This window comes from Phyllobates terribilis, unplaced genomic scaffold (assembly GCF_046119375.1).
Source record: "Phyllobates terribilis strain yellow unplaced genomic scaffold, ASM4611937v1 Scaffold_2__4_contigs__length_985480577, whole genome shotgun sequence".
Classification (NCBI taxonomy): Eukaryota; Metazoa; Chordata; class Amphibia; order Anura; family Dendrobatidae; genus Phyllobates; species Phyllobates terribilis.
Genome location: NW_027362762.1, coordinates 202,857,438 through 202,971,584, shown reverse-complemented (window position 1 = coordinate 202,971,584; position 114,147 = coordinate 202,857,438). Strand labels below are relative to the sequence as shown.

The window sequence follows — 114,147 nt, the reverse complement described above, 5'->3', positions numbered from 1 at the left end:
CCTAAGCTCCCCAGTATCCCTAGAGTTCCTATCCCTGTCTTACCCTGAGAACAACTCTGACTAGTGCGTAAGGCAGTAGGAACGCTAGTCCTGTTCTAACATAAATACACAAAGGGAAACAGACAATGTAAAAAGAAACCACAAACACCCAACAGGCTCCCAGACTATAGAAAGGCAAAGGATAAGGTGAGGCAAACCAAAACTTCCAAAATCAAAACTTCCAAACATATCTCCAGAGATTACTCCTAGACGACTTATCTTCACACAGCTCACACTTCCCGCTCCAAACCAGGTTATAGCACGCTATCATTGGCAACTACTCAAGCTAAGAGGTGAGTATTTATTTATACCAGAGGGGAGTGGAGAAATCAGAACAGCTGAGATAACTCAGGTCAGAGAGCTCTAGAAGACAAACAGACCTGTTTAACCCTTGCAACAACAGAGCAAGGGAAATCTGCACAGCTAGCTTGAAGGCAAAGAAGATCCAACCAGTGCAGGTGTAAGTGTAGCCAGATGCCGCTATCTTCTAACCCCGCTCTGTCGTGGTATACCCATGTGAATATGTCTAAGTATTCCTTCATTCCTAATGAAATGCCATCTTCTCTTTGAACTAAATGTTGTGCTTTTTCCGTTATTCCTAATAGAAATTTGTGAATAAATTGGCAACTGGGTGTTTCCATTAAAATTGTCAAAATGGTTGTGCATGCTTGGCCAGCAGTAAAGTGTCAAACTTTGGAGGGACACTCTCCAAATGTTAATTCCAAGTTGTCAATTTCTTTGTAAATTTGTAGGAGGAACATCACAGAGTTGTAAGAAAAGATGATTCAGAATTGTTTTATGAAGCCTAACGCATCATTTAGATGTCGTGTTGCACTGTTTTTCACTGATAGAACACGTACCAATTATAGTCTCTGGGGCTGTTCACATGTCAGTATTTTTCACTGACCATGTGTCCATGCAAAACTCATGGAGACATGTCCGTTTTTGTTTTTTTTTCACCATCATGAATGAAAAGTGCCCATAACTAGTCTGTGGGTCTGTGAAAAACCAAGTACAGCATATGGAAGGCATCCGTGTGTCATCCATATGTTGACCGAATTTAATATTGCAAAGGATACGAAAAGTTTTGTAATTTTCTCAAACCATGAAAAACACTGATGGTAAAAACGAATACACAGACCAAGCACTGACACTGTATCAATTTTTTTTAATACAGTGGTGAGAAAAAGTGTTTGCCCGCTTCCTGATTTTTTATTCTTTTGCATGTTTGTCACACTTAAATGTTTCAGATCACAAAACAAATTTAAATATTAGACAAAGATAACACAATCACAAAATTCAGTTTTTAAATGAAGGTCTTTATTATTAAGGTAAAAAGAAATCCAAACCTACAGGGCCCTGTGTGAAAAAGTGATTGCCCCCTAAACCTAATAACTGGTTGGGCCACCCTTAGTTGCAACAACTGCAATCAAGCGTTTGTGATAACTGGCAATGAGTCTTTTACAACGCACTGGAGGAATTTTGGCCCCCTAATTTTTGCTAAATTGTTGTAATTCAGCCACATTAGAGGGTTTCCGAGCATGAACCGCCTTTTTAAGGTCATGCCACAGCATCTCAGTCACAACTTTGACTAAGCCACTCCAAAGTCTTAATTTTGTTTTTCTTAAGTCCTTCAGAGGTGGACTTGCTGGTGTGTTTTGGATCATTGTCCTGCTGCATAACTTAAGTGTGCTTCAGCTTGAGGTCACGAACAGATGGTCGGACATTCTCCTTCAGGATTTTTTTGGTAGAGAGCAGAATTAATGGTTATATTTACCACAGCAAGTCTTCCAGGTCCTGAAGCTGCAAAACAGCCCCAGACCATCACACTACCAGCACCATATTTTAAAGTTGGTATGATGTTCCTTTTCTGAAATGCTGTGTTAATTCTACGCCAGATATAATGTATATATATATATATATACATCTTCCAAAAAGTTCAACTTTTGTCTTGTCAGTCGACTCAGCATTCTCCCACAAGTCTTGGCGATCATCAAAATGTTTTCTGGCAAAACGGAGTTGAGCCTTTATGTTCTTTTTGCTCGCAGTGGTTTTCGTCTTGGAACTCTGCCATGCATGACATTTTTTTTCCCAGTCTCTTTCTTATGGTGGAGTCATGAGCACTGACCTTAACTGAGGCAAGTGAGGCCTGCAGCTGTTTGGATGTTGTTGTGGGGTCTTTTGTGACTTCTTGTATGAGTCGTCGCTGTGCTCTTGGGGTAATTTTGGTTGGCTGGCCACTCCTGGGAAGATTCACCACTGTTTCATGTTTTCGCCATTTGTGGATAATGGTTCTCACTGTGGTTCGCTGGAGTCCCAAAGCTTTAGAAATGGCTTTATAACCTTTTCCAGACTGATAGATCTCAATTGCTTTGTTTCTCATTTGTTCCTGAATTTCTTTGGATGTGTGGCAGTAATCAGGCCTGTGTGTGACAGTAATCAGGCCTGTGTGTGGCTAGGGAAATTGAACTTGGCTTCCCAAAGATGTGATAATCCACAGTTAATTTGTTTTAGGTGATGGGCAATCACTTTTTCACACAGGGCTCTGTAGGTTTGGATTTCGTTTTCCCTTAAAGAGAATCTGTCACCCCCTAGCACTTATCAGAAATACATCTTGTGCGCAGGCGTCAGGAATGCAGAGTGACTCGCCGGTGCCTGCGTACAAGTTCCCTGCTCTACAAGGATACACAGACTGCAGGAATTACTGCGCCTTTTGTACAAGACAAATTGCGCAGGCACAGTATCTGGCTACGGGAACTTCACGTCACAGGGCACTGTGACGTGCAGGGAAGGGTGGAAATATTTTAATTCAAACAGTAGGCGGGGATTTCTTTGCGTCCCCCACACGGGAAACGTCAAAAACTGGAAAGAATAAAAAGGTATTTCTCTGCAACAAGACCTATAGTATGGGGCGTACAGGGAAGTATAGGTTCACATTTCTATCACCTGTATGCCCATATTAGAAGTCTGATAAGTGCCAGGGGGTGACAGATTCCCTTTAATAATAAAGACCTTCATTTAAAAAGTGCATTTTGTGTTTACTTGTGTTATCTTTGTCTAATATTTAAATTTGTTTTGTGATCTGAAGCATTTAAGTGTGACAAACATGCAAAAGAATAAGAAATCAGGAAGGGGCACACACTTTTTCACACAACTGTTATGTGAAAAACACTGTGAATGAGGCCTAAATGTGCATTTATACATGTTGCCCACAGATGTTAAACAGCTATTGATAAGCCATATACAAGCAGATCAGTGGTCGTTTAACCCCTTTACCCCCGAAAGCAGTTTGCACGTTAATGACCAGGCCAAATTTCACAATTCTGACCAGTGTCACTTTATGAGATAATTACTCTTGTTTTTTCGTGACATATTGTACTTCATGATAGTAGTAAAATTTATTTGATATGACTGGCATTTATTTGTGAAAATAATCGGAAATTTGGGGAACATTTTGCAATTTTCAAACTTTGAGTTTTCTTGCCCTTAAATCAGAGATATGTCACACAAAATAGTTAATAAATAACATTTCTCACATGTCTACTTTACTTCAGCGCAATTTTGGAACCAATTTTTTTTTTTGTTCGTAAGTTATAAGGGTTAAAAGTTGACCAGCGATTTCTCATTTTTACAACATAATTTACAAAACCATTTTTTTTTTAGGGACCACATAACATTTGAAGTCACTTTGAGGGGTCTATATGACAGAAAATACCCAAAAGTGACACCATTCTAAAAACTGCACCCCTCAAGGTGCTCAAAACCACATCGAATAAGTTTATTAACCCTTCAGGTGCTTCACAGCAATTAATGGAATGTGAAAGGAAAAAATGAACATTTAACTTTTTTTCACAATAATTTTACTTTTGACCCAAATTTTTTTTTATTTTCGCAAGGGTAACAGGATAAAATGGACCACAAAATTTGTTGTGCAATTTCTCATGAGTACGCCAATACCCCATGTGTGGGGGGAAACCACTGTGCACCTTGAACCCCCAGGTGCTTCACAGAAGTTTATAAAATTGAGCCGTATAAATAAATTTTTCACATTTTTCCAACAAAAATGTTTTTCAGCCCCAAATTTTGCATTTTCATAAGGGTAACAGGAGAAAATGCACTAAACCATTTGTTGAGCAATTTCTCCTGAGTAAGCCGATATTCCATATGTGAGGGAAAACCACTTTGAATGTAAAATTTGCTTGACTAATTAGGGGACGCCATGTCGAGTTTGGAGAGCCCCTGATGTGCCTAAACAGTGGAAACCCCCCACTGTCTCCTTAGTACGTTGATGCCCCATATATGGGAGAAAACTACGGTTTGGGCGCATGTCAGGGCTCGGAAGGGAAGGAGTGACATTTTGGAATGCAGGCTTTGATTAAATGTTCTACGGGCGTCGTGTCACGTTTCCAGAGCCCCTGATGTGCCTAAACAGTGGAAATGCCCAACAAGTGCCCTCTTTTTGGAAACTAAATCCCCCAGTGAATTTATCTGGATTTGTGGTGAGCATCTTGAACCCCCAGGTGCTTCTCAGAAAATTATAACGTTGACTTGTGAAAATAAAAAAAATCTATTTTTTTCCACAGAAAATTAATCTTAGCCCAAAAAAAATATTTTCACAAGGGTAACAGGAGAAAGTGGACCCCAAAATTAGTTGATTGGTTGTGCAATTTCTCCTGAACACTCAGATTCCCCATATGAGGGGAAAAACTACTTTTGAGGCATAGTGCAAAGCCAGAAGGGAAGACGCACCATATTGGAGTTCATATTTTGCTGGACTGGTTTGAAGGTGCCATGTCACATTGGCAGAGTCCCTAAGGTGCCAGGACAGCAGAACCCCCCATAAGAGACCCCATTTTACAAACTACACCTTTCAATGAAATCATCTAGGGGTGCAGTGGGCATGTTGACATGACATGTGCCTCACAAAATTTTAAACCATTGGGCGGTGAAGAAAGAATAATTACATTTTAACCACCAAAGTTTTCCCAGATTTTACATTTTCATACTGGGAAATGGGTAAAAATGCCACCAAAAGTTGTCACACAATTTTTGCTGAATGTAGAAATACCCCATATGTGGCTGTACCATACTGCTTATCCACATGGCGAGACTCGGGAGGGACGGAGCGCTATTTGCCTCCTGGAGCACAGATTTTCCTAGCATAGTATGCAGACTCCATATACAGAGACCCTAAGTGCTAGAAGAGCGGAATCCCCCTCAAATGACCCCATTTTGGAAATTATACCCCTTTGGGAATTTACCTACAGATGCGGTGAGGATTTTGACTACATGGGTGTTTCCCAGAAACAAGCAGCAGTGGATGTTGCTGAGTAAAAATTCCAAACTGCTGCTGTAGTGACCAGCACGTTATACCCAGCTCGTGCTTCTGGAGACATGCACCCGTAAATTACGCGGGCTCTCAACGCTACAGAAATGCCAAGCTTGTGGACACTAACTGCAGTTTGGGCACACTGTGGGGCTTGGGAGGGAGGTGGGCATTTATATTTCGGAGCACAGAATTTGCTGAATTTCTTTTGGGGGGAAAGTGCCATTTCGCTTTTCCAGAGCCTTTGTGATACTAGTAACGTGGAAGCCCCCTATATTTCCGTTAACAGATGGCAGACCTGAGTGGGGACTTACTTTTTTTGTGGATTGAGTCGAAGCTTTTATTGTGATCCAAAATGTTATGTAAAATGTTCCCATTTATCCTGTGCGCTGAGCACTGATATCGGGGTGTCCATTTAAATCTCCAAGTGACGTATTTCAGATGAAACCCCCGAGGGATCCATTCACTATAATGAGGCAGCAGAGTTACTCTGGACTCCGTCTGGCCTCTGTTTAGCTGTGTCCTTTTTTTCAGAGGCTCACAAAACTGTGGCCGACGGCACTTTTATGCACTCCTAATAAAAAGACGGACACCTCCGGATCACAGACCAGACGGTGTCCATGGTGCCTCCATCGGCCTCATTACAGAGAATCTTCCACTGGGGGTCTGTCTGAATCACGTATTTCAAAGATTTACAGGGAAACCCTGTTGTAAGAGCTCCCTTTGGAAGGCAGAATGAACAAATCAACAGCAGGTGAAGAATTGGTTTTATTTATTTTTTACGCTGTTCCTCGTGCTGTATAAGTGATTAGACAACTTTATTCTTTGGGTCGGTGCGATTACAGCGATACCAGATTTATATCGGGTTTTTATGTTTGACAGCTGTCACACGCTAAAAATTTTTTTTTTTGCAGACTAGTTTTTGCATCGCCATTTTTTGAGAGCTTGTTTTTTGCGGGACAAGTTGACTTTTTTATTAGTACCATTTTCGGGCAAGTCACATTTTTTGATCACTTTCTATTCTTATTTTTGGAAGGAAAATAAACAAAAAAACAATTCAGGAATTTTTTTGGGGGTGGGGGGGGTTTATGCTGAGCCACGTGTGGTAAAATTGATAAGGCAGCTTTATTCTTCGGGTCATTACGTTTAAAGCGATACTGCATTTATATTTTTTTTAATGTTTTGGCGCTTTTACACTATAAAAACTATTTTCTAGAAAAAAAGATTTTTTTTTTGCATTGCTTTATTCTGAGAACTATAACTTTTTTTATTTTTCGACTGGTAGAGCTGTATGGTGGCTTGTTTTTTGCGGGACAAGATGATTTTTTTTTTTCAGCGGTACCATATTTATTTACATTCGTCTTTTTTATTGCGTTTTATTCCACTTTTTGTCTGGCGGTATGATGATAAAGCACCGTTCTTTGCTTTTTTTTTTTTTTTTTACCATGTTCACTAAAGGGGTTAACTAGTGGGACAGTTTTATAGGTCAGGTCGTTCTGGTCGCGGCGATACCAAATATGTGTACTTTTATTGTTTTTTTTCATAATAATATTTATTTATGGGTACAATATATATATATTTTTTGGATTATTTTTATTTTTTTATATTTTTCCAATTTTTTTTTTTTTTCACTTTTTTACTTTGACCCACTATGGGATTTTCATTTTTTGCAAGCTGATCACTTGTATAGCATAGGGATGCAGCAGCATCCTTATGCTATGTAGACTGTCAGCGCTGCACTGACACAAGTTAGATGCACTGAGCATGATCTAACTAGCTTGCTGTTGTCTGGTGACATGACGACATTGGGTCACCATGGCAACGATCGGGACCCCACGATGATGTCCGATCCATGGTAAGAGGGGCTGTCTTACCTTTGCCTGCTCCTGAAATGCTGTGATCGACTTTGATGGCAGCATTTCAGGAGTTAATATGCCGGGAGCGGTGCGGAACCATTCCTGGCACCGAGTGCTGGGTGTCAGCTGTCAGAATCAGCTTCTGTCCGGGCGCGATCCATGAGTCGTAATAATACGTACCTGGTCATTAGGGCACAAGGACATATTATTACGCCTCACGTCAGAAAGGGGTTAATGGCCTGTTTAGACAAACTGACCTAAATTATCTGCATACTCAGTAATCGTTATTGCACGCATAGAATTTTATTGTTATGATTACACAGGACAATGTACTGCCGATAACAATGATTTTAATGCCCGCATGCCAATTACCCGATGAATGAGCATTTTGCATGTTTACACATGTCAATAATCAGCTAGCAGGTGTCCTAATCAACTCTTGTTCTCAGTTATTGGCTCATCAAAATGGGGCTTTAAAAGTATTCACTAAATTTTTGTTTGTGTGTTTATAGATTAATAAGCATGGCAAATGGTGCTTGCTGCCTATGATAATCAGATTGTGGAGTCCTGTGTATATACTGACAAATGTTATTGGGGAAAAAAACTGCAGGCAATGCGCCTAACCCTACAATCTTCTGCAGATCTGCATATCTTGCATACATTTGGCACTTGTACTCGCCCAAGTCATCCCAACACATTGCTCGGGCACCCGTTCATTCTCTGGAGAAGAGGGTGAGCATCTGCTCCTCAGTGCTGTTACAAATGAAACACTTTTTTTCTGTCATTTAAAAAAATAATAATCTTTTATTAGGATGATGGCGAAATTGCCTGTGTAATATATTAGTGTGTGGCAGAAATTAAATGGTCATTGTAACAAAGTTTGCATAAATCAATAGAATATAACAAACTTTCTTACATATATTAAAGGAATCTGCGTCTTTATTTACTTCTATGTCCTGAACTCATTTATTCTATAAAAAAGAGAAAAAAAAACTCAGATTAGTCTACATCAATACTGAGAGACCTATAAGAATTACATTATTTTAACCATGATGGAATGTTTCCAAAAAATCCAGGAGCCCATGATCTGGCATACATGTTTTAGCTTGTTATAGTGAGCTCAGGGAGATCACACAATCCACGTTCCCACCCCCCTGCTTGCATATGACAATGGCATGATCAATTAGGTCATCGAAGGAGAGAAATTGTTAAATAGCGCGATTGCCGGTGTGTGCACCAGCTCTGATCCGCCCTCTGTTATGAAACTGCGGTGACCTGATGATTTGTCATAGCATTTGGGGGCTGATGAAGGCCTTTGTGGTTGCCCTTATATTTCAGTATAATAAGCGAGGAAACGAACAGCGGTTCAAGTCCTAAAACTAAGGTAAGAAATAAAAAATATATGTGAAAAAAAAATATACACTGCTCAAAAAAATTAAGGGAACACTTAAACAACAGAATATAACTTCAAGTAAATCAAACTTCTGTGAAATCAAACTGTCCACTTAGGAAGCAACACTGATTGACAATCAATTTCACATGCTGTTGTGCAAATGGAATAGACAATAGATGGAAATGATTGGCAATTATCAAGACACCCTCAATAAAGGAGTGGTTCTGCAGGTGGGGACCACAGACCACATCTCAGTACCAATGCTTTCTGGCTGATGTCTTGGTCACTTTTGAATGTTGGTTGTGCTTTCACACTCGTGGTAGCATGAGACGGACTCTACAACCCACAGAAGTTGCTCAGGTAGTGCAGCTCATCCAGGATGGCACATCAATGCGAGCTGTGGCAAGAAGGTTTGCTGTGTCTGTCAGCATAGTGTCCAGAGGCTGGAGGCACTACCAGGAGACAGGCCAGTACACCAAGAGACGTGGAGGGGGCTGTAGGAGGGCAACAACCCAGCAGCAGGACCTCTACCTCCGCCTTTGTGCAAGGAGGAACAGAAGGAGCACTGCCAGAGCCCTGCAAAATGACCTCCAGCAGGCCACAAATGTGCATGTGTCTGCACAAAAGGTTAGAAACCGACTCCATGAGGGTGGTATGAGGGCCCGACGTCCACAGATGGGGGTTGTGCTCACAGCCCAACACCATGCAGGACGCTTGGCATTTGCCACAGAACACCAAGATTGGCAAAGTCGCTACTGGCGCCCTGTGCTCTTCACAGATGAAAGCAGGTTCACACTGAGCACATGTGACAAACGATCTGCTGCTTTCAACATCCTTCAACATGACCGGTTTGGCTGTGGGTCAGTAATGGTGTGGTGTGGCATTTCTTTGGAGGGCCGCACAGCCCTCCATGTGCTCACCAGAGGTAGCCTGACTGCCATTAGGTACCGAGATGAGATCCTCAGACCCCTTGTGAGACCATATGCTGGTGCGGTGGGCCCTGGGTTCCTCCTAATGCAGGACAATGCCAGACCTCATGTGGCTGGAGTGTGTCAGCAGTTCCTGCAAGATGAAGGCATTGAAGCTATGGACTGGCCCGCCCGTTCCCTACACCTGAATCCGATTGAGCACATCTTTGACATCCCGTCTCGCTCCATCCACCAACGTCACGTTGCACCACAGACTATCCAGGAGTTGGCGGATGCTTTAGTCCAGGTCTGGGAGGAGATCCCACAGGAGACCATCCGCAACCTCATCAGGAGCATGCCCAGGTGTTGTAGGGAGGTCATACAGGCACGTGGAGGCCACACACAATGCTGAGCCTCATTTTGACTTGTTTTAAGGACATTACATCAAGGTTGGATCAGACTGTAGTGTGTTTTTCCACTTTAATTTTGGGGGTGACTCCAAATCCAGGCCTCCATTGGTTAATAAATTTGATTTCCATTGATGATTTTTGTGTGATTTTGTTGTCAGCACATTCAACTTTGTACAGAACAAAGTATTCAATGAGAATACTTCATTCATTCAGATCTAGGATGTGTTATTTGAGTGTTCCCTTTATTTTTTTGAGTAGTGTATATATGACTCTTGGAAGAGAGGGAACGTTCAAAAACCGAAAATCCCCTGGTCAGGAAGGACTTAATCTATTATACTATTTAGTTGACAATTTAGTGTTATTTTTTGCATAACACTTAATGGGAATCTGTAAGAAAGTTTTTGCTATTTAATCTGCGAGCAGCATAGTATAGGACAAGAGAGCCTGATTTCAAAGCTGTGTTACTTACTAGGCTGTGTTGTAGTTTTAATACAATCAGTATTTTATCAGCAGGAGATCACTGCCTGACTAGGTCGCAGGTGCAGACCAGTCTAGCTAATCTGTCTGACCACACCCCCTCCACTGATTGGCAGCTTGTTGACAAAGTACAGTGTACACAGGAAGCTACCAATCTGGTGTGTGGGCGGGGTTATACCCAATTTAGTAATCTGACGACTGCCCCATCTACAAAAGAGAAAACAGGGATTCTAGCTTCTTCAGATTTTTGCCAGATTGGATAATTTCAATGAAAAATGGCTCCCACTCCAGAGGACTCATGTACCACTTGGTCATCTACTCGTGCAGCAGCGTGCTTTCTGTGTATATGTATAAAATATTCAAGACCTACAGTGACTGCGGCTTTAAAGAACTGAAGCGCCATCTGTTGGCTGTTCTGGAAAACTATTGTGCTATTCTGAAATACACCAGAAGTTGTAAGCTTTTTGCATGGTAAATCAAATGTTCGATGTACCCAGGCTGGGACTAGCCCACAGGGGAATAGGTGAATCCCCCCGGTGCCCACCCTACTCCCCCCCATGTATGCATTATTTGGCACAATACACTTCATTTACTCTTTCCAGGTAAATTTGTGAATGAGGGTAATATAATATCTGCATGTAGTTGTAGGGTGGGTACCTAGAGTCAATGATGCTGGTGGGCCCTTGGCATCCCAGTCCGACCTTGGATGTACCTATGTCTCTGTCTCATATTTTTATATGATCACTTATCCTACATCTTTTATTGTCATGTTCACACCCTGGTTTCTAAAAAATTTGAATTAAAAACATTGAATCTGAAAATAAACAATACATATAAAGTTTTTTCTCCAGTGTGCAGATGTGGTGGGCTGTACATGACTAAGTTAATATGTTGTCTCTATGGCATAAAAAAATTTTATGTAAAAAAAATAGGTATTCTGTAAATTATTCATTATGGTAACGAGTGAAAGTTAGTGGTAGACATCAATTATTTAAGGTAACATGGGTTTGAAATAACAAAGTCCTCATGGATATGACTGCATTACAGATCCATAAAGGGAACCTCTCACCAGGTTTTCCCAATATAAACTATGGCTAGTGGAGGACACAGTGTGGATGACGTAAGACGTGTCATCCACATGAAGCAGCCAGGATGACGGCGATTGCGACCATAGAGGTGGTGCCAAAGAAAGACCAGCGACGCTCATCGTATCAAACCGTACTGTATGGGGGATTATAAAAGGTATTTTTTGTGCTGTGCAGAGGGGATTGGGGACTTACAGCTTACTAGAATACTGTAAGAGAGGCATTAAAGGGAACCTGTCACCAGATTTGACCGATATGAGATACGGTCAGCACCTTTCAGTCCTGATATACAGCATTCTATAATGCTATAAATAAGCCCTCGATCTGGCCTGCAAGACAAGAAAAAGAGCTTTTATTATACTCACTTGGGAGGCGGCCCGGTCCGAATAGTGTCGCTGGTCTTGGTCCGGCGCCTCCCTCCCTTCTTCTTACGATGCCGTCCTCCTTCTGTGCTTCGTGTGGATGACGCGTCCCTACATCATCCACACAGTCTCCCTGGCATTGCGCAGCATACTTCTCTGCCCTGATAAGGGCAGAGTAAAGTACTGCAGTGCGCAAGCGCCGGGAAAGGTCAAAAAGCCCCAGCACAGAAGCACAGAAGGAGGACAGCATCGCAAGAAGCTCTTTTTCTTGTCTTGCAGGTTAGATCGGGGGCATATACAGGTGCATCTCACTAAATTAGAATATCATCAAAAAGTTAATTTATTTCAGTTCTTCAATACAAAAAGTGAAACTCATATATTATATAGAGTCATTACAAACAGAGTGATCTATTTTAAGTGTTTATTTCTATTAATGTTGATGATTATGGGTTACAGTTAATGAAAACACAAAAGTCATTATCTCAGTAAATTAGAATACTTTATAACACCAGCTTGAAAAATGATTTTAAAATCCGAAATGTTGGTCTACTGAAATGTATGTTCAGTATATGCACTCAATACTTGGTCGGGGCTCCTTTTGCATCAATTACTGCATCAATGCGGCGTGGCATGGAGGCAATCAGCCTGTGGCACTGCTGAGGTGTTATGGAAGCCCAGGTTGCTTTGATAGCAGCCTTCAGCTCGTCTGCATTGTTGGGTCTGGTGTCTCTCAACTTCCTCTTGACAATATCCCATAGATTCTCTATGGGGTTAACATCAGGTGAGTTTGCTGGCCAATCAAGCACATTGATACTGTTGTTTTTAAACCAGGTATTGGTACTTTTGGCAGTGTGGACTGGTGCCAATCCTGCTGTAGAATGAAATTTCCATGTCCAAAAAGCTTGTCGGCAGAGGGAAGCATGAAGTGCTCTAAAATTTCCTGGTAGACGGCTGCGCTGACTTTGTTCTTGATAAAACATAGTGGACCTACACCAGCAGATGACATGGCTCCCCAAACCATCACCGATTGTGGAAACTTCACACTAGACCTCAAGCAGCTTGGATTGTGGCCTCTCCACTCTTCCTCCAGACTCTGGGACCTTGTGGCGTGTCAATGACTGCGTTCTGGACATCTGTCAAGTCAGCAGTCTTCCCCATGATTGTGGAGCCTATTGAAACAGACTAAGGGATCTTTTTAAATACTTAGGAAGCCTTTGCAGGTGTTTTTAATTAATTATTTTAATTTACTGAGATAATGACTTTCGTGTTTTCATTGGCTGTAAGCCATAATCATCAACATTAACAGAAATAAACACTTGAAATAGATCACTCTGTTTGTAATGACTCTATATAATATATAAGTTTCACTTTTTGTATTGAAGAACAGAAATAAATTAACTTTTTGATGATATTCTAATTTAGTGAGATGCACCTGTATATAGCATTATAGAATGCTGTATATGAGGGCTGAAAGGTGCTGGCTGTATCTCATATCGAGCAAACCTGTTGAAAGGTTCACTTTAAAGATTTTTTCTGTATATTGTTAAAAAAATAATCACCATATACTCCATCAGATATTTCAAAATTATATCTTTGTATATGAATCCATGGTACAACCTCCATACAGGTACCACTTCTCTTACCTAAACTTCATGTTGATGCAGCTTAATGTTTTCTCTGTCTGGTTGTATACTGCACCTACACAGAAAAAAACATGACGCCGGTATGGAACATCATATGGAAAACTACATAACGTGGAACGTCAGTGTTGCAGGGTATGGTCCCTTGGGCGTTATGCAAGGGGAATATATAAGGCTCATTCTTGTTTGGTGGGATTCTATATGAATATATGAAACCTACAAACAATTATGTGTATAACTCCTTATGTGATCGTACATATATGAAAAACTGTATGACCCTACAGACTTCTTTGGGCGCCTTTGTACAACTCCCTAGGACAGGGAGCTTATTTGCAGCTGTAATACATCCTTGTGCATAAACCTTGGCTCAACCAGTTGACCGAATTTTGAGGCCAGTTCATCAAGCAGTTTATGTCCATTTTCTAGTGTAAAACTGCTCTAAATGTTGGAATTTTGTGTGCAATTTATAAATGTGCAAAATGGTTGTAACTTGCCATTTTTTTTGCCCAAACCATGCTAATCTGCTATTTTTAAGGGTGCGGCGCTTGATCAGGTGGGGGCGTAGCCAAGAGCACCCAACAAATTTACTCCAGTCCCTGACCGTTGTCCACTTCTCACACTGATGTACAGCAGCTGAAAGATGCACTAAATTCTTTAAGAGGTGCACACCTCCTAATCAATTTGTTGGAGTATCTTACTCCAGTGCACAATTCACCAAGACTGTCATAGAGAACACCGGACGCTTGATGAATTGAGGTCAAGCGTCCGGCGTTCTGTTTAAAGCACAGACATCAGAAGCAAAGGTTATAGAGATAGCTCTGGTTTCTTCGCAATAAGAAAACCAATGTCTTAGTTGGAAGGATGAGCTTTCCTTTATACTATAGCCTTAATTATATCTTCCAGCAAGCAGATTCTTGCTTTAAATCTCCGCAGATCGCGCTCACAACTAAAAGACTGTAATTAAATGAATCCCAGGGTGCCTAAAGCAAAACATGAAATATGGTCTTTTCTTCCTTCTATCAGATTAATGTGGGTAGATTTTGATGCTGCCACTATTTTACAGGGCACTAGACCTAAAAGATCAATAGCTACCCTAAATATCTATGAGTACGATTTTCATAGTATATTATTTGGACATCAAATGAGAATTCAGCATCATTACACGTAAAACAAAGAAAGCATTTACTGTAGTCTGACTGATATCCACAGTATAGATTATAAATATATGATCGCTGGAGGTCCGGCCATTGAGACCACTACTCGTGAGAACATGGCTCCCGTGTCTTCCCATTATAGAGTGGGTCACCTGGGCACCCTACTGCTCTATTAAATTTCTATAGGACTGCCAGAGATTGCAGAATACTGTACTGGACTATTTCCATCAGTCCATAGACATTGAATAGATCAGTAGATTGTACACTACTCCATTCAGACTCTGGAATAAATGCTTCATTCCCATGTTCTAGCAGTTGGTGAGGGTCCCAATGGTGATTGCGATGACGTTCCGTACATTCAGACACAATGGATCTTGACTGTGAAGTCTGGAATTTCACCATGAGTAGAAGAGAACTTCTAAGTTGGCCCAACGCAACCCCATAGTGACAGCCACGAAGCAGTAGAGTTTTGGAAATGTAACTATATTGGACATGAACTTATTAATCTTTAGAAGTTGTTTCTGAGTATTGAAAACCATTTGTTTGTAAAAACACAACTATGCAATTTGTTATTTAAAATTCTCTGTTCTCAAGAATGGAGGGATTTTTAATTTTATAATTTACAGCTTGCTGTCTCTGACACCCGATGCAATTTAGTAGCAGTGACCAAGCATGCACAGCGCTTGCAAGCTCTTTACAATAGAGCTTGTATCTGCTGCTCTGAACCGGGCTGGAGCGCACTGTTAGCTACCGATCCGAGCCAGCTTTAGTGCTCCTCCCAGGCTGCTAAGGCAAAGCTGCCTCTGCTTGCAGCCTCCACTGCTCCATTCAAGCTTCCAACTGGATACTAAGTGGTCAAGGCAATGAAGAGGCCTTCATGAAAAATATTGTTTCAATTTTTTTTAGCATTTGCTCATCATTATCTACTTTTGGACCGACCATACACGATAAACATCCGGGTGGTCCATGTTCTACTCTGCAGTGACATTCTAAAATGTCCCTGCATAGTAGAGCAGCTGCATGAAATTGTGCAGGAGCGGGGAGCTGTCTGTCAGACACAACCGCACTCCCCATAGAGAAGACAGAGATGGTTTGTTGCTGTTTCTGCCTTCCCGATTGCTGTATACACAGCACTAAGCAAGCGCTGTGTCTACAATAATAGGAAGCACTAACAGCGCTTCCTCCTCTGAACCCAGCGGTCATGTGATTGTTGGGTGTAGAAAGGAAACAGGAGCTGCTGGGTCCTAGGAAAGCCAGATAGCTCTGCTCTGCAGCCAGGAGACTCCACTATAACAGGTAACTAATAAACCAGCCCCAGTTTCAGGGGAAATCAAATAAAAAACATATTTAAGAATTGAGATTCCCCCCAAAGATCTTTTATGATGCTATAGGTGTCAAGTTGAGGGTGCCAACAATTTTGTCCAGCCCATTTTTGGGGTTTTCTCTCTGTTTCTGTTTTCTCTCTCTCACAAAGGAAATAAACATGTGTGTAACAAAACATGGGTGATTGCAATAATTTTCTGGGAGAAATATTTCATTTTCTGGAGCAACTTCAAGGGTGCCACCACTTTTGGCCATGACTTTAAGTAAATAAAATAAAAAGCTGTAAAAATTAAATTAAAAAATGCGCTGCGAATTCAAATACTCTGTTACTAGCCCCGTCTCTGTTAAAAAAAAAACCCCTGTGTGTCTGATGTATAAAAATAACTTTACAGAAAGGGAAACAAATGTGAAAATGTATTTCAGAGGTGGTTTGTGGTCACAAAAAAATGTGAAAAACAGACGTGTATTTCCTTCATTTTCCCACTGCTGTCTGAAAAAAACAAAAAAGTGTGTGGAAATAAGATAAGAATGAGGCCCAACATGTCACACAAAAAATGCAAAAATACTTGAGTGTCCAAAAGTGGAAAAAACTTCCGAGCTCTTTATACTGCATGTACGAAAACCCCTGATACCGGGCCAGGACCGGGGTTAGATGGCCTGGGCTGTACCGGGGTTAGATGGCCTGGGCTGGACCGGGGTTAGATGGCCTGGGCTGGACCAGGGTTAGATGGCCTGGGCTGGACCGGGGTTAGATGGCCTGGGCTGTACCGGGGTTAGATGGCCTGGGCTGGACCGGGGTTAGATGGCCTGGGCTGGACCGGGGTTAGATGGCCTGGGCTGGACCGGGGTTAGATGGCCTGGGCTGGACCGGGGTTAGATGGCCTGGGCTGTACCGGGGTTAGATGACCTGGGCTGGACCGGGGTTAGATGGCCTGGGCTGGACCGGGGTTAGATGGCCTGGGCTGTACTGGGGTTAGATGACCTGGGCTGGACCGGGGTTAGATGGCCTGGGCTGGACCGGGGTTAGATGGCCTGGGCTGTACCGGGGTTAGATGACCTGGGCTGGACCGGGGTTAGATGGCCTGGGCTGTACCGGGGTTAGATGGCCTGGGCTGTACCGGAGTTAGATGGCCTGGGCTGGACCGGGGTTAGATGGCCTGGGCTGGACCGGAGTTAGATGGCCTGGGCTGGACCGGGGTTAGATGGCCTGGGCTGGACCGGGGTTAGATGGCCTGGGCTGGACCGGGGTTAGATGGCCTGGGCTGGACCGGGGTTAGATGGCCTAGGCTGGACCGGGGTTAGATGGCCTGGGCTGGACCGGGGTTAGATGGCCTGGGCTGGACCGGGGTTAGATGGCCTGGGCTGGACCGGGGTTAGATGGCCTGGGCTGGACTGGGGTTAGATGGCCTGGGCTGGACTGGGGTTAGATGGCCTGGGCTGGACCGGGGTTAGATGGCCTGGGCTGGACCGGGTTACCACCTCTGTCCCTGCTCTCCACCGTTCAGTACTTTCCTCCCTGGCGCTGCTCTATAATGTTGTGGTGCGGACATATAGTCATTGATTGGTCACGTGATACACAATTGGACACTATCGGGAAATCTCCACGATCTGGGACAATTCCCAGTACACGCGTGACCATAACTTGGCCATTCCGCCTTGGTGAGACTGGCAGTAGGACCATCACACACAGACATGACCGAGATGCCCACTGACAGATGGCCCCGGCACAACACTGGTGACAGCGGTGGACACGCCCCCAATGACAGTCGCTGCCAATGGGCGTGCAGCTTGTTGAGGGGGCGGGGCCTTGTGCAGCTCTCGGCTGGAGCAGGGATGGTAAGCAGCTTTGTTTATCTGGGTCCCGTCTGCGGGGAATGGTGGCGGCTCTGCGGGCGGCTGCTGTGCCCGGGAGGGGTCCGGCTGCTGTGTGCAGCACTGACAGGAAGGCAGTGCCCAGTGCAGAGGGGCGTCGGTGCTGGGCATGGGATCAGACCTGGTGCAGGGGGTGTATCATCCATCCCCAGCTGCAGGGCAATGCGAGCCTCTGCTGGCACATACTGCTGCTGGGCATTTGAGCCACTGTGTCACCAGTGGAATGGCATCTGGCCCCTGGGTTGCATTACTTGGGCATTCTGGGCATCATGTATTAATAGACTGCAGCCGCCAGGAGTCAGGCAGGCGGAAGACGTAATATGTGCTATAAAGTACAAGGCGTCTTGTAAATGTCGCACAACTTCAGGTAAAGTCTATTATGTGAGATTAGCCCGCAGCGTGCCAGCGTGGTGATAGTGCTCCTACCTGGCGCAGCGTGCCAGCGCGGTGATAGTGCTCCTACCTGGCGCAGCGTGCCAGCGCGGTGATAGTGCTCCTACCTGGCGCAGTGTGCCAGCGCGGTGATAGTGCTCCTACCTGGCGCAGTGTACCAGCACGGTGATCGTGCTCCTACCTGGCGCAGCGTGCCACCGCGGTGATAGTGCTCCTACCTGGCGCAGGGTGCCAGCGCGGTGATAGTGCTCCTACCTGGCGCAGGGTGCCAGCACGGTGATCGTGCTCCTACCTGGCGCAGCGTGCCACCGCGGTGATAGTGCTCCTACCTGGCGCAGGGTGCCAGCGCGGTGATAGTGCTCCTACCTGGCGCAGGGTGCCAGCGCGGTGATAGCGCTCCTACCTGGCACAGCGTGCCAGCACGGTGATAGTGCTCCTACCTGGCGCAGTGTGCCAGCGCGGTGATAGTGCTCCTACCTGGCGCAGCGTGCCAGCGCGGTGATAGTGTTCCTACCTGGCGCAGCGTGCCAGCGCGGTGATAGTGCTCCTACCTGGCGCAGGGTGCCAGCGCGGTGATAGTGCTCCTACCTGGCGCAGCGTGCCAGCGCGGTGATAGTGTTCCTACCTGGCGCAGCGTGCCAGCGCGGTGATAGTGCTCCTACCTGGCGCAGCGTGCCAGCGCGGTGTTAGTGCTCCTACCTGGCGCAGTGTGCCAGCGCGGTGATAGTGCTCCTACCTGGCGCAGTGTGCCAGCGCGGTGATAGTGCTCCTACCTGGCGCAGGGTGCCAGCGAGGTGATAGTGCGCCTACTTGGCGCAGTGTGCCAGCGCGGTGATAGTGCTCCTACCTGGCGCAGTGTGCCAGCCAGGTGATAGTGCTCCTACCTGGCGCAGCATGCCACCTCGGTGATAGTGTTCCTACCTGGCGCAGTGTGCCCACACCATGGTGCAAGACTGGCACAATGCAATAAGAAGTGTGGATTCATACATCTCGTATTCATAAGCATTGAGCCAGTATAATGTGTGATACGTACACAGCCCTCCCCGCAGACTGACGGTTCTGCGCTGTATGGACTTACATCAGGGCGCTCACTGACTACAGAATCAGAGATGAGCGATCCCGCAGTGTAAAGTTCTGTGTTCGTAACGGTGCCGAACTCCGGACACGGACTTCTCCTAGAAGTCCATTTTACAGTTCGGTAATCAGGGGAGGAGAGAGAGATTTTCCAGGTCACCATTGATTTCTATGGGGTTCAGGTTCAAGTTCGGGTAGAGTTCTGGTACCCGAACCAAACTTTGGACTAAAGATCGGTCAAAGCTGAATTTCCACGGGACTGCTCATCCCTGGTCAGAGTATATAACACAACAGTCTGCGAAGACATGTCTGCTCCTTACACAAAGTTACTCCAGTTTCTCAATGTGATACAGAGTCTCGCTTTATCCACAACTTCTGAGAGGAGTATGGTGGTACCCACAACAGGGTTACCGACCGTCCAGAAATTCCAGGATAGTTCCTAAAATTAGGGCATGATGACCTTAAAGGGAATGTGTCACCCCCCCTCCCTGGGCGATATTAGACCTCTACTATGGCCATACAAGTGATAGAAAAGTAAATCTATACTTACCTGTATGACCCATAGCAGAGGTCTGATTGCAGCAAAATCTGATTTTATAAAGTCTGTTTTCCAGAGGCTTGGCATCCGGGGGACGCCAAGCAAACCCCTCCTATCTGCTTACTATTCCCCTAAATCACCCCTTGACAAAGGCCCACGTCAAAACGCGTTGTGCGCACAGGTTGGTGATCCTCCGGGTACTGACACTTATTACAGGTAATAAATTCATAGGTCTTTTCATATGTTCTATTAAGTTTCAGCTGTGATTGTGCATGTATACACATAGATTGTTTCTTTTTTTGAACTATACCCGTCCTTGAGGCTCCCAATCAAATATACATTTGTATATTAAGACAGATACTACTTCATGTCATTTAGGTGCTGCATATAGTAGCCATATACATATGTATTTAGTCTTCCTGTGTGCCTTTTCCACATGACAAGTATTGTTGGTGTTCTTATCCCACATTAACCTGTTAATATTTTAATAATAAAGTTTACCTATTTTTATACACTATGGACGTTTTTTGATCCATCATTTAGGCGATTACTCATCATCTCTCCTTCTGTATGGCCCATAGCAGAGGTCTGATTGCAGAGAAATCTGGTTTTATAAAGTCTGTTTTCCAGAGGCTTGGTGTCCGGGGGATGACAGGCAAACCCCTCCTATCTGCTTACTATTCCCCTTAATCGTCGCCTCTGTGCTCAATTGCCATATTGCCCCCCTCCCCTGCACGTCACAGGGCCCTGTGACAGGCCCTGTAATGTGCCTGCTCTGCCTCCCATTCCGCGCATGAGCAAAGCGCCGCTCCCATGGAGTGTGCTTTGTTTCCCTCCTGTTTGGCTGCGTACTGCGCCTCAGCCTTGTATTGCACAAGCGACGCTGAGTCACTGAGACTTCCGCTCCCCTGGCAGTACACAGCCAAACGGGGCCGGAGGGAAACAAAGCGCACTCCGTGGGAGCAGCGCTTTGCGCATGCGCGGGAGGGGAGGCAGAGCAGGGCACGTCACAGGGCCTGTCACAGGGCCCTGTGACATGCAGGGGAGGGGGGGAATATGGTAATTTAGCACAGGGGTGGCAATTTAGGGGAATAGTAAGCAGATAGGAGGGGTTTGCTTGGCGTCTCCTGGACGCCAAGCCTCTGGAAAACAGACTTGATAAAACCAGATTTCTCTGCAATCAGACCTCTGCTATGGGCCATACAGGTAAGTATAGATTTACTTTTCTATACCCTGTATGCCCATAGTAGAGGTCTGATATCGCCCAGGGGGTGACACATTCCCTTTAAAAAATTAAAGTGTTCGTGATTTTTTGGAAGCTGAAGAAACTTCTACAGATTATTTAGACTGTAATTCACATCATTTTACAGTGAATGCAGCTGATGTCGTCATGTCAGAATTATGGGCTGTAGATATGTATCACTATCACTAATGATTATGGTTTTCCAATGTGTGTATAAGAAATATTGTCAGTCCGTAATTTTTTGATAAGTTGTCCAGAAAAATAAAAAGTAAAGTTGGTAACTCTGGTCTACAGTCCCCAGTCTTGCCTGCTTATTGGTGTCCTCAGTGCTGAGAAATACAGGCAGATACTTTATGTATCCATCATCAATACCATCAGGGAGGCATCTGATCAAATTTATTCTGCAGCACAAAACAACCCCAAACATGCAGCTAATGTCATTAAGAGCGATGTTCAGGAAAAAGAAGAGCCAGAAGCCCTTGAAGTGATTAAATGGTCCCCACAGAGCCTTGATCTCAACATCATCAAGTCTACGTGAAGAAACTGAAGGATTTTCACAAAGCTGCATCCACAGAAGATCTGTGGCTAGTTTTTCATGATATTTGTGACAACCGCCCTCCTGAGTTCTCTAAACCCTGTGTTGCAAGTGTAGAAGAACTGACGCTGTTTTGAAGGCAAAAGGTGGTCACCCCAAATATTGATGGAATTCATATTATATTTTACTTGTTTATGTGCTGTATTATTTCGCATTGAGTTGTCTCAGCATCCAAACAAGCTAAATATTTCTGAGAATCTGTGTTTTCTTCTTATTTTCCAGTCAGCACCAGACTCAGGAACAGCTCCACCTGGTCAGACGGCCCCTTTCCCCAATGCTCCTCCTCTGATGCCTCCACCTTTTGTAAGTGGACAACTCTTACCACTGTGTGCTCGGTCCTTAGTACAAATCATCCTTGCATTTGCTCTTGTTTTTTTATTCATTTTGTGTGTTTTGAACCATTTTTTGTGCCCATTGCATTATTCAATCTGTGCCTTTTTAAAGTCTATTTTATATGTGCTCACCTATTTTTTTCCTTCTTTGTGGGTAGAGTTTAGCGATTCTATATGTTTTTGGCAGAATCATCAATTGCAACTTTTCAAAAAGTTGCAAAATTTGGCGCAACTCTACTCCTTCCCCTATGTGGATTTATGCACACATTTTCTAAAACGTTGCTTGTTTTGTGACATTTTGAAAAAGTTGCAAAAATGGTTAAGGACAGGAGAAAAAGTTTTTTGACTGCTCCATATTCATGAATCACATGCGCCATTTTGATGAATTTGGTGCAATAAACATCAGTAAATACTAAAAGACAAAAAAAAGAAAAATGACAAAGAAAAATCTCTATTTAGTAAAGATGAATCAGACAAAACAAAAAAAAATTCAAGAATTTTACAATATAAGAAAAAAATTAATACAGACATGTAAACTGTGAAAAGTATAGAGGTGGGAAGCTAATAGAGCCTGGGGCTCTAATAACATCATGACAATAAAAAAGGAAAAAGTTTCAAAGAGACTGTTTGGATTATAAACATGATAAAGTTTATGATTGGAAGAGGAATATAAGATCTATTTCCCCAAATCCAAAAAAACTGAGGGATAAAACTGACTTAAAATCTATCCTGAAGAATAATATAGATGACAAAACTCCATCCAGAAATGTAACTTTTTCATCTGAGGAAGGTTTTTCAGATATCAATGCAGAGAGCTCAGAAGATGGAACAGGAGGAGATTGTGGTAATCCTGCTTCAAAAAACGACAGGAGAAGCGACTGAGGAGGAGGAGGAGGAAATCAAGATTCCCCAAGTTTCAATACGAGGGGCAAGAAAAAGTAGACAACCCATGGTCCAGTGTTATCGTGCTTACCCCTACAATTCTCTCTGAACATGAGATCAATATCTTAAATAAAGGGACTAATTTTGTTCCTAATCAGGATTTTGATTTATTTTAAACGATTCTAGATGTAAATAAACTAGCCAGATTATTGACAGTAAAAAAGCATTTTCATAATGATCTCAATGTCCCTGGGGAATTGTATACGAAGGAGGATAATTGTGAAACCTTTGCACAATTGATGTTTGATGAACAATGTGTGCGGCTTACTTTGGAGGATTTAAAAGGTGTATCAGGGGAAGTCGATCTAATAAATGTTCATACTAAGGATTTTCATATTTCGAATCCATCTTTCTATCCAAAAGATTCTAAGGTTGAATGTATTTCAACTTTTCAATCTTTAATTGAAAGAGATTTGATAGAACTTTCTCAAAAAATTAAACAGAGTGTATCAAATAAAAAAAATAATCTAACTATAGATGAGAAAAAAGCAATCACCAGCGTATCCAAAAGAGATGACCTGGTGATTAAGAAATCCGACAAAGCAGGCTGCATTGTTCTTGTGGATAAGAAACTCTATGAAAAATGTGTTTATGATATCCTGGATGATAATGAGACGTATAAAAGGATACCATTTAATCCTACAGAATCATGCAGAAAAATCTTGAGTAAATTGGTGGAAGACGGAGAAAAAATGGGGGTGTTTGCAGAAAAAATGAGTTATAATATTATACCTGATAATCTGATACCAATTTTTCATGGGCTCTCTAAAACCCACAAACCAGAATTTTCTACACCTTTGCGCCCCATTATATTCAGTATTTCTTCTTTGAATGAGAATTTAAATCCATGGGTAGATTTTTATCTACAGCCATTAATTCCCAGAACACCGAGTTACTTAAAAGATACGTCATCAGTAATTGATTATATGAAAAATGTAAAATGGTTTGAAAAAATCTAAATTTCTGTCATGTGATGTAGTAAATCTGTTTTCATCTATTCCACATAATCACTGCTGTATTCCACCATTTACAAAAATATAGCGGCTATACGGACGAAATGAAGGAAATGATTATCCATAGTATTGAATATCTCCTTGAGCATAATTTTTTTTATGTTCAATGAAGAATATTATTTCCAAATTAAAGGTTGCCCGATAGGCTCATGTTTCTCTCCATCTTTAGCCGTACTTTTTCTATCATGGTGGGAAGAAAGCGCTATTTTCACAGACAAAAATCCTTTTAAAAATTACATTGAACTATATGTTAGATATTTGGACGATGTTTTACTAATATGGGTAGGAGAAGTGGAAAAAATCCCATATTTTTTATCCTATATCAATGCTAATGATGTAAATTTAAAATTTACTTATAGTGAACCGCAGGACAAAATTAGCTTTTTAGATTTTTATCTTATGGGAGATGTAAAACAACGAAAGGTTAGATATCACAACTATAGAAAACCTATTAGTGGGAACACTACACTTAGAGCAGACAGCTGCCACCCTGCCCATACTGTGAATTCAATCCCCTATGGTGAATTAAACAGAATTTATAGAAATAGCTCTGATATCACACTATTCAATGAACAAGCAAAGGTAGCAACATCTAGATTAATGGAAAGGGGGTATAAGAAAAATCATATTGATTCAGCATTAAAAAAAGTTCTTGTAAGAAATACTCATTTAAACAACAGAGATGATGGTATTAATAACAACAAGAAACCAATAACAATAAAATCGAAAAAAAAACCATCTTCAGTACCCCATATAGTTGCCAATTTCAGGAAATGAAAAATATTATAAACAGATATGTCCCTGTATTATTCCAAGATCGTGACTTAAATAACATCCTGAAAAATGGATTAGTATGTGTGCTGAGAAAAGGGAGATCAATAGGTGCTACTCTTTCCCTAAGTCTATACATGCCACAAAAAAGCGATAAAAAAACCTGGCTAAGTTGTAAAGGTTTTTTTAAATGTGCATGTTCCAAATGTACGATGTGCCAGTATACATTGCAAACTCAAAAAATTGATGCAGCCGATGATATTAAAAGATTTATTAATTGCAATACAAATGATGTTGTGTGTTGCATATTTTGCACAGAATGTAAAATAAAATACATTGGCTGCACAATACGTAAATTAAAGAAAAGGATGGCAGAACATGTTACCAACATCAAAAATAAAAACGCATCCTATTCAGAAGCATGCAAGCATTTTGTAGAGAGACATAAAGGGGAATTAAACAATTTTTCATTCTATGGGCTAGAAAAAGTGGATATTCCTATTAGAGGAGGGGATTGGAAGAAAAAACTCCTCCTAAGAGAATTACTTTGGATCATTAAACTTGACACAAAATACCCCAACCGCATGAACCATAGGAATGATACTCTTTACCTATATTAAATTTTAGGGATTTGAATGCAGGTTTTTTTTTTCTGTGTTTTTTTTTCTCCTTCTGGTTTTCCTTGTGATTTAGCCTTGTGATTATGCTAATTATTATTCTCTAATGTGATTGATTGTTAACATATGTGTCTATTGATCAACGGTTGGTTACCATTTGTTTTTATACCATGTATCATAAGGAATCTGTATCTCAGTGAATAAGGGCTTTTTGCCAGAAACGTGTTGAGATGTATTCCCAACCTGTATGATCTTTTAAATTATTTTGTAATAAATTGAGAATTTAATTATTTTTGGGACTCACCAAAATTATTTTCTTAACAGAGCCTGGGGGTTGAACATCCATTAAAGAATGACAGTTCCTGGTTTGGGGGAAGGAGGGTTAGAGAGGGTCTAGCTACAGACTATACAAAGAAGCTGGTAGTGTTATGTTTCACAGAAATCTATAGAAGGCATAATAATAAGATGTCCACCTTAGGTTGCCATGTCTTAATAAACACATTGTGCCACTTGTCTTCCCAACTAGCATACTTCTCAAGATGGTACCACTGGTTGATTTTGTGAAACCACATAGCTGTGCTGGGAGGGCATTTTGATCCCCGCAACTGTGAAATAAGAAGCTCAGCTGCCATAAAAAAATGTGCTTACTTTACATTTGTCAGTTCTGTGGCATGTGAAAGGTGCCCAAAGTTGAACTAAGATGGTGGGAAGGGGATTTTTGGCAATTCCACCAGATGTGGTAGAGATTTCCTTTGCGAAGGAGGTCAGGGGTTCTATACTGCCCAGTTAAGGTTTTGAATGAATGTAGCAAAACCATGAGAGTGTTTAAAGAAGCTCTGTCTTCAACTTTTTTAAAATCTAAATCTGTGTATATGTGTATGTAGTTTACTTTCAGTGTATTAATATACTCGCCTACCGCCATCTTCTTCGGTATCCACACAGTTCTGGTCCTCTTCTCAGTGATGTCACCGCTCTTCAGACTATCCAGCTCACTCTATGCTATATGTGTCAGTCGGAAGTCTCTCTTATAATATAAGTCTACCGTGTCTCATTCTGACGATCTATAGGCTTACATTGTAAAAGCCACTTCTACTCACGCAGAGTGCAGTGTGATCCTGAGAGTCTGAGGAGCGGTGACGTCACTGAGAAGAGGAGCAGAAGGGCACTGTATATTGGATAAGATGGCTGTAGGGGAGCATATTAACACAATGAGAGTACACTATATACAGATACACACAGATTTAGTGTGAAAACAAGTTCATGGGAGGGTTCCTATAAAGACAAAGTCAACCTCCATCTCTCAGGCAGAGGCCACAGCCCCACTATTAGTATTTGGTCAGTATTCGGTCAGTATTTTTTCTCAGTAGTGGGAGCCAAAGCCAGGTGAGGAACAATCAGGGAAAAGGTAGAATAGAAACAAGTGCACAAATTATGCATTTATCATCCACTCCTGGTTTTGTCACCCACTCCTGAGAAAAAATACTGACCGAATACTGACCAAATACTGATAGTGGGGCCGTGGCCTAATAAGTAGTTCAGCATTATTGAGGATAAATCATTGTAAACTTTTGAGAAGAGCTTGCTAAAAACAAATTAGAATACAAGATTGCCTCTTACCATTGGCCAAGTCTAGAAAAAAAAAGCCAGACCAGAGCAGTTTACTTAAAGAAGCACTTCTCCCACCAAAATTTTTATCCTCTTAATATATTGCAGTCATTATATTATATAGCACTGTGTACTCACAATTGCATTTCTACCCAGCTAATTATTCTCCTTTCTCTGCTCTATGCAGAAACAGGAAGGCTTTGTCCACACATTTATCACCCCCATCTTCAACCCCTGACCCGGCTGCTCCGCTTCTCCCCCCACCAGAGACTTTTGCAGTGACTTATGACTCATACAGAGAAAATTGACCTCCTGTTTCTACATAGAGCTTAGAAGGAATCAGCTAGTCAGTTTTTAATCATGTGATGTCATAGACCTAATGGAAAAGAGAAGAATTAGCTGAGTAGAAGGGTAAATGAGCAATTGTAAGTACACAGTGCTATATTATATGATGATTGTAATACACTGCTCAAAAAAATAAAGGGAACACTCAAATAACACATCCTAGATCTGAATGAATGAAATATTCTCATTGAATACTTTGTTCTGTACAAAGTTGAATGTGCTGACAACAAAATCACACAAAAATCATCAATGGAAATCAAATTTATTAACCAATGGAGGCCTGGATTTGGAGTCACCCCCAAAATTAAAGTGGAAAAACACACTACAGGCTGATCCAACTTTGATGTAATGTCCTTAAAACAAGTCAAGATGAGGCTCAGTATTGTGTGTGGCCTCCACGTGCCTGTATGACCTCCCTACAACGCCTGTGCATGCTCCTGATGAGGTTGCGGATGGTCTCCTGTGGGATCTCCTCCCAGACCTGGACTAAAGCATCCGCCAACTCCTGGACATACTGTGGTGCAACGTGACGTTGGTGGATGGAACGAGATATGATGTCCCAGATGTGCTCAGTCGGATTCAGGTCTGGGGAACGTGCGAGCAAGTCCATAGCTTCAGTGCCTTCATCTTGCAGGAACTGCTGACACACTCCAGCCACATGAGGTCTGGCATTGTCCTGCATTAGGAGGAACCCAGGGCCAACCGCACCAGCATATGGTCTCACAAGAGGTCTGAGGATCTCATCTCAGTACCTAATGGCAGTCAGGCTACCTCTGGCAAGCACATGGAGGGCTGTGCGGCCCTCCAAAGAAATGCCACCCCACACCATTACTGACCCACTGCCAAACCGGTCATGCTGAAGGATGTTTCAGGCAGCAGATCGCTCTCCATGGCATCTCCAGATTTTGTCACGTCTGTCACCTGTGCTCAGTGTGAACCTGCTTTCATCTGTGAAGAGCACTGGACGCCAGTGGCGACTTTGCCAATCCTGGTGTTCTGTGGCAACTGGCAAGCGTCCTGCACGGTGTTGGGCTGTGAGCACAACCCCCATCTGTGGACGTCGGGCCCTCATATCACCCTCATGGAGTCTTTTTCTAACCCTTTGTGCAGACACATGCACATTTGTGGCCTGCTGGAGGTCATTTTGCAGGGCTCTGGCAGTGCTCCTCCTGTTCCTCCTTGCACAAAGGCGGAGGTAGCGGTCCTGCTGCTGGGTTGTTGCCCTCCTACGGCCCCTCCACGTCTCCTGGTGTACTGGTGTAACGGGTCTGGGAGGTGGAACCTCTGAGCTACTATACAAAGGGGCAGTCCTTGTAAGGAAGCGGGTGGCTCCCAGGGAAAGCGGGCAGGTAGTCACGTCAAGTGACAGGGATAGTCTCTGGGTAGAAGGGCAGGAGGTCACGGCGAGTGACGGGGACAGTCTCTTGACAGGCGGGTGGTCACGGCAAGTGACAGCAGGATAAGAGTCTTTAGACAGGCGGGTGGTCACAGTAAGTGACAGCAGGGTAAGAGTCTCTCGACAGGCAGGTGGTCACGGCAAGTGACAGCAGGATAAGAGTCTCCGGACAGGCAGGTGGTCACAGCAAGTGACGGCTAAGCCTCCAGGTAGGCTAGCAGGCGGGTAGCAGGTGAGCGCTCCCAGGTGAGCGGGTAAGAGTCTCTGGACAGGCTGGCAGACAGGCAGGTATCAGGCAGTTATCAGGCAGGTATCTGGCAGGTGCTTCCTGGTCCGCGGGCGGACTGATCCATAGACAGACTGGCAGGTGCTGGTAGCCAGACTGTCGGACCGCAGGATTGCAAGCAGGTAGACAGGTATCAGGCAGGTATCAGGCAGGTATCTGGCAGGTGCTTCCTGGTCCGCAGGCGGACTGATCCATAGACAGACTGGCAGATGCTGGTAGGCAGACTGTCGGACCGCAGGATTGCAAGCAGGTAGACAGCACTGGAAAACAAGCTGGCAACGGGACCTGAGGGAAAACAAGCTGGCAACGGGACTCCTTAGGACGCATGCGCGCCCTAAGCACAGTGACCGGGAAGCAGCGCGCGCTGCCAGTAGAGCGGGAGGAGGACGCCGGGCACGGAGCGGAGAGGTGAGGGGAACGGCGTCCCTGCCTAGCAGGAAGCAGGGACGCCGACGCTACAGTACCCCCCCTTTAGGCCCCCCCTTTTTTAGGCCAGAGAGAAATTTATCAAGGATGAGAGGGGCATGGATGTTCTCCCGGGGCTCCCACGTTCTCTCCTCAGGACCAAACCCCTTCCAATCCACTAGAAAAAAGGTCTTTCCTCTTACCCTTTTTGTGGCCAGAATGTTCTCTACCTCAAACTCGTTTTCAGCGGAAACCGAAGCAGGAGGCGTACCTGTAGACTTGGAAAAAGAGTTAAGTACAACGGGTTCGAGTAGAGATACATGGAAGGAGTTAGGGATCCGCAAGTTGGCCGGGAGTTTCAATTTATAGGCCACCGGGTTGATTTGTTTGATAACTTCCAGTGGGCCGATGAACCGAGGCCCTAACTTGTAGTAAGGAATCTTGAGCCGGACATATTTGGACGAGAGCCAGGCTTTATCTCCAGGACGGAATTGTGGCGGATCCAGACGTCTTTTGTCAGCCTGTTTTTTCATCCGCTCGGATGACTGAAGAAGTGTGGATCTGGTACTCTCGCAAATGGAGGAAAATTCGCTAACAAGAGATTCTGCAGCCGGATTGTCCACCGAGGTGGAGATGGGAAACGGGATCCGAGGATGCTGACCGTAGACTATAAAAAACGGGGATTTGGAGGAAGATTCGCTCTCGTGATTATTGTAGGAAAATTCGGCCCACGGTAAAAGATCCACCCAGTCGGAATGGTGAGCATTAACAAAGTGCCGGAGGTAACTGGTTAAAATTTGGTTGATCCGCTCTACTTGACCATTGGACTGTGGGTGATAAGCAGAAGAGAAGTCCAAGGTGACCCCCAGCAATTTACACATGGCTCGCCAGAAGCGAGAGGTGAACTGAACTCCTCGATTGGATACGATGTGGAGAGGAAGACCATGAAGACGGAAAATATGATGGATAACGTCTTTAGCCAAATCAGATGCAGACGGGAGGCCCGGCAGGGGAATGAAGTGAGCCATCTTAGAAAAGCGGTCAGCGACCACCCAAATGACCGTACAACCGGCAGAGACAGGGAGGTCCGTTATAAAGTCCATGGCTATATGCTGCCACGGGGCAGCAGGTACAGGAAGAGGCAGGAGGCGGCCGGCTGGCAGGTGTCTAGGAACCTTGTTGCGGGCGCAGGACGCACAGGCTGAAACAAAGTCTATTACGTCCTTGTGCAGGGTAGGCCACCAGTAATGCCGGGTAATAAGCTGGAGGGTCTTTTTCTGACCAGCATGGCCAGCTAGCTTAGACGAATGTCCCCAGTGTAGGACCTTCTCATGATCAGGTACTGTTACGAACGTCTTACCGGGTGGAAGACGATTTAGATTCACGGGGGCCACCTGCATTACTTTGGTGGGGTCGATGATGTGCTTAGGCTCCTCCTCTAGATCAGAGACCAAAAAGGATCGGGACAAGGCATCAGCTTTGATGTTTTTGTCTGCCGGGCGAAAATGAAGAATGAAATCAAAGCGGGCGAAGAACAAGGACCACCGGGCTTGGCGCGGGTTAAGTCTCTGGGCACTCTGGAGGTAAGTCAAGTTCTTGTGGTCCGTGTAAATTATTACCGGGTGAAGAGCCCCCTCGAGCAGGTAACGCCACTCCTCCAGTGCCAGCTTAATGGCTAATAATTCTCGGTCTCCTATAGAATAATTGCGCTCAGAAGAGGAGAAGAGTTTGGAGAAGAAGCCGCAGGTTACCATTCTTCCGGAAGACGACTTTTGGGTGAGTACCGCTCTGGCTCCGGAGGAGGAAGCGTCTACTTCTAGGATAAATTGTTTGTTGCCGTCCGGACGATGCAGCACAGGGGCGGAGGAGAAAGCTTGTTTCAAGGAAAGGAAGGCCTCCTTTGCTTCGGGCGGCCATTCTTTGGGATTAGCGCCCTTACGGGTGAGCGCAGAGATAGGGGCAGTCCGGGAAGAGAAGTGCGGAATGAAGAGGCGGTAGTAGTTGGCGAAGCCCAGGAACCGCTGAATAGCCTTCAGCCCCTCCGGTCGGGGCCACTTCTGAATGGCAGACAGTTTCTCAGGATCCATTCGTAGGCCGGTCTGAGAGATTATGTAGCCCAGAAACGGAAGCGAGGTCTGCTCAAAGAGGCACTTCTCATATTTTGCGTAGAGGTGGTTCTGCCTGAGCCTGAGCAGGACCTGACGAGCGTCCCTCCGGTGTGTGGGAAGATCCGGAGAGAAGACCAAGATGTCGTCCAGGGACACCGCCACGCAGGAGTAGAGAAGGTCACGGAAGATGTCATTGACCAACTCTTGAAAGACGGCGGGAGCATTACAGAGACCGAAGGGCATTACGAGGTATTCATAGTGGCCGTCCCGGGTGTTGAATGCCGTCTTCCATTCATCTCCCTGACGGATACGGACCAGGTTATACACCCCACGGAGATCCAGCTTGGTGAAGATTCTAGCACCCCTCAGACGGTCAAATAATTCAGGAATAAGCGGAAGGGGGTATTTATTTTTCACCATGATCTGGTTAAGGCCTCTATAGTCTATACAGGGACGGAGTGAGCCGTCTTTCTTTTTGACGAAGAAGAAGCCTGCTCCCGCCGGGGAGGTAGATTTCCGGATAAATCCCCGGGCCAGATTCTCCTCAATATATTCAGACATGGACTGGGTTTCAGCAGCGGACAAAGAGTAAATACGCCCACGGGGAGGAGTAGCGCCGGGTATCAAGTCGATTGGGCAATCGTATGGTCTATGAGGGGGTAATGTCTCTGCTTCTCTTTTGTTAAAGACGTCCGCATAAGACCAATAGGGAACCGGTAGGCCGGGTAGATTGGCTGGGGTAGGAGAAGGACGGGCAGGATGAACGGGAACTAAACAAGTCTTATGGTAGTCCTGCCCCCAGCGAAGGACTTCTCCGGTCTGCCAATCAAGCACGGGTGCATGTCTCTGGAGCCAAGGTAGGCCTAGCAAGAGGGCGTGAGAGAGTCCAGGCTGAACAAGGAAGAAGATGCTCTCAGAGTGCAGCATTCCCACCTGCAGAGTTATGGATTCGGTGATGAGTTGGATGGGATGCGGTAAGAGACCCCCATCCACGGAGGTGACAGATAGGGGTACAGCCAGAGGTTTGGTGGGAATGCAGTATTTCTCTACCAGGGACTGAGAAATGAGATTTCCCGGCAGCTCCAGAATCAAGTTGAGCAAGTTCAAAGTAACGGTTCTCCCCGCAGATGATAGAGACCGACAGCATCAGAGAAGGAGAGGATTTATTCTTGTCTAGGACGACCTCTCTGAGCGATCCTAGACACAGGCGTTTCCCGACCTCTCCGGGCAGGAACGGATCCGGTGCTCCTTACTACCACAGTAGAAACCGCTCCCCTCGGCACGGCGAGACTCTTGACGGGTTTTGACCATCTTGGTTTGGTCGACCTGCATGGGCTCTGGCGAGTGCGCCCGGGGAGTTACTGAGGAAGAGATGGGATTCAGAAAAGTAGGAGCAAGGCGTGGAAACCTCCTCTCACGGGTGACCTCTTTGGTGCGCTCCTGGAACCGGATGTCAATCCGGGTGGCAAGTGTCACTAAGTCATCGAGAGTGGTAGGAATGTCCCGACCGGCTAGTTCATCTTTAATCCGACCGGACAGGCCCTCCCAGAAGACGGAAACCAGTGCCTCATTATCCCAGGCAAGCTCGGAAGCAAGAGTACGGAACCGTGTGGCATATTGGCCCACGGTGAGACTCCCTTGACGGAGGCGTAGCAGAGATGAGGCGGATGAGGTCTTTCGTCCTGGTTTGTCGAAGACTTTCCGGAAGGCCGTGAGAAAGGCAGGCAGGTTGGATACCAGGGGTCTCCTCTCTCCCATAGAGGATTTAGCCAAGCCAGTGCCTCCCCAGTGAGATGGGACATGATGAAGGCCACCTTGGCTCGGTCAGTGGTGAACTGGTATGCCAAAAGTTCAAAGTGCAGGGTGCACTGGTTAATGAAGCCTCGTGCCAGGCCGGGATCTCCACCAAAACGAGGCGGGGCGGAAAGGCATGGACCGGGAAGGGATGCCATGGTGTTGATGGGCAGCGGCGCTGCCGGAGTAGTAGTTGTGCGGGTGGAAGCAGCTCCCGATGAGGCGGTCAGTGTGTCCAGGCGGGAGTTAACACTACGCAGGTGGCCCAAGATGGAGTCCTGTTGGGACCGCTGACGGGATAGTTCATGACATAGGTCCGGGAGCGAGGGAGCTTGGGTGCCACCGGGTTCCATGGCCCGAGCAAACTGTAACGGGTCTGGGAGGTGGAACCTCTGAGCTACTATACAAAGGGGCAGTCCTTGTAAGGAAGCGGGTGGCTCCCAGGGAAAGCGGGCAGGCAGTCACGTCAAGTGACAGGGATAGTCTCTGGGTAGAAGGGCAGGAGGTCACGGCGAGTGACGGGGACAGTCTCTTGACAGGCGGGTGGTCACGGCAAGTGACAGCAGGATAAGAGTCTCTAGACAGGCGGGTGGTCACGGCAAGTGACAGCAGGGTAAGAGTCTCTCGACAGGCAGGTGGTCACGGCAAGTGACAGCAGGATAAGAGTCTCCGGACAGGCAGGTGGTCACAGCAAGTGACGGCTAAGCCTCCAGGTAGGCTAGCAGGCGGGTAGCAGGTGAGCGCTCCCAGGTGAGCGGGTAAGAGTCTCTGGACAGGCTGGCAGACAGGCAGGTATCAGGCAGGTATCTGGCAGGTGCTTCCTGGTCCGCGGGCGGACTGATCCATAGACAGACTGGCAGGTGCTGGTAGCCAGACTGTCGGACCGCAGGATTGCAAGCAGGTAGACAGGTATCAGGCAGGTATCTGGCAGGTGCTTCCTGGTCCGCAGGCGGACTGATCCATAGACAGACTGGCAGATGCTGGTAGGCAGACTGTCGGACCGCAGGATTGCAAGCAGGTAGGCAGCACTGGAAAACAAGCTGGCAACGGGACCTGAGGGCTGAAGCAGAGTTGAAAGGCTTTGCAACAACATTGCTCGGGCACCTCCATTTTGGAGTAGGTGCCTTATATATGGTGAGATCCTCCGGCCATTGGCCGGGGACTCCTTAGGACGGCGCGCTCGACCCCTTTAAGAGAGAGGGAGCGCGCACGCTCCCTAAGCACAGTGACCGGGAAGCAGCGCTCGCTGCCAGCAGAGCGGGAGGAGGACGCCGGGCAAGGAGCGGAGAGGTGAGGGGAACGGCGTTCCTGCCGACGCCGACGCTACAACTGGCATGTCTCCTGATAGTGCCTCCATCCTCTGGACACTACGCTGACAGACACAGCAAACCTTCTTGTCACAGCTCGCATTGATGTGCCATCCTGGATGAGCTGCACTACCTGAGCAACTTCTGTGGGTTGTAGATTCCGTCTCATGCTACCATGAATGTGAAAGCACAACCAACATTCAAAAGTGACCAAAACATCAGCCAGAAAGCATTGGTACTGAGATGTGGTCTGTGGTCCCCACCTGCAGAACCACTCCTTTATTGAGGGTGTCTTGATAATTGCCAATAATTTCCATCTATTGTCTATTCCATTTGCACAACAGCATGTGAAATTAATTGTCAATCAGTGTTGCTTCCTAAGTGGACAGTTTGATTTCACAGAAGTTTGATTTACTTGGAGTTATGCTCTGTTGTTTAAGTGTTCCCTTTATTTTTTTGAGCAGTGTATATTAAGAGGATAACATTTTTGATGGAAGTGCTTCTTTAAGTCCGTATGAATGTGACTTTAGCACTTGTTCTCTTTTTGTTTCTGATAGTGGAGGCACACTTTAATTTATACTGTTCATTTTCTTTATATAAAATAAAGTTGTTCTCTATGCACATCAGTGTTTATTATATGTCTGTAGACTATTTTCATATGGGATTGGTTTCTTGGTTCCAATACAATGCTTGAAGCAGATTTTTTCTTTGTCTTTAAGCAAAAGAATGCTCTAACATAGTAAACAAAAAAATTTGACCATCAAGTTTTAACAGGGAAAGAAGAGAGGTGATGTTAGCGATAAAATTGTAGTTAATTGTAGTACATTATAGAAGTATGTTGTGCAGATCCTGAGTTACGACCTTTATTACAGACCGGTGCATGTATACACGATGCCAGATTTAGAACACAAACCTTCCATCATTTTTTTCTTTGGTTAAAGAAGTTGTCCACTACTTGGACAACCCCCTGCCATCCCCCCAAATAAGAAAGTCTATACTCACCTCCCGTGCCGGCATTGTTCCCGCGGTGTCGGAACTCGCTCTCCCCGGTACTCCCGTGTGGCTGTTGTGACACGTGACCCTGGCGCCCAATCAGCGCTGACGTCACTCTCCCTGCCTCCTGTTGAATTGATCATGAAGAGGAAGTCAGAGATTGGCTGATCCCAGACTTCCTCTTTATGTTCGATTTGTCTGAAGGCGGGGACAGTGACGCCAGTGCTGATTGGATGCCAGGGTCTCGTGTGACAACAGCCGCACGGGAGCCCCAGCGAGAGCGAGTACGGCGTCAGCACGGGAGGTGAGTATAAGCTTTTTTATTTGATTAGGGCCAAACATTTAATTCAAGAAGGGGTTGTCCAAGTGGTGGGGAAGGATATAGGGAAGTATCATCTTTACACCAGGAACTGTACAGTTTTCTGATGTAGGAAAACTATACTGCGCTTATATAGGAAAAAGTCCTAGTGCATTATAGGAGCTCAGCAAAAGTTGTGCACTCAACACTTTTCATCCAGCAAAAAATGCAGATTGCTGACGGATTTGCACCTAACTGTTGACAATTTGGGACATTTCCATCCCCATTTCACTGAATGGATCCTTTTATTTCTGTTTTTGCAAATCCATACTGGACATGTGAACATAGCCTAAGCTGTTAGGGGTGTCTGTGATGATAAGCTCATCAACTGCTCCCAATGACAAGGACTGTGAACTACACATCTTACAAAAGCCATGGAATGTAGTTACAACTGATTTTACTGGAATCTCCACTTTTCCAGTGTCTATGGTAACAGCCCAACTGTCCCCCCACGTCTTCCTTCAGAGGAAACTGATCTGACAGGTTGGAAACAAAGGTGTCTACCAGCTGCTTTTCTCCTTCCTCTTATTCATGGTCACTGGTGTCAGAGATGATAGATAACCTTTTAGATGACAGCTAGAAATCTGAATGAGAACTATATCAAGTGATTAGTGGGAAAATGACCAGCAGCACTCACATTGTGCCAGCAGTTTACTGCATATCTGTGGAATCCTGAACTTATGAGGTCCTGTTAGGACTTTATTTGTTTGACAGCTTTATAGACAGTGCTGATTCCTCAGCAGGCAGGTGCTTTTCACTGCAGAGACACTTCTCTAGAGTTAAAATGGATCTGTCCTCAGAATGAACAATACAAACTGTATACGTAATTATAATAGATCTCTTAGACTAGATGGGGCTCTAGTAAAATCCAACTAGAGATGGACTCATGAAATGCTGATTTTATCATCAGAAAGGAAAACATTTAAAAATGATTACACAGCCTTTCTAACATGGGCTTTCAAAAAAAGTATGACAGCCTTATCAGGTTTAAGAGAGCTATTCATTAATTTATGCAGGCTGTATTGTGATCTATGGTTAACAATTACTTTCATGGATGATTCCAGTCTCGATATGTGATAATTATCAGATCAGGCCTCTCTAACCCCAGCTCATCCCTTGCTGCAAAATCGCAGACTGGAGCAGTTGGAAAGTTGCCGCTTCACTCAAGCCCATAACACTGTCAGTGTCAGTGTCAAATACAAGAATGGAGCTGCAGGATGCACGTGTAACCTCTATCCAGTGTTACTATTATGTTTCAGTTACTCTTTTTATTCGTGTCTTTTCATAGATGCCACCACCAGGTCTTCCACCTCCTTTTCCACCAATTGGACTGCCACCAATAGGACAAAGGCCTCCAACAATGCCCCCAATACCACATGCAATGTTGCCACCTATGATCCCACCCATGGCGGGACCACCTCCTCTATCTCAGGTATGGGTTTTCAAACATGCCTGCTGAAATCTAGAAATCATAAACCTCTAGTAATGGCGTTAAATGGCTTTGTACGTTTTGTTTTAAAAAATATGCTCTCATTGATTTACAGATTTCCTTCCTTCAGTCCTCAGACCACCACTGGGAACAATATTTTTACCTAAATGCATGTATTTGGGTCTAAAAATCATTTTTTAATTCAGTTTCATTAAAAAATGTTCACTTTTTTGCATTTAGAGGCTCTATGTTTCTCTGCACATTCAACTTTGATGTGGTCACAAAACATCTGAGAAGAGCTCACAGACAAAAGAATTAGAAGTTCTCCCATTTGACCGTCAGAATGAGCTCACTGACAAATTCTCAATTACCCCATTCTGCAGCTAACAATATCCAGTGCAACACAGAGGCAATACAAGGAATTGAAACGAAATTGCAAAAATTATTTTTAGCCACATGCATTTAAAGTGCACCTGTCAGCGGGATTGTGCTTAGTAAACCACATACACTGTCAGGTGGGCGCCATTACACTGAGTAAAATGATACCTTTGTTGATGAAATCCATCCAGTGCTTCTTTTATAATCTTTATTTTCATGTCTGCCATAATGAGATGCTCGTGCTCTGGGGCGGGACTTTAGGGAGGAGTTGTAGCTGGTGCTCTCATTATGTATGCCTATCTCTGGCCTCTGACAGGTCACTGTGCTTTCAGTGACCTGCCTACTGTTTTAAATACTGCCTTAGTAATTTCTGTGATAAAGTCAAATGTGCATCCCCCAAAATGGCCGCTGCCCCCTGCGCATGCGCAGTAGCACCTTTCGGTTGTCGAGAGATGCTACTACGCATGCTCAGGCGCCATATTGCTTAAGGAAAAAGAATTTGCCTGCAGCAATATGGCGCTGCGCATACACAGTAGCATGTCTCGGCAACCAAGAAATGCTATTGCACAAGTGCAGGAGGCGGGGGCCATATTGCTGCAACCAAATTAATTTTCCTTAAGCAATATGACGCCCGCGCGTGCGTAGTAGCATCTCTCAGCAACCGAAAGGTGCTACTGCGCATTCGCGGGCGGCAGCGGCCATTTTGGGGATGTACATTTGACTTTATCACAAAAATTACTAAGGCAGTGTTTAAAACAGTAGGCTGGTCACTGAAATCGCAGTGACCTGTTAGGGGCCATTGATAGAAATACATAATGAGAGCACCAGCTACATCCCCTCCGTAAAGGCCGCCCCAGAGCACAAGCATATCATTATGGCAGAACTGAAAGTAAAGATTATAAAAAAAGCACTGGATTGATTTCATCAACAAAGGTATCATTTTACTCAGTATAATGGCACCCACCTGACAGTGTATGTAGTTTACTAAGCACAATCCTGCTGACAGATTCGCTTTAAGTAAGAAAAAAATTGTCCCAAAAGTGGACAATGGCCACGGATAAAACTTATTCTTGGCTATATACAAAGTGTTAAAATTTTTCATTATGGGTTATCCAGTATAAGGGTACGTTCCCACGATTTGGAGCCGTCTGCGGCTCCGACGCTGCAGAGCAGCCACGCAACCTCCGCCTTCATTTTATTCAAATGAGCGGCGCGATTTTTTATTTTTCACATGCGGACTTTCCTCATAGAAGTTTACTAAGTATATGGGGAAAGTCCACATGGGGACCCACAAGAGAAATTGACATGCTGCGGATCTGAAAGAAGCGCCGCATGTCAGTTTCCGCAGGTGCACAGAGACACGTAGTGGACATGGGATTTCTAGAAATCCCACCACTATGCTGTAACATCTGGAAGGTGCGTGTTTAATGCTACATAAACACACAGCATCAAACCCGCAGCAGCTCCTGACCATGTGCACATATCGTTACAGTTTTAACATCCCAGGGATTGATATATGTAGGAGGTAGGTGCTGCTGTTGTTAGAGTCAGAGTCACACACACAAATATTGTTGCTGCTTTCTAGTACATGTCAATTTCATTTTGTTGCTGCATTCACAGCTACCTTCTCAGTACTAGCCCATATTGTTCTCCATGCTGCTGAAGATTCAGTATGTACTATAGAGAGATAGTAGAGTAGGATCTCAACTTCTGTGTGTGTACTATGTATGGGCGATATCATAGCAGCCCAGTGGAACTTTTTTGTGAACTGGCTTTTTATTTACTATTGGGGACAGGATAAAAAATACTTACGTTTTGGTGAAACACTTTATGAGGTGCATTACACAGTACTTGAGGTACTTTGACAGTTGTAAGCTTCAGATATCACATTTTATTATATTGACATCATGAGATATCCTAATGTTTTCTTAATGGAATTAACATTGACCTTCCTAATTTTGCTTTTCACCAAAGCTCCCAAGTCTTGTGCCGCCATTGATGTCAACTATGATGCTGCCAGCTGTACCATCCAGCACAACTACAGTCAGTATTTTCATATAAAAATGTCAAATGAAAAATATTTTGTGCAAGTTTTATTCCCTTTAAGGGCCGATTATTATTATTTCGTTTTAGAGCACCATTGATTCCATGGTGTGGTACATGAGAAGGGGAAACATACTAAATGCAAATATAAAATACAGTGAACCATCTAACAATGACAGACTAGTACAGAGGGAAGAGGACCCTTCTCTTACAGGCCTAACAGTCTACCGGATAATGTTTAAGGAGACAGTAGGCTGGGGATGTTGCATCAGCTTTTTTCGGTGGTGAGGTGGCAGCTTTTGTGGTGGTGAGGTGGCAGCTCCGGTGGTGGTGAGGTGGTAGTGGGGTTATTACCTTCTGTAAGCTTTCTTGAAGTGATGAGTTTTCAAATTCCGTCTGAAAGTTCAGAGTGTGGCGAATAATTGGACGTGTTGGGGCACAGAATACCAGAGGATGGGGGATATGCAGAAGTCTTGGAGGCGAGTAGGTGAGGAACGTACAGTGGGTACGGAAAGTATTCAGACCCCTTTAAATTTTTCACTCTTTATTTCATTGCAGCCATTTGGTAAATTCTAAAAAGTACATTTTTTTCTCATTAAATTACACTCTGCACCCCATCTTGACTGAAAAAGACAGAAATGTAGAAATTTTTGCAAATTTATTAAAAAAGAAAAACTGAAATATCACATGGTCAAAAGTGACCCTTTGCTCAGACACTCATATTTAAGTCACATGCTGTCCATTTCCTTGTGATCCTCCTTGAGATGGTTCTACTCCTTCATTGGAGTCCAGCTGTGTTTAATTAAACTGATAGGACTTGATTTGGAAAGGCACACACCTGTCTATATAAGACCTCACAGCTCACAGTGCATGTCAGACCAAATGAGAATCATGAGCTCAAAGGAACTGCCCAAGAAGCTCAGAGACAGATTTGTGGCAAGGCACAGATCTGGCCAAGGTTACAAAAGAATTTCTGCATTACTCAAGGTTCCTAAGAGCACAGTGGCCTCCATAATCCTTAAATGGAAGAAGTTTGAGGCCACCAGAAGTCTTCCTAGACCTGGCCGTCCAGCCAAACTGAGCAATCGTGGGAGAAGAGCCTTGGTGAGAGAGGTAAAGAAGAACTCCAAGATCACTGTGGCTGAGCTCCAGAGATGCCGTAGGGAGATGGGAGAAAGTTCCACAAAGTCAGCTATTACTGCAGCCCTCCACCAGTCGGGCCTTTATGGCAGAGTGGCCCGACGGAAACCTCTCCTCAGTGCAAGACATATGAAAGCCCGCATAGAGTTTGCTCAAAACACATGAAGGGCTCCCAGACTATGAGAAATAAGATTCTCTGGTCTGATAAGAAGAAGAGAGAACTTTTTGGTGATAATTCTAAGCGGTATGTGTGGAGAAAACCAGGCACTGCTCATCACCTGCCCAATACAATCCCAACAGTTTGGTTGCAATTGAAGGAAACATGTATGCTTCCAAGTACAGAGATATCCTGGATGAAAACCTCTTCCAGAGTGCTCTGGACCTCAGACTTGGCTGAAGGTTCACCTTCCAACAAGACAATGACCCTAAGCACACAGCTAAAATAACAAAGGAGTGGCTTCAGAATAACTCTGTGACCATTCTTGACTGGTCCAGCCAGATCCCTGACCTAAACCCAATTGAGCATCTCTGGAGAGACCTGAAAATGGCTGTCCACCAACGTTCACCATCAAACCTGATGGAACTGGAGAGGATCTGCAAGGAAGAATGGCAGAGGATCCCCAAATCCAGGTGTGAAAAACTTGTTGCATCATTCCCAAGAAGACTCATGGCTGTACTAGCTCAAAAGGGGGCTTCTACTCAATACTGAGCAAAGGGTCTGAATACTTATGACCATGTGATATTTCAGTTTTTATTTTTTAATAAATTTGCAAAAATTTCTACATTTTTGTTTTTTTTTCAGTCAAGATGGGGTGCAGAGTGTGCATTAATGAGAAAAAATGAACTTTTTAGAATTTACCAAATGGCTGCAATGAAACAGAGTGAAAAATTTAAAGGGGCCTCAATACTTTCCGTACCCACTGTATGAGTCTGGAGGAGAGAAGGAGGTTTTTGGAGGACCTGGGGTTGCATGGTGGAAGATATCGGGAGATTACTTCAGAGATATATGGATATTCTTTACCACGTAGATTTGGTTTATGTTTACTACCAAGTTGATGAATGCATAGGTAGTAATACTTTTTTCTTAGCAGGTGACTGTTCCTGGGACAGAGGCTGTGAGCTGTGAGTACTGCTGTGGGGTTATTAGAGAAACTGGGTTAGGCCACGTGCACACGTTCAGTATTTGGTCAGTATTTTACCTCAGTATTTGTAAGCCAAAATCAAGAGTGGAACAATCAGAGGAAAAGTATCATAGAAACACGTCACCACTTCTGTATTTATCACCCACTCCTGGTTTTGGCTTGCAAATACTGATGTAAAATACTGACCAAATACTGAACGTGTAAGTGGCCTTAGGGTACAAGCACACAACTGTTTTCTTTCCATCCGAGAAAAACACTCCGATTATTCTGATCAGAGTTTGATCAGAGTGGGATCACTTTTTCTCAGAGTTGTAGAGAAAAAAAAAGTTTCTCCATTATGTCAATCTGTGAACATCTGACTGCACTCGGATGTCACCCGATTGCGGTCTGATGTTTTCCATGGACCCATAGATTTGCATTGCTGATTTTGATCTGATACTCGGATCAAAATCGGACATGTCAGCAATTTTTTCCTGGGACCACTCAGTCTGAAGAAAAAATTGAACATGTGCACAGCCACATAGAATAATATGGGTACGAGTGCTATCCATCAAAACGGAGCCCTTACAAGTAGTTTAGATCACATGTATATTTCTACACATTTTACAATATAGAATAATAGAGAGAGTTTTTATTCTCCCTTCACCTAGATAGGATCATTGCAAGACATCAAATGCTAATTTTCCTCTTTTATTTCTGCTTTTATATCTTGGTTGTATTTTCAGCCCCAGTGACTCAGCCATCTGCTGCAGTAAGTAGCTTTAATTCTCTTAACCTTCGCTGACTTTTTGAACACTCTTTAGAATGTATAACTACATTTTAATAGGCAGTATTTATTTGCTCACAAGGAATATTATTTTTAAGTGTATCTTTCAGTTGTCCTATGCTGCCATTCAAAGAGAACATGTCAGCAGATTTCACAATACAAGCAGCATACATTATTAAATAGATCTTAGATCTGATGAGGCTGGTGTATTTACTTTGAAAATCTACTTTATGTTGTATGTTAAAATGGCTCTGTAATCCTTTTTGAAAGAGTCCGAAAAGATTGTAAAAGAGCTCATGAGTCCCAATTGTATTCATCAAATTAAATTTCTGTTCATCCAGACTAACTAAAGGCTGCGGATTGTACTGAGCAGTGCAAGATGTCAGCAGCCGAAGGTGCTAAATACACAAATGTGGCTTGTCAGTCAGGCCTAGGTGGGCCAGAGATAGAGTTTAGTTTATAAATATACTTGAACTCATGAATTTTTCACTCTTACTGGACACCAACTTTCAGATGGATTATATAACCATATCAACCATATATCTGATGTAGATTTTCAAAGCAAGTACACCAGCCTCATTTTATCAAAGAGATCTATTCAATATTGTATGCAGGTTGTATTGGGAAATCTGTTGACTGACCTGCCTTAATAACTTTGTGATTTTGTTTCTGCCCTTCATGTCTAGATTCAAAACCTCATGTTATTGTTATGTTTAATTATTTGTAATACAATTTCAGAATTACATTTTATATAATTAGACACATGAAATGTATTAAGTGCATTGGCTTCACATATGTTCTAAAGAGGAAGACACTATGTGCTGTTTATAACAATGATTTCTGCATTATGTATTTACAGACACAGAAAGCAGCTGTGGACGAGAGCTCAACCTCTCAGGACATTCCAGTAAAGGTTCTCTGCCTCAATATTCATTTTTCTTCACAATTTTCTTCAATAGCCACTACAGATAAGTTCCCATGCATGCTTAAGTCATATCTACCTGGCGAATCAATGCAATCCCTTTCTTCCAGTCTTTTTTTACACTTTTATGCTATAAGGCACTTTTTTTTGCTACCATTAGGGTATGTTCACACTAGGCATTTTTTCAGCATTTTTTTATTGTAGCAAAACCTGATCTCTTGGCAAGAATGCGCAGGTTTTGGTGCCTTTTTTTGGTGCATTTTGCTGCGCTTTTGGTGCCTTTTTCAGGATCCCAAAGTTCATCTTTGCTTCCACGACAGAAGCCACAGGTGTAGAGGAGCTTCGCCCGCTGCTGTTAACCTGTTAAAACCCACTGTCAATCTCTGCCCATCGGCGCACTCATGACGTGATCAAGGAGCGCCGATGGGTATTCATGACAGCCAGGGGTCTGCTGATGACCTCCATTCCTGTCGTGGCTGGCGTTGATAGGAGATCATGATTTTAGCTATACATAACCCCATTAAAATAAAAAATACACATATTCGGTATCGCTGCGTCCGTAAGTCTGATCTGTCAAAATATAAAGTAAATCCGATCGGTAAACGGCGGAATGAGAAAAAAATCAAAACGTCAAAATTACGGGGTTTTTGGCCACCGCAATAAAATGCAATAAGAGCTAATCAAAACATCATAACTACCCCAAAATGGTATCAGTAAAAAGTCAGATCAGGGTGCAAAAAATAAGCTCTCACAAAGCCTCATATCCCAAAAAACAAAAACTTTACGGGTCTCATAAAATGGCGACAAAAGCCTCATTTTTTTACCAACTTCCACTTTTGTTTTTCACTACTTAAATTTAAAAAAAAACTATAAATGTATAGTATCTATGTACTCGTACTTACCTGCAGAATCATATTGCCAGGTCAGCTTTACCATATAGTGAACATAGTACATAAAAAAAAAAAAAACAATTGTGAAATTGTACATTTTTTGCAATTCAATGCACTTGGAATTTTTTTCCTGTTTTTCAGTACACTATGTGGTAGAATGAATGGTGTCACTCAAAAGTACAATTTGTCTCTCATATGGCTATATTGACAGAAAAATAAAAAAGGTATTGCTCTTGAAAGAAGGGGAGGAAAAAATGGAAAATCACTGTGGCATAAAGGGTTTAAAGAACAAGGATCTATCACAGGCTAATCTTCACAACACATTTTTGTGTATGATCAAAAGAGATTTCTGAGGACTTCAGAAGAGTTGTTGATATTACTCAAGCTGGAAAAGGTTACAGACCATCTCTAAAGAGTTTGTACTCTACCAATGCACAGACAGAATGATTTTATACAAATAGAGGAAATTAAGTACCATTATTACCCTCCCAACGAGTGGTCAGCCAGCAAAGACCACTACAAGGCAAGACATAAAATAGTCCGCACAATCATAAAGGAACCCAATGTAAGTTCTAAGTAACTAAAGGCTTTCTCAGACTTGCAAATTTTAAAGGGGTTCTAGTGGGCGAGGCCTTGCTTCATACAAGTGTATAGAGGATGGCCACACTCAGTAGACGGCCGCGCCCTCTATCCATACTTTTGTATGAAGCAAGTCCTCGTCCACTAGACAGCTTCTGCCTGGAAATATGTATATTGCATGCATCACTGCCGTTCCCGGCTCAGAAACCAGCGAATCCTTGTAGCGCACAGTCCATGCACTGGTGGGATTCAGTAGTCTGCAGTAGTATTCTGATAGGTTCATAAATTTTTAAGAACTTAAAAGTTACTTTAGGCCGTAGCGTTTTATACCTAAAAAGAGATGCAAAAATGCTTTAATTAAGCCCTTCACAACATCCACTATACATGTATGGTGCAGGTCGGAAGCGGGTGTATGGAGCAGGCTCACCCCGTGAACCCATCCCATACTCGGAAGGTGAAGGCTGTGTCTTACAACCAGGACCTGATTTCAACAGTCGCGGGTGGAACTGAACTCTGCCCTCAATTGTTAACCTGTTAGATGCTGTCAAACTCTGACAGTGGCATTTAACATGCTTCGGCAAGGGGGGGTGGGTGCACATCATTCTAAGCTCCCATTGGTTTTGTTATGTCAGCAGGGGGTCTGTTGAAGACCTACGAGCTTCTTTGAAACCCTGCCTACGGCAGCTTCAAGTCCCCTAATGGGACTAATAAAAACAGTGAAAAGTTGAAAAAAAATTAAAACATGAAAAAAATCATAAAAGTTCAAATCACCCCTCTCACCCCATTAAAAATAAAGATAATAAAAAATACACATATGTGGTATCGTCGCAAAGAGAAAAGTCAACTCTATCAAAATATAGAAATAAACGAAAAAAATTCAAGAATGCAAAAAGTCCTTTTTTTGGTTGTTGCAATACCACAAAAATGCTGTGATAAGCTATCAAAACGTCATCTTTCACAAAATGGTATCAGTAAAAATATTGTCTCGCCCCCCAAAAAATAAGCCATCATACAGCTCCATCGAACGAAAAATGAAAACGTTACAGGTCTCAGAAAATGGCGACCCCAATTTTTTTTTTTTTACCAAATTTGGAATTTTTTTTCACTACTAAAATAATAAAAAAAACTGGACAAAAAAATAAAAAAATAATTCCCCCCAAAAATATCATAATTGTGTTTTTTTCACAGTTTCTCCACACTTGTTTTTTTCCCCCCATTTTCCAGTATACTATGTGGTAAAATGAATAGTGAAATTCAAAAGTACAGCTCATCCCGCAAAAAAAAAGTCCTTAAATGTCTATGTGGACAGAAAAATAAAATAGTAATGGCTCTGGGACGAAGGGGAGGAAAAAATGGAAATTGGTCATGTTGTGAAGCCGGGTAGATCCACAATTGGATGTGTTAAAAAATGTCGTGCTGAGATAATCTTATAAATGTGCCCCTGCTGTGTACTGTGTAATGGCTGTGTCTGACCGTACAGAAACATGGTCTCATCATACCACAGCTCCTGGGCAGGGGAGGAAGCAAAATAGTATGCAGACAGGACAGCATGGGATCACAGCTGAGTGTTAGGAAGGAGAAACTGGCCAACAATTTATCCATCTTGAGACTGGATAATAGTCACAGGATGGTGCTTTGTAGGTGGAGTGGGCATACTGAGGGTGGCAGTGAGGGAGCTGTGGGACTGATATTTCTCTCACAGAGAAGGCACATAGGGAGGGTTCAGAACAATAACTGAACAGAAAACGGGCTATATGAGGCTAAAGTGGAGCAAAACAGGGAAAATAAGGGTTACATGGATTTAGGAGGGAATTCATTAAAGGGTTAGCCAGATGGTTATTTATAATTTTTTTTAATCCAGAAAAACTCCTTTAATCTTGTTAAGGTATTAAAACTGGACTAAACTTGTAAGTTAACATAGATTGAGACTTACACGGGGCAATATGGTCACTAATGTATTTGTCGGAAATAAAATTGTGCTTTCTCCATTTATGGTATTTTTTTTTCACAGAAAGCTTTATGGACAGAGCATAAAGCTCCAGATGGGCGTACCTACTATTACAACACTGAAAACAAGCTGTCCACCTGGGAGAAGCCAGATGAGCTAAAATCTAAAATGGAGGTAAGAAATTTAGTACATGGTAAATAAGTAATGGACCTATCATTTCATTTTGTTTTTTTCAAATGATAGATACTACCTAATGTCTATCAGATCAATGGGTGCTCCGGTCCTGAGATCCCCATCGATTATTAAAAAAGCTGCTCTACATTGTGGTGCTCCACAAGCAGAAGACCTGAGCACATGCACAGAGCAGTATAGAAAGTCTATGAGATCAGATTCCGTTCCGTATACAGAATGCTACAGAATGGAAATGCTGTAGTTAAATTCTGGTACTTCAGATGTTTTCAAGGACATAAAACATATTTATTGTATGTCATTATGTGTAGAACTGATGACAAGTTCTTGGTGGGAGAAGGAAATAATGTAAAAATAAACTGAGGCATGCAAATTGAAGTAAGAGTCTGGATTCATCATTGGCCTGTATCTCTTGGGAATTGTGTTAGCTCTTCTATAATAACTTCGGTATCCCAAGTCCTTAGTGTGAACTGTCTCACACAAAAGAAATGCTTCATCCCCAAAAACATAAAAGACCCAAAAAAGATGGTTTTAATATGAATTTTATTATGGCATTCAACGTCAGTCACAATATAGTCATATTACTCAAGTACTAGTCTATCCTTGTAAATTATTCCTTCTTAAAAGAAATTACTCCCAAGAAAGAAACCCTGGGTCACCTACCTTAGATTCAAAATGATCAAGAACATTGTCATGCACAGTAGACTTAAACCTAGGAAAGAGGAGCCCGGTCAGAGACTTCCATCCTTTTTACCTTGTATCAAGGGGGGTTTAAATGTGGACTAAATATAGGTTCGGCTGATGCTCTAATGTGCATTAGGGGCACCGGCCAACTGATTGTCTGGGAAGATGTCAGTCGGGCATGTCCTATTTCAGACTGCTGATAGCTTTGTTCACCCAGAGATAAGGTGCCAACAGAGATGTATTTCGGCAGTTCTTAGAGAACACAGGAGCTCTCGTTGAACGAGCACTCCTGTTATGAGAGAAACAGCAAAGATGGCTGTCGGCTGAACAATCAGTTGAAATATCAATCGGCCAGCAGACATCTAATACGTTTGTATGGCTTTAGTTGCTCTGCTTCATGCATCATTTATGTTATAGATACAGTATATCACAAAAGTGAGTACACCCCTCAAATTTTTGTAAATATTTTATTATACCTTTTCGGGGGACAACACTGAAGATATGACACTTTGATACAATGTAAAGTAGTCAGTGTACAGTTTGTATAACACTGTAAATTTGGTGTGCCCTATAAATAACTCAACATACAGCAATTAATGTCTAAACCGCTGGCAACAAAAGTGAGTACACCCCTAAGTGAAAATGGCCAAATTGTGTCCAATTAGCCATTTTCCAGTATTACAAGGTCTCATGTGTGAATGGGGAGCAGGTGTGGTAAATTTGGTGTTATTGCTCTCACACTCTCATACTGGTCACTAGAAGCTCAGCATGGCTCCTCATGGCAAAGTACTCTCTGAGGATCTGAAAAAAAGAATTGCGTGCAGCACAGATAGCCTATTCTCCCACACTCCAGGACGCAGACACCATTTAAAAAATATCTGGGACGGGTCGAAATGTCAAGCATCTAGCACTACCTGACACTTTTTTTGTCCCTTTACCCAGCACTATGTTAAACTATTGTGTTTGATAAACCAGCATTAATCTGAAATAATTGTTTGTGTGAGTGCTGTGGATTTTCAACAGTCTACTACTTTGGTCTCCCAGTTCAACCTGCATCCCCTTATCAATGCTGGGTGCGTACCATATTTCTGTACATTGGTGCAAACTGTGCAGCCACATAGGGATCCCCAGATGTAAGGGGGCTGTAGTGCCGGCGTCCCTGCCCTCTGCTAGGCAGGGACGCTGCTCCCCTCACCGCTCTGCCCCGTGCCCGGCGTCCCTCTCCCACTCTGCTGTCAGCGCGCGCTCCTTCCCGGAGTCCTCCTCCCGCTCTGCTCTCAGCGCGCGCTCCTTCCCGGCCCCTGTGCTTAGGGCGCGCGCGCGCGCGCTCCCCTCCTCTTAAAGGGGCCGCGCGCGTCGTCCTAAGGAGTCCCTGGCCAATGGCCGGAGGACTTCATCATATATAAGGCACCTCCTCCAAAATGGAGGTGCCCGAGCAATGTTGTTTGCACCTGTGTCTCACCTGTGCTTCAGCCCTCAGGTCCCGTTGCCAGTTACCTGCCAGTTACCTGTCAGATTCCTGCCTGATTACTTGCTACCTGTCTGCTAGTCTGAGGTCCGACGGTCTGCCTTACTACTCCTGTCAGTCTGTCTAAGGACCAGCCTGCCCGCTCACCTGGGAGCGCTTCTCCGCTACCTGCCTGCTTGCCTGCCCAGAGGCTCCGCTGTCACGTGCTGTGACCACCAGCTATTCCAGAGACTCTTGCCCGCTCACCTGGGAGCGCACATCAGCTACCTGCCTGCCTGCCTGAGGTCCGACGGTCTGCCTACCAACTCCTGTCAGTCTGTCTATGGACCAGCTTGCCCGCTCACCTGGGAGCGCACATCTGCTATCTGCCTGCTAGCCTACCTGGAGGCTCCGCCGTCACGTGCTGTGACCACCTGCCTGTCCTGTGACTCCTGCCCGCTCACCTGGGAGCGCTCATCTGCTACCTGTCTGTTTGCCTACCCGGAGGCTCTGCCGTCACGTGCTGTGACCACCCGCCTGTCCAGAGACTTCTGCCCGCTCACCTGGGAGCGCTCATCTGTCGCCTGTCCGCTGGTCTTCCTGGAGGCTCCGCCGTCACATGCTGTGACCACCCGTTCATCCAGAGACTCTCGCCTGCTCACCTGGGAGCTCTCGTCTATCTTCAGCCGCCACAGGTCGTACCAACCCTATACCTAGAGACTGCCCCGGTCACTTGCCGTGACCTCCAGCCCGTTCACTCAGAGACTGTCCCGTTCACTCAGAGACTGTCCCGTTCACTCAGAGACTGTCCAGGTCACCTCCTGTGACTGCCTGCCTGGTCGCCACCCGCTCCCTTACAAGGACCGCCCCCTTGTATTGTAGCCCAGAGGTTCCGCCTCCCAGACCCGTTACAGGGGCCCAGTTCCACCTATATATTGTTTTTGCACAGTGGCTTTTTTCTGTTTGTGCCTGTTACTAGTTCCAGCTCTATGGCAATGTAATTTACTCCACAAAGATGTCACTTCTTAATAAAAGTGGTGCCACAGTGTTTTGCCTTAACAGCATGTAGGTCTGCTTATGTATTCTTAGATATTTTTACTGTTTCTGCGTATTATAATCATGCTGTGGTCGGGCCTGGTGGCCATTTTTTGAATATTCATATCCAGTCTGTTGTATTTGTATATTTGTTTTTGCTACTTGAGAAAGGAGCCTGAGAGCCTCAAAACCCGTCGTACCTCAGAGGCCCTCCCAACAAAGGTTCTCTAGTGATCTTCCTTATGTCGTCAGCTGGTCATTTGCACCTACTAGTGTCCATTCTTTGTGGGGTATCTAAACATAGTCCACTATCCCTCTGAATTATAATCCTTTGTGACCAGTCAGTTTCTACTTGAAATAAAGAGAAGACTTTACCTGCAGTCCCATGAAAACCACTGATAAAGATGTTGTAATACTTCTTTACATACACTGAGTTGAGTACATTTACTATCTACTACTATTTCTACTTTAAAAGTTACTTCATTCTGAATTCCTGATTGTATTTATTTCATAGTTCAAAAATACCAGTAGATAAGTAAGTACTGTGTAATAACCAGCACTGCATCAGATATGTAACTGGTATATGAATTAATCAGATGATCTATTTGCATTTTCTTCTGCAGCGTCTTCTCTCACAGTGTTGCTGGAAGGAATATAAATCAGATACAGGAAAACCCTATTACTACAATTCCCAGACTAAGGAGTCACGCTGGACCAAGCCCAAAGACTTAGACGAATTAGAGGGTAAGAAGTATGTGGTAACGTGTAGTGGACTGCAAACATTCATTTTGAAGTACATGAGTCCCAGGATATACTTAGTTCTGAATTTCTGTGACTCCCATCATATATTTGGTTCTGTAAATAACATCCAGCCCTGTACCTGGTCAGTAGTGACTCCATTTGTTACATCCAGAGAGGAATAATGAAATTGTAGTTTGTTGAGTTTTACATACATAGTTACCGTTCTCCATTTGTATAACTTCTAGTTACATTTGGCTAGCTTACATGTGAATGTTCATCGTCGTTGGAACTCTTTTTGTTACATTGGTACTTTGGAAATGGAGGTATTCCCCCAAGGGTGGTAGTTCATGTTGAAGTTAGTGTACTCTGTAGGGCAGTCATCAAGCTTGTAATTAAGCCGTGTGGAATATTGGTCGGAAGTAAGCAGAGTTTAATTGGAGAGGGTAATGTTTCTAAGTTGACCTGGCGCAGCAGCGTTGCCTTTCAATAATTTAACACAGATACTTTGCTGCCTTTGCCTTTTCTTTTTGCTTGATTGGCGCTAGCATGGAGTAGCAGAACAAGGCTGAGCAGATACATTGCCTACAATATTTTGAATACACATCCTGAGAAAGCAGATCCATCTTGACTGATCCCAATATATATTGAACTTCAAAAGCCTTAAGCAGCAGAATTTTATTCTTCGACAAAACTTAGCTTTTATTTAACCCTATTAGTGTATTGCAATGGTTCAGCCTCAGACGCCCTTTATCAAACACAAAAATAACAGAGAAGAGCTATTTTTGTGCTTGATAAAGGCCGTATGCAACCAAAACGCTGCCATGCATTTTTAAGGGTGAATTAAAAGCTAAGATTTCTTGAAGAATAAGAATCTGGAGCCTAATATTTTAGGAATATAAATATTTGACTGACCTGGTGGGAATATTCCAAGTAAGCACAGAGATCCACTAGTGGTGAATGGAATTCCTCTTCAAGTTATGTGATCTCAATATATAGTTAAAATGACAGGAGTTATTATATAGGGCGCTTGTTTTTATTGAGCAAGAGATTGGTCACATAATGATTAGTGATGAGCGAGTATGTTCTGTTAACGGGTGCTCGCCGAGTATCTTCAGCGTGCTCGGGTGTTAGTTTGAGTCACTCCGTGTGCGTTATTTGAGACTGTTTGGCAGCTTTAATACATGTGAGGAATGCCTAACAAACAGGCATTCCCCACATGTATTAAAGCTGTGAAACAGTCACAAATCATGCACACAGAGAGACTCAAACATAATACCCGAGCACACTAAAGATACTCGGGAAACACCAGAGCATGCTCGTACATCTCGAGTAACGAGCATGCTCGCTCATCATGAGTAACGAGCGTGCTCGCTCATCACTAGTAATGATGTAACAAATGATGTGACATACACATAGGAAAGCTATTCTCATACCAGCGCTGTGTTTTATTTGCAGTATTGATAAAGCAAGAGGAAGAAGTTAGGTGAGTTTCAGACATATATGAGATATACTTGCTTGAAAAAATGATATTGCTTTTCATTCTACAGTAGAAGAACGTATACAATTGTAGAATTGAAATTTTCTTTTTGTTTCAATTTCTCACCATTTACATGATGTGTGTCTATGAATGAATATATAATTGTATTCAGTGCAAACAATTTTCTAGGAGCTAAGTACATCAGCAGCAGCTGTGCATAACTATCTGATACTTTGCTACATCATATCATCCACAGGGCAAGCTGCCTTTGGCTCACAGACTATTGCCTAGACCAGGGGTGGTCAACTAATTTTCCAGAGGGGCCACATGAGAGACCGTGACTGTTGTGGAGGGCCCGAAGCAATAGGCTGAAATTAATTCTGCTCAATATTAATAATAACATATTAATTATAATTATTTTATATTAATTGTAATTGTATTACTTAATATTGAGTGGAATTAGGTATGCTGACATCCCCCTCTATGCCATATGAGCCCCCCTATATAACATATAAGCCCACATACAGCCCCCTATGTACCATAGGAGCCCACACAGCCCCCAACAGTATGAGCCCCCACATAGCCCCTCTATATACAGTATGAGCCCCCACATAGCCCCCTATATACAGTATGAACCCCCACATAGCCTCTCTATATATACATTACGAGCCCCCACATAGCCTCTTATATACAGTATGAGCTCCACAGAGCCCCTATATACAGTATGAGCCCCCATATACAATATGAGCCCTCTCATAGCCAGCTGTATACAGTATAAGCCCCCACATAGCCCCCACATATTCAGTGTTATGAACTGCTACAAGCACTAAGGAAAGATAGGAAAACTGACCCTACAATAGGACTAAGCTGATACCCTATGATGCAGCGGGCAAACTGTTCCTTGTGAACAGACCCGCCTAAGTCCTCGGCTAGTCTGAACGCAGACCTATAGATATAAGGGAAGGATCCTTACAAGAACTAAGGACTGGGATATAGATGGACACCTCCTAGCAGAAATTGTAGCAGAGCAAAGACAAACAAACAAAAGTACTAGTGGTCAAAAGACCAAGCAAACTACAGAGTTAGGTACAAGGCACCTGGCTAGCTTAAGAGTAAATGTAACACTGAAGTCCAGCAAGGCCAGGAGGGCGGAGCTGGATATATAGGCAGAAAGTCATGGGACCAACAAAATAGAAAAAGAACTAACAGGAGGGTTCTAACATTCAGTATGCAAACATCCCATACACAAATGAAAAAAAAAAAAACACATACTCACCACGCTCCTATTTCCCCAGCACTCTGATACTGTCTCCTGTGCACTGACTGTCTGCACAGCATGTCTGCTGACTCACATGCGTAATGGTGGGGAAAGGATCCAGTGGCCCTTCCTCCACCAATGTATTCACCTCTGTCTGCATCCCGAGGATGCGGGTAGTGGTGATGACAGCGGGCGGTGGCAGACAGGCAGCGGGCGAGGGCATGGTGCAGCCTGTGGGCCACTGTTTCAGCTCTTCAGAAGGAAAAAGGTAAAAGAATGGGGCGGATATGTTCCTGGGCGCTGTGATGGAGGAGACCAGCCTATTCACAAAATAAAATGTTTAATGGCACTACGCGTTTCAGGGACGGTCCGTCCCCTTCATCAGGTGCACCTTTACCTTTTAACTCCTGAATTGTATCTCCAGCTCCTGCCCAGGAGGGTGCGGAGCCGGCGGTCGGTGCGGCAGCTGATCAGACGAATTCTCCATTTTGTGCCCTATAGCAGTGTTGTGACTGTCCAGCACAACAAGTGAAGGTGAGCAATACTAACTTGGACCTTGTCCTATGTGGTTGCCGATTCACACAGGGAGCACTTTTGTCTCTTTTTTTCTTCCATGTACTGTGTCAGACCTGGAACAGCCAGAGGGCTGGATGTGGCCCGCGGGTCGCACTTTGCTGATTCAGTTGTATCCACCTGGCACCTAATGCTATGTTCTCTGTCCGGAATTCCGCTTCTCTTTTCCGTTGTTGGAAGACAATTGGATATACTGTATATTTTATATGCAGCAAAATTAGAAAGTTAATACATTTGTAGAACTATAGCCACTAGTGGAATGTACTAAAAATAACATCTTTAAAAACATCTTTAACTTCTTTAAAGAGATTAAGTTACTAAAATCGGAATATCCTATTAAACGAATTTTCTGACAAAATACATTTATGACATATCAACAGAATTTCCCGTTAAAGGGGTTGTCCACTACTATTGAAAACAGGCCAATGTATTTTTATGATGAAAATAAGTGTCTTTGTAAATACCTTGCACTGCAGTTAATGCCTGTGAGTGGCGCTATCACTGGCCGCTCACAGGCATCACGTGACCCCCCGCTGACGTCACGTCAAGTGAGGCGTGACATCAGTGACGCAGTCCCCACAGTGGCTGCTGGATTGTGGGCGAGGTTACCCCGCGCGTCACACCCAGCATCCACCTCGCGCTTTCCTAATGAATGAGGAGAGGGAGAGCACGCGGGGGATGCTGGGTGTGACGCGTGGGGTAACCCCACTCACAGCCCACCCAGAGACCCCCGGCTGCATCCGGAACATGACGTGACTTCAGCGGATATCAGTGCCGGCTGCAGACGGGGGGGTCACGTGATGCCTGTGAGTGGCCAGTGATAGCGCTGCTCACAGGCAGTAACACCAGCGCAAGGTATTTACAAAGAAACTTATTTTCATCATAAAAATACATTGGCCTGGTTTCAATAGTAGTGGACAACCCCTTTAAAGAAGCACTCCATGAAGTGTTTTTTAATTAAATCTGAGTATATGTGTATGGTGTGTAGTGTGAGTGTATTAATATACTCACCTACCGCCGCTTTCTCCAGGATCCATCGCTGTTCTGCTCCTCTTCTCAGTGATGTCACCGCACTTCAGACTATCCAACTCATTCTATGCTCTATGCGTGAGCTAGAAGTCTCTTTTACAATGTCTATGGAGCCTTGTTCTGATGCTCCATTGGATTACATTGTGAAAGCCACTTCTAGGTCATGCAGAGCGCAGTGTGACCTGGAGAGTCTGAAGAGCGGTGACGTCACTGAGAAGAGGAGCAGAACGGCGATGGATCCTGGAGAAGGCGATGATTGGTGAGTATATTAATACATTCACACTACATTACATGCATATATACACAGATTTAATGAAGAAAAATCTTCATAGGAGGACTTTTTTAATATCTGATAGGTGGGGATCCCAGAGACTTGCTGTTCCTCACCACATGGTTATAAATAAGAGGCAAGTACATGGTCAGCTTGCTGTGTGTGCACAAAGTTCTCTCCCCTAAAGTTTATGAGCGTTACAGAAACAGCTGAGCACTTCTATCTATCAGTTTCTTCGGGGTCTAAGATGTGCAGGTTGTAGGTAGGAATACGCTGTTCAAACTTGTACCTGTGTCATTTTAAAAACAAAGCGATACATATAGTTCTGTAATTTCATGTCTGAGAGTGAAGGTGGTACGGGATAATAAGCAACTATAGACCTTCTTGAAATATTTACAGAATTGATCATGAAAGTAAGTCTGTAGCCTCCAGTCCTCGCTCTACTGCAGCTTTATCTGACACTGAAATGACACCTAGTGAGGAGGTACCAGTGCTGCCGCCCAGTATACCAGAGCCAGCTGACACCGTTGAAGCTGAACCTTCACTGGACGATGCTACATTTAATCAGAAGGAGCTGTTTAATAGGTGAGATCATTGATTTGTTAGCAGCTTGCTTTCATGTAAGTCCACCCATGTAATTTGTGAATTATTGGTTTTCTGCAGGTATTACAATACCAGAACAAATCAAAAAGCAAATAGAAAAAAAAAACTTGGATTGTCATATAATCCCATCATCTATGGCCAAGCTTAGTATCTGTCACATGTATTAGAAGCACACAAACATGCAGTATTCTATTATTTCAGACATACCAGTTATATTTATGGGTATATATATTTATATATATGCCCCAACAATCTAAAGCTACATTGAGAAATAATCGTGAATGAATGCTCCTGAGACTGCCCCTTTTTTTGCTAATGTGTTAGTGTAAACTGGCTGTCGATCATCTGGTGTAATGATCTTTTACCCAGCGCAAAAGATCATCGTTCTCGGTAGTGCATCATTCTGTAAAAACAGGATTTGCACTGGTGAAGATAATGGCAGCCTGTGTGTGTTGTACTATCTATTACAGATCGCTCAGTGTGCATCTATTATTACGGTCTGCCTTTAAACAGGCTATTGAACAACCGCCGACCAGCAAAGGTTTAGTGCTGCCAGTCGGTCAGTATAAACGGACCCTAACATTGAAAGGAGTTGTCTGGGACTATTTGATTGTTTTTAATATGGGCCTAAGAACTAACAGGCAGGTAGTTTCTAACTACCTGCCTGCTCTGCCCATCACAGATCTCTGCCGGCACAGAGCGGTCACAGACCTCTCCTGCAGGCAATTCAGCTGCTTCCACTGATGTCACGTTCACAGAGAGCTGGCTTCTCTTCCACTCTGCTCTGTTGACAGGGTGAGACTGCCATCGTCATGATGATTCACATCCGGCTCCCTGCTGCCTAACTGCAGGGAGCCGGCTGTCAATCACTTTGACGTCGGCAGTCATGCCCCATTGATAGAGCAGCCTGGAAGAGGAAGAGCTGCTCTGTTGACATGGAGCAGCAGATTCGCCGGCAGGAGCAGTCAGTGACCTCTCTGAGCCGGCGCCGGGTATAGCTGGTAGTTAGCAACTACCTGCCTGTTATTTCTTAGGCCCATAGTAAAAAAATCAAATATTCCTGGATATCCCCTTTAAAATGAACTGTCCTCCTTGTATAATCCCTACTTGTTAAAAAGATGTAATCATTTGTAAACTGTGGGGAATCCTGGCAGTACAATCACAGGGGAAAGCTCAGCATAAGTCAGATGGTCATATAACTTGGACGAGGATGATAACACAATGCTCGGACTGGCTATCGGCTCTCCCAATCCGAGCGGGACAGCGGCATCGAAATACATGCTGTCACACTCGGGTCGGGAGAGCCGATGACCAGTCCGAGCATTGTATTGCAATCCTCGTCTGAGTTTTACGGCCACCTGACTCGTCACTTACAGAGTTTATTAAAATGGGTTTCCTAAACTAGATAACCCCTTTATCTATCAGTATCCTAGCATTCTGATCAAACATTGTATTCTTAAGATATACCATCAGTGTTTGAATCCCGAAAACCCCTTTTGTGTTAATAATAGAAACAAATAATACTGCGGATCATTATTATACCTTGTTAATTTTTGCAACAGACATTGCAGTAGGAATCCACATTATATGAAAACTGCTTTTCCCCAGATCATATAACCCTTTATCGCACTTGAAATTATTATGTGTAGCTGTAATGTATTCACCCATTTATGTGGATGGATGCTTGCATGCTTTTTTTCCTGATGTTTTGCAGTGATAGCCTGCAAATGGAAGATAGCAAAATGGAACCAGAGAAACGATTTTATCACTGGAGCACAAAAGAAGAAGCTAAGCAGTTATTCAAAGACCTTCTGAAGGATAAGGTGTTTCAGAGACCCTTCACATTCCCAACGTTGTGTAATTTAGTTACAAACCCGAAATAGATCCCTTGCTCATAAATTCAACTCAAGAATAATTGAGGAAATTGTGTTAAAATCCATACATTGCTATTCTTTTGAGTTATTTTCAATGTTTTATTGTTCTCTTTGGAATATTCAGCTACCGTAAATGACATTTATTATTATTCTAAGATCATAGGTCCAAACATTTAGGCTTAGTTTTTCAGACCTCCATAAAAAAACAGACAATATTATTGAATTATTACTTGTTTTAGGGTGTTTCGTCTAACGCATCATGGGAACAAGCAATGAAAATGATTATAAATGATCCACGGTACAGGTAATAATCGTATTTCTTGGTTTCTAAATGTTACATAATATTATTTAATGACTCTTCTGATCACTGTTAATTTGGAGAATTTTCAAATGTAGGTTTGTGGAAGTGACCTTTAGTATATTTTGCTATTTATTAAAGGTTTTGTCCACCACTTTGATATTGATGACCTATCCAATGTATCTGTGTTAGATCGGTGGGGGTCCTACACTCAGTACCCATATTAATCAGTTGTTATCAGCTCCAGTGGCATTCGGATGTTAACAGAGTACGGAACAGCTCAGCCATATACTCTGTTCAGTGGCCATTGCTGAAAGCTGCAGGTCAGATCCTATTGAGTTCAATAGGGCCCAAGCCGCAACTTTTTGCAATTCTGAGTTCCTCAACATGCACTGATTTTATACGACCTCTGCCGGGGCTGATACAGCTGATTGACGGGGCAGCCAGGTTTTGGACCCCAACCGATCGGGTACTAATGATCTATTCATCACTATCAAACTGGTGGACAAGCTCTTTAAATGTAAATATAATTTTATCTTTCTTTTTTCTCATTCTAATAAGCTCACCACATCTAATATAGTCATAACCTTATATTATCTTGACTTATGAAATATCAATGGGCAGAATTCTAAGAGGTGATTAGTCTCAACCATGACATGGCCGATGTGGTCCAGAAAAATGTAAAAACAAGTTGACAGATTATTTGTTACTTAAGTTTATGCTTTTTCTATGGTCACTTCACCTTGGGTTTCCAAGGATTGAAAACATTTAAATTGGGCATTACATAAAGGATAACATAAGTAAAAAAAGTATCTACTTACTTTTAAAATCCCCCATAAATCTGGCACTGCCAGTTCAGTGGTCTCTAGTTGGTGATTGTATAAATTGCTATGGTAAGCAGTGCTGCAGCCTGTGACACTTCGTGCTTTAGAAATGTATGAGAGCATAGGACCAGCAGCGTCAGAGTTTGGGAGGATTTTTGGGACAAGTATGTGCTTTTTACCTTACAATACGTCAAACACAGCTGTAAATAAATGGTACTCACTAATGTTCTGAATATGCCGAACATCACTTTAAGACCTATTCAGACGTCCTTTTTTCATTAATGTGTTCCATCCTTGTCTTTCATTGATAGAATACAAACCCACTAGAATCTATGGAGCTTTTCTCATGTCCCTGTTTTTTTTGTTGACCTGGTGTCCGCAAGAAAAATATCACGGAAATATGTCTGTTTTTGATCCGAGCCACAAATCAAAATTTTCCATGTAAGTCTATGCATCTGTGAAAAATCACTCACGGCACACATTGCCGTAGTCTGTGTGCTGTCTGATTTTAACATTGTAATGGGTAGAAGTTTTGCAATTTTTTTTTTTCCATCAGTGAAAATCGCTGACAAAATTCTGATGGCAAAAACATAAATACTGGCCACACACGGATGAAATTTGGATCAAAAACATGAATGAAATCACGTAAAAAATATTAGTGAGAAAACATAAATTTTTTTGTATAAAAAAAAAATCACTAACGTCTGAATATGGCCAAAGGCTAAATTCGCGGACATTGAATTTTTCTGATCTGTGACGTCTCTTTTCTTGTGGAGCTTTGTATGCCTAGCGGATAGGTGCAAATCTATTATTCCCATGCAGTAGTCTGATTGGTAAATCGCCATTCTGCGTATTTTCCTTGTGGACTTGAGGTGCATGTGAAAAATGGGCTATGAGCAGTAATTTATAGGCTGTCATTGGTCTGTGTGCTGTTCATGTGCAGTACATTGTGAGCCCAACATATCCCACTTTGTCTAGTTTGTTATTCCCGGGTAACTTAATGTGTTGTTAATATAAATTTTTTTTACACAGCACACTAACGAAACTGAGTGAAAAGAAGCAGGCATTCAACGCTTACAAATCACAACGTGAAAAAGAAGAGAAAGAGGAAACGAGACTCAGGGCTAAGGAGGCTAAAGAGAAGCTGCAGAGTTTCCTAGAGCAACATGAAAAGATGACTTCAACCACACGATACAGGTACTTCAATTCTATGTCCCCAGCAAAAATTAAAATTGCAAAACACAACTTTTAAAATGAATTTGTTGCAAATTTCTCAGTATAGCAGAAAAAAAGCCCTCCTATTTAAAATATTAAACCTTTATTCATAACTTTTAAAAAATACCCTGCATTGAAAAGATACATACAAAGTAGACCATTTCAGTTCATGCATTCAATTAAATAAACAACTTAGTCTTGGTCTTGGTTTTTTTAAATGTGAGGCCAATAGATGTAAATCATGGCATTATGCCCAAAAAACTACAACCTTTCAATCAATAAATAATCAACAAACTTTTATGATAAAAGACTTTATTAACTGTAATACTACACATGTAGTTTATTTAATTGAATGCACAATGTATCAACTTCAATATTCAGGTTGTACAGCAGGCCCCCTTAAAGCACAGATCAGACAACATTTATCAGATGCGGTTAACCCCCTTGTGATTTCCTCTTCTGCAGTCTGTAGGCAATTTGCCAATGTTTATAATGGTAATCTCGCAGGTTAAAATTTGCTGGAATTGAAAAACTCTACAGATTCCTGAGAGGAGGTGATCATAGGAGAAAATTATTAAAGTTATTAAAAAGAGAATCAAAATGGGTTTTTACTCTGGAAACTCATGTACCGCATGGCTTAAATACCAGACAGGATCTTATTCTCCAATATTAAGTTATTTCTCTTACATATATTTACATGATGTAATTTGACGATTTTTCTGTGTTTATTGCTACTTGGATGCTGTTTAAGATATATTTTTTTAAAACTTGTTAAAAAAAACATTTATTATCACTACTGCTAAAGGATCTTATCTTCATTCACATTTTCACTTTTTTCTCCACTCCATTTTAATTAAAGGAAAAACCTCTTGGGTAAATGGAGGTAGTTGGGATCAGTGTTTGGACCATGAGTAAGGCGCATCACCGAAACATTTAGATCTTTTCGATTGTCTGTGATCCCCTCCGTGTCCAACTTGTTTTTGACCTCTATGGAGTTTTTTAATGACGGAATAAATGCTAAGTTTTAATTACCTTTCTGGGACTGCGCTGGATTTTCTCCTATTTTCTGCATACCATCATGGAGACTGGACAAATACGGAGGAACCTGTCAGTGACCCGGTGACTTAAAAAGCAGGCCCATGAGACCTAATACGCCTGTCAGTGGTAGAGCAGAAAGCTCTAGTGCAAGAGAAAGGCAATGCTTACGAGTAGTTAGATTCAGGTGCTAATTAACTATTGCAGCAGCTATATTAATGAAGTTCTTTTTGTCTTTCTATTTTCATTAGTGAAAACTCATCAGCTTCTATGTCTGTTTTTGTAGGAAAGCCGAACAAATGTTTGTAGATCAAGAAGTGTGGTCAGTAGTTCCAGAAAGAGATCGCAAAGAAATTTATGATGATGTGCTCTTCTTTCTTGCAAAAAAAGAAAAGGTAACTAGTGTAATCCATACATGCCATGTGCATAAAAAATGCAGCCACAATAGTTTTTCATTGCAGTTTTCAAATTTAGTATACAAATTTCCTATGCAAATGAATAGGCAGCTATGTATTATATTCTCCCACCAAGTCTTATTAGTCCCACATGACATTTAATGTCTTTACGCAGACAATTCAGCAGTTTCCTACTTAGGCCTCATTCAGACGTGTGGCTTCCACTTGCGTCTTCTAACCATGTTTTTGGTCAGAATATTCTTGCAGTTTTTCTTCTTTACAGGGGTCTCCCCATCTCAATCCTTTATGGCATATCTATAATATATTACATTTATCAAGATACTCAGCACTCCAAAGTTCATGAAATATATTTTATTAAGGCAATCCAAAAATATTCAGTGATGTTTTGGCCCTAAAATATGGGCCTTCATCAAACTTGGATTGCTGGAAGTATGGCAGGTCCTAGATTAGCAGCGCGATATGAAAGGCAATATCAAATTGCGTGATGCTGAGTAATAAATGTCTGATAACTGGCAGTCCAACCTCTAGGACATATTCCTACCCTACTCTAGGACTACATTCCTCAACATTGGCATTGCAACACCAAAAAGGAAACGGATGAGAACTACAGCATGGATAGACATGTTACCGATATTCAAATAGTGAAAAAATTGGAACAACATTTTCAAAACATCATGTTTAATGAATATCGAGTATGAGCGGCACACTCAGAAATTCCCAAACTTATTAGGTTATTAATGGTTGCCTGAGGTTGGAAGCATGTTGCTGGAGCTCCTGTGAGCAGTCTGTGTGGCCTTAACGTGCTACCATGGCCTGCAGTGCCTGATGAGCGAAAAATTCAGAGACACATCTGGGACATCATAAGTCAGCAATTGCAAAGGGCGCTGCCAGCAGTGGATCTTGATGATTTCTGTGCCCAAGTGCACTCAACGTGGCAGGACATTACTCAGACAACCATTAATAACCTCATTGATAACATACCAAGGAGTGTATGTCTGTTTCTACTTGTGGTACTCATACTTGATACTGAATAAATCGAGATGTTTTGAAAACTTTGTTTTGATTTTTTTCATCCTTTGCATATCATTAACAAGTCTATCGATCTTGTGATTTCTATAATTCCACGACGTTACCTTTTTGATGTTACAATTTCACTGTTGAGTAGGGATTTGTAAATGGTAATCAACTCTCTCAATGAATTTCTGGGAAAGAAAATTGCTGCATGTGGGGCTTAGTTTTCTCCAGAGGTGGGACCCGCATCCTTCAGACATTCATGGCAGATCCTGTGGATATACCATGAATGTCTGAGATGGCATTACCTGCTTTGTGAGATATTCCTCATGGACTATGCAGAATCATGTCAGTTTTCTTGATTTAGCTTGTTCTATTGCATAAAATTGTCTACATCATCTACAGACCAAGTGCTGTACCGCTGAGATCTGTATGCTTAATGAGGGTCTGATGCTCTTAAAACTTGATTTAAACTAGTTATACAGTCCTATAGGGGACTTAACCCCTATAAAACTTATACCTGCAGTATAGACTTCAGAGTCTAATACTTTAAAAGTCGTTCAAATTGAGTTTTTGAGGTGACAGACGCTCCTTAATGTATTTTATATCCATCTAGGAACAAGCAAAGCAGCTGAGGAAACGCAATGTCCAAGCCCTAAAAAATATCTTGGATAATATGAGTAATGTTAGCTTCCAGACAACATGGTCAGAGGCCCAGCAGTATTTAATGGATAACCCAATGTTTGCTGAGGATGAAGAGCTGCAGAGTGAGTATATAGTGAAGGCTTCAACAGTGGTTGGTTCGGTATCTCATGTTAAGCTAGTGATTCTCCTGTAAATGCTAGGTGCTGTAGTCGCCTGATATTGATGTTTTTCTAGATATGGATAAAGAAGATGCACTCATTTGCTTTGAGGAGCACATCCGAACTCTGGAAAAAGATGAAACTGAAGAAAAGGAAAAAACTAGGCTCCGGGAAAGGCGCCAGCAGCGTAAAAATCGTGAATCATTTCAGGTACACCCCAATAAGTCTACATCCTACACATGGTCTTCAGTATATTGCGGTTTAGTGCCAACTTACTTCTATTTATGTTATTGTCTAGTAAAAAAAAGTGTATGATGCCGCCACAATCTTCTTTTATGGTTTAATATTTTATGCATTGTTTTGCTTTATGCTGATCTATCATTGTTTTCTTTTTTTATGCAGCTGTAATACAATTCTAAAACACTATTCTTCTGTATGTTCTTCTTGAAGGTTTTTCTTGATGAGCTGCATGAAACTGGACAGTTACACTCCATGTCTACTTGGATGGAGCTGTACCCGTCAGTAAGCACGGACACTCGCTTTGCTAACATGCTAGGACAGACAGGTGATTCTCCATACTCTTGTATTCTGTTTTTAAGAAGAGAGTGATCTCACTAAGTGAGTATTATTGAGAGGGAACATGTACCAAAAGTCAGCTCACCCTTATTATGTCGAGGACTTGCAGCTTGCACGGACATCTGCCTGTATCCAAGACGTTTCAATTCCAAATCTAGAAAAAGTCCAGCAATGCAGAAAATATCCCATAAGACTTAATGTTTATACCATCTTTGATAAAATAAAATGTAAAAAAATTCAATTACTATTAACTGGCCTACATGTTTCAGCAGGATATGCCTTACTTAGGGTCTACAGCTGTTGGGATTATCTATGCTTTGCTCGACTTTTTCTAATCTTGGGATTATTTAGAGGAAGATGAATAGTGATTTTAGAGTTCCTATTCAACACATGTAATTGTAAGTAAAATTATCAAAAGAATAAGAAACATGAACTGATCCATAGTGAGTCAATTTCAAGTTCTCTTGATATAATGAGGGGACAATTAAGGGCCCCCTGCACATTAGACTAAAGTCGGCCAAAACCCATCGATATCGCTAGAATTGTGCAACAGTCTTAGGCCACATTCACACGTTCAGTATTTGGTGAATCTTGATGATTTTCATTCCCAAGAGCATTCAGCATTGCAGAACATTCCTCAGACAACCATCAACAACCGCACTGATAGCAGCCAAAGTGTGTAAGCACATGGATTTTTCTGCTTGATGCTCACACTCAATACTAAATAAATAGAAATTTTGAAAATTTTGCTTAAAAATTTTTCAGCATTTGTATATCATTAGCATGTGTATCCATCCTATGATTTTTTTTTTATAATTTCGCTTTTCCGTTTTGGTGTGGCAATTTCGATGTTGAGGAGTGTATTTTGGGAAATATTGGATGTTTAATTTAACCTGCAAGTATTTATTTCTTTTTTTTTAATGAAGCATGAGCAGTAAGTGTGACCAATCAAAATCAGCGTGATGAGCAATCATTTGTGCTCTGTCCAAGATGATCATTTTTTTAATACCATAAACATCACAAGTATTAGTCAAATTTACTTATGAGCGAGCATGCTCGTTACTCGAGATTTACGAGCATGCTTGGGTGTTTTCCGAGTATCTTCAGCATGCTCGGGTGTTATGTTTGAGTCACTCCGTGCACATGATTTGCGACTGTTTGACAGCTTTAACAAATGTGAGGAATGCCTAAGAAACAGGCATTCCTCACATGTATTAAAGCAGTCAAACAGTTGCAAATCATGCACATGGAGTGACTCAAACATAACACCCGAGCACACTGAAGTTACTCGGCGAGCAGCCGAGCATTCTCACCGAAAGGGTTAACAGAACATGCTTGCTCATCGCTAGTCAAATTGTTAATGAGAATCATTATGTTTATAAGTAATCTAAAAATGTTCTTCATCCAATGTTTCAGGTTCTACTCCTCTTGATCTGTTTAAGTTTTATGTGGAGGATCTGAAAGCTCGATTCCATGATGAGAAAAAGATAATAAAAGATGTTCTGAAAGTGAGTGTGGCAACTAGCTACGTTGCGACTTGCAGTCATGTGCAAGTAGTGGTAAAATTATGGAGTTACCACAGCATGGCCACAATAAAAGAAATATCTGAAGCAACCTTGAAATGGTTACAAAATATTGACTTCCTACGTTTTTGCCATAGGAAATAATTGTGGTTGTGTTTCTGCAGCATGGTGCAGACTAGACATTAAAGTCCCATTTTAACTTTACTGCAATTTAAAGATATGCACTGGTGACAATAAATCCCTAATTAGAAAAATGGCATTTATTCCCCCATAATAAAAATGAATCTAAATTAAACACTAGAAATTATAACATTTGTCATTCTGTTCTCTTAAATTAATGAGCTATTTTATTTCTGTCAATTCATAATAACCATAATTCGACAACTAGACTATTTTCACCTAAAGTATTGATTGTTCTACCTTTGCAAGAAAATTCATATGATGCCACTTACATAACGCCCTTCTCGAATAGGTTAATAACGGTGTAGTCAGAATCACTACATCTATTTCATTGTTTTTTTCATTGTTTGATTTTTCTCTCAAACAGGATCGTAACTTCAGTGTTGAGGTGAGCACCACCTTTGAAGACTTTGCACACATTATCAGTTTTGACAAGCGAGCGGCAACACTTGATGCAGGAAACATCAAGCTAACATTTAATAGTGTAAGTGTCGGACAGAATAAGCTGAAAGGACAAGATGGAAAGAACCCAAAAATGCTTATTAATCTCTCCTTTATTTTATCTAGCTGCTGGAGAAAGCAGAGGCTCGGGAACGTGAGCGAGGAAAAGAGGAAGCGCGCAAGTTTAGAAGGAAGGAAGCTGCATTTAAAAGCATGTTGAAGCAGGCGGCTCCTCCTCTAGAATTAGACAGCAGCTGGGATGATGTAAGAAATCATTGAAAGGAAGCTGATACAGATCTAACTTATTTTCAGCATTGAGCTATTAATTTATAGATGTTACCTTTTCTTATTAGTGAGTGTTACTATAATTTAGGGGCTGACATTATAGACGTAGAGTGGTTATACAGTAAGGTCCATAAAAATCTGGACAGTGACCGAATCTTTGTGATTTGGGCTCTGCATTCCACTATTTTTTATTTAAATTTGACCCCTATTAAAATGGCAGGCTTTTGCCATGTAAAAAAGTCATACCAAGAAGAATCATTTCAGAACTTTTTCCACTTTTAATGTGTACAAATCCATTGAGAAACAAACTGAAATCATTTTCAATGGTTGAAATAAAAATAACAAAACTAAAATACTGTGGATGCATAACTGTGAACACCCTCTTATAATTAGGGATTTTGTTGGGTTCAGAATTAGCCAATCACATTTAAACTCATGGTAAATAGTAGTCAGTACACAGCTGCCATCATTTACAGTGATTCTGATTAACCCCATATAAAGTTTAGCTGTTCTAGTAGGCTTTTCTTGGTTGCATTTTAGAGCAAAATCATGGTCCATAAACAGCTTACAACACAGAAAAGGAATCTCATTGCTAAAAGCAAGCTATTAGTCAGTAGAAGTGTACAACATTTTTTTTACAAGGCATAAGACATAACAGGACACTGAAAACGGTCATCATTAGTGGCTTAAATATGGCACAACGGTGATACTACCGAGAATTAGACATCCCTCTCATTTCTGAAAAGACCGGAAGAAAATTGGTCCAGGAGGCTGCCAAAAGGCCTAAAGCTATAATAAAGGAACTGCAGAGATTTCTGGCATGTATTGGTTGTATACTGCATGTGACAACAATCAAGAAAGAGAAGCTTTTTTTTTTACAAAGGAAAATATCCAAGCCCGGCTATGTTTTGCTACAACCTAAATCAATTCTGCTAAAAGCATGTGGGTGTTATGGTCTGATGAGGCCAAGTAAACTTTTTGCCGTAAGTCCAAAAGGTATGTTTGGTGCAAAGCCAACACTACTCATCAACAAAAGATTACCATACCCACAGTGAAACATGGTAATGGCAGCATTATGCTTTGTGGCTGTTTTTCTACAGCTGTAAATGGAGCTTTAGTGAAGATGGAGGGAATTATGAACAGTTTTAAGTATCAGTGAATTTTGCAACAAAGTCTTCAGGCTTCTGCTAAAAAGCTGAAGATAAAGAGGAATTTTACTTTTCAGAACGACAACGACCTCCAAATGAACAAAAAAATGCCTTCACAAGAAGAAAATCAAAGTTTTGTAATGGCCCAGACCTGATTTCAATAGAATATCTGTGGGTTGACCTGAAAAGGGCGCTGTACACAGGAGATGCCCTCGCAGTGTGACGGATTTTGAGCGCTACTGCAAGGAAGAGTGAGCAAAGATTGCCATCTCTTAATGTCCCATGCTGATAGATTCCTACCCGAATAGACTGAAAGCTATCAAAAATTCAAAGGGTACTTAAAGTATTAGTTTAAGGGTGTGCATATTTTTGCAACCACATTATTTCAGTTCTTTATTTGTCTTTTTCCACCTGAAAAGATTTCAGTTTATTTTTTCAATTGAATTGTACAGATTATGGGTGACATTAAACGTGGAAAAAGTTCTGAAATTATTCATCTTCGTATGATTTTTGTACATGACAAGAACCTGGCATTTTAACAGGGGGAGGGTGTAGAATTTTTATATCCACTGTATAGTAAAGCCACAATAAGCTCAGAGGCTTAGTAAGATATATAATGTTTTTGTTTTGTATGGTGTTTTCTCAGTATACATATGAGTACAGAATTTGTATAGTGTTGATAGATTCCATTCAGTGTAATATCATCACATACTGTTACTTAAGGGGTTGTCAACAGAGGGAGCACAATCTTGGTTCGTCCTATCCTTTAGGGTCATAGAAAGGGTGTATATGGGAAACAAACATCGGTACCTCTGGTGCCAATACCTGACCTATAATGGTACCCACTTCTTCTTTGGATTTCTGATTTCTTTTGACCCATCTGACTTCTATTCAAAGAGTTAAACAAGTAAAGATGCAGAATTATTTTTCCTGCAGTCAAAATACAGAGTGCAATAAACTTGGATTTATCTGTAAAAATCAATAATTTTTGTAGCTGCCAATGAATGAAGATCTGGAAGTGTAGCTGCAGAGATCAGTGAGGAGAGGAGGGCTTGTTCTTTGCTCCCCTGCATGACACTAGCTGCTTATGATTGGTCAACCTCATGCAGGGAAACAAGAACATGCCCCAAGAGACAAATCTCTGGTAACGCCCAGTTGGACAATAACATAAATTATAACATAAACTTTAGAGGCTAACAACTCTGTGATGGAGAAGAGAAATTAATTAAAAAATAAAAACTATGTTTTACTTAGCTTTGCAGCCACTGTTCTATGATGCTCTAGACTATCATGCTCAGGCTGGTTAGGGATCCTGTTTAAAGAATAACAATCACTAGTATGTGACCGACTATTTTATTAAAAATTGGAAAATGCAGCCACATACTAAAGGCTTTTCTGAATAATCCTGATTAAAAATAATTATGGAAATCTGGCCCTAATCTGCCTCCAAAGCAAAAGTCAGGTCCGAACTTCATGCTTTGTGCTTCCTACGACCGACTACAAGTGCATTTGCAGTCAGAATGTGAAATCTAGCAGGTTCTCACTGTTCTAACAAAGTAAGCACTATTAGTGCTCTAAAACAACATTTAAAGGTTAATAACTGCAACATTAACGTTATTGTAACAAGAAATGAGTGAATTATTTAATGGGCTATGGCTAATCTATGGCGGCCAGACTAGAATGCTGCTAACTGCTGAATTAAAGGAGTATTCCTATCTCCAAGATCCTATCCCAATACGTAGTAGGTGTAATAATAATAATATTAGCAAATAACTTCAATTAGAAATGTAGTATATTTCTGATTCACTATGTTGCTTACACCATGTGCAGGGCATTGCAGTAACTTAGATATCCATGGTTACGACCACTTATATATTGACAGTTAGTTAGCAGTTAGTAATTGTAACCATGGATACCTAAGCTACTGCAATGCCCTGCACATGGGGTAAGAGACATAGCTAATCAAAAGAACTATACTACATTTCTAATTGGACGTATTTGCTCATATTATTATTATTACACTTGCTACATATTGGGATAGGATCTTGGAGATTGAAATACCCCTTTGAGGCCCTGCAAATCATTTTGTTCATTTCTAATTGTAACTTAACATTGAGACTCAAATGTGGCCATACTGGCTGTTGCCTAATCTTCGTAAATCAGATTATGAGTAATCCAGCAGAAGAAAGGATTATTATCAGGGCACTCACCACCCCTTGATTTATTGAAGTAAGTTCCCTGATTGGGACTTATAATATTCATCCTTCAGCACTATTTAATGCATATAAGCGGCAAATCTGTAGAGTGTTAATGTAAATGGGCCCTGTAGTACTGTGGGAAATTAGCAGTGCTATAGTAAGGATTTCTTTGGAAATAGGTACATATTATGGGTATTGAAAGGATTCACACAAAAGAAGATTTATGTCTTTTTTGATAATCAGTGTTTTTTTATTATTTCCTATGGGATTCATCATACCTCATGTTTGTACAATTCTTAAGTGAGACCCTACATATATCTGTGCAGGTGCGAGAACGTTTTGTTGGTGATAGTGCTTTTGACCAGATTACAGTGGAATCGGAAAGAATTCGCCTCTTCAAGGAATTTATGCTATCTATTGAGGTTTGGCCATGGCTTACTATGTCTTCATCTTTCTTTTTCTTATTTGAGTTCTAGATAAATGCATGAATATTGTGAATAATGTGCTTCATACAACACTCATACACTCACTTTTTCCTTGCACACAGCCTATAAATATTATTTACCGCCTTTTAATTCCATGGATTTTCAGTATGTGGTGTTAAAAGGAATCTGTCACCAGGTTTTCCACCTAATTTGACAGCAGCATAATATAGAAACAGATCCTCGAATTCCAGCAATGTGTCACTTAATGTAGTCCTCTATAGTCATGAGCTATTTATAACCCCACCACCTCCACCATTGATTGGTTGCTGTCTGCCTATGCACAGTGTACACAGAAAACTGTGAATCAGTGGTGTGGACGGGGTTATACAGAGCTCAGCATTCAGAGAACTGCTAGATCTGCAGCAGATAAAATCACTGTTTTATCAAAACTACAGCAAAAAGCCCAGTAAGGGATACATCACAACCATATAGTTGAATACATTATTCCACACCCTTATTACTGATGGTACTTAAATAATTACTGAGAGGCTACATAGACATAACTGTATTTTTGGTCTGAGTGCTGTTCGTAGAAAAAACGGACAGCACGATGTTATTCAATTGGGCTGTTCAGATGACAGATTGTACACACAGACTGAGTGTCCATGTGAAAAATACTGCGGTATGCACTAGTCTCTTTCGTATTTCTGGTGAAACTCACCTATTCAAGTTAACCAGCGCACTAAAAAATCGGATCTCATACAGATTAACCGTATAGCATCTAAATTTTATAGCTACATTACCATTATTAACATACGAAACTGTGTTTGGCCTTGTAAAATTTATTCACTACTAATGTATATAAACGATTGCTATACGGATTACATATGGATGACAATATTTAGTTGAAACCAGAAGTTTACTTACACTATATAACAAGACACATATTCATGTTTTTCTCAATATTAAAAATGATGGTAATCCTAATTGACCTAAAACGGGAAAGGTTTATTCTGATTTCATGTCAGATATTGAGAAAAACATGCATATGTGTCTTTTTATATAGTGTAATGAAACTTCTGGTTTCAACTGTAGAGGAAAAATTGTTAACTTTTTTGGTATGAAAATCGAGCAATTTTTTTATACCTTCATGTGAGTTTAACCTAAAGGTGTGTTCACTGGTGACATAAAATTCACTCCATACACCTAATAGAGGCTACGTCTGCAGAATGTGCATGAAATTTTCCCAACTGAATTCAGATTCAGGCCTCAGACTTCAGGGTTTGTGTTCCATGTGTCATCTTTGGTCAGTGATTTTCACATATGGATAAATAAATAAATTACAGAGCTTCTTCTATCCTTTGCAATGTTAAACATGGACATCACATGGATAGCACACAGAAGGTATTAGATTTATTGTCTTCAGTATGCATAATGTAAAATATTCAATTCCACTTGTACAACTCTCTTGTTTTCTGCTAAATAGAAGAGATAACAACTGAACACTTGAAGATCACTGGGCTTGTAGACATGATCTGCCAAACTGCACACTAAAATATTTATCAGTATCCCAGTTGTATATGGCACATAAGGTCCAAACGTTTATGGACCTCAGACATATAATCTTCCATCTACTGACTGAGGGGGTGAGAAAATGTGCATGAAATTGTGTATTGGACAGACACCCAACAGTCTGATAGGTCATCAGTATCTAAGTCCTGGACAACCCCTTTAAATTAGTTAAATGGTCTTGTTAGATTATTGTATTTAGCATCTTAGGATAATCTTTTTTATTTTCAGAATGAATGCCAGCATCATCATTTCAAAGGCAAGAAACACTCAAAAAAATCCAAAAAGCACCACCGTAAACGTTCACAGTCACCTACCCCTGCAGAATGGGGAAGGAAGAAGGTTCAGGACATCTCAACATGGGATACTACTGGAGCAGTGGAGAAAGTGAGTGTACACTGGAGAAATTAATAATCAGGCTGAACAATGTATGTACTAATTTCATCAGTGGTTAATATGTGTACTAGGGAGCAATATAGCATGGTATTAGCCAGGCTAATATCCTTGTTATTGTTTCTCTGCAGCATTCACATTACGCACACAATCTCTGCAATGCACACAACACTGCTGCTTGCATAGCAGATAACCACAGCTCTGCTGCATGAACAGTACATATAAACACAAATATGCAGCACACACAACACTGCCACATGCACAGTAAATACACAACCCTGCTACATACACACACAACTCTGCTGCATACACACAACTTTTCTGCAGGCATGGTATACATATTTCCATTTTCCTCCATGCAAGTGACTGATCACACAACTGTGATATCCTGGATATCCTGGAAGGTTCTTCAGTTCCAGTGTTTAGTGGCATCTTGTTTTAGGACTGTGGCATGACAAAGAATGTGCAGGTCCCAGTCTGCTTTAGTCATGTGCAGGTTACCAAAATATCATCCTCGTAGGCATATATGAGGCTGGTAGTTTGGGTGAGGAGACCCGCAGATGGTCTACAGTACATTGCTTTTCCCCCATTGACACCCAAATATGTGGTCATATCTATCAGTAACCTTGTTGTTCTGTTCGTACCTTAAGATTTGACAAGAGTTAGTGCAAATTGTTTCACAGGACCCGGTCTGTCAGCCATGTCAGTAATCTGTGACTGCCTCCTATCTTGCAGCATCCAAGGCTCTCCTTTTGATTAGCTGGCCTGGTGCAATGTCACATGTGCATCACGCTACAACGATAGCGTTGTGCCAGGTCGGCTAGTCAAAAGGAGAGTCCCGGATGCTGGGAGGAAGGAGGCAGTTCTCAGGGCTCCTGTGCAGCGGTCGCAGATTACTGAAGAAGGCATTGGACCGGATCCTGCAAATCAATTTGCACCAGCTCTAGAATTGACCTTTCACCATTTTAATCCCTTGTGTAAAAGCATTATGGAAGCTGATAGAGATTGATATTAAATAGATACAGTGGCATGTAAAAGTTTGGGCACCCCTGGTCAACATTACTGTTATTGTGAACAGTTAAGCAAGTTGAAGATGAAATGATCTCTAAAAGGACTAAAGTTAAAGATGACATATTTCATTTGTATTTTAGGAAAAAAATTATATATTGCCATCTTTTACATTTTAAAAATTACAAAAAGGAAAATGGGCCGATGCAAAAGTTTGGGCACCCTTGGAGATTTGTGTGCTCAGATAACTGACCAAGGTTCAGGTGATGCAAATTTCCCAGCTTTATAAAAACCCAGCCTCCTCTAACCCTGTATCAAAACCTGCAGCCATGGGTTCTATTAAGCAGCTGCCTAACACTCTGAAAATGAAAATGGCGGAGACCCACAAAGCAAAGAAAAGGCTATAAGAAGATAGAAAAGCATTTTAAAGTTGCCCTTTCCTCAATTTGAAATGTAATTAAGAAATGGCAGTGAACAGGAGCATTTGAGGTCAAGATAAGGTCTGGAAGACGAAGCAAAATTTCGTTGAGAGCTGCTCATAGGATTACTAGAGAGGCAAAGATTTAGCAGACTCTGGAGTTGTGGTACATTGTTCCACTGTTCAGAGACACCTGCACAAATATGGCTTCATGGAAGAGTCATCAGAAGAAAACCTCTCCTGTGTCCTCACCATAAAATTCAGCATCAGAAGTATGCAAAAGAACATCTAAACAAGCCTGATGCATTTTGGAAACAAGTCCTGTGGACCAATGAGGTTGAAATAGAACTTTTTGGCCACAATGATCAACAGTATGTGTGGAGAAAAAAGGGTACAGAATTTCAGGAAAAGAACATATCGCCAACCAATATGCATGGGGGTGGATCAATCATGCTTTGACTGGGTGTTGCAGCCAATGGCACGGGGAACATTTCACAGTTAGGGGGAAGAATGGATCGAATGAAATTTCAGCAAATTCTTGATGCAAACATAACACCATCCACAAAAAGCTGAAGTTGAAAGAGGATGGCTTCTAGAAATGGATAATGATCCTAAACACACGTTAAAATCCACAATAGACTACCTCAAAAGGCGCAAGCTGAAGGTTTTACAATGGCCCTCACAGTCCCCTGATTTGAACATCATTGAAAATCTGTGGCTAGACAAATAGCAGTGCATGCAAGACGACCCAGGAATCTCATAGAACTGGAAGAATTTTAAAAATCCCTCAAACAAGAATTGAAAGACTCTTATCTGGCTACAAAAAGCGTTTACAAGCTGTGATTATTTTAAAAGGTTGGTGCTACTAGGTACTAACCATGCAGGGTGCTGAAACTTTTGCATCAGCCCATTTTCCTTTTTGTAATTTTTACAATGTAAAAAATGGCAATATTTTTTTTTTGCCTAAAATACAAAGGAAATGTTTCATCTTTAACTTTAGGCCTTTTAGATATCATTTCATCTTCAAGTTGCTTAATTGTTCACCAGGGGAGCCCAATCTTTTACATACCACTGTGTGTGAGCTGTACATGGACTAACCAGATCTATGGCTAGTTTACGCAGCTAACCAAGAATTTCCATCCTTTCAGTTCTTTTGAATGATTGTCTCTGGCATCATGTAAGGAAAAACTTAGGCTTTTGCTTTGTAAATTGTGTCTCCAAAACATTATTTCTTGTAGAAACCAGAAAATGTTCTAATGACTAATTACCATAGAAAATGCTTAAATATAATTACAGGGTGGCTTTCATTAGCTATTGTATCTTTTCATATATTTGGATTAGTTATTGGCATTGGCATGAAATTAAAGCTTGCAAAAGTTATGTAAATCTTGTTAAGTGCTGACTAATGTTCATAAACCATGGCTGTTGGTAGATTGTGGCAGTCTGTGGCTCGAGGCTCGTTAGCGCACTCCAATTACCCTAAACTCCCCATTAACCATTTCACAAATGTTCAAATATGATTTTGATCACAGCACAATGTTGTTCAGTATTATATACAAGTTGATTTCTTAGAGACGTTTAAACGGTTATAATATTTGGTTCTGTTCACACTGACATTATAGTTCTATGATTGATCCAAACAGTTATCAACAGACCCTGTTGGTTAAAAATGGGATCTAGCAAAGTTTGTTTGTTGTTGATATCACATACAGTGCCTTGAAAAAGTATTCATACCTCAAGAACTTTTCCACATTTTTTCACGTTACACCCACAAACTTAAATGCATTTATTGGGATTTTATGTGTTATATCAACACAAAGTAGTATTCTTGTAGTGTAAAGGAAATGATATATGGTTTTCTAAATATTTTAGCTCCCCTGAGTCAAATCTTTGTAGGACCACCTTTCTCTGCACCTACTACTGCAAGTGTTTTGGAGTATGTCTCTACAAGCTTTGCACATAAAAAGGCTCAGATGTTTGCTAAGATAAAATAGATGAGACCAAAGTAGAACTTTTTGGGCTAAACACAAAACGCCATATGTGGCGGAAAATTAACACTGCACATCACTTTGAAAACGCCATCCCCACCATCAAACGTGGTGGCAGCATCCTGCTGTGGGTATGCTTTTCTTCAGCAGGTACAGGGAAGCTGGTCAGAGTTGATGGGCTGATGGATGGATTTTAAATACAAGGTAATTCTGGAGGAAAACCTGTTAAAGGCTGCAAAAGACTTGCAACTGGGGCATAGGTTCACATTCCAGCAGAACGACGACCCTAAATTTACTGCCAGAGCTACAATGGAATGGTTTAGATCAAAGCTTATTCATGTGTGTGAATGGCACAGTCACAGTCCATACCTCAATCCCATTGGCAAGACTTGAACATTGCTGGTCACAGACACCTCCATCCAATCTCACTGAGCTCGAGCTAGTTTGCAAAGAAGAATGGGCAAACATTTCAGCCTCTAGATGTACAAAGCTGTTCGAGACATTCCCCAAAAGACGTGCAGCAGTAATTGCAGCAAAAAGTAGTCCTACAAAGTATTGACTCAGGGGGGCTAAATACAAATGCACGTCAAAATTTTCAGATTTATATATTTTAAATATTTAGAAAAGCATGTATTATTTCCTTTACACTTTACAAGCACTTGCTGCTTTGTGTTGGGATATCACATAAAATTCAGATAAAATACATGTAAGTTTGTGGGTGTAATGTGAAAGTATGTGGAAAAGTTCACGTGGTGGGAAAACTTTTTCAAGGCACTGTATACCACTACATACAGCGTGACTCTTGTCTTTTGAAGGGATGTAAACCTTGACGAGTCCAAAGGCTAAACTGGCTATGCTTATGATTTTTTCCAACATTTGGAAAACTTGATGTTCCTTTATTTTGTATTCGTTTTTATATATATTTTTTCATAGACATCAGAGACAGAGGAGGAAAATCACCAACATCGCTTACAAAAAAGAAAAAAGAGAAACCCTTCAGAGTCTGGCTCTGAAATCTCGTCATCGGGTGATTCAGGTATACTTTGTACCTATGCGGTGCCCTTTGATGTGGTTCTTGGTGTCAGTTAGTTGTCATCTCCCTAGTCTTTATTTCTTCGCAGAACATAGCTCTCGGAAATCCAAGAGACAGAAAAAGAAGAATAAGAAAAAAAGACACAAATCAGTGAGTCTGTACAAAAGCCTTCATCAGAAGGTACATTGTAGTGTTCAGTAACAGAAGAGAAGTCAACAATGAAACATAGTTTCTTTTTTAGAACAGTCCTGAGAGTGAAGCAGAACAGGAAAAAGAAAAGAGTAACAGAGAACGAGAGCAAGATAATGAACAGAAGATAGAGAGAGTGAAAGATAGAGACCATGATCAAGAGATGGAGTCTGCAGACAGTCAACATCGATCACTAAAACCGGTCTCACAGAAGGAGAAAGTGAGTTATCTTTAGTGGACAAAGCAGACAAATATACACAATGAATAGTGCAAAAAGCAAAGATTTATGTGTAATCTGCCTTATAAATAGAACTGGTGCATATAAAATAAATAAAATAACTTTGCACTAGGTCTTGATCATAGATTTCCTACAGTTTTATGTTTACAGCTTCCATGCAGACACAAAGTCATGAGAAAAACCTCATCAGTTCAACATCTTCTGCTTCGTGGTTTTACATATCAGGACATATTTAAAAAAACATCATTAGCCTGTATAGCCACCTATAACAGCAATAACTTGCAGTAATCATTTTCTATATGACTTGATCAGTCTCTCACATCATTCTGAAGAAATTATGGCCAGTTCTTTACAATGTTGTTTAAGTTCATTGAGGTTTGTGGCATTTGTTTATGCACAGCTCTCTTAATGAGGTTGTCCACTCAACCCCTTTTCAATGCCCCTAATATGCCCCACAAGATTTTAAAAAAAAAAGTGCATACTTACCTTTTGGACACCAGTGTGGTTTCTCCACTCTGAGCATTGTGTCCCCCGGTGATCTTGTGACATTGTTTATGGCACTGCAGCCTATCAACAGCCACTGATGGGCTGCAGCCTCCACACTTCCATCAGATGAGACGCGGCTATTTAAGATTTTTTTTTGCTTGGCTTCAAACCATGGAATTTGTTTTCTTTATCCATAACACCGGTAAATTTGGTTATCAAAAGGGGAGGCATTTTTGGATGGGAATGAAAACCACAGATCCATGTGATTTTCGTGTCATTTATTTATTGTGGGCTGAGTTCAGTGTTCAGTTTCACTAATTGTCTAGATTATACCTCAAAGAGTAAAGGTATGTGCACACAACATGTTTTTTTAAAACGCTAAATATATACGTTAAAATCAATGAACATATGCATTGCAATGTACAATGGGGAAAATAAGTATTTGATACACTGCCGATTTTTCCAAGTTTTCCCACCTACAAAGAATGGAGGGGTCTGTAATTTTTATCGTAGGTACACTTCGTGAGAGAGAAGATCTAAAAATAAAAAACAGAAAATCACATAGTATGATTTTTACATAATTAATTTGCATTTTATTGCATGAAATAAGTATTCGATATAATTGAAAAACAAAACTTAATATTTGGTACAGAAACATTTGTTTGCAATTACAGAGGTCAGTTGCCCTGGCTGTGTGTTTCAGGTCATTGTCATGCTGGAAGACCCAGCCACAACCCATCTTTGATGCTCTTACTAAGGGAAGGAGGTTGTTGGCCAAAATTTTGCGATGCATGACTCCATCCATCCTCCCTTCAATACGTTGCAGTCGTCCTGACCCCTTTACAGAACAGCACCCCCAAACTATGATGTTTCCCCCACCATGTTTCATGTTTGGGACGGTGTTCTTGGGGTTGTACTCATCCTTCTTCCTCCAAACACTGTGAGTGGAGTTGATCCCAAAAAGTTCTATTTTGGTCTCATCTGACCACATGACCTTATCCCATGTCTTCTCTGGATCATCCAGATTGTCATTGGCGAACTTCAAACGGGCTGGTGTGAGCAGGGGGAACTTTCGTGCCCTGCAGGATTTTAATCCATGGAGGCGTAGTGTGTTACTAATGGTAATGTTTGAGACTGTGGTCCCAGCTATTTTCAGGTCATTGACCAGGTCCTCCAGTGTAGTTCTGGGGTGATTTCTGACCTTTCTCAGAATCATCCGTACCCCACAAGGCGAGATCTTGCATGGAGACCTAGACCGAGGAAGATTGACAGTCATCTTCTGTTTCTTCCATTTTCTAATAATTGCACCAACAGTTGTTGCCTTCTCACCAAGCAGCTTGCCTAGCCCATCCCAGAAATGTGCAAGTCTACAATATTGTCCCTGGTGTCCTCAGCCAGCTGTTTGGTCTTGGCCATTGTGGTTTCAATAAGAGAGCAGTCAGATGGCCATATAAATCAGACTTAGATTGGAACGCAGTGCACGGACGGCCAGCAGCTCTCCCGACCAGAGCGTGACAGCTCCATGTATTTCTATGGAGCTGTCACACTTGGGTCGAATGACCTGCTGCCAGTTCGTGCACTGCGTTTCAATCTCAGTCTGATTTATATGGTCATCTGACTGCGCCCTAATAATGTAGTGTTGTTACATGATGGTGATACGATCCCAGACTTATGACATTAGCATAGTATATTTAGGAAGCCCTCACTTATCCAGTTGAGAATTTTTTTTCAAAGAAATGTACTCTTATTTCATCAGTGAGGCAAGATAAATGCATTTAAATCTGAATTCTGTACATGAAAGTGCTTTGGGCAAGGACATGCTCTGCTGCCAACCACTTGGTCACAGAGCATTTCATACATTTATTTTGTGCCCCGTAATCCAGAAATCACAGAAAGACATGTTGTACTCTGTATCCTTATGTCTGAGGTGAAGAATGATCCCCTGATCCCACTGCCCCTTCTGCTTTGGTTGACTAAGGCCTCATTCAGACGTCAGTAATTTTTCTCATCCTAACAAAACGGACAGTTTTTCATCTGTTTGTCGGATCATATTTTCATCAGTGTTTGGTCATAGTGATAGAATTTAACATCAGAGCATCGTCAAGTTTTTTTTTTGCAAACAAGAAAATTTCTTAAGCGTCTCCTACCAAAAAAATATGAAAACTGGACAGGACTAGGATGATACTAGAATGGCATCCTGGTGCTGTCCCATTGTTTCAAAGACTTGTAGACTTGTATTGGAGACTTTGATCCTAAACTTGGATAGTCTCCTTTTTTTTTTCTTTTGTGGTCCACGCTGTCCTCAAAAAACTCATGTATATGAACATGCCCCTAGAGAATAATGGGCTTGAGTTCTATCACGGTTAGAACTTGTACAAGAGTTACAGACAACTGAATGAGGCCTAGCAGTAAGTTTTCAATGTCAGTACAATGGCTCATTTCTTCAAGAGAGGGGTAACATGAAATACACTGAAGCTCCGTCATTACAGCAGAAGTGTATATGTATGGATATACATTTACAGGTCATTTTGTGCACACGGGTCAGACATGTACCCACAATAGACATTCTTCTACTTGTCCCTTTTACTTGTGTGTCTGCAATCATGTGTCCGGTTATTTAATGCCGCCCATCTTTCTGTTTTTCATTACTGTCTATGTTTCAGACAGGCTGGGACACATCAGAGAGCGAGCTCAGTGAAGGAGAATTGGAGAAGAAGCGACGATGTTTACTCCAGCAGCTGGATGACGATCAGTAGATAGATTTGGCTGTCATATTGGAGTGCTATTTTTATGATGATGTTTTCAGCGGATAGGTTTGGTTCTGTATACGTGTGCTCTCTTTGGAGGTCTTGTATAAAAGATAGTCCAGACTATAAACAGGGACTTGCCCTTGGCCACCAATCAGAAGCTTTCTGTAATGTGTAAAATGAGAAGCGGACATGTGATTGGTAGCCATAAGCAATGTTGCTGTTCATCATTTGCACTAGTTTTTAGACAAAATTCCCAATGGCAGTTGTCCAGGATTAGAAGAACATGGCCAGCTTTATTTTAGAGACAGCTCCAGTCATGTTGATGGGTTCTTCCTGTAGTTCCTGGACAGCCCCTGGACAAGAGCGAGTGATACTGTTCCTGGAAAAAGCAGACCCATTTTTTTTCTAATCCCAGACAATTTTAATTCTGTTCTCCAAAACATCAGCAAGTGTGAGGGTTTTACACAATTAGTTATTGTCACTGTACAGTGCCCAATAAGGATCAGGCAAACAATATGTTGTATAGTGGAAAATGTTTATTAAAAAAGCCAAAGAAATCACGTTTCATTGCAGTGTTTTCCATGGTAAGAAGCAATATGGATGAACAGTGTAGATCCAAGGCCCAAATGACTGCCTCTCAGATCTGGGAATGGAAGCTGGATGCCTGAACATCCAAGAGGCCTCCACCACTCTATATGCATGAGTAGAGATGCTAAAGGGAATAGCTCTGCACATGGAGCTGAAGCAAACATAAGCCAAAGCCACTAGAAATAAGGTAATTTAGGAAAGAGTACAAAATCCATGAGGCCTGCTAGTAGTTAAAAAGGGAGAATCTGAATTCTGAAAGGCTTCTGGAGACAATAGGATATCTCAATAGTCCTGATCAAACCAGATGGAGGAGAAAACAAACCTGAAAATGGGAAGGAATCCGCAACCAGGAGAAAAGTAGCATGATGACCCCTGTATAAAGGGAGGATGTTACCCTTGGAAGAAAAAAAAAAAGACTGCATAAAAATGCAAAACACCGTTCCTGATGAAGAAGAAAGAAATCTGCAGGAGAATACAGCCAACTACAGGTGCATCTCAATAAATTAGAATATCATCAAAAAGTTAATTTATTTTAGTTCTTCAATACAAAAAGTGAAACTCATTATATAGAGTCATTACAAACAGAGTGACCTATTTCAAGTGTTTATTTCTGTTAGTGTTGATGATTATGGCTTACAGCCAATGAAAAACACAAAAGTCATTATCTCAGTAAATTAGAATACTTTATAACAACAGCTTGAAAAATGTTTTTAAAATCCGAAATGTTGGCCTACTGAAATGTATGTTCAGTAAATGCACTCAATACTTGGTCGGGGCTCCTTTTGCATCAATTACTGCATCAATGCGGCGTGGCATGGAGGCGATCAGCCTGCAACACTGCTGAGGTGTTATGGAAGCTCAGGTTGCTTTGATAGCAGCCTTCAGCTTGTCTGCATTGTTGGGTCCGATGTCTCATCTTCCTCTTGACAATACCCCATAGATTCTCTATGGGGTTAAGGTCAGGCGAGTTTGCTGGCCAATCAAGCACAGTGATACTGTTGTTTTTAAACCAGGTATTGGTACTTTGGGCAGTGTGGACAGGTGCCAAGTCCTGCTGGAGAATGAAATTTCCATCTCCAAAAAGCTTGTTGGCAGAGGGAAGCATGAAGTGCTCTAAAATTTCCTGGTAGACTGCTGCACTGACTTTGGTCTTGATAAAACACAGTGGACCTACACCAGCAGATGACATGGCTCCCCAAACCATCACTGATTGTGGAAACTTCACACTAGACCTCAAGCAGCTTGGATTGTGGCCTCTCCACTCTTCCTGCAGACTCTGGGACCTTGATTTCCAAATGAAAATTGGAACTCTTGGACCCCGTGGAGTGAGTCAATGACTGCCTTCTGGACTTCTGTCAAGTCAGCAGTCTTTCCCATGATTGTGGAGCCTACTGAAACAGACTAAGGGACCTTTTTAAACGCTTAGGTAGGCTTTGCAGGTGTTTTTTGTTAATTATTTTAATTTACAAAGTTAATGACTATTGTGTTTTCATTGGCTGTAAGCTATAATCATCAACATTAACAGAAATGAACACTTGCAATAGATCACTGTTTGTAATGACTATATAATATATGAATTTCACTTTTTGTATTGAAGAACTGAAATAAATTTACTTTTTGATTATATTCTAATTTAGTGAGATGCACCTGTAAGAGATCACATGAGTGATGGCAAATGTCACCAAAAGGCAACCCTTGAGGAAGGAAGCTTGTTTAAAACTTTTCTGAGCAGCTGGAAAGGAGAAGGCAGAGCACACAATGGATAAGGTGAGGTGTCAAGATTCCAGAAGAAACTGGTAGGGTGGCACACAGGAGACATCTCACAAGGAATTCTAGTCCCGCTTGCGGAAGATAAAGGGCCTGAAGGATTGTCTAAAAAGCCAGAAACCTATGCCCAAAAAGGGAAACAAGGCTGGAAAAGGAAACAAAAATTTTTATGTGACCGAAATCCAGAAGCTGTAAGCATGATTCAGAGAACCAATTTAGAAAAGATCATTACAATTCTGAACTTTGGCTTTCGCAGCCACTAGATAAGGATGGGCTAAATTGAAGAACATAAGGTTTTTGGAAGCCGAGGTAAAGGCCACATAGCACCATTGGTCAAATTAATTGGGTCAGATCAGGCTTGGTAAGGTCAGTCTGTTGTTACAGGCAGCACTGAGAAACCCTCCGAATAGCCCTCTGAGAGTACGAGGCGGAAAGAGAAGACTTTGAAGAAGATTGTATTAGGAGTGAATCACACAAAGAGAAAAGGGTTGAAAGATTCCCAAAAGGAGAGAGCGCTCCTGTGTATTAAAGGGTTCTTAAATGGGACAATATATGGCCTGCATATCCACCTTGGGGATGTAAAAACTGAACCCAAATCTCTGCCCAGTTCAAAACCTTTATGGCTACTGCAATGTCGAGATGCTGAAGACTACTCCCACTGGACTGTTCTGGGGTGCATGGATGGGCTAGAGAAGAGTTTGAAAAAAAAGGGAAGTTCACAATTCAAGGGACTGAGCCTGTACCTACGACCAGAGACCTAGGTAGGTGTGTTCTGAGGGCAATGTTCCTCAACATGAGGATTTAGTATTGGGCATTAGTACTTGTCCACTTGATTATCCTTGGTGAGATCTAAACCAAGGACCCAGTGCTGCAAGAAAACAGTGCTAACCACTGATCCACCAAGGGCTATTCTAGAAAACAGAGCAGGAGTAAAACAACCAAAGGAGATTCCTGCATATTAGGGTGATAAAAAAGTGACCCTGAAGAGTACACCAACCCATTTCACAAAGTATTTGAGGGGTAATGAGCATGGAAGTGGCATCGAAAATAGAACCCATCCTACCCAAGATCCTTATGAAACAGCAAATATGACCTCTGTTTGGAACACTTCACAGAGAGGACAGCAATGTTAGCTTAAAAAGAGATGACCCTCAACCCATGATGTAGCCGAAAGTTATTCCCAGGTAGATTGTCTAATTTGAAGGGATAAATAATATCCCTAAATGTACCCAATACCAATAGATAGTTCACATAGTAGCAGTTTAGTAACTCCCTGGAACGAGGAAGTGTTATAAGCTGAAAATGCAATGCCCTGGTGATGACTATAGAAGATGTCGCAAGTCTCAGGGGAGGTTGATAAATCTGATATTAAGGAAACGGTCAGAGAGAAAAAGGATATCTGGTATGGCCGGGCAATAAAAAGGTCAAGGTACATGCAATTCGGGTCATTAGGAGCTCGCTCTGCTCTGAAGGCATGACTACCAAAGACAAGATTCTATATGAAATCTTTAGACTTGCAGCGTCACACCTTTGCAGAAATCTTAAACACCTTGATCTACACTCACTCTCCGAATCCCTTCTCCCTCTTACAGTCATAAGCTCCTTACACAATGCGGATGCTGCTGCCGCTCTATATAACACCACAATAGCTGCAGCCATAGGCGGATTATAATGAGGGCAATCCGGGCTACCGCCCGGGGCCCCGAGCCTGCAGGGGGCCCGCGGCTCCGGGCGGGGTGTCTAATGCCGGATTGCTCTCATTATATGTGCGGGCCGCCGTGGCACATACCGGTAGCAGTGGCGGGAGGGGGGGACGCCCAGACCGCTCCCCCAGCAGCGGCCGCCGCTACTTCTTCATCGGCCGGGCCAGCACTGCAGTTAACTTCCCTGTGCTGGCCCGGCCGCGTCACTGCTAGGAGACATGGCCCTGTGCGCGGCCGTGTCTCCTAGCTGTGACGTCACGCAGTGCGCGCCCGGCCTGCACTGCTGCAACGGAGAAGTCAGAGCAGGCAGGAGGAATGGAGCCGGGGGATGGTGAGTCTGTGTGTGTGTATGTGTGCATGTGTGTATATGTATATGTATGTGTGTATGTGTGTGTGTGTGTGTGTGTGTGTGTGTGTGTGTGTGTGTGTGTGTGTGTGTGTGTGTGTGTGCAGGCAGATATCATTGTGTGATGTCTGTAGTGTTTATTTGTATTTTTGTGTTTCAAATGTGTTTATGCGTGTATGTATATGTCTGTATATGTTCGTGTGTGTGCGTGACTGCGTGCGGCCTCCTGCTGAGTATAGTTGGTGCCGTGCAGCCTCCTGCTGTCTCTGGGGGGGGTGGCGCCGTGCGGCCTCCCTGCTATGTATAGATGGCGCCGTGCGGTCTTCCTGCTATGTATAGATGGCGCCGTGCGGCCTCCCTGCTATGTATAGATGGCGCCGTGCGGCCTCCCTGCTGTGTATAGATGGCGCCGTGCGGCCCCCTGCTGTGTATAGATGGCGCCGTGCGGCCTCCTGCTGTGTATAGATGGCGCCGTGCGGCCTCCCTGCTATGTATAGATGGCGCCGTGCGGCCTCCCTGCTATGTATAGATGGCGCCGTGCGGCCTCCCTGCTATGTATAGATGGCGCCGTGCGGCCTCCCTGCTGTGTATAGATGGCGCCGTGCGGCCCCCTGCTGTGTATAGATGGCGCCGTGCGGCCTCCTGCTGTGTATAGATGGCGCCGTGCGGCCTCCTGCTGTGTATAGATGGCGCCGTGCGGCCTCCTCTGTGTATAGATGGCGCCGTGCAGCCTCCTGCTGTGTATAGATGGCGCCGTGCGGCCTCCTGCTGTGTATAGATGGCGCCGTGCGGCCTCCTGCTGTGTATAGATGGCGCCGTGCGGCCTCCTGCTGTGTATAGATGGCGCCGTGCGGCCTCCTGCTGTGTATAGATGGCGCCGTGCGGCCTCCTGCTGTCTCTGGGGGGGGGGGCGCCATGCGGCCTCCCGCTGTGCATAGATGGCTACGTGCGGCCTCCTGCTGAGTATAGATGGCGCCGTGCGGCCTCCCGCTGTCTCTGGGGGGGCGCAGTGCAGCCTCCCGCTGTGTATAGATGGCGCCGTGCGGCCTCCCGCTGTGTATAGATGGCTACGTGCAGCCTCCCGCTGTGTATAGATGGCGCCGTGCGGCCTCCTGCTGTGTATAGATGGCGCCGTGTGGCCTCCTGCTGTGTATAGATGGCTACGTGCGGCCTCCTGCTGTGTATAGATGGCGCCGTGCGGCCTCCTGCTGTGTATAGATGGCTACGTGCGGCCTCCTGCTGTGTACAGATGGCACCGTGCGGCCTCCAGCTGACTCTGGGGGGGCGCCCTGCGGCCTCCCGCTGTGTATAGATGACGCCGGCCTCCTGCTGTGTATAGATGGCTACGTGCGGCCTCCTGCTGTGTATAGATGGCGCCGTGCGGCCTCCTGCTGTGTATAGATGGCTACGTGCGGCCTCCTGCTGTGTACAGATGGCACCGTGCGGCCTCCTGCTGACTCTGGGGGGGGCGCCCTGCGGCCTCCCGCTGTGTATAGATGGCGCCGGCCTCCTGCTGTGTATAGATGGCTACGTGCGGCCTCCCGCTGTGTATAGATGGCACAGTGCGGCCTCCCGCTGTGTATAGATGGCACCGTGCGGCCTCCCGCTGTGTATAGATGGCACCGTGCGGCCTCCCGCTGTGTATAGATGGCACCGTGCGGCCTCCCGCTGTGTATAGATGGCACCATGTGGCCTCCCGCTGTGTATAGATGGCACCGTGCAGCCTCCCGCTGTGTATAGATGGCACCGTGCAGCCTCCCGCTGTGTATAGATGGCACCGTGGAGCCTCCCGCTGTGTATAGATGGCACCGTGCAGCCTCCCGCTGTGTATAGATGGCACCGTGCAGCCTCCCGCTGTGTATGGATGGCACCGTGCAGCCTCCCGCTGTGTATAGATGGCACCGTGCAGCCTCCCGCTGTGTATAGATGGCACCGTGCAGCCTCCCGCTGTGTATAGATGGCACCGTGCAGCCTACCGCTGTGTATAGATGGCACCGTGCAGCCTACCGCTGTGTATAGATGGCACCGTGCAGCCTCCCGCTGTGTATAGATGGCTACGTGTGCTCAATATTGAGTCATACAATTAATACAATACAATTAATTGAGTCATGCAATTAATGTAAGGCTATGTGCCCACGATACAGAAATGTTCCGAATTTTTTTTGAGCATTTCTGCATCTCCCTGGCAGAAAAAACGCATGTGGATTTTACATGCGGATTGTACATGCGGATTTTACATGCGTTTTCCTGCCAGGGACATGCGAATGTGAAGCGTTCTTCACTTGCATTTCCGCATGCGGGTTGACAAGCGCTTTCCAAGCGATTTTAGCATCACTTGGAAAGTGCTTGTCAACTTGGTCACACTATATAAATCCATGCAAACGGCATGGATTTATATAGTGTGACCGTAAAAGAATGGTAAAAAATAAAAAATATATACTTACCTTCTGATGGCCTGTCGACGTCAACGGTCGCGTGACCCATCACATGACTAAATGACGTCACGGCAGGTCCTTTTCAGACCATCGCGAGCTGCCGGCAAGCCAGGACGCATCGGATAAAGACACCGGGGGCCATCAGAAGGTAAGCATAATGTATATTTTTTATTTTATTCTTTACAGGTTCTATGGTACCCGGGTCCGGAGGAGAGTCTCCTGTCCTCCACACCCGGGTACCATCTGCACATTGAAACGCATGGATTCCGCATCTACAGATGCAGGGATGCGGATTCCATGCGTTCTAATGCAAGTCAATGGCGGCGAAAACGCTGCGCTTCCGCAAAATAATTGGTAATGCTGCGGATTTTTCCGCAGCAGAAATTTCCGCAGCATGTACACAGCACATGCGGATTATCATTGGGGAACATGGCAGACCTTCTACCAAGCGTTTTCTAAGCGTTTCTGCAGTGGAATTGCCGCTGCGGAAACGCTTAAAAAACGCATAGTGGGGACACAGCCTAAAAAAAAATATTGTAATTAATACTGTGCCAAATTAATTTCACGTGAACTATCACATGATCTATCACAGGGGATCATGTGACATGTCACGTGATAAATCAGGTGTGTGTGTGTGTGTGGGGGGGGCGCGCCTTCTAAACTGCCCGAGGCCCTTGCTACTCTTAATCCACCCCTGGCTGCAGCTCTCGAATTAGCCACCCTTCTCACACATACCAAAGCTCGGAAAACCAACAGGCAACCCTGGCACACCAGCCTGACCAAAGAACTGAGGCAGGCTTCCAGAGTTGCTGAGCGGAGATGGAAAATATTCCACTCCAAAGAGCACTTCATTGCATTCAAACAGTCCCTCACTACTTTCAAGTCCACACTCACTGCAGCAAAGCAAACATACTTCTCATCTCTCAGAACCCTAAACAGCTATTCAACACTTTCAATTCTCTCCTTCATCCCCCAGCGCCTCCTCCCTCTCATCGCAGCGGAAGACTTTGTGCACACCGTCATCATCTCCCGCCTCGACTACTGCAACCTTCTGTTCTGTGACCTCCCCCTTCTAACACACTCGCACCCATCCAATCTATCCTAAACTCTGCTGCTCGACTATTTCTCCAGTCCTCCCGCTATTCCCTGGCCTCTCCCCTCTGTCAATTCCTTCACTGGCTCCCCATTACCCAGAGACTCCAGTTCAAAACCCTAACCATGACATACAAAGCCATGCACAACCTGTCTCCTCCATACATCTGTGACCTAGCCTCCCGGTACATACCTACATGCAACCTCCGATCCTCACAAGATCTCCTTCCCTACTCCCCTCTTATCTCCTCTTCCCATAATCACATACAAGATTTCTCCAGTGCATCCCCCCTACTCTGGAACTCTCTACCCCAACACATCAGACTCTCGCCTACCGTAGAAACCTTCAAAAGGAACCTGAAGACCCACCTCTTCAGACAAACCTTCAACCTACAGTAACCACCGCTGCATGACCAGCTCTACCCTCACCTACTGTATCCTCACCCATCCCTTGTAGACTGTGAGCCCTCACGGGCAGGGTCCTCTCTCCTCCTGTACCAGTCAGCGACTTCTATTGTATAAGATTATTGTACTTGTTTTTATGTATACCCCTTTTCACATGTAAAGCGCCATGGAATAACTGGCGCTATAATAATAATAATAATAACAACCGGCATTGTTCAGGCATGTAGTTAGATAGGAGTAGTACCCATTAGAGCTGTAAAATCTGGCAAATAAGTAAATGGTCCAGTTAATACCTCAGAGAACTCTAGGGAAAGAATCTGTATTTTGTGTAACCCACATATACCACTTCCCAAGAATTGATCAGGCTAATTAATCTCTCTGAGGGACGGGCACCCCAGCAGTTGTCATTTCCGGGAGGCTATGAGCGTAGCCAGTGAGCAATTCTGCTACACACAGGCGATCTGATCATCAGATGATCGCAGCTTCTAGTCTCCTAGGGAGACTATTAAAGATAGTGTAAATTAAAAAAAAAAAATGTTTTTAAAAATATTAAAAAAAATCTAAAAGTTTAAAATCACCCCTCTTTCACCCCATTCAAAATAAAATCAAAAAAATCAAATATACACATATTTGATATCGCAGCATTCAGAATCGCACGATCTATCAATATATAAAAATAATTAAGCTGATCGGTAGACTGCATAATGAGAAAAAAAAAATCAAAAAGGCCAGAATTACGTTTTTTTTGGTCGCCGCAACGTTGCAATAAAATGCAATAACGGGCGATGAAAACATCGTATCTACTCCAAAATTGTATCAATAAAAACTTTAGCTCTGCACGCAAAAAAATAAGCCCTCACCCGATCCCAGATCCCGAAAAATGGAGAAGCCACTGGTCTTGAAAAATGGCTACTTTTTTTTTTTCAAAACAAACTTTGGATTTTTTTCAGCACTTAAATATAAAAGAACCTATACATGTTTGGTATGTACAAACTCGTAATAACCTGGGGAATCATGATTGCAGGTCAGTTTTAGCATTTAGTGAACATAGTAAAAAAAAAAAAAAAACTAACTGTGGAATTGCACATTTTTGCAATTTCACTGCAGTTGGAATCTTTTTCCCGTTTTTCAGTACACGATATGGTAAAACCAATGGGGTCGTTCAAAAGTACAACTCGTCCCGCAAAAAATAAGCCCTCACGAGGCCATATTGAAAATAAAAAAAGTTATGGGGAGCAAAAAATGAAAGCGCAAAAATGGAAAAGGGCCCAGGGTGAAGGGGTTAAAGTATGTTTTTTGTCTTAAACACTGCAGCATTTCAGAGTCAAAAATACCTGGTTGAGTTCATATAGCCACAGTCTGATACATGCTGCCTGTGTATCGGGCAGCACGTATCAGCTGTCAGGTTCTCTTTAAAGGGACTCTGTCAGCACAGAATAACTATTCAAACAAAGTACAGGCACTCGGTGTACCCGAGACGTGGCCAAACATTTAAGTGCACCTTCTCGTTTTCCCTCCATCTCCACCCCCTCTCTTCTTTGATTGACAGCTCTTGCATTATAGAGCTAGAGAAAAAAGGCAATAGATGGAAAACAAGCAGGTGGGAAGGTATACTTAAATGTTTGGCCACACCAAGGGTGCACCGAGCGCCTGAACTTGGTTTGAACAGTCATTCTGTGCAGACAGGCTAGTGATATGTGCTCCCAAGTGTAAAAATCTAGGTATGAGTGGAACTAAAATATGCCCAAGCACACATCCAAAAGTGCAGAAGAATGGTTAAAAAGGAAAGAAAATGTTCTGTTTCAAACTATCCCGCAATGAGACTGGATCTAAAACCAACTGAATATTTTTGTACACCGCTGAAATCTTATATTGGAAAAGAACCCGGCAAACATTCAAGAGCTCGAGAGGATTGCAGCAGACAAAACTCCCAGCAGACCGATGCAAGATCACAGATGGCTACAAAAATCATGTGAAGGCTGATTTTCCCAAAACTTGTACAAACAAGTGTTCGGGATAGGTAATTTTACTCTTGTCCATTTTTCTTCTTCATTTCTATTTCCAAAGGACTGCCTTTATGGTGACAGGTCAACTTCTTTTTGTCTAATGTATTTGGACATACTAATAAAATATTATAATATGAAGTTGATACATATCCATATACCTTTGAAGATGTTGCCTTTTTTTTTATAATCAAAAGGTGTCAATAATGTTAACCACAACCATTATTAATTCCTTTCTGGATATGTGTCTGCTTAACCACACATCTTCAAGTTGCAGTTTAGTGATTGGCCACAAGGGGGTAGTGTGTGCCAACAAACTTTAGCTAGTCCTTCATACAAAGCAAGAGTCTTACAAGTTTATTTGTTGACGGAAAAACAAAGTAACAATGTATGGGTTATCATCCACAGCTCTCAATTGTAGCACACTACAAAGTGAAATATGAAAATTGTTCATTTAGTTTTATTATTACTGAAGCACAGAGGCGCTGTGACATCACCTTTTATGATTATTAGGTCCTGAATTATAAGCTGTGAATAGATGTGTTACCTGCCATTTTAATCCTACTTCTGATAAGGAACCTTACCTGAAAGAGTTTAAAAAAGCCCAGTGTCAGAATCTGAAGATTGCCAATTTAGTTAGTTTTAATAAATAAATAAAAAACATTCCCAATTTTTTTTATTTTTTAAATGCAGTACATGTAACACAAAATCCAGATGTTATCAACAGGCAATTTTGTCACCAGACAATCCCATTAAATAGAACCTATCACATTATAAGGGGTTGTCCAAGAGTTAACAATTGAAGACCTATGCATCTAAGATTGATGGGCATCTGACACCCACAGCGTCCCCACCGATCAGTTAAAATCTGATCTGCCAGCAGCTGTATATAAGCCTATGTGCGGAGCAACACTCACAGCTCCATTCATTGTTTAGAGGCTGCTGCACTTTTTCTTCCCTAAGCCAAAATGGAGAGCCGCTATGTAGGAGCTAGGTGATTGTAAGACAATGCCTTTAAAGGGATTTTCCAGGCTTACTGATGATTAGGATAAGTCGTCATATCAGATCGGTGGGGAGTCTGACACCTGGCACAAGCCAAGTCAGTTCACACTGTGACGGAGGGTGGGGGTAGAAGGGACATTAAGACTAGCCCAGATGACTGGAGGACAACCCTGCCCTTCAACTAGATCCCAAATATGAAAAATACTCCTACTGGTGGTAATAGGAGATAACAAAAAGAAACTTCTGAGCTTTGAACAGAAAATGTTTAAGTATGAGAATTCCAAAACACTGAAAATTTGTATTTTTGGCTGGAAGAGCACATTCAAAATACTTATTAAAGGGGTTGTCCACTTTTATAGGTTTATAATATTTAAAAAACAACAAAGCTAATTTTACTCACTGATTGCTGCTCCATTGCTGCTTGGTTAAAATAGCTGCAGATGTGACGTCCCATGTAGCACGTGACCACTGCAGCCAATCAAAGTGGGCAGTGGTTGGCTGCATCGGTTACATGTTGTTGACATGTTTGAGCTGAGACAACAGAACGAGGAAGCAGCGGAGAGGCAGCGCTGGAGCAGCGGTTGGTGAATAAAGTTGGTTTTGTTTTGTTTTTTTTAAACACAACAAGCCTATAACCCGGAACAAGCCTTTCACCTGAAATGTTCCACTAGTATAAACTGAAAATAAAGTGTTTCCAGAGGTTTCATGAATATTCCCCAGCAATCTGTCATTGGTTACAGACTATACTGTCCAAAATTGGATGCAGACTGCAACCAATCATAATTAGAATCTGATGACTGCACTTGTGTTTAGAGAAATTCCAGTTATAACGTAAAATGAGCCATGTCTGTTAGGATCACACTGCGTTTGTGGCCGCTATCAGCTGCATGCGCTCAGGAGGTATATTCCCGGCCGTGACCACAGTCTGGACGGCTACCTAAGCATCCGCACACAACAGACAGCCATCCGACAATAGAAATGGGAGGCATACATTTTGTGCAGTGGCCCTCTGTATAGTAACAACAGTTTGCAGTGCTTTCCTATAGTTACATAAATGGTATGCAGATGCACACCAGCCAGATGGAGGCCAAGATGACACTTTTTTGGTCTCCGTCTGGTAAATGACAATCTATGAAAACACTAAAGCATATGTCAGGAAAAGCTTCAGGCGTATACTGTAGACTGGGTGCACAGACGCAGTGTATACCTAGCCTAAGGAACTCCTATTTAGTAAGGATATTTCAGAGTTAATAGCATTTTATTTCTTTAGTTGCAGCACCCATTTTTGCAAAAGTGACAATAGGAAGTGCAGCCATATTGGTTGTCACATTTGAATTGAATCTGTCACCCCCCTGGCACTTATCAGACCTCTAATATGGGCATACATGTGATAGAAATGTGAATCTATACTTACCTGTATGGCCCATAGTAGAGGTCTTGGTGTGAAATTGCTTTTTATTTTAACTGCGCAGGCGAGTCACTCTGACTACCCGGCGCCTGCGCACAAGATCCCTGCTCTACAATGATACATAGATGGCAGGAAGAAGTGTGCCTTGCGGAAAAAGGTGAAGTGCACAGGCTCGGGATCTGGACACACTTCCCCGGACGGGAACACGTCATAAACCAGAAGGAATAAAAAGCAATTTCACACCAACAAGACCTCTACTATGGGCCATACAGATATGTATAGATTCATATTTCTATCACCTGTATGCCCATATTAGAGTGTCAAGGGGTGACAGATTCATTTAAAATTGTCAGAAACATAATAATCATTCAATCAAAAATTACAATTTTACTAGTAGTTAAAAAATATTCAGCACTGCTATGTATAGCAAAAATCACGATCTCCTATGAACGCCGGCCACAGGCTGGCGTTCACACTCAAAATGCACCGTTTCAAATTATGCGCAACAGAGTTTCCAAACATTTCATAGGTTGTAAAGAACTGAAAATGGTCATTTGTTGAATTTACAGCATTAAGAGGTCACATTTACTAAAATCCAAAGCTTTTTAAATCAAAAAGATCTTTATGACACCTAAATCCAATTTGCATAATAATTTGGAAGGTGGTATATACAGCATTTTCAACAGTTTTCCTTTCTGCAGACTTTAAACTGTAACTTTCAGATGTCTATGAGATAGCTGGTTAAGACTAGCCCCTACGATGTCTTCCATACACAGTAGAGATGGAATTGTTTTTTCTCTGTAAGGCTATGTGCCCACGTTGCATTTATGAAGCAGAAAATTTCTGCTGCATAAATGCAAGTCCTCTCCCGGAAAAACGCATGCGGAATTCCGCACGCGTTTATCGCGCATTTTTCGCGCGTTTATCACGCGTTTTCCACATGCGGAATTGCCTTGCGTTTTTTATGCATTGGACAAAGGCAATTCCGCTTGCGGAAACGCAAAATTAAATGACATGCTGCGGATTTTTGAACGCGGCATAAACGCTGCGGAAAAATCCGCAGCATGTGCATAGAACTTGCGGAATCCCATTGGGGACCATGGGGTGCGGATATACATGCGTTTTTCAAGCGTTTACGCTGCGGAAATTCCGCAGCATATATGCTTGAAAAATGCTACGTGGGCACACAGCCTAACACATGAGACAAAAGAAGCAGAATGAAAGGCATTATACAGCAATACTGAGCTGCGTGGCTGCGAATGCAGCTCTGGAGTTACCTAAAATAGGAGCTTGGAGCTGCAGCTCCATCTTTCTCTGTTTGCTTGTATCTCACTGTGCTGAGTGCTCCTCACTGCTCCCCTCTCCATAGAATGTAATAGGAGGTGTAACCGGACACCTCACTGTACTTGCAGTTTGTCTTGACCAAGACTGATATGATCTTTTTTTTTCAGAGGGGAGGATTAATTAAGGAGGCAGGGAAGAGAGAAAAAAAGTGGCTCATAAGCGGAGAAAGAACCAGATTTCACTGATCAGAATTATTACAAAGTTTGTTATATTTGCTTGTACTATTGAGTTATGCACAGTTTGTTGAAAAGACATTGATCATTTAAGAAATTGTATCATTATTATTATTTATTTTTAGAGCACCAATGATTCCATGGTGCTGTACATGAAAAGGGGTTACATACAAAACACAAGTAGAAATTACAATGAGCAAACTAAAGGCCCCATCACACTTAGCGACACTGCAACGATCCCGACAACGATACGACCTGTCAGGGATCGTTGCTGCATCGCTATGTAGTCGCTGGTGAGCTGTCAAACAGGCAGGCTCACCAACGATCAGGGGAGCAGCGACATCGTGGAAAGAATCTTTCCACGATGTCCTGCTCCTGGTTACGAGCCTACTGAAGCAGGAGCAGGCTGGTAACCATGATAAACACCGGGTTACTAGGGGCACACGCGCTCCTAGTAACCCGTTGTTTATCATGGTTACCACTCTGCTACAGTGAGCGGGAGGTTACCGCTCACCGTAGCAGGCTCGTAACCATGATAAACAGCTGGTTACTAGGTGCGCGTGTGCCCCTAGTAACCCGATGTTTACCATAGTTACCAGCCTGATCGCTGCTCCCGCTGGTCACACACAGCGATGTGTGCTGACCAGCGGGAGAGCAACGACCAAAAAATGGTCCAGGACACTTTGCAGCGATCAGCGACCTCACAGCAGGGGCCTGATCGTTGCAAAGTGTCACACATAGCGACATCGCTGGTGAGGTCGCTGTTGCGTCGCCAAAACCGTGACACAGCAGCGATCTCGCTATGTGAGACGGGGGCTTAATAGTGACAGGTACAGAGGGGAGAGGACCCTGCCCTTGAGGGTTTACAGTCTATAGGATAATGGGGAAGGAGACAGTAGGTCTGGGGTTTCAGCAGCTCCGGTGTTGTTGAGAAGGCAGCTCTGGAAGTGGTTAGGAGGCAGTGGGGCTATTACCGTCTGGAAGCTCTTCTGAAGAGATGAGTTTAAGTTCTGCTTGCAAGTTCCGAATGTAGGAGATAATTAGACGTGTTGGGGCAAAGAATTCCAAAGGATGGAGGATACTCGGGAGAAGTCTTGCAAGCGATTGGGTGAGGAACGTATGAGTGTGGAGGAGATAAGAAAGTCTTGGGAAGACCGGAGATTATGTGGTGGGAGATATTGGGAGATTATTTCAGAGATATATGGGGGAGACAGATTATGGATGGCTTTGTAGTAGCTTGAAGTGGATACGTTGGGGAATTGGGAGCCAATGAAGGGATTTGCAGAGGGGAGAAGCAGAGGAGTAGCGAGGAGAGAGGTGGATTAGCCCTGCAGCAGAGTTAAGGACAGCCTGGAGAGGTGCGAGAATGTTAGCAGGAAGGTCACAGAGGAGGGTGTTGCAGTAGTCGAGGCAGGAAATGATGAATACATGCGCTATTATTTTAGTAGATTGAGTGTTGAGGAAAGGACGGATTCTGGAAATATTTTTGAGTTAGAGGTGGCAAGAGCTTGGATGTGCGGTTTGAAGGACACGGCAGAGTTGAGGGTTTCTCCGAGGCAGTAGACTTCAGGTACAGGGGAAAGCGTGATGTAATTTATTGTGATAGATCAGGTGAGCTTAAGGAAGCGAGAGGAGAAGGAGGATATGGCTGATAGAGACTCTGGACAGCCGCGGGCCTGAGCCTGGGCCAGAGAGGTAGATCTGAGTGTTATCAGTGTATAGATGGTACTTGAAGCCATGGGACTTTATGAGTTGTCCCATGCCAAAGGTATATGTAGCGTCGGCGTCCCTGCCTCCTGCTAGGCAGGGACGCTGTTCCCCTCACCTCTCCGCTCCGTGTCCGGCGTCTTCCTCCCGCTCTGCTAGCAGCGCGCGCTCCTTCCCGGCCACAGTGCTTAGGGCGCGCGCGCGCTCCCCCTCTCTTAAAGGGGCCGCGCGCCGTCCTAAGGAGTCCCCGGCCAATGGCCGGAGGACTTCACCATATATAAGGCACCTCCTCCAAAATGGAGGTGCCCGAGCAATGTTGTAGCACAGTTCATCACTCTGCTTCAGCCCTCAGGTCCCGTTTCCAGTTACCTGCCAGTTTCCTGTCTGATACCTGCCTGTCTCGTGTCAACCTGCTTCTATTGCTGCGGTCCGACAGTCTGCCTACCAGCCCTGCCAGTCTGTCTATGGATCCGTCTGCCCGCTCACCTGGGAGCGCACATCTGCTGCCTGCCTGCTAGCCTACCTGGAGGCTCCGCCGTCCCGTGCTGTGACCACCAGCCTGTCCAGAGACTCTTGCCCGCTCACCTGGGAGCGCTCACCTGCTACCTGTCTGCTAGCCTACCTGGAGGCTCCGCCGTCACGTGCTGTGACCACCTGCCTGTCCAGTGACTCTTGCCCGCTCACCTGGGAGCGCTCATCTGCTACCTGCCTGTTAGCCTACCTGGAGGCCCTGCCGTCACGTGCTGTGACCACCAGCCTGTCCAGAGACTCTTGCCCGGTCCCGGTCATTTGCCGTGACCACCTGCCCGTTTACCCAGAGACTGTCCCGGTCACTTGCTGTGACTACCTGCCCGTCTTCCCTGGGCGCCACCCGCTTCCTTACAAGGGCCGCCCCCTTGTATAGTTGCTCAGAGGTTCCGCCTCCCAGACCCGTTACAGTTTGCTCGGGCCATGGAACCCGGTGGCACCCAAGCTCCCTCGCTCTCGGACCTATGTCATGAACTGTCCCGTCAGAGGTCCCAACAGGAGTCCATCCTGGGTCACCTGCGGAATGTCAACTCTCGCCTGGACACTCTGACTGCTCCACCAGCAACCACCGCTAGCGTCATGACTCGCAACCCGGCAGCGCCGCTGCCCACCAATACCATGGTATCCTGCCCCGGACACCGGCTTTCTGCACCTCCTCGCTTCGGAGGCGACCCCGCTCAAGCTCGGGGCTTCATAAACCAGTGCACCCTGCACTTTGAACTCCTGTCCCACCAGTTTATCTCCGACCGGGCCAAAGTTGCCTTCATCATGTCTCATCTCACGGGGGAGGCACTGGCTTGGCTAAATCCTCTATGGGAGAGAGGAGACCTCCTGGTGTCAGACCTGCCAGCCTTTCTCACGGCTTTCCGGAAAGTCTTCGACGAACCCGGACGGAAGACCTCATCCGCATCGTCTCTGCTACGCCTCCGTCAAGGAGATCTCACCGTGGGCCAATATGCCATACGGTTCCGTACCCTTGCTTCGGAGCTGGCCTGGGATAACGACGCTCTGGTGTCTGTCTTCTGGGAGGGTCTGTCCGGCCGTATTAAAGATGAACTCGCCGGTCGGGACATTCCTACCACTCTCGACGACTTGATAACACTTGCCACCCGGATTGACATCCGGTTCCAGGAGCGCACCAAAGAGGTCACCCGTGAGAGGAGGTTTCCACGTCTAGCCCCTACTTTCCAGAAACCCCTCACTCCCTCCGTTACTCCCCAGGCACACTCACCTGAGCCTATGCAGCTCGACCAGACCAAGATGGTCAAAACCCGTCAAGACTCACGCCGTGCCGAGGGGAGCTGCTTCTACTGTGGCAGTAAGGAGCACCGGATCCATTCCTGCCCTGAGAGATCGAGAAACGCCTGTGTCTAGGGTCGCTCAGAGAGGTCGCCCTAGACAAAAGTAAACCCTCTCCATCCCTGATGCTGTCAGTCTCTATCACCTGCGGAGAGAACCGCTATTTCGAACTGGCTCAACTTGACTCAGGAGCTGCTGGTAATCTCATCTCTCAATCCCTGGTAGAGAGGTACCGCATTCCTACTAAACCTCTGGCCGTACCTTTATCTGTCGCCGCCGTGGATGGGGGCCTCTTACCACATCCCATCCAACTCATCACAGAATCCATAACTCTGCAGGTGGGAATGCTGCATTCTGAGAGCATCTCCTTTCATGTTCTACCTGGACTCTCTCACGCACTCTTGCTGGGTCTACCTTGGCTCCAGAAACATGCACCCGTGCTAGACTGGCAGACCGGAGAAGTCCTTCGCTGGGGACAGGACTGCCATAGGACTTATCTAGTTCCCGTTCATCCTGCTCGTCCTTCTCCTACCCCAGTCAGTCTACCCGGTCTACCGGTTCCCTATTGGTCTTATGCGGATGTCTTCAATAAAAAAGAAGCAGAGACATTACCCCCTCATAGACCATATGACTGTCCAATCGACCTGATACCTGGCTCTACTCCTCCCCGTGGGCGTATCTACCCTTTGTCCGCAGCAGAGACCCGGTCCATGTCTGAATATATTGAGGAGAATCTGGCCCGGGGATTTATCTGGAAATCTACCTCCCCGGCGGGAGCAGGCTTCTTCTTCGTCAAAAAGAAGGACGGCTCACTCCGTCCATGTATAGATTATAGAGGCCTTAACCAGATTACAGTGAAGAATAAATACCCCCTCCCGCTCATTTCTGAATTATTTGACCGCCTGAGGGGGGCTAGAATCTTCACCAAACTGGACCTCCGTGGGGCGTATAACCTGGTTCGTATCCGTCAGGGGGATGAATGGAAGACGGCATTCAACACCCGGGACGGCCACTATGAATATCTGGTAATGCCCTTTGGTCTCTGTAACGCTCCCGCTGTCTTTCAAGAGTTGGTCAATGACATCATCCGGGACCTTCTCTACTCCTGCGTAGTGGTGTACCTGGACGACATCTTGGTCTTCTCTCCGGATCTCCAGACTCACCGGAGGGATGTTCGTCAGGTCCTGCTCAGGCTCAGGCAGAACCACCTCTACGCTAAATATGAGAAGTGCCTCTTTGAGCAGACCTCGCTTCCGTTTTTGGGCTACATAATTTCTCAGACCGGCCTACGAATGGATCCTGAGAAACTGTCTGCCATCGAGAAGTGGCCTCGACCAGAGGGGTTGAAGGCTATTCAGCGGTTCCTGGGCTTCGCCAACTATTACCGCCTCTTTATACCGCACTTCTCTTCCCGGACTGCCCCAATTTCCGCGCTCACCCGTAAGGGCACTAATCCCAGAGAATGGCCGCCCGCAGCAGAGGAAGCCTTTCTTTCCTTAAAACAGGCCTTCTCTTCCGCCCCGGTGCTGCATCGCCCGGACGGCAACAAGCAGTTCTTCCTGGAAGTTGACGCCTCCTCCTCTGGAGCCGGAGCGGTACTTACCCAAAAATCATCTTCCGGGAGAATGGTAACTTGCGGCTTCTTCTCCAAACTCTTCTCCTCTTCTGAGCGCAACTATTCTATTGGAGACCGAGAGTTATTGGCCATTAAGCTGGCTTTGGAGGAGTGGCGTTACCTGCTCGAGGGGGCTCTTCACCCGGTAATAATTTACACTGACCACAAGAACTTGGCTTACCTCCAGAGTGCCCAGAGACTTAACCCGCGCCAAGCCCGGTGGTCCTTGTTTTTTGCTCGCTTTGATTTTGTTCTTCATTTTCGCCCGGTTGACAAAAACATCAAAGCGGACGCCTTGTCCCGATCCTTCCTGGTGTCTGATCTAGAGGAGGAACCTAAACATATCATCGATCCCGCCAGAGTAATGCAGGTGGCTCCCGTGAGTCTAAATAGTCTCCCTCCCGGTAAGACGTTCGTCACTGTACCTGATCGGGAGAGGATCCTACACTGGGGTCACTCGTCTAAACTAGCTGGCCACGCCGGTCAGAAAAAGACCCTCCAGCTTATTACCCGGCACTACTGGTGGCCTACCCTGCACAAGGACGTAATAGACTTTGTTTCTGCCTGTGTGTCCTGCGCCCGCAACAAGGTTCCGAGACACCTGCCAGCCGGTCGCCTCCTTCCTCTTCCAGTACCTGCTGCCCCCTGGCAGCATATAGCTATGGACTTCATAACAGATCTCCCTGTCTCTGCCGGCTGTACAGTCATTTGGGTGGTCGCTGACCGCTTTTCCAAAATGGCTCATTTCATTCCCCTGCCAGGCCTCCCGTCTGCACCCGAGCTGGCTAAAGACTTTATCCGCCACATCTTCCGTCTTCATGGCCTGCCTCTCCACATCGTGTCGGATCGTGGGGTTCAGTTCACCTCTAGCTTCTGGAGAGCCACATGTAAACTGCTAGACGTCACCCTGGACTTCTCCTCCGCTTACCATCCACAGTCCAATGGTCAAGTGGAGCGGATCAATCAGAACCTGACTAGTTACCTCCGGCACTTCGTTAATGCCCACCATTCAGACTGGGTGGATCTCCTGCCATGGGCCGAATTCTCTTACAACAATCACGAGAGCGAATCTTCCTCCAAATCCCCGTTTTTTGTAGTCTTCGGTCAGCATCCTCGAATCCCATTTCCCGTCTCCACCTCGGTGGATAATCCGGCTGCGGAATCTCTCGTTAGCGAATTTTCCTCCATTTGGGAGAGTACCCGATCCGCACTCCTTCAGTCGTCCGAGCGGATGAAAAAACACACTGACAAAAAACGCCTGGATCCTCCACAATTCCGTCCTGGAGATAAAGTCTGGCTCTCGTCCAAGTATGTCCGGCTCAAGATTCCCTCCTACAAGTTAGGGCCTCGGTTCATCAGCCCACTGGAGGTTATCAAACAGATCAACCCGGTGGCCTATAAATTGAAACTCCCGGCCAACCTGCGGATCCCTAACTCCTTCCATGTATCTCTCCTCAAACCCGTGGTACTTAACTCTTTTTCCAAGTCTACAGGTACGCCTCCTGCTCCGGTTTCTGCTGAAGACGAGTTTGAGGTAGAGAACATTCTGGCCACCAAAAGGGTAAGAGGAAAGACTTTTTTTCTGGTAGATTGGAAGGGGTTTGGTCCTGAGGAGAGAACGTGGGAGCCCCGGGAGAACATCCATGCCCCTCTCATCCTTGCTAAATTCCTGTCTGGCCTAAAAAAGGGGGGGCCTAAAGGGGGGGGTACTGTAGCGTCGGCGTCCCTGCCTCCTGCTAGGCAGGGACGCTGTTCCCCTCACCTCTCCGCTCCGTGCCCGGCGTCTTCCTCCCGCTCTGCTAGCAGCGCGCGCTCCTTCCCGGCCACAGTGCTTAGGGCGTGCGCGCACGTGCTCCCCCTCTCTTAAAGGGGCCGCGCGCGCCGTCCTAAGGAGTCCCCGGCCAATGGCCGGAGGACTTCACCATATTTAAGGCACCTCCTCCAAAATGGAGGTGCCCGAGCAATGTTGTAGCACAGTTCATCACTCTGCTTCAGCCCTCAGGTCCCGTTTCCAGTTACCTGCCAGTTTCCTGCCAGTTTCCTGTCTGATACCTGCCTGTCTCGTGTCAACCTGCTTCTATTCCTGCGGTCCGACAGTCTGCCTACCAGCCCTGCCAGTCTGTCTATGGATCCGTCTGCCCGCTCACCTGGGAGCGCACATCTGCTGCCTGCCTGCTAGCCTACCTGGAGGCTCCGCCGTCACGTGCTGTGACCACCAGCCTGTCCAGAGACTCTTGCCCGCTCACCTGGGAGCGCTCACCTGCTACCTGTCTGCTAGCCTACCTGGAGGCTCCGCCGTCACATGCTGTGACCACCAGCCCGTCCAGAGACTCTTGCCCGCTCACCTGGGAGCGCTCACCTGCTACCTGTCTGCTAGCCTACCTGGAGGCTCCGCCGTCACGTGCTGTGACCACCTGCCTGTCCAGTGACTCTTGCCCGCTCACCTGGGAGCGCTCATCTGCTACCTGCCTGTTAGCCTATCTGGAGGCCCTGCCGTCACGTGCTGTGACCACCTGCCTGTCCAGAGACTCTTGCCCGCTCACCTGGGAGCGTCCACCTGCTACCAGCCTGCTTGCCTACCTGGAGGCTCTGCCGTCACTTGCCGTGATCACCCGCCTATCAAGAGACTGTCCCGGTCATTTGCCGTGACCACCTGCCCGTTTACCCAGAGACTGTCCCGGTCACTTGCCGTGACCACCTGCCCGTTTACCCAGAGACTGTCCCTGTCACTTGCTGTGACTACCTGCCCGTCTTCCCTGGGCGCCACCCGCTTCCTTACAAGGGCCGCCTCCTTGTATAGTTGCTCAGAGGTTCCGCCTCCCAGACCCGTTACAGTATAGATGGAAAAAGAGTATGGGTCCTAGGATAGAGCATTGAATGACTCAGACAGAGAGAGGATGGGATGAGGAGGTAGTGTGGGAGTGGGAGACGCTAAATGTGCGGTTAGAGAGGTATGAGTAGATCCAGGTGAGGGCAAGGTATGTGATACCGAGGGAAGAAACCCTGGACAGTTGCAGCATCTTTTTAGTGAGGTTGGTGTGCCAGGGCTGTCTATTCATTCGTCGCACACTGCCATGCACGAGAGGGGCGATTGAGTCAATAGCTTATGTGAGTGTAGCATTGTACAAAACAGTGGCAGTGTCTGAGTCATGGAGTAAAGATATGGAGGACAACGGTAGGACAGAGTTGGAGAGTGTGTGAGTGTCTAGGTGTGCTTAGTTTATGCGGGGGTGAGCTAGATGCTGGACTTGAGGGGTAGATGAAGAGGACAGGGAAGAGAATGTAAGTAGATGGTGGTCAAATAGGGGGCAGAGGCGGGTGAAGATAAGGTCTAATGTATGTCCGTCTGTGTGGGTGGCTGTAGAGGACCACCGAGTGAGGCCAAAGGATGAAGCAAGTGACAGAAGTTTAGAGGCTGCTGACTGGCGAGTGTCAGTGGGGATGTTGAAGTCACCCATGATGATGGTGGGAATGTCAGCAGAGGGAAAGTAAAAAAGCAGGTGGAGAATTGGTCAATAAAGGTAGTGGCAGGACCCGGGAGTCGTTATATGATGGCCTCTTGGGGGTTGGAGGGAGAGTAGATACGGACACAATCCACTTCAAAAGATGAGAGGATAAGGGAGGGTAGAGGGGGAATTGGATTGAAGGTGCAGGTGTTAGAAAGGAGAAGGCCCACTCCTCCACCATGTCTGTTGCCAGGGCGAGGAGTGTGGGTGAAATGAAGGCCAGCCCTTTTTACCTGGGCAGGTACACTTCTTAAAGGGGAGTTCTTAAGTATCCATAGAACAGGGGATAATTTTCCAAACGCTGTGGGTCTGACCACCATGACCCCAGCTTTAACAGGAACTGGGGGCCTGAGGAGCTCCGGCTGAATGGAGTGGAGGTTAATCATGTGCACGGCTGCTCCATTAATTCTAAAGGAAGAGCCAGCGATTGCCGAGTGCTGCTGTTAGAATGAATGGAGCAGCAGTGCCCATGATTGACCTCCGCTCCATTCAGCCGGAGCTTCTCAGAGCCCCAGTTCTTGTAATCACTTGGGGCCACAGTGATCGGATCTGCAGTCATCTGAAAGCTATCGCCTATTCCTTGGATAGGGGATGACTTTTAAAGGGAACCTGTCATGTCTTAGTTACTATCATCACTGCCCCCATTGCTTTGTTAGTGATGCAATGTGCACCAATTTTCATGAAAACAGCTTGTTAGTGATGCACATTGCATCACTAACAAAGCAATGGGGGTAGTGAACGTAGCAACTAGGACGTGACAGGTTCCCTTTAAGTTTGAGAACTCGCCTTTAAGATTTGGAACCTGTAATCAGCCAAGTATAAACAATGTGGTCCCTAAGTAACATATAAAAAACAAATATCAAACAACAATGGCGTGAGACATCCTTAATGTCTGTAATGAATAGTGTATATTAGATTGAGTGCATGCAATTCCCTAAATGCTTCTTTTGTGAGAAGCTCATCCCTATTAATAGATCATTTTTCAATGCAGTTTTGGGTGATCATATTGAAGAGGCCGCACACTATTTGCGGAAACCACTGACGAACACAGACAAAAAAGGGCCCCTGTGCATGAACAATGTATGGGTCCTTTGCGGTCCAATAGTTGATCATAATGCACAATTCCACAGGTTTGGAGGTAGAAATGCGCCCCCCTACCTCTTTGGCTTCTGTTTGGTCGCAACAATGATATGTCCGCCCCTGGCGGAGACTATGACGCAGCTGGAGGGACACCACACCAACACATGAAGATTAGGGCTCTGCACATTTATTGTCAGTAAAATAAAACACAATAACATAAAGAGAGCTATATACGTTCCTGAAATCTGAAGTGAAAGAAAGAAAAAAAAATGACCTGTATCAGACAAGTACTGGCATCTAACGTACTGTACAAGATGAATACACCGAGAAAAGGCACTGGAGCCTCTCCATAGCCGAAACATGTCCTCCACAAGGCCACCGGCTTCTAGCAAAGGAGGAGGCTGGGAATGTATGTCACATGCGTAACAGTTACAGTTTTATACCCTGGAATGATTAAAATACAGGCTGGATGAGAAACAGATTGTGCTACTGGCCAGACGGGTCACAGCCATCATTTCCGGGACACAGATCTGCCACAGAGACAATGCCAAGTTCTGAAACAATACGATCTGTTCCATTATACAATAGCACAATGTATGTGTGGAGAAATCTCTGATATGGCTGTTCTAAAAGCTGATACATTGTATGTGTGGACCATAAGGTGCATGTCTACATGGCTTCTACCACCTTCAAGAAGAAGAGCTCTGTCACCATGTCTTACCCAGTCCGCTGGGTTTGGTCCCTACGTTCACCTTCTGGGCGCTGGGTTTGGTCCCTACGTTCACCTTCTGGGCGTTGGGTTTGGTCCCTACGTTCACCTTCTGGGCGTTGGGTTTGGTCCCTACGTTCACCTTCTGGGCGTTGGGTTTGGTCCCTACGTTCACCTTCTGGGCGTTGGGTTTGGTCCCTACGTTCACCTTCTGGGCGTTGGGTTTGGTCCCTACGTTCACCTTCTGGGCGTTGGGTTTGGTCCCTACGCTCACCTTCTGGGCATTGGGTTTGGTCCCTACGCTCACCTTCTGGGCGTTGGGTTTGGTCCCTACGCTCACCTTCTGGGCGTTGGGTTTGGTCCCTACGCTCACCTTCTGGGTAGTTGGGTTTGGTCCCTACGCTCACCTTCTGGGTAGTTGGGTTTGGTCCCTACGCTCACCTTCTGGGCGTTGGGTTTGGTCCCTACGCTCACCTTCTGGGCGTTGGGTTTGGTCCCTACGCTCACCTTCTGGGCGTTGGGTTTGGTCCCTACGCTCACCTTCTGGGCGTTGGGTTTGGTCCCTACGCTCACCTTCTGGGCGTAGGATATGCAAGCACAGATTTGAGCACATTTTCAAATGACGCTGGCCTCACTACATAAACCTTTACATGAATGACACATACCTGTTAAAACATAACTAAATAAAGCAACTAAAGCCTAAAAAACATGACAATGTACTCGGCACGAGCGACAGGACAGACGGGGAATGTCTCAGATACAGGACACAGCCCATAGACATCATATCGCTGCTTCCCCACAATGTGCAGCTCATTACTCTCTTCTAAAGCAAAATGTGTCACTTAAAAGTTGTAGCCCCTTTTTTCTCCATCTAATAAAAATACCTCTTGCTTAGCGCTATATTAAAAATACAATTCTTTTTATGAACTGAGCAAACTGACAAAAAGGACTTTGGCAATTAGTGTTACAGATAGCCCGGCGTTCAAGAAAAGCTCCAGGCAATTACTGATCCGATTCTGCTCTAAGACTGTATAGATAAAGCTCCAGATTTGGACAATTTAGAAATAAATTATCTTTATCAAAATTAAAAACAAAGGGCACACTACTGCCCCCCTAGACACAGATGTAGGGTAGCACCCCAAATCCCAAACCTACCGAAATATAAAGAAAAACTTCATTGTGAAGTATGTATGGGTAGGAATGGGATAGCACTGCTAGATACTCAGTTCAGCTAGAGATAAAATACATATATATATATTTTGATATACAATAATAAAAAAAAACCTGTGTGCAGACTGGTAATTGCTGACTCTGTGAGGTCTGTGCATAGTGGATTTAAAAGGGTAGATGTCCAATTTACTAATCCTTGGTTGCACGGTATTTAGATTTGCCAAGTACTGCCAGTGTCAGAAGAGAAATGCCGTAACACTGGCAGGATCATGCTTGTGCCCATCGACCTGATAAAAGCCAGATAGGTTCAGAGGCCGAAATGCATTGGTACCAATAAAAACCTTATCTGAAGCTCTAAAGGTGCCGTATTTCCTGCAGCGCAATCCACCTAATGTGATTCTCTCCATTCTAGTAGACACTTACAAATAGGACAGTATCTAGGGTTAAAAAAAAAAAAATCAACCGTAGTAAAGTGGACATCTACATAGATATGCAGATAGTAAGGTATGACACAAAGCTAGTGCGAGCAGGATCCTCGTATTAACAGTCACGGACATGGTAGATGAGATATACGTATGCCATGCATATCCTGGCTCTAGAGCAGGGGTGCACAACTCCAGTCCTCAACGGCCACCAACAGTCCATGTTTTCAGGATTAGCATTGCACAAGGTGTTGGAATCATCCCCTGTGCAATACTAAGGAAATCCTGAAAACATGGACTGTTGGTGGCCCTTGAGGACTGGAGTTTTGCAACCGTGCTCTAGAGCAAGGCAGAAACTGAAGAAATGGCATTTCTGTGCCCACGACAGGTGTCCCACCACTACCTACTTACCATTATTATTCCCCTTCGTTCTTCTCGTGAATTTCTACATCTGCCTACTTTCCACACTAACACTTGATATGTCACTTCACAACTTTCTTAGCAAATTCTTTGTTTTACCATCTCTATTACCGGTTACAGTTTCTTAAAAGTAATGTGACTCTAGTCCCATTGACCTCGTCAGAGTGAGATTCTTCTAAAACATTACCGACCCCTCCCCTACCCCTTACTCCACTCGCTGCACCACTTTAGTGTTCACACTAGCCTCCCGCAGACTTTATAACACTTACAAGGCACTTTTTTCTCTGCAATAAGAATTGCCTACAGCAGCCAGTACAGATTCAGCAAAGAATATTACAAAATATTTACATTTTTAACAGTAAAACATTAAAAAAAAATATATAAATAGTAAAAGAAAAAAAAATAGTTCTATAATACTGTAACAATAAGGCACTTTTTCTCCTCGGCAAAGTGTCCCAGCTTCTTCATTTCCCTTACAATGTGGAATGGAGGGAGGAGTGCAGAATAAACTGCCAAGTTCTAGCGCTCTATGGACCCGCAGGGCATTACACAGCGCAGCCTGACTTCTGGGAGTGCTAGATCCGTCGCCAGGCGTTCCGGAGGACCGCGTCCGCTCTTCTGTACGGCTGATTGCGGAGGTCTGAAAGATAGAAAGCAATAAAAAAAATTGATGAGCTAAAGAAAACGCTAGAAAAAAAATGGAGGAAAGCAGATTGGCAGAAGCAGTTAGTGGCGGTTATCCAGTATTCTGAGAGAACATGAAATGTGCAAAATAGGATTAAAGGGTATGGGGGTAATAAATAAAGTGACATCAAATCGCAACCTCCTCACTAGTCGTATACTAACCTTTGACCTAATGCTGGGTTTATATACTGAGGCATTAGTTATAACAATTCTTGCAAAGCTAGCACGTTAGTCCTGCAATACAATCCTATGTAGCAACTTCAGTGCCACCAGTGTACCGGGCAACACCTGATCTAGGTAAACGGGGCTCCATAATGGAAAGCGAAATGTTCTGGACTAACTTATTCGGAGAGGACCTGCATATGGTACCAATGTGCAAAGTGCAGCAAACACAGACTTATTACATGAATCAGAAGCCACATAGCCCGCATTAGCTGGTGCACATACAGCCGTTTCTGGACAGTTTCTTACCCTCTGCAATAGGAGGGATACTACAGATCGATCTTCCTGGGGCTAATCTGAGAGATAAAATAAAACATGGATGTATATAAAGAAACAAGAACAACCTATTCTGCTCCCAAAGTCAAGAAAATGAGTAATGAAACCGAGATTTCAGCGTGCAGAGAGTTGCAGTCCTTGGATACTCTTTTCACCCGTAGGGAGGGCACCTGGTTCGCATAAAATTACGCTTACAGATCGGTACTTATCACACGGATTTTGGTGAAGAAATAGGGTAATAAGCAAAGAAACATCTTCCATTGGACTGACTGTAATTTCAGAAAGAATAAAGGCGCGTGTATATATGTAACATACCCAGAAAATATTACATATATGAGACGGCGAGAGAACATTATAAATGCGTGTAGATATCCAGGCATGAGAAGAACATGCAGTCGGGTGCATTGCAAATCATTAGTAGAGTGGCAACAAAGTTAAAGCACAGAGCGTGGGCATGCATCCAGCGTTGTCCAAGAGGGCCATCCGCGGCTGAACGAGGGAGGTGACATGCATGCAGGAGGAGAGGGCTGGTACCTTCACATACTTTTTAAAAGGCACTGGGGCTTAACAGTTTGAATCCTCAAAAAGGGATGTATCACAGAAGAACCGAGAGCCTCTCTTGGCTGTTCTGGCTGTGAAGGGGACACTCTTCAGGACTGCAGTCATCAATGAGGGTTTGGGGAAACAGAGAGATACACATACATGGTCAAATAAAGACAATTACCAGTGACAAAAAAAGTCTCAACACAAGGAGTAGACATCCCCAGGAGCGCAGACTTTAGGATGGAGCATTAACTCCATGGGGTGCTTGAGATCGCTGTAGAAAAAAACAAAAATACAGAATTTCTCCTATAAAAGAAACCCACCTGTGATTATGTCCTCGATCGTTCCATCCTTTCCTTCATACACAGGGCGATGGTCCTTGGCCTGCCGCCTTCGCAGCTCAGCTATCAGATCCTGCTGCTGACGCTTGTTTTTCTGCATTGGAGACTGGAGGAGGAATAAGAGATACTTTCCATTGATCACTGAAGATATATAGCAATACATGCCTGGGGCTGATAACATCTCCTACTTCATACCTTAGGGTCCATCTTCTTTGCCTCTTGGGCTAGTAATTTCTCTCGTAATACCTCCTCCTGCTTCTTCCTCATCTCATTGCCTTGCTCAGCATCCTGTATGGAAAAAAGTGCCTTGTAAACTAGCTATACCATAACACATGGTGGGACAGAACATGTCATAGCTTCTTATCCTGATCGTTACCATACTGGCAGGGGAGCACTCCACTAAGCACTGTGCTATAGGTTTCCATAATAAATCATGATACACCCACAAAGTCCTCCACCGTGCTTTATCTCCCTGTGTATCCTCCCTCATCTGTCTACAACTTACCCTTGCTATGTTATACTAATGATCTAAGACTAATATAGTCCATAAATCAAGCCCTGCACTGCTGTATCCAGGACTCCTCTCGTGCTGCACCAGGTCTCCGAAATACTCTTCCCCAGACAATCAAATCCTCGGCATCCACATTTTAAGCGTGCCCTAAAAAAACATATTTTAGGCAGGCCTATGACATTTCACTAAGTGACTCCTGCTTTTTCATCATTGTTCCACAGAACCTCATCCCTTTATTGAGCAGTAACTCGCACACTTCTCACACCCCGATGCACTTCATATCACAGACACTGGCTGATTACTGTATACTACCCCATTTGTTATAAAAGATAGGTAGAAAATTGTACAAAACATTTTTACCTCTTGTGCTACTCCATTATTTTTGTGTGTGGACCCTCATTCCTCTTGAATAATTAACTCTATAATATTTCTTCATACATATTCCCTCTAAAGAACACTGAAATATTATGGCACTATATAAATAATAATGCCTGAGATTTGCAAATCTACACCTTAAAGTGTAGACGTGACATAATTTAATTTATTCTTACTTATATAGCGCTATCATATTTCGCATCACTTTCCAGACATTATGGGCACTGTCCCCATTGGCGCTTACAATCTACATTCCCTATCAGTAGGTCTTTGGAGTGTGGGAGGAAACCCGAGAACCCGGAGGAAACCCACACAAACACGGGGAGAACATACAAACTCCTTGCAGATGTTGTCCTTGGTGGGATTTGACCCAGGACCCCAGCGCTGTAAAGCAACAGTGCTAACCACTGAGCCACCGTGCTGCACATATACTCTGGAGTAGATCAGCGTGTAGTTTATGTCTATCCTGAATGAGTCCCACTCACTGGACAAAGCGGTCACGCAGTTGCTGTTCAGGTGACCACACCCTAAGGACCTTTTCCTGCTGGAACAATCACAGGAAAGAGCCTTTCTTCTGGGTTTCGAGGACACACATTAAACACAGGTGCTTCTGCAGCATCCAGCAGGCTTGCACACTAGTCTGTGACACGAGGTTAATTTCTGTACCTTATATGATTTGATGAATCTGGCGAACACTGGAAAGAAAACAGAGGGCGGCGTTGTCTTTGGATTTTCTCCAAAGTAATGCACCACAGCTGCGTACGCTTCCTGCAGAGGAGAAAGAGGAGAGATCTGGAGATACTGTTCTCTTCTAAGAGCGCGCAGAACTTCACAAGTCTACGTTTCCTGCAGGCACAGAGGAGGGAAGGATGGGACGCAGGAATCACAGTGGGATGGATTGCTAAAAATACCCTCACCGAACGGTCCCAGAAAGCAGGAAAAAACAATACACATAATGATAAAAAAATGGCAGAAAGCAAGAGAAGTGACACTGACGTCTAGAGGCCCAGACAATATGGATTTCTTGGAGAACCACAGTCTGACACAGCACGTTGTCACATGTTGGTACCAGAAGAGAAAAATGCAAATACCTACATCAATATAATCTTTTACAATTATCACAGGAAAGGGGTCATATATACAAATAATCACACTATTATCATTCCAGCATACTATATACAGTCTGAGCTGAATAGCATCTCCCACAAGCATCATTACCTCCGCAGTCCTCGCGTCCTTCTGAAGCTTGTCTAGTTTCCCTTCATTTGTGCTCACAAAACTCTTCAGAACGCTGTTATCATGGTGGCTGCTCTCCTTACGGATCAGATCCATTCCCTTCCCCAACTCCCGGACATCCAATAGGACATTTTCCAGAGACACTGAAAGCACAAAACAGAAGTATACCGGTGACTGTGACAGAACCACAGACGGGTCGTAGCCAAAGCATGAGACGTGTGTATCCCCAAGGATAGACTTCTATATAGATAGCGTTATATTCCCGTTATATATTACTAGTAGCACAAGGTACAGCACTTTATTGGGCCCAAAGATGAAAGCCTCATAATCCGGGTCAGTAGTTTACAATGTGGAGTCAGGTTTTTAGTAGAATCTCATGGATCTGAGATTTCTTCTGTCAGATCTGTCTCAGCCGCAGTGTCAGATCATAGACCTTCACCAATGGAATCTTCTCACATGCATTACATATCAGAAGATTTATGTTACAGGATTTCCAACCAATCATCTGCAGCGAGTCTGAATTCTACACTTGTAAAGAAATCAAATATAGATTTTAAGGTAGGTAATTAAGTGCTCTTAAAGTGAAAGTCTCATGCATTTCCTTTTCAATACATTAAGGAGCACCTTTTCTTCCTGGAATAGTGGGTGCAGAGCCGAATAAAATATATATTTTTAATTTCTCCTCATGTTTGCAGAGATATCAGCTTGTAAAGTTTAGATTATAATAAGTCCAATGGGGCATTACTAAGAATTATTTTCTGGGGGCAAGTATTTTTTCCTCTCCATGGCCAATCACAAGCAGGAAAGAAGAAAAAAAAACAAAAAACGAACACGCCCCAACAAGGTCAGAAGAACATGCTCTCTCCTACGAGATATACTGACAGACAGCACTTCTCTCAGCCCTGACTTCTGCAGCCAATGTGGAGAGTAAGGCAAAGCTGCATGTGATAAACACCTTCAGCTTTCATCTCACAGCAGTCAGTGTGGGGGAAGGGGAAATAGAGCAGTCCTGAGTGTGATAAACACCTTCGGCTTTCATCTCAGCAGTCAGTGTGGGGGAAGGGGAAAAAGAGCTGACTGCACTGTTAGAGGAAAGCTGCATAGGGGTTTGTAATCACACTTAGCTCTGCTCTATAACACACAGTAAGGCTATGTTCACACGTTGTGTTTTTGCTGCAGCAAAACCTGATCTCTTGCCAGGAGGTTTGTTCAGGATTTTTCTTGCTTTTTTGCTGCGCTTTCACTGTCCTTTTGTCTCTTTATGCATGTACATAAAGTTCAGTAAAAAAAAAAAAATCTCATTCTGGTTTTGCCACAAAACCACTGGAAAACCTGACACCTGCGTTTTTGGTGCGTTTTTTCAGCAGATTTTTCACCACCCATTACTTCGAATGGGTGAAAAAACGCTGAAAGAAGTGACATGCTCTATTCTGCAAAAAAAAAAAAAAAACAAACATGCAAAGCACAAAATCTTGATAAAAAAACCATGATGTGTGCTGGAGATTTCTGGAATCTCATAGAATTTACTGGTACTGTAAAACGCAGCTGAAAATTTGTATAAAAAAAACGCATCAAAAACCACTGAAAAAAACAAGATGTGTAACATAGCGCAGCAGAGATCAGGGCTGTTTGTCATCACATCTCACAGGAGAAAGCATGTTCTTCTGACCTTCTGGGGGGTGTTCCTTCTCCTGCATATAATTGGCCACCATCATGCAAGGGGAAAGTACACCCCCCCCCCAGAGAAGAATATATGGAAACGCCCAATTGCACTTATCAAAAATGATAGATACCAGCTAATATTTCCACAACGGAGAGGAGAATCACAAAGTAAAAAAGAAGTTATATTCAGGTCTGCAGCCAGTATTCGATTTTGAGGCCAGTTTAATATATGAAAACTGGCAAAATGTCCTCTTCTAGCAGATGTAAGTTTGTAGAAGAGAAATAAATCGTATGTTCTGTTTTAATTTGTTGTTTAATGATTTGTTTTTTGTTTTCTAGTTTTAAAACGGTTCCAGGAAACGCCATACATTTGCTGTCTATACTACGGTATATGCATAGCCAGTGTGTGGCAGCATTATGGCAGCTACAGTATATAACAGATAACTGACAGAGAAATATCATATTCTCTGGGCAATGATGGCGCACAGTTCCTATCTTAGGGCTCATTCACACCACCGTATTTTCAATCTGTGTGCTGTACGTGGAAAAAAAGGACAGCACTCGGACCAATGTTATTCAATGGGCAGTCCAGATGAATGATCTTTTTCACGGACCAAATCTTTTTATGAAAGAAATCGTGGCATGCACTAGTTTCTTCTATAAATCGGTTGAGACTCGCCCATTAAGGACTGTGGGTGCATAGAAAAAATAAATAAATTGGAAGCCAAGTGGAGCCACAGTTCAGCA

At 43.6% G+C, this 114,147-nt stretch overlaps 2 protein-coding genes across 10 annotated transcripts in view; one reads left to right on the top strand and one right to left on the bottom strand.

Annotated features, from left to right (window-relative positions):
- Positions 1 to 17,722: 17,722 nt before the first annotated feature.
- Positions 17,723 to 81,376, top strand: PRPF40B (pre-mRNA processing factor 40 homolog B). Of its 6 annotated transcripts, none has more exons than XM_073663818.1 (27): positions 17,723 to 17,809; positions 21,911 to 21,991; positions 37,249 to 37,392; positions 39,742 to 39,810; positions 42,042 to 42,072; positions 42,818 to 42,843; positions 43,718 to 43,771; positions 47,261 to 47,371; positions 51,176 to 51,296; positions 52,749 to 52,776; positions 56,301 to 56,486; positions 58,219 to 58,327; positions 58,618 to 58,682; positions 60,533 to 60,697; positions 62,037 to 62,145; positions 63,794 to 63,944; positions 64,057 to 64,190; positions 64,431 to 64,545; positions 65,973 to 66,064; positions 66,627 to 66,743; positions 66,827 to 66,964; positions 70,658 to 70,753; positions 72,557 to 72,712; positions 77,066 to 77,168; positions 77,254 to 77,315; positions 77,407 to 77,574; positions 80,742 to 81,376. In XM_073663818.1, the coding sequence occupies exons 1-27, from the start codon at positions 17,807 to 17,809 to the stop codon at positions 80,832 to 80,834; spliced, it is 2,727 nt and encodes a 908-aa protein (XP_073519919.1). In that variant the 5' UTR covers positions 17,723 to 17,806; the 3' UTR covers positions 80,835 to 81,376. The 6 variants fall into 6 exon arrangements, with proteins under 6 accessions (XP_073519919.1, XP_073519918.1, XP_073519917.1 ...); XM_073663817.1 differs by having other exon boundaries at positions 42,039 to 42,072; positions 80,746 to 81,376; XM_073663816.1 differs by having other exon boundaries at positions 42,039 to 42,072.
- Positions 81,377 to 106,737: 25,361 nt separating this feature from the next.
- Positions 106,738 to 114,147, bottom strand: part of FMNL3 (formin like 3) — a 110,995-nt gene continuing 103,585 nt past the window's right edge. For 2 of the 4 annotated variants that reach the window (XM_073663813.1, XM_073663815.1), the window contains 6 exons: positions 111,721 to 111,881; positions 111,169 to 111,270; positions 109,812 to 109,904; positions 109,599 to 109,722; positions 109,277 to 109,388; positions 106,738 to 108,190 (listed from right to left, as the gene is read on the bottom strand). In XM_073663813.1, the coding sequence (XP_073519914.1) occupies positions 109,297 to 109,388; positions 109,599 to 109,722; positions 109,812 to 109,904; positions 111,169 to 111,270; positions 111,721 to 111,881 (572 nt within the window). In that variant the 3' untranslated portion in view covers positions 106,738 to 108,190; positions 109,277 to 109,296. Of the gene's footprint in view, positions 108,191 to 108,705; positions 108,753 to 109,266; positions 109,389 to 109,598; positions 109,723 to 109,811; positions 109,905 to 111,168; positions 111,271 to 111,720; positions 111,882 to 114,147 lie in introns of all 4 variants that reach the window. The other 2 variants (XR_012274409.1, XM_073663814.1) reach the window with 2 other exon arrangements.

Bases quoted from the DNA above. Each gene is read 5' to 3' on its own strand.
- PRPF40B (XM_073663817.1), top strand. The intron at 64,546-65,972 runs GTGATTCTCCAT...CCAATGTTTCAG, and splicing joins TAACATGCTAGGACAGACAG to GTTCTACTCCTCTTGATCTG. The intron at 66,965-70,657 runs GTAAGAAATCAT...ATATCTGTGCAG, and splicing joins TAGACAGCAGCTGGGATGAT to GTGCGAGAACGTTTTGTTGG.